The sequence below is a fragment of the Salmo salar genome, chromosome 10 (assembly GCF_965601325.2).
Source record: "Salmo salar chromosome 10, fSalSal1, whole genome shotgun sequence".
Taxonomy (NCBI): Eukaryota; Metazoa; Chordata; class Actinopteri; order Salmoniformes; family Salmonidae; genus Salmo; species Salmo salar.
Window position 1 is genome coordinate 108351983 of NC_138300.1, and position 140764 is coordinate 108492746.

The following is a 140764-nucleotide window of genomic DNA, read 5'->3' on the forward strand; positions in this document are numbered from 1 at the left end:
TAAAGGCATCAGTCATACAAAAGTTATACTTAAATCCAAACTGGTTCTCTAGTAAATTGGTAAGAATTTCTCATCCTATGTTCAAGAAGGGCCTTTTTCCCTTTATTCAGATTACACCTACTCACTTTCGGTTGTTTGAAAAGGAAATAATCTACAAAATATCGTTCTTTTTTAAACAAGCCTTAGAAAGTTGGTTGCAATTTCAGTTTTAATCCACCTGAAAAGACAGAACGAGAATACAACAAATATTGTGGTTAAACTCAAGTATACTAATTGATTAAAAAAAACGGATTCTTCGAAGATATTTTTAAAAAGGGATCATTTTAGTGAATGATATCGTAAATAGGAATGGTGGAGTTATGTCACACATACAGCTAACACAGACATATGGAAATGTCTGCTCTATCCAAAATTACAACCAATTAATTGCAGCATTACCACAGAAATGTAAGATGCAAGTAGAATGGGAAAAAGTAAGGAACTTGTATGTCGGCCCTGTATTAAAGAACATAAATGGTTAAAGAAAAGTGTGATAAATAAAAACATACACCAATTTCATTTAAGGAACAAAAAACTGACAGCTGTGCCATATAAATTGCAAAATAGTTGGGAAGAGATTTTCGATGTACCCATTCCATGGCACATGGTTTATGAATTGATACGCAAAACAACGCCGGATTCAAAACTCAAATTTTTCAATTTAAATTACTATGCAAAATTCTTGCAACCAATAGAATGTTATATATATGGGGGATACAATCTTCCCACCTCTGCAGATTCTGCTGTGAGGAGGCAGAGTCATTAGATCATTTATTTTGGTATTGTCCATATATAGCTTGTTTTTGGTCACAGGTCCAGGACTGGCTAAAGAATTGCAACATTTGCCTAGAACTAATGCTGCAGATAGCAATACTGGGTGATTTGAAAAGCCATAGTCAATCAATCAATAATATAATAATTATTTTAGCAAAAATGTTTATTTTTAATTTACAATCTGTAGAAGCTATGAGAATAGAAAGGTTCAATACTTTTGTGAAGCATCACTGCACAGTTAAAATATATGGCAAATAGAAATCCAAAATGGATGATGTTGAGTGATAGATGGGAGGGGTTGAATGGAGCTGAAGGGTGGGACTAATAGCAAGATAACCAATGTAAAACATACGGGGTCTGTAAAATGTATATAGGTTCAGAACTTGTTTCAGATATGTTTTATCTATAATTGCTCTTCATTATTTACCTTCATGTGACAAGGATTAAAAAGGATTTGCCAGTAGATTGTCAACTTGATTCATGATGATGACTGCTAGCTAAGATTTTGAAAGTATGATGTTGACATGATCAGTCCAATCAAAGCTACTGTAGATATAACGTGATTTGATGTCATTTTATCTATGGCCAATGACCTTGAGCCTTCTTGGATGGGCACTTCTAATGTAACTCTATGGCAGCACCCACGTGGCTTGAATTTTCGAGCTCTACCCTTAGATTTGGCGGTGAAGTAGTGTCCCCATGAGGGACAGAATACTGAGCCAATCACGGTGCAACTGGAGTACATTACCAACCCCTACACTTTGTATTTTCCGCTGGCTGCCCCACCACCACAGAAAGTACTGAGCTAGGCTGAAACAACTGCATTTTGGAGCTACCTTACACAAGAAAGCAAAAAAGAGACCGTGTTTATATGCGGCTTTATTAACTCAATTATTATTATTTTTTACATTGATTGCAAACTGTTATGTGGCACATATTCATGCCAAAATAACATGAAAAACAGGCAACCCCCCAAAAACGTGTATTTATTTATTTTAGCAAAAAATGTGGGGGTCGCCACTGTTCCTACCCTACCGGTGACCGATGTCATTCTTCTGTGAGCTGCTCCATGCCAAAACCATTTGTGATCTGCACACTCTTGCTGCCTGCAGATGATATTCCACTAGAACTAGGCTGTGTGCAGCACGCATATTAAATGACGATAGATAAATGTCTGGTTCTTTTTTTCCTGACACCGTAGGCTCATGTACTTTGACGTGAAGCGGTCAAATTAGCGCTCTATTTTCATTTTTGACCTTTAATCCCAGAAAAATGGCCTTAACTCAAAAAGCGTTGAGGCCTCGACTCCATCTTGTTCGGGGCCAACTGCCCATTATGCCAAACCAATGCTCACCAAGTTTCGTCTTCGAAGTCTTTTCCGTTTAGGAGAAAAGGCCACGTCGTGATTGGTGATGTTTGTTACATTTGCAATATGATTCCATTCGCCCTCCTGTGGTATAATCCGGGACAGGTGAGAAATGACCAAAATTTGAACATTTTATAAAACGGAAACCGAATGTCCGAGAGACTCCGTTCGATGACTTCCCGGAAGATCCGTCCCCGGTGCACGGCCCAACAACGTCCGCGAATTTTATAAACGTTTGCGGACGTCTAGTAAGGGACCGTACATTTGCAATATGGACTTTCTCATTATTCATACAGCAAATGCCGAAATGTTCCCTTCATGTATGGAGGTAACCCCCGGACCCTGTTGGTACTCGGTTCTTCTCCTAACTCTGTGTGTAATCAGCAGTGCTCATATGTTGTACATACCTTCTTGCAGTGGATAATGTGGACCCAAATGACTCTCTCAGCTTTTCTAATGGCAAAGGCAGTGGTTTAACCTGTTGAGGACAGACGTTCCGCAAGCGGAACCCCGTTCCGCCTGCGGAACCCCTAGCCAACAGCCAATGGCATCGCACGGCGCGAAATACAAAACCAACTAAAATACCACAATTCAATTTTCTCAAACAATCAACTATTTTACACCATTTTAAAGATAAGACTCTCGTTAATCTAACCACATTGTCCGATTTCAAAAAGGCTTTACAGCGAAAGCAAAACATTAGATTATGTCAGGAGAGTACCCAGCCAAAAAATAATCACACAGCCATTTTCAAAGCAAACATATATGTCACAAAAACCCAAACCACAGCTAAATGCAGCACTAACCTTTGATGATCTTCATCAGATGACACTCCTAAGACATTATGTTATACAATACATGCAAGTTTTGTTCAATCAAATTCATATTTATATCAAAACCAGCTTTTTACATTAGCATGTGACGTTCAGAACTAGCATACCCACCGAAAACTTCCGGTGAATTTACTAAATTACTCGTGATAAACGTTCACAAAATACATAACAATTATTTTAAGAATTATAGATACAGAACTCCTTTATGCAATCGCGGTGTCAGATTTTAAAATAGCTTTCGGCGAAAGCACATTTTGCAATATTCTGAGTACATAGCTCGGCCATCACGGCTAGCTATTTTGACACCCACCAAGTTTGGGACAACCTAAACTCAGAATTACTATTATAAAAATTGGATTACCTTTGCTGTTCTTCATCAGAATGCACTCCCAGGACTTCTACTTCAACAACAAATGTTGTTTTCGTTGCAAATAATCCATAGTTATATTCAAATAGCTCCGTTTTGTTTGTGCGTTCAGGTCACTATCCGAAGGGTGACGCGCGAGCGCATTTCGTTACAAAAAAATTCAAAATATTCCATTACCGTAATTAGAAGCATGTCAAACGCTATTTAAAATAAATTTTTATGCTATTTTTCTCGTAAAATAGCGATAATATTCCAACCGGGCAACGTTGTATTCATTCAAAGGCTGAAAGAAAAAAATTGAGTAGTCTCGTGACCGCGCATCTCCAGTGTCACTGTCCCCAGGCTGACCACTCACAAATTCTGCTGCTGTTCTTCACCCAGAGACAGCAGACACCCCATTCCATTTTCTGGTGGCTTTAGAGAGCCAATGGAAGCCTTAGAAAATGTCACGTTACAGCACAGATGCTGTATTTTCGATAGAGATGCAACCGAAGGACAACAAATTGTCAGACAGGGCACTTCCTGTATGGAATCTTCTCAGGTTTTGGCCTGCCATATGAGTTCTGTTATACTCACAGACACCATTCAAACAGTTTTAGAAACTTTAGGGTGTTTTCTATCCATATCTACTAATTATATGCATATTCTCGTTTCTGGGCAAGAGTAGTAACCAGTTTAAATCGGGTACGTTTTTTTATCCGGCCGTGCAAATACTGCCCCCTAGCCCCAACAGGTTAACCTGTCTGGGCCAGTGGGACGCTTGCGTCCCACCCTAATCAACAGCCAGTGGAATCGCGTCGCGCTAAATGCAAAACCTCATAAATGCTATAACTTAAATTTCTCAAACATATGACTATTTTACACCGTTTTATAGATATACCTCTCCTGAATCGAACCACGTTGTCCGATTTCAAAAAGGCTTTACAGCAAAAGCAAAACATTAGATTATGTCAGCAGAGTACCCAGCCAGAAATAATCACACAGCCATTTTCAAAGCAACTAGCATGCATCACAAATACCCAAAACACAGCTAAATGCAGCACTAACCTTTGACAACCTTCATCAGATGACACTCCTAGGACATCATGTTACACAACACATGCATTTTTTGTTCGATAAAGTTCATATTTATATATAAAAACAGCATTTTACATCGGCGCATGACGTTCAGAAAATCTTTTCCCTCAAATGCTTCCGATGATCAGCGCTACAATTTACAAAATTACTAATCGAAAACATTGTTAAAATGTAATATTGTCATTCAAAGACTTATAGATTAACATGTCTTGAATGCCATCTCTTTGCCAGATTTAAAAATAACTTTACTGGGAAATCACACTTTGCAATAAACGACGTGGTATGCCCAGAAAAAAAGTCTAGGCTATAAATGTTGGAGCCATCTTGGAACGATCAACCATCAAAAATACTATTGTAAATAATCCCTTACCTTTGATTATCTTTATCAGAAGGCACTTCTAAGAATCCCAGGTCCATAACAAATGTAGTTTTGTTCAAAAAAGTTAATAATTTATGTCCCAATAGTGTTAGCGAGCTCCGAAGGCTAGTGAAAATGTACCGTGTGAGTCTGACTTGTCGTCAGGAATGAGCAAAAAATATATATTTAAGTTCGTTCAAACATGTCAAACGTTGTATAACATAAATCTTTAGGGGCTTTTTCAACCAGGGCTTCAATAATATTCCATTGGGACGGTTGCATTGTCTTTCAAAACGTTTCAAAAAGGGAGAGTACCCATGGGCGCTGACGTCACAATGGTAATGGCCCATCCCCTATGACCAAGGTAAACATCCTCTCTTTCAGTCAATTTTGATAGTAGGAGGCTCAAACCACTTTGTAAAGACTGGGGACATCTAGTGGAAGCCATAGGAAGTGCTAAATGAATCACAAGCCCCTGTGTGTTTCAATGGCAAATGTTTGAAGTGATATCCACACATCAGATTTCAGTTTCCTGTCAGGATTTGTCTCAGGGTTTTGATTGCCATATGAGTTCTGTTATACTCACAGACACCATTCAAATAGTTTTAGAAAATTTAATCTAAATGGGTTAAATAAAAATAATTCCTCAGCAATCTACACACAATACCCCATAATGACAAAGCGAAAACCGAAAAAATATTGAGCTCTGTTTCCATTGATCGTCCTTGATGTTTCTACAACTTGATTGGAGTCCACCTGTGGTAAATTCAATTGACTGGACATGATTTGGAAAGGCACACACCTGTCTATATAAGGTCCCACAGTTGACAGTGCATGTCAGAGCAAAACCCAAGCCATGAGGTCGAAGGTATTGTCCGTAGAGCGCCGAGACAAGAATTGTGTCGAGGCGCCAATCTGGGGAAGGGTACCAAAAACTGTCTGCAGCTTTGAAGGTCCCCAAGAACACAGTGGCCTCATCATTCTTAAATGGTAGAAGATTGGAGCCACAAACTTTTCGTAGAGCTGGCTGACCGGCCCAACTGAGCAATCAGGGGAGAAGGGCCTTGGTCAGGGAGGTGACCAAGAACCCAATGGTCACTCTGAGAGAGCTCCAGAGTTCCTCTGTGGAGATGGTAGAACCTTCCAGAAGGACAACCATCTCTGCAACACTCCACGAAAAGGCCTTTATGGTAGTGGCCAGACAGAAACCACTCCTCAGTAAAAGGCACGACAGCCCGCTTGGAGTTTGCCAAAAGGCACCTTAAGACTCTCAGATCATGAGAAACAAGATTCTCTGGTCTGATGAAAGCAAAATTACTCTTTGGCCTGAATGCCAAGCGTTACATCTGGAGGCAACCTGGCACCATCCCTACGGTGACGCACGGTGGTGGTGGCAGGATCATGCTGTGGGGATGTTTTTTCAGTGGCAGGGACTGGGAGACTAGTCAGGATCAAGGCAAAGATGAACGGAACAAAGTACCGAGAGATCCTTGATGAAAAGCAGACCCCTCAGAACCTCAGACTGGGGGGAAAGTATAACTTTCAACATGATAACAACCCTAAGCACACAGCCAAGACGACACAGTGGTGGCTTCGGGACAAGTCTCTGAATGTTCTTGAGGCTGTAATTGCTCACAAAGATGCTTCAACAAAGTCCTGAGTAAAGGGGTCTGAATACTTATGTAAATATAATATTTCATTTTTCTTTTTTTCTTTTCATAAATCAGCAAACATTTCTTTACCTGTTTTTGCTTTGTCATTATGGGGTATTGTGTGTAGATTGATGGGGGAAAATAAGGCTATAACCTAACAAAATGTAGAAAATACTTTCCTAAGGCACTGTGTATAAACTAGCATAGAACAGTAACTATTAGGCCTATAACACAGATTCTTGGTAATGGTTGTATATTTAAGCATTATGGCCCGAGGGGGTTATAGTATATGGCCAATATACCACGGCTAAGGGCTGTTCTTAAGCACAACGCAACGCGGAGTGCCTGGATACAGCCCTTAGCCGTGGTATATTGGCCATACACAACAAACCTCAGAAGTGCCTTATTGCTATTATAAACTAGTTACCAAAGTAATTAAGAGCCGTAAAAAAAAGTGTCATCCCTGTGGTATATTCCGCGGCTGTCAGCCATTCAGCATTCAGTGTTCGAACCACCCGGTTTATAATGGTAATATAAGTTGGGAAATGTACTATATGATAGGAATTTCACAAGAGCAAGTGCTTGCTTATGTAATATCTGGCCAACAGATGGCGCAGGAGTTCTGGGTTTTTGGAAGCTGGTGACCCCTGAAGATGAAGAAGATGGAAGCGGTAACAGCCCACCCAGAGAAGATATTCTGCCAAAGACTGAGGGGGACAATAACATGTAACTTACCACTAGTGATGCATGGTTTAATTTGTGTCTAAATTGGCCTGGATGACAAGTATAGTATGGTCCTTAATTCCAAGGTGAACAGGGAAGAGAATTTAATCAAGGCAATGTACTTCCCAAATCCTGTCATTGTTCACCGCAGCTCACTATGACTCAATTTGAGGTCTCTTTAAATTACTACCACTAAACCCTAAACCTCAACTTAATCTTGTAATAAGTCATGTGGAAATTGAGCAAGTTGAGATGATTAAACTGCTTGGAGTAACCCTAGATTGTAAACTGTCATGGTCAAAACATATTGACGCAGTAGTAGCAAAGACGGGGAGAAGTCTGTCTATAATAAAGCGATGCTCTGCCTTCTTAACAACACTATCAACAAGGCAGGTCCTACAGTTTTGTCGCACCTCGACTACTGTTCAGTCGTGTGGTCAGGTGCCACAAAAAAAGGACTTAGGAAAATTGCAATTGGCTCAGAACAGGGCAGCACGGCTGGCCCTTGGATGTACACAGAGAGCTAATATTAATAATATGCATGTCAATATCTCCTGGCTGAAAGTGGAGGAGAGACTGATTTCATCACTAGTTTTATTTATGAGAGGTATTGACATGTTGAACGCACCGAGCTGTCTGTTTTAAATTACTAGCACACAGCTCGGACACGCATGCATACCCCACAAGACAAGCCACAAGAGGTCTCTTCACAGTCCCTGCAACGGTCACAGTAACTGCGCACACAGGCAGAGAAGCACAAGGGGAGGGGGTAAGATGGAATCTATCAACATTTTTCACTCTCAATTCTAAGAACGAGAGTGGGAGAAGCTACAGCAACGGATTGGAATGAGGAAGAAGAAGTTTGAAGGGAAAAACGGGTACAATGGACTTTGAGAAATTCCTTGTTCCCTGATAATGATTTTCTTCTGTTTCGTTTAGTCACTCCATGGACTCGCGTTGTTTGAGTCCGGGAACCCCCTTTAAAGCTCTGTCTAAGCATTGGTGGTTCAGTGGTAGAATTCTCGCCTGCCACGCGGGAGGCCCGGGTTCGATTCCCGGCCAATGCATGTTCCCTTTTACGGCAGCAGGTAGTGTTTTCAGACCTCGCCTCTGACTCTCACTTGTAAAAGAGTCTTAGGGCTAGAGCGGAAGCCAAATTCCTTTTGGACCTTGTGTACATTTTTACTAGTGACATGCCACTGACTTTGAGTAAAGCCATGTGTATGCGGATGACTCTACACTATGCACGTCAGCTACTACAGCGACTGAAATGACTGCAACACTCAACAAAGAGCTGCAGAGTGGGTGGCAAGGAGTAAGTTAGCCCTAAATATTTATACAACTAAAAGCATTGTATTTGGAACAAAACACTCACTAAACCCTAAACTTCAACTTAATCTTGTAATAAGTCATGTGGAAATTGAGCAAGTTGAGATGATTAAACTGCTTGGAGTAACCCTAGATTGTAAACTGTCATGGTCAAAACATATTGACGCAGTAGTAGCAAAGACGGGGAGAAGTCTGTCTATAATAAAGCGATGCTCTGCCTTCTTAACAACACTATCAACAAGGCAGGTCCTACAGTTTTGTCGCACCTCGACTACTGTTCAGTCGTGTGGTCAGGTGTCACAAAAAAATGACTTAGGAAAATTGCAATTGGCTCAGAACAGGGCAGCACGGCTGGGGTTCGGGTTCGATTCCCGGCCAATGCATGTTGCCTTTTACGGCGGCAGGTAGTGTTTTCAGACCTCGCCTCTGACTCTCACTTGTAAAAGAGTCTTAGGGCTAGAGCGGAAGCCAAATTCCTTTTGGACCTTGTGTACATTTTTACTAGTGACATGCCACTGACTGCGGATGACTCTACACTATGTACGTCAGCTACTACAGCGACTGAAATGACTGCAACACTCAACAAAGAGCTGCAGAGTGGGTGGCAAGGAGTAAGTTAGCCCTAAATATTTATACAACTAAAAGCATTGTATTTGGAACAAAACACTCACTAAACCCTAAACTTCAACTTAATCTTGTAATAAGTCATGTGGAAATTGAGCAAGTTGAGATGATTAAACTGCTTGGAGTAACCCTAGATTGTAAACTGTCATGGTCAAAACATATTGACGCAGTAGTAGCAAAGACGGGGAGAAGTCTGTCTATAATAAAGCGATGCTCTGCCTTCTTAACAACACTATCAACAAGGCAGGTCCTACAGTTTTGTCGCACCTCGACTACTGTTCAGTCGTGTGGTCAGGTGCCACAAAAAAAGGACTTAGGAAAATTGCAATTGGCTCAGAACAGGGCAGCACGGCTGGCCCTTGGATGTACACAGAGAGCTAATATTAATAATATGCATGTCAATATCTCCTGGCTGAAAGTGGAGGAGAGACTGATTTCATCACTAGTTTTATTTATGAGAGGTATTGACATGTTGAACGCACCGAGCTGTCTGTTTTAAATTACTAGCACACAGCTCGGACACGCATGCATACCCCACAAGACAAGCCACAAGAGGTCTCTTCACAGTCCCTGCAACGGTCACAGTAACTGCGCACACAGGCAGAGAAGCACAAGGGGAGGGGGTAAGATGGAATCTATCAACATTTTTCACTCTCAATTCTAAGAACGAGAGTGGGAGAAGCTACAGCAACGGATTGGAATGAGGAAGAAGAAGTTTGAAGGGAAAAACGGGTACAATGGACTTTGAGAAATTCCTTGTTCCCTGATAATGATTTTCTTCTGTTTCGTTTAGTCACTCCATGGACTCGCGTTGTTTGAGTCCGGGAACCCCCTTTAAAGCTCTGTCTAAGCATTGGTGGTTCAGTGGTAGAATTCTCGCCTGCCACGCGGGAGGCCCGGGTTCGATTCCCGGCCAATGCATGTTCCCTTTTACGGCAGCAGGTAGTGTTTTCAGACCTCGCCTCTGACTCTCACTTGTAAAAGAGTCTTAGGGCTAGAGCGGAAGCCAAATTCCTTTTGGACCTTGTGTACATTTTTACTAGTGACATGCCACTGACTTTGAGTAAAGCCATGTGTATGCGAATGACTCTACACTATGCACGTCAGCTACTACAGCGACTGAAATGACTGCAACACTCAACAAAGAGCTGCAGAGTTGGTGGCAAGGAGTAAGTTAGCCCTAAATATTTATACAACTAAAAGCATTGTATTTGGAACAAAACACTCACTAAACCCTAAAGCTCAACTTAATCTTGTAATAAGTCATGTGGAAATTGAGCAAGTTGAGATGATTAAACTGCTTGGAGTAACCCTAGATTGTAAACTGTCATGGTCAAAACATATTGACGCAGTAGTAGCAAAGACGGGGAGAAGTCTGTCTATAATAAAGCGATGCTCTGCCTTCTTAACAACACTATCAACAAGGCAGGTCCTACAGTTTTGTCGCACCTCGACTACTGTTCAGTCGTGTGGTCAGGTGCCACAAAAAAAGGACTTAGGAAAATTGCAATTGGCTCAGAACAGGGCACCACGGCTGGCCCTTGGATGTACACAGAGAGCTAATATTAATAATATGCATGTCAATATCTCCTGGCTGAAAGTGGAGGAGAGACTGATTTCATCACTAGTTTTATTTATGAGAGGTATTGACATGTTGAACGCACCGAGCTGTCTGTTTTAAATTACTAGCACACAGCTCGGACACGCATGCATACCCCACAAGACAAGCCACAAGAGGTCTCTTCACAGTCCCTGCAACGGTCACAGTAACTGCGCACACAGGCAGAGAAGCACAAGGGGAGGGGGTAAGATGGAATCTATCAACATTTTTCACTCTCAATTCTAAGAACGAGAGTGGGAGAAGCTACAGCAACGGATTGGAATGAGGAAGAAGAAGTTTGAAGGGAAAAACGGGTACAATGGACTTTGAGAAATTCCTTGTTCCCTGATAATGATTTTCTTCTGTTTCGTTTAGTCACTCCATGGACTCGCGTTGTTTGAGTCCGGGAACCCCCTTTAAAGCTCTGTCTAAGCATTGGTGGTTCAGTGGTAGAATTCTCGCCTGCCACGCGGGAGGCCTGGGTTCGATTCCCGGCCAATGCATGTTCCCTTTTACGGCAGCAGGTAGTGTTTTCAGACCTCGCCTCTGACTCTCACTTGTAAAAGAGTCTTAGGGCTAGAGCGGAAGCCAAATTCCTTTTGGACCTTGTGTACATTTTTACTAGTGACATGCCACTGACTTTGAGTAAAGCCATGTGTATGCGAATGACTCTACACTATGCACGTCAGCTACTACAGCGACTGAAATGACTGCAACACTCAACAAAGAGCTGCAGAGTGGGTGGCAAGGAGTAAGTTAGCCCTAAATATTTATACAACTAAAAGCATTGTATTTGGAACAAAACACTCACTAAACCCTAAACCTCAACTTAATCTTGTAATAAGTCATGTGGAAATTGAGCAAGTTGAGATGATTAAACTGCTTGGAGTAACCCTAGATTGTAAACTGTCATGGTCAAAACATATTGACGCAGTAGTAGCAAAGACGGGGAGAAGTCTGTCTATAATAAAGCGATGCTCTGCCTTCTTAACAACACTATCAACAAGGCAGGTCCTACAGTTTTGTCGCACCTCGACTACTGTTCAGTCGTGTGGTCAGGTGCCACAAAAAAAGGACTTAGGAAAATTGCAATTGGCTCAGCACAGGGCAGCACGGCTGGGGTTCGGGTTCGATTCCCGGCCAATGCATGTTGCCTTTTACGGCAGCAGGTAGTGTTTTCAGACCTCGCCTCTGACTCTCACTTGTAAAAGAGTCTTAGGGCTAGAGCGGAAGCCAAATTCCTTTTGGACCTTGTGTACATTTTTACTAGTGACATGCCACTGACTTTGAGTAAAGCCATGTGTATGCGGATGACTCTACACTATGCACGTCAGCTACTACAGCGACTGAAATGACTGCAACACTCAACAAAGAGCTGCAGAGTGGGTGGCAAGGAGTAAGTTAGCCCTAAATATTTATACAACTAAAAGCATTGTATTTGGAACAAAACACTCACTAAACCCTAAAGCTCAACTTAATCTTGTAATAAGTCATGTGGAAATTGAGCAAGTTGAGATGATTAAACTGCTTGGAGTAACCCTAGATTGTAAACTGTCATGGTCAAAACATATTGACGCAGTAGTAGCAAAGACGGGGAGAAGTCTGTCTATAATAAAGCGATGCTCTGCCTTCTTAACAACACTATCAACAAGGCAGGTCCTACAGTTTTGTCGCACCTCGACTACTGTTCAGTCGTGTGGTCAGGTGCCACAAAAAAAGGACTTAGGAAAATTGCAATTGGCTCAGAACAGGGCAGCACGGCTGGCCCTTGGATGTACACAGAGAGCTAATATTAATAATATGCATGTCAATATCTCCTGGCTGAAAGTGGAGGAGAGACTGATTTCATCACTAGTTTTATTTATGAGAGGTATTGACATGTTGAACGCACCGAGCTGTCTGTTTTAAATTACTAGCACACAGCTCGGACACGCATGCATACCCCACAAGACAAGCCACAAGAGGTCTCTTCACAGTCCCTGCAACGGTCACAGTAACTGCGCACACAGGCAGAGAAGCACAAGGGGAGGGGGTAAGATGGAATCTATCAACATTTTTCACTCTCAATTCTAAGAACGAGAGTGGGAGAAGCTACAGCAACGGATTGGAATGAGGAAGAAGAAGTTTGAAGGGAAAAACGGGTACAATGGACTTTGAGAAATTCCTTGTTCCCTGATAATGATTTTCTTCTGTTTCGTTTAGTCACTCCATGGACTCGCGTTGTTTGAGTCCGGGAACCCCCTTTAAAGCTCTGTCTAAGCGTTGGTGGTTCAGTGGTAGAATTCTCGCCTGCCACGCGGGAGGCCCGGGTTCGATTCCCGGCCAATGCATGTTCCCTTTTACGGCAGCAGGTAGTGTTTTCAGACCTCGCCTCTGACTCTCACTTGTAAAAGAGTCTTAGGGCTAGAGCGGAAGCCAAATTCCTTTTGGACCTTGTGTACATTTTTACTAGTGACATGCCACTGACTGCGGATGACTCTACACTATGCACGTCAGCTACTACAGCGACTGAAATGACTGCAACACTCAACAAAGAGCTGCAGAGTGGGTGGCAAGGAGTAAGTTAGCCCTAAATATTTATACAACTAAAAGCATTGTATTTGGAACAAAACACTCACTAAACCCTAAAGCTCAACTTAATCTTGTAATAAGTCATGTGGAAATTGAGCAAGTTGAGATGATTAAACTGCTTGGAGTAACCCTAGATTGTAAACTGTCATGGTCAAAACATATTGACGCAGTAGTAGCAAAGACGGGGAGAAGTCTGTCTATAATAAAGCGATGCTCTGCCTTCTTAACAACACTATCAACAAGGCAGGTCCTACAGTTTTGTCGCACCTCGACTACTGTTCAGTCGTGTGGTCAGGTGCCACAAAAAAAGGACTTAGGAAAATTGCAATTGGCTCAGAACAGGGCAGCACGGCTGGCCCTTGGATGTACACAGAGAGCTAATATTAATAATATGCATGTCAATATCTCCTGGCTGAAAGTGGAGGAGAGACTGATTTCATCACTAGTTTTATTTATGAGAGGTATTGACATGTTGAACGCACCGAGCTGTCTGTTTTAAATTACTAGCACACAGCTCGGACACGCATGCATACCCCACAAGACAAGCCACAAGAGGTCTCTTCACAGTCCCTGCAACGGTCACAGTAACTGCGCACACAGGCAGAGAAGCACAAGGGGAGGGGGTAAGATGGAATCTATCAACATTTTTCACTCTCAATTCTAAGAACGAGAGTGGGAGAAGCTACAGCAACGGATTGGAATGAGGAAGAAGAAGTTTGAAGGGAAAAACGGGTACAATGGACTTTGAGAAATTCCTTGTTCCCTGATAATGATTTTCTTCTGTTTCGTTTAGTCACTCCATGGACTCGCGTTGTTTGAGTCCGGGAACCCCCTTTAAAGCTCTGTCTAAGCATTGGTGGTTCAGTGGTAGAATTCTCGCCTGCCACGCGGGAGGCCTGGGTTCGATTCCCGGCCAATGCATGTTCCCTTTTACGGCAGCAGGTAGTGTTTTCAGACCTCGCCTCTGACTCTCACTTGTAAAAGAGTCTTAGGGCTAGAGCGGAAGCCAAATTCCTTTTGGACCTTGTGTACATTTTTACTAGTGACATGCCACTGACTTTGAGTAAAGCCATGTGTATGCGAATGACTCTACACTATGCACGTCAGCTACTACAGCGACTGAAATGACTGCAACACTCAACAAAGAGCTGCAGAGTGGGTGGCAAGGAGTAAGTTAGCCCTAAATATTTATACAACTAAAAGCATTGTATTTGGAACAAAACACTCACTAAACCCTAAACCTCAACTTAATCTTGTAATAAGTCATGTGGAAATTGAGCAAGTTGAGATGATTAAACTGCTTGGAGTAACCCTAGATTGTAAACTGTCATGGTCAAAACATATTGACGCAGTAGTAGCAAAGACGGGGAGAAGTCTGTCTATAATAAAGCGATGCTCTGCCTTCTTAACAACACTATCAACAAGGCAGGTCCTACAGTTTTGTCGCACCTCGACTACTGTTCAGTCGTGTGGTCAGGTGCCACAAAAAAAGGACTTAGGAAAATTGCAATTGGCTCAGCACAGGGCAGCACGGCTGGGGTTCGGGTTCGATTCCCGGCCAATGCATGTTGCCTTTTACGGCAGCAGGTAGTGTTTTCAGACCTCGCCTCTGACTCTCACTTGTAAAAGAGTCTTAGGGCTAGAGCGGAAGCCAAATTCCTTTTGGACCTTGTGTACATTTTTACTAGTGACATGCCACTGACTTTGAGTAAAGCCATGTGTATGCGGATGACTCTACACTATGCACGTCAGCTACTACAGCGACTGAAATGACTGCAACACTCAACAAAGAGCTGCAGAGTGGGTGGCAAGGAGTAAGTTAGCCCTAAATATTTATACAACTAAAAGCATTGTATTTGGAACAAAACACTCACTAAACCCTAAAGCTCAACTTAATCTTGTAATAAGTCATGTGGAAATTGAGCAAGTTGAGATGATTAAACTGCTTGGAGTAACCCTAGATTGTAAACTGTCATGGTCAAAACATATTGACGCAGTAGTAGCAAAGACGGGGAGAAGTCTGTCTATAATAAAGCGATGCTCTGCCTTCTTAACAACACTATCAACAAGGCAGGTCCTACAGTTTTGTCGCACCTCGACTACTGTTCAGTCGTGTGGTCAGGTGCCACAAAAAAAGGACTTAGGAAAATTGCAATTGGCTCAGAACAGGGCAGCACGGCTGGCCCTTGGATGTACACAGAGAGCTAATATTAATAATATGCATGTCAATATCTCCTGGCTGAAAGTGGAGGAGAGACTGATTTCATCACTAGTTTTATTTATGAGAGGTATTGACATGTTGAACGCACCGAGCTGTCTGTTTTAAATTACTAGCACACAGCTCGGACACGCATGCATACCCCACAAGACAAGCCACAAGAGGTCTCTTCACAGTCCCTGCAACGGTCACAGTAACTGCGCACACAGGCAGAGAAGCACAAGGGGAGGGGGTAAGATGGAATCTATCAACATTTTTCACTCTCAATTCTAAGAACGAGAGTGGGAGAAGCTACAGCAACGGATTGGAATGAGGAAGAAGAAGTTTGAAGGGAAAAACGGGTACAATGGACTTTGAGAAATTCCTTGTTCCCTGATAATGATTTTCTTCTGTTTCGTTTAGTCACTCCATGGACTCGCGTTGTTTGAGTCCGGGAACCCCCTTTAAAGCTCTGTCTAAGCATTGGTGGTTCAGTGGTAGAATTCTTGCCTGCCAGGCGGGAGGCCCGGGATCGATTCCCGGCCAATGCATGTTCCCTTTTACGGCAGCAGGTAGTGTTTTCAGACCTCGCCTCTGACTCTCACTTGTAAAAGAGTCTTAGGGCTAGAGCGGAAGCCAAATTCCTTTTGGACCTTGTGTACATTTTTACTAGTGACATGCCACTGACTTTGAGTAAAGCCATGTGTATGCGGATGACTCTACACTATGCACGTCAGCTACTACAGCGACTGAAATGACTGCAACACTCAACAAAGAGCTGCAGAGTGGGTGGCAAGGAGTAAGTTAGCCCTAAATATTTATACAACTAAAAGCATTGTATTTGGAACAAAACACTCACTAAACCCTAAAGCTCAACTTAATCTTGTAATAAGTCATGTGGAAATTGAGCAAGTTGAGATGATTAAACTGCTTGGAGTAACCCTAGATTGTAAACTGTCATGGTCAAAACATATTGACGCAGTAGTAGCAAAGACGGGGAGAAGTCTGTCTATAATAAAGCGATGCTCTGCCTTCTTAACAACACTATCAACAAGGCAGGTCCTACAGTTTTGTCGCACCTCGACTACTGTTCAGTCATGTGGTCAGGTGCCACAAAAAAAGGACTTAGGAAAATTGCAATTGGCTCAGAACAGGGCAGCACGGCTGGCCCTTGGATGTACACAGAGAGCTAATATTAATAATATGCATGTCAATATCTCCTGGCTGAAAGTGGAGGAGAGACTGATTTCATCACTAGTTTTATTTATGAGAGGTATTGACATGTTGAACGCACCGAGCTGTCTGTTTTAAATTACTAGCACACAGCTCGGACACGCATGCATACCCCACAAGACAAGCCACAAGAGGTCTCTTCACAGTCCCTGCAACGGTCACAGTAACTGCGCACACAGGCAGAGAAGCACAAGGGGAGGGGGTAAGATGGAATCTATCAACATTTTTCACTCTCAATTCTAAGAACGAGAGTGGGAGAAGCTACAGCAACGGATTGGAATGAGGAAGAAGAAGTTTGAAGGGAAAAACGGGTACAATGGACTTTGAGAAATTCCTTGTTCCCTGATAATGATTTTCTTCTGTTTCGTTTAGTCACTCCATGGACTCGCGTTGTTTGAGTCCGGGAACCCCCTTTAAAGCTCTGTCTAAGCATTGGTGGTTCAGTGGTAGAATTCTCGCCTGCCACGCGGGAGGCCTGGGTTCGATTCCCGGCCAATGCATGTTCCCTTTTACGGCAGCAGGTAGTGTTTTCAGACCTCGCCTCTGACTCTCACTTGTAAAAGAGTCTTAGGGCTAGAGCGGAAGCCAAATTCCTTTTGGACCTTGTGTACATTTTTACTAGTGACATGCCACTGACTTTGAGTAAAGCCATGTGTATGCGAATGACTCTACACTATGCACGTCAGCTACTACAGCGACTGAAATGACTGCAACACTCAACAAAGAGCTGCAGAGTGGGTGGCAAGGAGTAAGTTAGCCCTAAATATTTATACAACTAAAAGCATTGTATTTGGAACAAAACACTCACTAAACCCTAAAGCTCAACTTAATCTTGTAATAAGTCATGTGGAAATTGAGCAAGTTGAGATGATTAAACTGCTTGGAGTAACCCTAGATTGTAAACTGTCATGGTCAAAACATATTGACGCAGTAGTAGCAAAGACGGGGAGAAGTCTGTCTATAATAAAGCGATGCTCTGCCTTCTTAACAACACTATCAACAAGGCAGGTCCTACAGTTTTGTCGCACCTCGACTACTGTTCAGTCGTGTGGTCAGGTGCCACAAAAAAAGGACTTAGGAAAATTGCAATTGGCTCAGCACAGGGCAGCACGGCTGGGGTTCGGGTTCGATTCCCGGCCAATGCATGTTGCCTTTTACGGCAGCAGGTAGTGTTTTCAGACCTCGCCTCTGACTCTCACTTGTAAAAGAGTCTTAGGGCTAGAGCGGAAGCCAAATTCCTTTTGGACCTTGTGTACATTTTTACTAGTGACATGCCACTGACTTTGAGTAAAGCCATGTGTATGCGGATGACTCTACACTATGCACGTCAGCTACTACAGCGACTGAAATGACTGCAACACTCAACAAAGAGCTGCAGAGTGGGTGGCAAGGAGTAAGTTAGCCCTAAATATTTATACAACTAAAAGCATTGTATTTGGAACAAAACACTCACTAAACCCTAAAGCTCAACTTAATCTTGTAATAAGTCATGTGGAAATTGAGCAAGTTGAGATGATTAAACTGCTTGGAGTAACCCTAGATTGTAAACTGTCATGGTCAAAACATATTGACGCAGTAGTAGCAAAGACGGGGAGAAGTCTGTCTATAATAAAGCGATGCTCTGCCTTCTTAACAACACTATCAACAAGGCAGGTCCTACAGTTTTGTCGCACCTCGACTACTGTTCAGTCGTGTGGTCAGGTGCCACAAAAAAAGGACTTAGGAAAATTGCAATTGGCTCAGAACAGGGCAGCACGGCTGGCCCTTGGATGTACACAGAGAGCTAATATTAATAATATGCATGTCAATATCTCCTGGCTGAAAGTGGAGGAGAGACTGATTTCATCACTAGTTTTATTTATGAGAGGTATTGACATGTTGAACGCACCGAGCTGTCTGTTTTAAATTACTAGCACACAGCTCGGACACGCATGCATACCCCACAAGACAAGCCACAAGAGGTCTCTTCACAGTCCCTGCAACGGTCACAGTAACTGCGCACACAGGCAGAGAAGCACAAGGGGAGGGGGTAAGATGGAATCTATCAACATTTTTCACTCTCAATTCTAAGAACGAGAGTGGGAGAAGCTACAGCAACGGATTGGAATGAGGAAGAAGAAGTTTGAAGGGAAAAACGGGTACAATGGACTTTGAGAAATTCCTTGTTCCCTGATAATGATTTTCTTCTGTTTCGTTTAGTCACTCCATGGACTCGCGTTGTTTGAGTCCGGGAACCCCCTTCAAAGCTCTGTCTAAGCATTGGTGGTTCAGTGGTAGAATTCTTGCCTGCCAGGCGGGAGGCCCGGGATCGATTCCCGGCCAATGCATGTTCCCTTTTACGGCAGCAGGTAGTGTTTTCAGACCTCGCCTCTGACTCTCACTTGTAAAAGAGTCTTAGGGCTAGAGCGGAAGCCAAATTCCTTTTGGACCTTGTGTACATTTTTACTAGTGACATGCCACTGACTTTGAGTAAAGCCATGTGTATGCGGATGACTCTACACTATGCACGTCAGCTACTACAGCGACTGAAATGACTGCAACACTCAACAAAGAGCTGCAGAGTGGGTGGCAAGGAGTAAGTTAGCCCTAAATATTTATACAACTAAAAGCATTGTATTTGGAACAAAACACTCACTAAACCCTAAACCTCAACTTAATCTTGTAATAAGTCATGTGGAAATTGAGCAAGTTGAGATGATTAAACTGCTTGGAGTAACCCTAGATTGTAAACTGTCATGGTCAAAACATATTGACGCAGTAGTAGCCAAGACGGGGAGAAGTCTGTCTATAATAAAGCGATGCTCTGCCTTCTTAACAACACTATCAACAAGGCAGGTCCTACAGTTTTGTCGCACCTTGACTACTGTTCAGTCGTGTGGTCAGGTGCCACAAAAAAATGACTTAGGAAAATTGCAATTGGCTCAGCACAGGGCAGCACGGCTGGGGTTCGGGTTCGATTCCCGGCCAATGCATGTTGCCTTTTACGGCAGCAGGTAGTGTTTTCAGACCTCGCCTCTGACTCTCACTTGTAAAAGAGTCTTAGGGCTAGAGCGGAAGCCAAATTCCTTTTGGACCTTGTGTACATTTTTACTAGTGACATGCCACTGACTTTGAGTAAAGCCATGTGTATGCGGATGACTCTACACTATGCACGTCAGCTACTACAGCGACTGAAATGACTGCAACACTCAACAAAGAGCTGCAGAGTGGGTGGCAAGGAGTAAGTTAGCCCTAAATATTTATACAACTAAAAGCATTGTATTTGGAACAAAACACTCACTAAACCCTAAACCTCAACTTAATCTTGTAATAAGTCATGTGGAAATTGAGCAAGTTGAGATGATTAAACTGCTTGGAGTAACCCTAGATTGTAAACTGTCATGGTCAAAACATATTGACGCAGTAGTAGCAAAGACGGGGAGAAGTCTGTCTATAATAAAGCGATGCTCTGCCTTCTTAACAACACTATCAACAAGGCAGGTCCTACAGTTTTGTCGCACCTCGACTACTGTTCAGTCGTGTGGTCAGGTGCCACAAAAAAAGGACTTAGGAAAATTGCAATTGGCTCAGCACAGGGCAGCACGGCTGGGGTTCGGGTTCGATTCCCGGCCAATGCATGTTGCCTTTTACGGCAGCAGGTAGTGTTTTCAGACCTCGCCTCTGACTCTCACTTGTAAAAGAGTCTTAGGGCTAGAGCGGAAGCCAAATTCCTTTTGGACCTTGTGTACATTTTTACTAGTGACATGCCACTGACTTTGAGTAAAGCCATGTGTATGCGGATGACTCTACACTATGCACGTCAGCTACTACAGCGACTGAAATGACTGCAACACTCAACAAAGAGCTGCAGAGTGGGTGGCAAGGAGTAAGTTAGCCCTAAATATTTATACAACTAAAAGCATTGTATTTGGAACAAAACACTCACTAAACCCTAAAGCTCAACTTAATCTTGTAATAAGTCATGTGGAAATTGAGCAAGTTGAGATGATTAAACTGCTTGGAGTAACCCTAGATTGTAAACTGTCATGGTCAAAACATATTGACGCAGTAGTAGCAAAGACGGGGAGAAGTCTGTCTATAATAAAGCGATGCTCTGCCTTCTTAACAACACTATCAACAAGGCAGGTCCTACAGTTTTGTCGCACCTCGACTACTGTTCAGTCGTGTGGTCAGGTGCCACAAAAAAAGGACTTAGGAAAATTGCAATTGGCTCAGAACAGGGCAGCACGGCTGGCCCTTGGATGTACACAGAGAGCTAATATTAATAATATGCATGTCAATATCTCCTGGCTGAAAGTGGAGGAGAGACTGATTTCATCACTAGTTTTATTTATGAGAGGTATTGACATGTTGAACGCACCGAGCTGTCTGTTTTAAATTACTAGCACACAGCTCGGACACGCATGCATACCCCACAAGACAAGCCACAAGAGGTCTCTTCACAGTCCCTGCAACGGTCACAGTAACTGCGCACACAGGCAGAGAAGCACAAGGGGAGGGGGTAAGATGGAATCTATCAACATTTTTCACTCTCAATTCTAAGAACGAGAGTGGGAGAAGCTACAGCAACGGATTGGAATGAGGAAGAAGAAGTTTGAAGGGAAAAACGGGTACAATGGACTTTGAGAAATTCCTTGTTCCCTGATAATGATTTTCTTCTGTTTCGTTTAGTCACTCCATGGACTCGCGTTGTTTGAGTCCGGGAACCCCCTTTAAAGCTCTGTCTAAGCATTGGTGGTTCAGTGGTAGAATTCTCGCCTGCCACGCGGGAGGCCTGGGTTCGATTCCCGGCCAATGCATGTTCCCTTTTACGGCAGCAGGTAGTGTTTTCAGACCTCGCCTCTGACTCTCACTTGTAAAAGAGTCTTAGGGCTAGAGCGGAAGCCAAATTCCTTTTGGACCTTGTGTACATTTTTACTAGTGACATGCCACTGACTTTGAGTAAAGCCATGTGTATGCGGATGACTCTACACTATGCACGTCAGCTACTACAGCGACTGAAATGACTGCAACACTCAACAAAGAGCTGCAGAGTGGGTGGCAAGGAGTAAGTTAGCCCTAAATATTTATACAACTAAAAGCATTGTATTTGGAACAAAACACTCACTAAACCCTAAACCTCAACTTAATCTTGTAATAAGTCATGTGGAAATTGAGCAAGTTGAGATGATTAAACTGCTTGGAGTAACCCTAGATTGTAAACTGTCATGGTCAAAACATATTGACGCAGTAGTAGCCAAGACGGGGAGAAGTCTGTCTATAATAAAGCGATGCTCTGCCTTCTTAACAACACTATCAACAAGGCAGGTCCTACAGTTTTGTCGCACCTTGACTACTGTTCAGTCGTGTGGTCAGGTGCCACAAAAAAATGACTTAGGAAAATTGCAATTGGCTCAGCACAGGGCAGCACGGCTGGGGTTCGGGTTCGATTCCCGGCCAATGCATGTTGCCTTTTACGGCAGCAGGTAGTGTTTTCAGACCTCGCCTCTGACTCTCACTTGTAAAAGAGTCTTAGGGCTAGAGCGGAAGCCAAATTCCTTTTGGACCTTGTGTACATTTTTACTAGTGACATGCCACTGACTTTGAGTAAAGCCATGTGTATGCGGATGACTCTACACTATGCACGTCAGCTACTACAGCGACTGAAATGACTGCAACACTCAACAAAGAGCTGCAGAGTGGGTGGCAAGGAGTAAGTTAGCCCTAAATATTTATACAACTAAAAGCATTGTATTTGGAACAAAACACTCACTAAACCCTAAACCTCAACTTAATCTTGTAATAAGTCATGTGGAAATTGAGCAAGTTGAGATGATTAAACTGCTTGGAGTAACCCTAGATTGTAAACTGTCATGGTCAAAACATATTGACGCAGTAGTAGCAAAGACGGGGAGAAGTCTGTCTATAATAAAGCGATGCTCTGCCTTCTTAACAACACTATCAACAAGGCAGGTCCTACAGTTTTGTCGCACCTCGACTACTGTTCAGTCGTGTGGTCAGGTGCCACAAAAAAAGGACTTAGGAAAATTGCAATTGGCTCAGCACAGGGCAGCACGGCTGGGGTTCGGGTTCGATTCCCGGCCAATGCATGTTGCCTTTTACGGCAGCAGGTAGTGTTTTCAGACCTCGCCTCTGACTCTCACTTGTAAAAGAGTCTTAGGGCTAGAGCGGAAGCCAAATTCCTTTTGGACCTTGTGTACATTTTTACTAGTGACATGCCACTGACTTTGAGTAAAGCCATGTGTATGCGGATGACTCTACACTATGCACGTCAGCTACTACAGCGACTGAAATGACTGCAACACTCAACAAAGAGCTGCAGAGTGGGTGGCAAGGAGTAAGTTAGCCCTAAATATTTATACAACTAAAAGCATTGTATTTGGAACAAAACACTCACTAAACCCTAAAGCTCAACTTAATCTTGTAATAAGTCATGTGGAAATTGAGCAAGTTGAGATGATTAAACTGCTTGGAGTAACCCTAGATTGTAAACTGTCATGGTCAAAACATATTGACGCAGTAGTAGCAAAGACGGGGAGAAGTCTGTCTATAATAAAGCGATGCTCTGCCTTCTTAACAACACTATCAACAAGGCAGGTCCTACAGTTTTGTCGCACCTCGACTACTGTTCAGTCGTGTGGTCAGGTGCCACAAAAAAAGGACTTAGGAAAATTGCAATTGGCTCAGAACAGGGCAGCACGGCTGGCCCTTGGATGTACACAGAGAGCTAATATTAATAATATGCATGTCAATATCTCCTGGCTGAAAGTGGAGGAGAGACTGATTTCATCACTAGTTTTATTTATGAGAGGTATTGACATGTTGAACGCACCGAGCTGTCTGTTTTAAATTACTAGCACACAGCTCGGACACGCATGCATACCCCACAAGACAAGCCACAAGAGGTCTCTTCACAGTCCCTGCAACGGTCACAGTAACTGCGCACACAGGCAGAGAAGCACAAGGGGAGGGGGTAAGATGGAATCTATCAACATTTTTCACTCTCAATTCTAAGAACGAGAGTGGGAGAAGCTACAGCAACGGATTGGAATGAGGAAGAAGAAGTTTGAAGGGAAAAACGGGTACAATGGACTTTGAGAAATTCCTTGTTCCCTGATAATGATTTTCTTCTGTTTCGTTTAGTCACTCCATGGACTCGCGTTGTTTGAGTCCGGGAACCCCCTTTAAAGCTCTGTCTAAGCATTGGTGGTTCAGTGGTAGAATTCTCGCCTGCCACGCGGGAGGCCTGGGTTCGATTCCCGGCCAATGCATGTTCCCTTTTACGGCAGCAGGTAGTGTTTTCAGACCTCGCCTCTGACTCTCACTTGTAAAAGAGTCTTAGGGCTAGAGCGGAAGCCAAATTCCTTTTGGACCTTGTGTACATTTTTACTAGTGACATGCCACTGACTTTGAGTAAAGCCATGTGTATGCGGATGACTCTACACTATGCACGTCAGCTACTACAGCGACTGAAATGACTGCAACACTCAACAAAGAGCTGCAGAGTGGGTGGCAAGGAGTAAGTTAGCCCTAAATATTTATACAACTAAAAGCATTGTATTTGGAACAAAACACTCACTAAACCCTAAACCTCAACTTAATCTTGTAATAAGTCATGTGGAAATTGAGCAAGTTGAGATGATTAAACTGCTTGGAGTAACCCTAGATTGTAAACTGTCATGGTCAAAACATATTGACGCAGTAGTAGCCAAGACGGGGAGAAGTCTGTCTATAATAAAGCGATGCTCTGCCTTCTTAACAACACTATCAACAAGGCAGGTCCTACAGTTTTGTCGCACCTTGACTACTGTTCAGTCGTGTGGTCAGGTGCCACAAAAAAATGACTTAGGAAAATTGCAATTGGCTCAGCACAGGGCAGCACGGCTGGGGTTCGGGTTCGATTCCCGGCCAATGCATGTTGCCTTTTACGGCAGCAGGTAGTGTTTTCAGACCTCGCCTCTGACTCTCACTTGTAAAAGAGTCTTAGGGCTAGAGCGGAAGCCAAATTCCTTTTGGACCTTGTGTACATTTTTACTAGTGACATGCCACTGACTTTGAGTAAAGCCATGTGTATGCGGATGACTCTACACTATGCACGTCAGCTACTACAGCGACTGAAATGACTGCAACACTCAACAAAGAGCTGCAGAGTGGGTGGCAAGGAGTAAGTTAGCCCTAAATATTTATACAACTAAAAGCATTGTATTTGGAACAAAACACTCACTAAACCCTAAACCTCAACTTAATCTTGTAATAAGTCATGTGGAAATTGAGCAAGTTGAGATGATTAAACTGCTTGGAGTAACCCTAGATTGTAAACTGTCATGGTCAAAACATATTGACGCAGTAGTAGCAAAGACGGGGAGAAGTCTGTCTATAATAAAGCGATGCTCTGCCTTCTTAACAACACTATCAACAAGGCAGGTCCTACAGTTTTGTCGCACCTCGACTACTGTTCAGTCGTGTGGTCAGGTGCCACAAAAAAAGGACTTAGGAAAATTGCAATTGGCTCAGCACAGGGCAGCACGGCTGGGGTTCGGGTTCGATTCCCGGCCAATGCATGTTGCCTTTTACGGCAGCAGGTAGTGTTTTCAGACCTCGCCTCTGACTCTCACTTGTAAAAGAGTCTTAGGGCTAGAGCGGAAGCCAAATTCCTTTTGGACCTTGTGTACATTTTTACTAGTGACATGCCACTGACTTTGAGTAAAGCCATGTGTATGCGGATGACTCTACACTATGCACGTCAGCTACTACAGCGACTGAAATGACTGCAACACTCAACAAAGAGCTGCAGAGTGGGTGGCAAGGAGTAAGTTAGCCCTAAATATTTATACAACTAAAAGCATTGTATTTGGAACAAAACACTCACTAAACCCTAAAGCTCAACTTAATCTTGTAATAAGTCATGTGGAAATTGAGCAAGTTGAGATGATTAAACTGCTTGGAGTAACCCTAGATTGTAAACTGTCATGGTCAAAACATATTGACGCAGTAGTAGCAAAGACGGGGAGAAGTCTGTCTATAATAAAGCGATGCTCTGCCTTCTTAACAACACTATCAACAAGGCAGGTCCTACAGTTTTGTCGCACCTCGACTACTGTTCAGTCGTGTGGTCAGGTGCCACAAAAAAAGGACTTAGGAAAATTGCAATTGGCTCAGAACAGGGCAGCACGGCTGGCCCTTGGATGTACACAGAGAGCTAATATTAATAATATGCATGTCAATATCTCCTGGCTGAAAGTGGAGGAGAGACTGATTTCATCACTAGTTTTATTTATGAGAGGTATTGACATGTTGAACGCACCGAGCTGTCTGTTTTAAATTACTAGCACACAGCTCGGACACGCATGCATACCCCACAAGACAAGCCACAAGAGGTCTCTTCACAGTCCCTGCAACGGTCACAGTAACTGCGCACACAGGCAGAGAAGCACAAGGGGAGGGGGTAAGATGGAATCTATCAACATTTTTCACTCTCAATTCTAAGAACGAGAGTGGGAGAAGCTACAGCAACGGATTGGAATGAGGAAGAAGAAGTTTGAAGGGAAAAACGGGTACAATGGACTTTGAGAAATTCCTTGTTCCCTGATAATGATTTTCTTCTGTTTCGTTTAGTCACTCCATGGACTCGCGTTGTTTGAGTCCGGGAACCCCCTTTAAAGCTCTGTCTAAGCATTGGTGGTTCAGTGGTAGAATTCTCGCCTGCCACGCGGGAGGCCTGGGTTCGATTCCCGGCCAATGCATGTTCCCTTTTACGGCAGCAGGTAGTGTTTTCAGACCTCGCCTCTGACTCTCACTTGTAAAAGAGTCTTAGGGCTAGAGCGGAAGCCAAATTCCTTTTGGACCTTGTGTACATTTTTACTAGTGACATGCCACTGACTTTGAGTAAAGCCATGTGTATGCGAATGACTCTACACTATGCACGTCAGCTACTACAGCGACTGAAATGACTGCAACACTCAACAAAGAGCTGCAGAGTGGGTGGCAAGGAGTAAGTTAGCCCTAAATATTTATACAACTAAAAGCATTGTATTTGGAACAAAACACTCACTAAACCCTAAACCTCAACTTAATCTTGTAATAAGTCATGTGGAAATTGAGCAAGTTGAGATGATTAAACTGCTTGGAGTAACCCTAGATTGTAAACTGTCATGGTCCAAACATATTGACGCAGTAGTAGCAAAGACGGGGAGAAGTCTGTCTATAATAAAGCGATGCTCTGCCTTCTTAACAACACTATCAACAAGGCAGGTCCTACAGTTTTGTCGCACCTCGACTACTGTTCAGTCGTGTGGTCAGGTGCCACAAAAAAAGGACTTAGGAAAATTGCAATTGGCTCAGAACAGGGCAGCACGGCTGGCCCTTGGATGTACACAGAGAGCTAATATTAATAATATGCATGTCAATATCTCCTGGCTGAAAGTGGAGGAGAGACTGATTTCATCACTAGTTTTATTTATGAGAGGTATTGACATGTTGAACGCACCGAGCTGTCTGTTTTAAATTACTAGCACACAGCTCGGACACGCATGCATACCCCACAAGACAAGCCACAAGAGGTCTCTTCACAGTCCCTGCATCGGTCACAGTAACTGCGCACACAGGCAGAGAAGCACAAGGGGAGGGGGTAAGATGGAATCTATCAACATTTTTCACTCTCAATTCTAAGAACGAGAGTGGGAGAAGCTACAGCAACGGATTGGAATGAGGAAGAAGAAGTTTGAAGGGAAAAACGGGTACAATGGACTTTGAGAAATTCCTTGTTCCCTGATAATGATTTTCTTCTGTTTCGTTTAGTCACTCCATGGACTCGCGTTGTTTGAGTCCGGGAACCCCCTTTTAAGCTCTGTCTAAGCATTGGTGGTTCAGTGGTAGAATTCTCGCCTGCCACGCGGGAGGCCCGGGTTCGATTCCCGGCCAATGCATGTTCCCTTTTACGGCAGCAGGTAGTGTTTTCAGACCTCGCCTCTGACTCTCACTTGTAAAAGAGTCTTAGGGCTAGAGCGGAAGCCAAATTCCTTTTGGACCTTGTGTACATTTTTACTAGTGACATGCCACTGACTTTGAGTAAAGCCATGTGTATGCGAATGACTCTACACTATGCACGTCAGCTACTACAGCGACTGAAATGACTGCAACACTCAACAAAGAGCTGCAGAGTTGGTGGCAAGGAGTAAGTTAGCCCTAAATATTTATACAACTAAAAGCATTGTATTTGGAACAAAACACTCACTAAACCCTAAAGCTCAACTTAATCTTGTAATAAGTCATGTGGAAATTGAGCAAGTTGAGATGATTAAACTGCTTGGAGTAACCCTAGATTGTAAACTGTCATGGTCAAAACATATTGACGCAGTAGTAGCAAAGACGGGGAGAAGTCTGTCTATAATAAAGCGATGCTCTGCCTTCTTAACAACACTATCAACAAGGCAGGTCCTACAGTTTTGTCGCACCTCGACTACTGTTCAGTCGTGTGGTCAGGTGCCACAAAAAAAGGACTTAGGAAAATTGCAATTGGCTCAGAACAGGGCAGCACGGCTGGCCCTTGGATGTACACAGAGAGCTAATATTAATAATATGCATGTCAATATCTCCTGGCTGAAAGTGGAGGAGAGACTGATTTCATCACTAGTTTTATTTATGAGAGGTATTGACATGTTGAACGCACCGAGCTGTCTGTTTTAAATTACTAGCACACAGCTCGGACACGCATGCATACCCCACAAGACAAGCCACAAGAGGTCTCTTCACAGTCCCTGCAACGGTCACAGTAACTGCGCACACAGGCAGAGAAGCACAAGGGGAGGGGGTAAGATGGAATCTATCAACATTTTTCACTCTCAATTCTAAGAACGAGAGTGGGAGAAGCTACAGCAACGGATTGGAATGAGGAAGAAGAAGTTTGAAGGGAAAAACGGGTACAATGGACTTTGAGAAATTCCTTGTTCCCTGATAATGATTTTCTTCTGTTTCGTTTAGTCACTCCATGGACTCGCGTTGTTTGAGTCCGGGAACCCCCTTTAAAGCTCTGTCTAAGCATTGGTGGTTCAGTGGTAGAATTCTCGCCTGCCACGCGGGAGGCCCGGGTTCGATTCCCGGCCAATGCATGTTCCCTTTTACGGCAGCAGGTAGTGTTTTCAGACCTCGCCTCTGACTCTCACTTGTAAAAGAGTCTTAGGGCTAGAGCGGAAGCCAAATTCCTTTTGGACCTTGTGTACATTTTTACTAGTGACATGCCACTGACTTTGAGTAAAGCCATGTGTATGCGAATGACTCTACACTATGCACGTCAGCTACTACAGCGACTGAAATGACTGCAACACTCAACAAAGAGCTGCAGAGTTGGTGGCAAGGAGTAAGTTAGCCCTAAATATTTATACAACTAAAAGCATTGTATTTGGAACAAAACACTCACTAAACCCTAAAGCTCAACTTAATCTTGTAATAAGTCATGTGGAAATTGAGCAAGTTGAGATGATTAAACTGCTTGGAGTAACCCTAGATTGTAAACTGTCATGGTCAAAACATATTGACGCAGTAGTAGCAAAGACGGGGAGAAGTCTGTCTATAATAAAGCGATGCTCTGCCTTCTTAACAACACTATCAACAAGGCAGGTCCTACAGTTTTGTCGCACCTCGACTACTGTTCAGTCGTGTGGTCAGGTGCCACAAAAAAAGGACTTAGGAAAATTGCAATTGGCTCAGAACAGGGCAGCACGGCTGGCCCTTGGATGTACACAGAGAGCTAATATTAATAATATGCATGTCAATATCTCCTGGCTGAAAGTGGAGGAGAGACTGATTTCATCACTAGTTTTATTTATGAGAGGTATTGACATGTTGAACGCACCGAGCTGTCTGTTTTAAATTACTAGCACACAGCTCGGACACGCATGCATACCCCACAAGACAAGCCACAAGAGGTCTCTTCACAGTCCCTGCAACGGTCACAGTAACTGCGCACACAGGCAGAGAAGCACAAGGGGAGGGGGTAAGATGGAATCTATCAACATTTTTCACTCTCAATTCTAAGAACGAGAGTGGGAGAAGCTACAGCAACGGATTGGAATGAGGAAGAAGAAGTTTGAAGGGAAAAACGGGTACAATGGACTTTGAGAAATTCCTTGTTCCCTGATAATGATTTTCTTCTGTTTCGTTTAGTCACTCCATGGACTCGCGTTGTTTGAGTCCGGGAACCCCCTTTAAAGCTCTGTCTAAGCATTGGTGGTTCAGTGGTAGAATTCTCGCCTGCCACGCGGGAGGCCCGGGTTCGATTCCCGGCCAATGCATGTTCCCTTTTACGGCAGCAGGTAGTGTTTTCAGACCTCGCCTCTGACTCTCACTTGTAAAAGAGTCTTAGGGCTAGAGCGGAAGCCAAATTCCTTTTGGACCTTGTGTACATTTTTACTAGTGACATGCCACTGACTTTGAGTAAAGCCATGTGTATGCGAATGACTCTACACTATGCACGTCAGCTACTACAGCGACTGAAATGACTGCAACACTCAACAAAGAGCTGCAGAGTTGGTGGCAAGGAGTAAGTTAGCCCTAAATATTTATACAACTAAAAGCATTGTATTTGGAACAAAACACTCACTAAACCCTAAAGCTCAACTTAATCTTGTAATAAGTCATGTGGAAATTGAGCAAGTTGAGATGATTAAACTGCTTGGAGTAACCCTAGATTGTAAACTGTCATGGTCAAAACATATTGACGCAGTAGTAGCAAAGACGGGGAGAAGTCTGTCTATAATAAAGCGATGCTCTGCCTTCTTAACAACACTATCAACAAGGCAGGTCCTACAGTTTTGTCGCACCTCGACTACTGTTCAGTCGTGTGGTCAGGTGCCACAAAAAAAGGACTTAGGAAAATTGCAATTGGCTCAGAACAGGGCAGCACGGCTGGCCCTTGGATGTACACAGAGAGCTAATATTAATAATATGCATGTCAATATCTCCTGGCTGAAAGTGGAGGAGAGACTGATTTCATCACTAGTTTTATTTATGAGAGGTATTGACATGTTGAACGCACCGAGCTGTCTGTTTTAAATTACTAGCACACAGCTCGGACACGCATGCATACCCCACAAGACAAGCCACAAGAGGTCTCTTCACAGTCCCTGCAACGGTCACAGTAACTGCGCACACAGGCAGAGAAGCACAAGGGGAGGGGGTAAGATGGAATCTATCAACATTTTTCACTCTCAATTCTAAGAACGAGAGTGGGAGAAGCTACAGCAACGGATTGGAATGAGGAAGAAGAAGTTTGAAGGGAAAAACGGGTACAATGGACTTTGAGAAATTCCTTGTTCCCTGATAATGATTTTCTTCTGTTTCGTTTAGTCACTCCATGGACTCGCGTTGTTTGAGTCCGGGAACCCCCTTTAAAGCTCTGTCTAAGCATTGGTGGTTCAGTGGTAGAATTCTCGCCTGCCACGCGGGAGGCCTGGGTTCGATTCCCGGCCAATGCATGTTCCCTTTTACGGCAGCAGGTAGTGTTTTCAGACCTCGCCTCTGACTCTCACTTGTAAAAGAGTCTTAGGGCTAGAGCGGAAGCCAAATTCCTTTTGGACCTTGTGTACATTTTTACTAGTGACATGCCACTGACTTTGAGTAAAGCCATGTGTATGCGAATGACTCTACACTATGCACGTCAGCTACTACAGCGACTGAAATGACTGCAACACTCAACAAAGAGCTGCAGAGTGGGTGGCAAGGAGTAAGTTAGCCCTAAATATTTATACAACTAAAAGCATTGTATTTGGAACAAAACACTCACTAAACCCTAAACCTCAACTTAATCTTGTAATAAGTCATGTGGAAATTGAGCAAGTTGAGATGATTAAACTGCTTGGAGTAACCCTAGATTGTAAACTGTCATGGTCAAAACATATTGACGCAGTAGTAGCAAAGACGGGGAGAAGTCTGTCTATAATAAAGCGATGCTCTGCCTTCTTAACAACACTATCAACAAGGCAGGTCCTACAGTTTTGTCGCACCTCGACTACTGTTCAGTCGTGTGGTCAGGTGCCACAAAAAAAGGACTTAGGAAAATTGCAATTGGCTCAGCACAGGGCAGCACGGCTGGGGTTCGGGTTCGATTCCCGGCCAATGCATGTTGCCTTTTACGGCAGCAGGTAGTGTTTTCAGACCTCGCCTCTGACTCTCACTTGTAAAAGAGTCTTAGGGCTAGAGCGGAAGCCAAATTCCTTTTGGACCTTGTGTACATTTTTACTAGTGACATGCCACTGACTTTGAGTAAAGCCATGTGTATGCGGATGACTCTACACTATGCACGTCAGCTACTACAGCGACTGAAATGACTGCAACACTCAACAAAGAGCTGCAGAGTGGGTGGCAAGGAGTAAGTTAGCCCTAAATATTTATACAACTAAAAGCATTGTATTTGGAACAAAACACTCACTAAACCCTAAAGCTCAACTTAATCTTGTAATAAGTCATGTGGAAATTGAGCAAGTTGAGATGATTAAACTGCTTGGAGTAACCCTAGATTGTAAACTGTCATGGTCAAAACATATTGACGCAGTAGTAGCAAAGACGGGGAGAAGTCTGTCTATAATAAAGCGATGCTCTGCCTTCTTAACAACACTATCAACAAGGCAGGTCCTACAGTTTTGTCGCACCTCGACTACTGTTCAGTCGTGTGGTCAGGTGCCACAAAAAAAGGACTTAGGAAAATTGCAATTGGCTCAGAACAGGGCAGCACGGCTGGCCCTTGGATGTACACAGAGAGCTAATATTAATAATATGCATGTCAATATCTCCTGGCTGAAAGTGGAGGAGAGACTGATTTCATCACTAGTTTTATTTATGAGAGGTATTGACATGTTGAACGCACCGAGCTGTCTGTTTTAAATTACTAGCACACAGCTCGGACACGCATGCATACCCCACAAGACAAGCCACAAGAGGTCTCTTCACAGTCCCTGCAACGGTCACAGTAACTGCGCACACAGGCAGAGAAGCACAAGGGGAGGGGGTAAGATGGAATCTATCAACATTTTTCACTCTCAATTCTAAGAACGAGAGTGGGAGAAGCTACAGCAACGGATTGGAATGAGGAAGAAGAAGTTTGAAGGGAAAAACGGGTACAATGGACTTTGAGAAATTCCTTGTTCCCTGATAATGATTTTCTTCTGTTTCGTTTAGTCACTCCATGGACTCGCGTTGTTTGAGTCCGGGAACCCCCTTTAAAGCTCTGTCTAAGCATTGGTGGTTCAGTGGTAGAATTCTCGCCTGCCACGCGGGAGGCCTGGGTTCGATTCCCGGCCAATGCATGTTCCCTTTTACGGCAGCAGGTAGTGTTTTCAGACCTCGCCTCTGACTCTCACTTGTAAAAGAGTCTTAGGGCTAGAGCGGAAGCCAAATTCCTTTTGGACCTTGTGTACATTTTTACTAGTGACATGCCACTGACTTTGAGTAAAGCCATGTGTATGCGAATGACTCTACACTATGCACGTCAGCTACTACAGCGACTGAAATGACTGCAACACTCAACAAAGAGCTGCAGAGTGGGTGGCAAGGAGTAAGTTAGCCCTAAATATTTATACAACTAAAAGCATTGTATTTGGAACAAAACACTCACTAAACCCTAAACCTCAACTTAATCTTGTAATAAGTCATGTGGAAATTGAGCAAGTTGAGATGATTAAACTGCTTGGAGTAACCCTAGATTGTAAACTGTCATGGTCAAAACATATTGACGCAGTAGTAGCAAAGACGGGGAGAAGTCTGTCTATAATAAAGCGATGCTCTGCCTTCTTAACAACACTATCAACAAGGCAGGTCCTACAGTTTTGTCGCACCTCGACTACTGTTCAGTCGTGTGGTCAGGTGCCACAAAAAAAGGACTTAGGAAAATTGCAATTGGCTCAGCACAGGGCAGCACGGCTGGGGTTCGGGTTCGATTCCCGGCCAATGCATGTTGCCTTTTACGGCAGCAGGTAGTGTTTTCAGACCTCGCCTCTGACTCTCACTTGTAAAAGAGTCTTAGGGCTAGAGCGGAAGCCAAATTCCTTTTGGACCTTGTGTACATTTTTACTAGTGACATGCCACTGACTTTGAGTAAAGCCATGTGTATGCGGATGACTCTACACTATGCACGTCAGCTACTACAGCGACTGAAATGACTGCAACACTCAACAAAGAGCTGCAGAGTGGGTGGCAAGGAGTAAGTTAGCCCTAAATATTTATACAACTAAAAGCATTGTATTTGGAACAAAACACTCACTAAACCCTAAAGCTCAACTTAATCTTGTAATAAGTCATGTGGAAATTGAGCAAGTTGAGATGATTAAACTGCTTGGAGTAACCCTAGATTGTAAACTGTCATGGTCAAAACATATTGACGCAGTAGTAGCAAAGACGGGGAGAAGTCTGTCTATAATAAAGCGATGCTCTGCCTTCTTAACAACACTATCAACAAGGCAGGTCCTACAGTTTTGTCGCACCTCGACTACTGTTCAGTCGTGTGGTCAGGTGCCACAAAAAAAGGACTTAGGAAAATTGCAATTGGCTCAGAACAGGGCAGCACGGCTGGCCCTTGGATGTACACAGAGAGCTAATATTAATAATATGCATGTCAATATCTCCTGGCTGAAAGTGGAGGAGAGACTGATTTCATCACTAGTTTTATTTATGAGAGGTATTGACATGTTGAACGCACCGAGCTGTCTGTTTTAAATTACTAGCACACAGCTCGGACACGCATGCATACCCCACAAGACAAGCCACAAGAGGTCTCTTCACAGTCCCTGCAACGGTCACAGTAACTGCGCACACAGGCAGAGAAGCACAAGGGGAGGGGGTAAGATGGAATCTATCAACATTTTTCACTCTCAATTCTAAGAACGAGAGTGGGAGAAGCTACAGCAACGGATTGGAATGAGGAAGAAGAAGTTTGAAGGGAAAAACGGGTACAATGGACTTTGAGAAATTCCTTGTTCCCTGATAATGATTTTCTTCTGTTTCGTTTAGTCACTCCATGGACTCGCGTTGTTTGAGTCCGGGAACCCCCTTTAAAGCTCTGTCTAAGCATTGGTGGTTCAGTGGTAGAATTCTCGCCTGCCACGCGGGAGGCCTGGGTTCGATTCCCGGCCAATGCATGTTCCCTTTTACGGCAGCAGGTAGTGTTTTCAGACCTCGCCTCTGACTCTCACTTGTAAAAGAGTCTTAGGGCTAGAGCGGAAGCCAAATTCCTTTTGGACCTTGTGTACATTTTTACTAGTGACATGCCACTGACTTTGAGTAAAGCCATGTGTATGCGAATGACTCTACACTATGCACGTCAGCTACTACAGCGACTGAAATGACTGCAACACTCAACAAAGAGCTGCAGAGTGGGTGGCAAGGAGTAAGTTAGCCCTAAATATTTATACAACTAAAAGCATTGTATTTGGAACAAAACACTCACTAAACCCTAAACCTCAACTTAATCTTGTAATAAGTCATGTGGAAATTGAGCAAGTTGAGATGATTAAACTGCTTGGAGTAACCCTAGATTGTAAACTGTCATGGTCAAAACATATTGACGCAGTAGTAGCAAAGACGGGGAGAAGTCTGTCTATAATAAAGCGATGCTCTGCCTTCTTAACAACACTATCAACAAGGCAGGTCCTACAGTTTTGTCGCACCTCGACTACTGTTCAGTCGTGTGGTCAGGTGCCACAAAAAAAGGACTTAGGAAAATTGCAATTGGCTCAGCACAGGGCAGCACGGCTGGGGTTCGGGTTCGATTCCCGGCCAATGCATGTTGCCTTTTACGGCAGCAGGTAGTGTTTTCAGACCTCGCCTCTGACTCTCACTTGTAAAAGAGTCTTAGGGCTAGAGCGGAAGCCAAATTCCTTTTGGACCTTGTGTACATTTTTACTAGTGACATGCCACTGACTTTGAGTAAAGCCATGTGTATGCGGATGACTCTACACTATGCACGTCAGCTACTACAGCGACTGAAATGACTGCAACACTCAACAAAGAGCTGCAGAGTGGGTGGCAAGGAGTAAGTTAGCCCTAAATATTTATACAACTAAAAGCATTGTATTTGGAACAAAACACTCACTAAACCCTAAAGCTCAACTTAATCTTGTAATAAGTCATGTGGAAATTGAGCAAGTTGAGATGATTAAACTGCTTGGAGTAACCCTAGATTGTAAACTGTCATGGTCAAAACATATTGACGCAGTAGTAGCAAAGACGGGGAGAAGTCTGTCTATAATAAAGCGATGCTCTGCCTTCTTAACAACACTATCAACAAGGCAGGTCCTACAGTTTTGTCGCACCTCGACTACTGTTCAGTCGTGTGGTCAGGTGCCACAAAAAAAGGACTTAGGAAAATTGCAATTGGCTCAGAACAGGGCAGCACGGCTGGCCCTTGGATGTACACAGAGAGCTAATATTAATAATATGCATGTCAATATCTCCTGGCTGAAAGTGGAGGAGAGACTGATTTCATCACTAGTTTTATTTATGAGAGGTATTGACATGTTGAACGCACCGAGCTGTCTGTTTTAAATTACTAGCACACAGCTCGGACACGCATGCATACCCCACAAGACAAGCCACAAGAGGTCTCTTCACAGTCCCTGCAACGGTCACAGTAACTGCGCACACAGGCAGAGAAGCACAAGGGGAGGGGGTAAGATGGAATCTATCAACATTTTTCACTCTCAATTCTAAGAACGAGAGTGGGAGAAGCTACAGCAACGGATTGGAATGAGGAAGAAGAAGTTTGAAGGGAAAAACGGGTACAATGGACTTTGAGAAATTCCTTGTTCCCTGATAATGATTTTCTTCTGTTTCGTTTAGTCACTCCATGGACTCGCGTTGTTTGAGTCCGGGAACCCCCTTTAAAGCTCTGTCTAAGCATTGGTGGTTCAGTGGTAGAATTCTCGCCTGCCACGCGGGAGGCCTGGGTTCGATTCCCGGCCAATGCATGTTCCCTTTTACGGCAGCAGGTAGTGTTTTCAGACCTCGCCTCTGACTCTCACTTGTAAAAGAGTCTTAGGGCTAGAGCGGAAGCCAAATTCCTTTTGGACCTTGTGTACATTTTTACTAGTGACATGCCACTGACTTTGAGTAAAGCCATGTGTATGCGAATGACTCTACACTATGCACGTCAGCTACTACAGCGACTGAAATGACTGCAACACTCAACAAAGAGCTGCAGAGTGGGTGGCAAGGAGTAAGTTAGCCCTAAATATTTATACAACTAAAAGCATTGTATTTGGAACAAAACACTCACTAAACCCTAAACCTCAACTTAATCTTGTAATAAGTCATGTGGAAATTGAGCAAGTTGAGATGATTAAACTGCTTGGAGTAACCCTAGATTGTAAACTGTCATGGTCAAAACATATTGACGCAGTAGTAGCAAAGACGGGGAGAAGTCTGTCTATAATAAAGCGATGCTCTGCCTTCTTAACAACACTATCAACAAGGCAGGTCCTACAGTTTTGTCGCACCTCGACTACTGTTCAGTCGTGTGGTCAGGTGCCACAAAAAAAGGACTTAGGAAAATTGCAATTGGCTCAGCACAGGGCAGCACGGCTGGGGTTCGGGTTCGATTCCCGGCCAATGCATGTTGCCTTTTACGGCAGCAGGTAGTGTTTTCAGACCTCGCCTCTGACTCTCACTTGTAAAAGAGTCTTAGGGCTAGAGCGGAAGCCAAATTCCTTTTGGACCTTGTGTACATTTTTACTAGTGACATGCCACTGACTTTGAGTAAAGCCATGTGTATGCGGATGACTCTACACTATGCACGTCAGCTACTACAGCGACTGAAATGACTGCAACACTCAACAAAGAGCTGCAGAGTGGGTGGCAAGGAGTAAGTTAGCCCTAAATATTTATACAACTAAAAGCATTGTATTTGGAACAAAACACTCACTAAACCCTAAAGCTCAACTTAATCTTGTAATAAGTCATGTGGAAATTGAGCAAGTTGAGATGATTAAACTGCTTGGAGTAACCCTAGATTGTAAACTGTCATGGTCAAAACATATTGACGCAGTAGTAGCAAAGACGGGGAGAAGTCTGTCTATAATAAAGCGATGCTCTGCCTTCTTAACAACACTATCAACAAGGCAGGTCCTACAGTTTTGTCGCACCTCGACTACTGTTCAGTCGTGTGGTCAGGTGCCACAAAAAAAGGACTTAGGAAAATTGCAATTGGCTCAGAACAGGGCAGCACGGCTGGCCCTTGGATGTACACAGAGAGCTAATATTAATAATATGCATGTCAATATCTCCTGGCTGAAAGTGGAGGAGAGACTGATTTCATCACTAGTTTTATTTATGAGAGGTATTGACATGTTGAACGCACCGAGCTGTCTGTTTTAAATTACTAGCACACAGCTCGGACACGCATGCATACCCCACAAGACAAGCCACAAGAGGTCTCTTCACAGTCCCTGCAACGGTCACAGTAACTGCGCACACAGGCAGAGAAGCACAAGGGGAGGGGGTAAGATGGAATCTATCAACATTTTTCACTCTCAATTCTAAGAACGAGAGTGGGAGAAGCTACAGCAACGGATTGGAATGAGGAAGAAGAAGTTTGAAGGGAAAAACGGGTACAATGGACTTTGAGAAATTCCTTGTTCCCTGATAATGATTTTCTTCTGTTTCGTTTAGTCACTCCATGGACTCGCGTTGTTTGAGTCCGGGAACCCCCTTTAAAGCTCTGTCTAAGCATTGGTGGTTCAGTGGTAGAATTCTCGCCTGCCACGCGGGAGGCCTGGGTTCGATTCCCGGCCAATGCATGTTCCCTTTTACGGCAGCAGGTAGTGTTTTCAGACCTCGCCTCTGACTCTCACTTGTAAAAGAGTCTTAGGGCTAGAGCGGAAGCCAAATTCCTTTTGGACCTTGTGTACATTTTTACTAGTGACATGCCACTGACTTTGAGTAAAGCCATGTGTATGCGAATGACTCTACACTATGCACGTCAGCTACTACAGCGACTGAAATGACTGCAACACTCAACAAAGAGCTGCAGAGTGGGTGGCAAGGAGTAAGTTAGCCCTAAATATTTATACAACTAAAAGCATTGTATTTGGAACAAAACACTCACTAAACCCTAAACCTCAACTTAATCTTGTAATAAGTCATGTGGAAATTGAGCAAGTTGAGATGATTAAACTGCTTGGAGTAACCCTAGATTGTAAACTGTCATGGTCAAAACATATTGACGCAGTAGTAGCAAAGACGGGGAGAAGTCTGTCTATAATAAAGCGATGCTCTGCCTTCTTAACAACACTATCAACAAGGCAGGTCCTACAGTTTTGTCGCACCTCGACTACTGTTCAGTCGTGTGGTCAGGTGCCACAAAAAAAGGACTTAGGAAAATTGCAATTGGCTCAGCACAGGGCAGCACGGCTGGGGTTCGGGTTCGATTCCCGGCCAATGCATGTTGCCTTTTACGGCAGCAGGTAGTGTTTTCAGACCTCGCCTCTGACTCTCACTTGTAAAAGAGTCTTAGGGCTAGAGCGGAAGCCAAATTCCTTTTGGACCTTGTGTACATTTTTACTAGTGACATGCCACTGACTTTGAGTAAAGCCATGTGTATGCGGATGACTCTACACTATGCACGTCAGCTACTACAGCGACTGAAATGACTGCAACACTCAACAAAGAGCTGCAGAGTGGGTGGCAAGGAGTAAGTTAGCCCTAAATATTTATACAACTAAAAGCATTGTATTTGGAACAAAACACTCACTAAACCCTAAAGCTCAACTTAATCTTGTAATAAGTCATGTGGAAATTGAGCAAGTTGAGATGATTAAACTGCTTGGAGTAACCCTAGATTGTAAACTGTCATGGTCAAAACATATTGACGCAGTAGTAGCAAAGACGGGGAGAAGTCTGTCTATAATAAAGCGATGCTCTGCCTTCTTAACAACACTATCAACAAGGCAGGTCCTACAGTTTTGTCGCACCTCGACTACTGTTCAGTCGTGTGGTCAGGTGCCACAAAAAAAGGACTTAGGAAAATTGCAATTGGCTCAGAACAGGGCAGCACGGCTGGCCCTTGGATGTACACAGAGAGCTAATATTAATAATATGCATGTCAATATCTCCTGGCTGAAAGTGGAGGAGAGACTGATTTCATCACTAGTTTTATTTATGAGAGGTATTGACATGTTGAACGCACCGAGCTGTCTGTTTTAAATTACTAGCACACAGCTCGGACACGCATGCATACCCCACAAGACAAGCCACAAGAGGTCTCTTCACAGTCCCTGCAACGGTCACAGTAACTGCGCACACAGGCAGAGAAGCACAAGGGGAGGGGGTAAGATGGAATCTATCAACATTTTTCACTCTCAATTCTAAGAACGAGAGTGGGAGAAGCTACAGCAACGGATTGGAATGAGGAAGAAGAAGTTTGAAGGGAAAAACGGGTACAATGGACTTTGAGAAATTCCTTGTTCCCTGATAATGATTTTCTTCTGTTTCGTTTAGTCACTCCATGGACTCGCGTTGTTTGAGTCCGGGAACCCCCTTTAAAGCTCTGTCTAAGCATTGGTGGTTCAGTGGTAGAATTCTTGCCTGCCAGGCGGGAGGCCCGGGATCGATTCCCGGCCAATGCATGTTCCCTTTTACGGCAGCAGGTAGTGTTTTCAGACCTCGCCTCTGACTCTCACTTGTAAAAGAGTCTTAGGGCTAGAGCGGAAGCCAAATTCCTTTTGGACCTTGTGTACATTTTTACTAGTGACATGCCACTGACTTTGAGTAAAGCCATGTGTATGCGGATGACTCTACACTATGCACGTCAGCTACTACAGCGACTGAAATGACTGCAACACTCAACAAAGAGCTGCAGAGTGGGTGGCAAGGAGTAAGTTAGCCCTAAATATTTATACAACTAAAAGCATTGTATTTGGAACAAAACACTCACTAAACCCTAAACCTCAACTTAATCTTGTAATAAGTCATGTGGAAATTGAGCAAGTTGAGATGATTAAACTGCTTGGAGTAACCCTAGATTGTAAACTGTCATGGTCAAAACATATTGACGCAGTAGTAGCCAAGACGGGGAGAAGTCTGTCTATAATAAAGCGATGCTCTGCCTTCTTAACAACACTATCAACAAGGCAGGTCCTACAGTTTTGTCGCACCTTGACTACTGTTCAGTCGTGTGGTCAGGTGCCACAAAAAAATGACTTAGGAAAATTGCAATTGGCTCAGCACAGGGCAGCACGGCTGGGGTTCGGGTTCGATTCCCGGCCAATGCATGTTGCCTTTTACGGCAGCAGGTAGTGTTTTCAGACCTCGCCTCTGACTCTCACTTGTAAAAGAGTCTTAGGGCTAGAGCGGAAGCCAAATTCCTTTTGGACCTTGTGTACATTTTTACTAGTGACATGCCACTGACTTTGAGTAAAGCCATGTGTATGCGGATGACTCTACACTATGCACGTCAGCTACTACAGCGACTGAAATGACTGCAACACTCAACAAAGAGCTGCAGAGTGGGTGGCAAGGAGTAAGTTAGCCCTAAATATTTATACAACTAAAAGCATTGTATTTGGAACAAAACACTCACTAAACCCTAAACCTCAACTTAATCTTGTAATAAGTCATGTGGAAATTGAGCAAGTTGAGATGATTAAACTGCTTGGAGTAACCCTAGATTGTAAACTGTCATGGTCAAAACATATTGACGCAGTAGTAGCAAAGACGGGGAGAAGTCTGTCTATAATAAAGCGATGCTCTGCCTTCTTAACAACACTATCAACAAGGCAGGTCCTACAGTTTTGTCGCACCTCGACTACTGTTCAGTCGTGTGGTCAGGTGCCACAAAAAAAGGACTTAGGAAAATTGCAATTGGCTCAGCACAGGGCAGCACGGCTGGGGTTCGGGTTCGATTCCCGGCCAATGCATGTTGCCTTTTACGGCAGCAGGTAGTGTTTTCAGACCTCGCCTCTGACTCTCACTTGTAAAAGAGTCTTAGGGCTAGAGCGGAAGCCAAATTCCTTTTGGACCTTGTGTACATTTTTACTAGTGACATGCCACTGACTTTGAGTAAAGCCATGTGTATGCGGATGACTCTACACTATGCACGTCAGCTACTACAGCGACTGAAATGACTGCAACACTCAACAAAGAGCTGCAGAGTGGGTGGCAAGGAGTAAGTTAGCCCTAAATATTTATACAACTAAAAGCATTGTATTTGGAACAAAACACTCACTAAACCCTAAAGCTCAACTTAATCTTGTAATAAGTCATGTGGAAATTGAGCAAGTTGAGATGATTAAACTGCTTGGAGTAACCCTAGATTGTAAACTGTCATGGTCAAAACATATTGACGCAGTAGTAGCAAAGACGGGGAGAAGTCTGTCTATAATAAAGCGATGCTCTGCCTTCTTAACAACACTATCAACAAGGCAGGTCCTACAGTTTTGTCGCACCTCGACTACTGTTCAGTCGTGTGGTCAGGTGCCACAAAAAAAGGACTTAGGAAAATTGCAATTGGCTCAGAACAGGGCAGCACGGCTGGCCCTTGGATGTACACAGAGAGCTAATATTAATAATATGCATGTCAATATCTCCTGGCTGAAAGTGGAGGAGAGACTGATTTCATCACTAGTTTTATTTATGAGAGGTATTGACATGTTGAACGCACCGAGCTGTCTGTTTTAAATTACTAGCACACAGCTCGGACACGCATGCATACCCCACAAGACAAGCCACAAGAGGTCTCTTCACAGTCCCTGCAACGGTCACAGTAACTGCGCACACAGGCAGAGAAGCACAAGGGGAGGGGGTAAGATGGAATCTATCAACATTTTTCACTCTCAATTCTAAGAACGAGAGTGGGAGAAGCTACAGCAACGGATTGGAATGAGGAAGAAGAAGTTTGAAGGGAAAAACGGGTACAATGGACTTTGAGAAATTCCTTGTTCCCTGATAATGATTTTCTTCTGTTTCGTTTAGTCACTCCATGGACTCGCGTTGTTTGGGTCCGGGAACCCCCTTTAAAGCTCTGTCTAAGCATTGGTGGTTCAGTGGTAGAATTCTTGCCTGCCAGGCGGGAGGCCCGGGATCGATTCCCGGCCAATGCATGTTCCCTTTTACGGCAGCAGGTAGTGTTTTCAGACCTCGCCTCTGACTCTCACTTGTAAAAGAGTCTTAGGGCTAGAGCGGAAGCCAAATTCCTTTTGGACCTTGTGTACATTTTTACTAGTGACATGCCACTGACTTTGAGTAAAGCCATGTGTATGCGGATGACTCTACACTATGCACGTCAGCTACTACAGCGACTGAAATGACTGCAACACTCAACAAAGAGCTGCAGAGTGGGTGGCAAGGAGTAAGTTAGCCCTAAATATTTATACAACTAAAAGCATTGTATTTGGAACAAAACACTCACTAAACCCTAAACCTCAACTTAATCTTGTAATAAGTCATGTGGAAATTGAGCAAGTTGAGATGATTAAACTGCTTGGAGTAACCCTAGATTGTAAACTGTCATGGTCAAAACATATTGACGCAGTAGTAGCAAAGACGGGGAGAAGTCTGTCTATAATAAAGCGATGCTCTGCCTTCTTAACAACACTATCAACAAGGCAGGTCCTACAGTTTTGTCGCACCTTGACTACTGTTCAGTCGTGTGGTCAGGTGCCACAAAAAAATGACTTAAGAAAATTGCAATTGGCTCAGCACAGGGCAGCACGGCTGGGGTTCGGGTTCGATTCCCGGCCAATGCATGTTCCCTTTTACGGCAGCAGGTAGTGTTTTCAGACCTCGCCTCTGACTCTCACTTGTAAAAGAGTCTTAGGGCTAGAGCGGAAGCCAAATTCCTTTTGGACCTTGTGTACATTTTTACTAGTGACATGCCACTGACTTTGAGTAAAGCCATGTGTATGCGGATGACTCTACACTATGCACGTCAGCTACTACAGTGACTGAAATGACTGCAACACTCAACAAAGAGCTGCAGAGTGGGTGGCAAGGAGTAAGTTAGCCCTAAATATTTATACAACTAAAAGCATTGTATTTGGAACAAAACACTCACTAAACCCTAAAGCTCAACTTAATCTTGTAATAAGTCATGTGGAAATTGAGCAAGTTGAGATGATTAAACTGCTTGGAGTAACCCTAGATTGTAAACTGTCATGGTCAAAACATATTGACGCAGTAGTAGCAAAGACGGGGAGAAGTCTGTCTATAATAAAGCGATGCTCTGCCTTCTTAACAACACTATCAACAAGGCAGGTCCTACAGTTTTGTCGCACCTCGACTACTGTTCAGTCGTGTGGTCAGGTGCCACAAAAAAAGGACTTAGGAAAATTGCAATTGGCTCAGAACAGGGCAGCACGGCTGGCCCTTGGATGTACACAGAGAGCTAATATTAATAATATGCATGTCAATATCTCCTGGCTGAAAGTGGAGGAGAGACTGATTTCATCACTAGTTTTATTTATGAGAGGTATTGACATGTTGAACGCACCGAGCTGTCTGTTTTAAATTACTAGCACACAGCTCGGACACGCATGCATACCCCACAAGACAAGCCACAAGAGGTCTCTTCACAGTCCCTGCAACGGTCACAGTAACTGCGCACACAGGCAGAGAAGCACAAGGGGAGGGGGTAAGATGGAATCTATCAACATTTTTCACTCTCAATTCTAAGAACGAGAGTGGGAGAAGCTACAGCAACGGATTGGAATGAGGAAGAAGAAGTTTGAAGGGAAAAACGGGTACAATGGACTTTGAGAAATTCCTTGTTCCCTGATAATGATTTTCTTCTGTTTCGTTTAGTCACTCCATGGACTCGCGTTGTTTGAGTCCGGGAACCCCCTTTAAAGCTCTGTCTAAGCATTGGTGGTTCAGTGGTAGAATTCTCGCCTGCCAGGCGGGAGGCCCGGGATCGATTCCCGGCCAATGCATGTTCCCTTTTACGGCAGCAGGTAGTGTTTTCAGACCTCGCCTCTGACTCTCACTTGTAAAAGAGTCTTAGGGCTAGAGCGGAAGCCAAATTCCTTTTGGACCTTGTGTACATTTTTACTAGTGACATGCCACTGACTTTGAGTAAAGCCATGTGTATGCGGATGACTCTACACTATGCACGTCAGCTACTACAGCGACTGAAATGACTGCAACACTCAACAAAGAGCTGCAGAGTGGGTGGCAAGGAGTAAGTTAGCCCTAAATATTTATACAACTAAAAGCATTGTATTTGGAACAAAACACTCACTAAACCCTAAACCTCAACTTAATCTTGTAATAAGTCATGTGGAAATTGAGCAAGTTGAGATGATTAAACTGCTTGGAGTAACCCTAGATTGTAAACTGTCATGGTCAAAACATATTGACGCAGTAGTAGCAAAGACGGGGAGAAGTCTGTCTATAATAAAGCGATGCTCTGCCTTCTTAACAACACTATCAACAAGGCAGGTCCTACAGTTTTGTCGCACCTCGACTACTGTTCAGTCGTGTGGTCAGGTGCCACAAAAAAAGGACTTAGGAAAATTGCAATTGGCTCAGCACAGGGCAGCACGGCTGGGGTTCGGGTTCGATTCCCGGCCAATGCATGTTGCCTTTTACGGCAGCAGGTAGTGTTTTCAGACCTCGCCTCTGACTCTCACTTGTAAAAGAGTCTTAGGGCTAGAGCGGAAGCCAAATTCCTTTTGGACCTTGTGTACATTTTTACTAGTGACATGCCACTGACTTTGAGTAAAGCCATGTGTATGCGGATGACTCTACACTATGCACGTCAGCTACTACAGCGACTGAAATGACTGCAACACTCAACAAAGAGCTGCAGAGTGGGTGGCAAGGAGTAAGTTAGCCCTAAATATTTATACAACTAAAAGCATTGTATTTGGAACAAAACACTCACTAAACCCTAAACCTCAACTTAATCTTGTAATAAGTCATGTGGAAATTGAGCAAGTTGAGATGATTAAACTGCTTGGAGTAACCCTAGATTGTAAACTGTCATGGTCAAAACATATTGACGCAGTAGTAGCAAAGACGGGGAGAAGTCTGTCTATAATAAAGCGATGCTCTGCCTTCTTAACAACACTATCAACAAGGCAGGTCCTACAGTTTTGTCGCACCTCGACTACTGTTCAGTCGTGTGGTCAGGTGCCACAAAAAAAGGACTTAGGAAAATTGCAATTGGCTCAGCACAGGGCAGCACGGCTGGGGTTCGGGTTCGATTCCCGGCCAATGCATGTTGCCTTTTACGGCAGCAGGTAGTGTTTTCAGACCTCGCCTCTGACTCTCACTTGTAAAAGAGTCTTAGGGCTAGAGCGGAAGCCAAATTCCTTTTGGACCTTGTGTACATTTTTACTAGTGACATGCCACTGACTTTGAGTAAAGCCATGTGTATGCGGATGACTCTACACTATGCACGTCAGCTACTACAGCGACTGAAATGACTGCAACACTCAACAAAGAGCTGCAGAGTGGGTGGCAAGGAGTAAGTTAGCCCTAAATATTTATACAACTAAAAGCATTGTATTTGGAACAAAACACTCACTAAACCCTAAACCTCAACTTAATCTTGTAATAAGTCATGTGGAAATTGAGCAAGTTGAGATGATTAAACTGCTTGGAGTAACCCTAGATTGTAAACTGTCATGGTCAAAACATATTGACGCAGTAGTAGCAAAGACGGGGAGAAGTCTGTCTATAATAAAGCGATGCTCTGCCTTCTTAACAACACTATCAACAAGGCAGGTCCTACAGTTTTGTCGCACCTCGACTACTGTTCAGTCGTGTGGTCAGGTGCCACAAAAAAAGGACTTAGGAAAATTGCAATTGGCTCAGCACAGGGCAGCACGGCTGGGGTTCGGGTTCGATTCCCGGCCAATGCATGTTGCCTTTTACGGCAGCAGGTAGTGTTTTCAGACCTCGCCTCTGACTCTCACTTGTAAAAGAGTCTTAGGGCTAGAGCGGAAGCCAAATTCCTTTTGGACCTTGTGTACATTTTTACTAGTGACATGCCACTGACTTTGAGTAAAGCCATGTGTATGCGGATGACTCTACACTATGCACGTCAGCTACTACAGCGACTGAAATGACTGCAACACTCAACAAAGAGCTGCAGAGTGGGTGGCAAGGAGTAAGTTAGCCCTAAATATTTATACAACTAAAAGCATTGTATTTGGAACAAAACACTCACTAAACCCTAAAGCTCAACTTAATCTTGTAATAAGTCATGTGGAAATTGAGCAAGTTGAGATGATTAAACTGCTTGGAGTAACCCTAGATTGTAAACTGTCATGGTCAAAACATATTGACGCAGTAGTAGCAAAGACGGGGAGAAGTCTGTCTATAATAAAGCGATGCTCTGCCTTCTTAACAACACTATCAACAAGGCAGGTCCTACAGTTTTGTCGCACCTCGACTACTGTTCAGTCGTGTGGTCAGGTGCCACAAAAAAAGGACTTAGGAAAATTGCAATTGGCTCAGAACAGGGCAGCACGGCTGGCCCTTGGATGTACACAGAGAGCTAATATTAATAATATGCATGTCAATATCTCCTGGCTGAAAGTGGAGGAGAGACTGATTTCATCACTAGTTTTATTTATGAGAGGTATTGACATGTTGAACGCACCGAGCTGTCTGTTTTAAATTACTAGCACACAGCTCGGACACGCATGCATACCCCACAAGACAAGCCACAAGAGGTCTCTTCACAGTCCCTGCAACGGTCACAGTAACTGCGCACACAGGCAGAGAAGCACAAGGGGAGGGGGTAAGATGGAATCTATCAACATTTTTCACTCTCAATTCTAAGAACGAGAGTGGGAGAAGCTACAGCAACGGATTGGAATGAGGAAGAAGAAGTTTGAAGGGAAAAACGGGTACAATGGACTTTGAGAAATTCCTTGTTCCCTGATAATGATTTTCTTCTGTTTCGTTTAGTCACTCCATGGACTCGCGTTGTTTGAGTCCGGGAACCCCCTTTAAAGCTCTGTCTAAGCATTGGTGGTTCAGTGGTAGAATTCTCGCCTGCCACGCGGGAGGCCCGGGTTCGATTCCCGGCCAATGCATGTTCCCTTTTACGGCAGCAGGTAGTGTTTTCAGACCTCGCCTCTGACTCTCACTTGTAAAAGAGTCTTAGGGCTAGAGCGGAAGCCAAATTCCTTTTGGACCTTGTGTACATTTTTACTAGTGACATGCCACTGACTTTGAGTAAAGCCATGTGTATGCGGATGACTCTACACTATGCACGTCAGCTACTACAGCGACTGAAATGACTGCAACACTCAACAAAGAGCTGCAGAGTGGGTGGCAAGGAGTAAGTTAGCCCTAAATATTTATACAACTAAAAGCATTGTATTTGGAACAAAACACTCACTAAACCCTAAAGCTCAACTTAATCTTGTAATAAGTCATGTGGAAATTGAGCAAGTTGAGATGATTAAACTGCTTGGAGTAACCCTAGATTGTAAACTGTCATGGTCAAAACATATTGACGCAGTAGTAGCAAAGACGGGGAGAAGTCTGTCTATAATAAAGCGATGCTCTGCCTTCTTAACAACACTATCAACAAGGCAGGTCCTACAGTTTTGTCGCACCTCGACTACTGTTCAGTCGTGTGGTCAGGTGCCACAAAAAAAGGACTTAGGAAAATTGCAATTGGCTCAGAACAGGGCAGCACGGCTGGCCCTTGGATGTACACAGAGAGCTAATATTAATAATATGCATGTCAATATCTCCTGGCTGAAAGTGGAGGAGAGACTGATTTCATCACTAGTTTTATTTATGAGAGGTATTGACATGTTGAACGCACCGAGCTGTCTGTTTTAAATTACTAGCACACAGCTCGGACACGCATGCATACCCCACAAGACAAGCCACAAGAGGTCTCTTCACAGTCCCTGCAACGGTCACAGTAACTGCGCACACAGGCAGAGAAGCACAAGGGGAGGGGGTAAGATGGAATCTATCAACATTTTTCACTCTCAATTCTAAGAACGAGAGTGGGAGAAGCTACAGCAACGGATTGGAATGAGGAAGAAGAAGTTTGAAGGGAAAAACGGGTACAATGGACTTTGAGAAATTCCTTGTTCCCTGATAATGATTTTCTTCTGTTTCGTTTAGTCACTCCATGGACTCGCGTTGTTTGAGTCCGGGAACCCCCTTTGAAGCTCTGTCTAAGCATTGGTGGTTCAGTGGTAGAATTCTCGCCTGCCACGCGGGAGGCCCGGGTTCGATTCCCGGCCAATGCATGTTCCCTTTTACGGCAGCAGGTAGTGTTTTCAGACCTCGCCTCTGACTCTCACTTGTAAAAGAGTCTTAGGGCTAGAGCGGAAGCCAAATTCCTTTTGGACCTTGTGTACATTTTTACTAGTGACATGCCACTGACTGCGGATGACTCTACACTATGCACGTCAGCTACTACAGCGACTGAAATGACTGCAACACTCAACAAAGAGCTGCAGAGTGGGTGGCAAGGAGTAAGTTAGCCCTAAATATTTATACAACTAAAAGCATTGTATTTGGAACAAAACACTCACTAAACCCTAAAGCTCAACTTAATCTTGTAATAAGTCATGTGGAAATTGAGCAAGTTGAGATGATTAAACTGCTTGGAGTAACCCTAGATTGTAAACTGTCATGGTCAAAACATATTGACGCAGTAGTAGCAAAGACGGGGAGAAGTCTGTCTATAATAAAGCGATGCTCTGCCTTCTTAACAACACTATCAACAAGGCAGGTCCTACAGTTTTGTCGCACCTCGACTACTGTTCAGTCGTGTGGTCAGGTGCCACAAAAAAAGGACTTAGGAAAATTGCAATTGGCTCAGAACAGGGCAGCACGGCTGGCCCTTGGATGTACACAGAGAGCTAATATTAATAATATGCATGTCAATATCTCCTGGCTGAAAGTGGAGGAGAGACTGATTTCATCACTAGTTTTATTTATGAGAGGTATTGACATGTTGAACGCACCGAGCTGTCTGTTTTAAATTACTAGCACACAGCTCGGACACGCATGCATACCCCACAAGACAAGCCACAAGAGGTCTCTTCACAGTCCCTGCAACGGTCACAGTAACTGCGCACACAGGCAGAGAAGCACAAGGGGAGGGGGTAAGATGGAATCTATCAACATTTTTCACTCTCAATTCTAAGAACGAGAGTGGGAGAAGCTACAGCAACGGATTGGAATGAGGAAGAAGAAGTTTGAAGGGAAAAACGGGTACAATGGACTTTGAGAAATTCCTTGTTCCCTGATAATGATTTTCTTCTGTTTCGTTTAGTCACTCCATGGACTCGCGTTGTTTGAGTCCGGGAACCCCCTTTGAAGCTCTGTCTAAGCATTGGTGGTTCAGTGGTAGAATTCTCGCCTGCCACGCGGGAGCCCCGGGTTCGATTCCCGGCCAATGCATGTTCCATTTTACGGCAGCAGGTAGTGTTTTCAGACCTCGCCTCTGACTCTCACTTGTAAAAGAGTCTTAGGGCTAGAGCGGAAGCCAAATTCCTTTTGGACCTTGTGTACATTTTTACTAGTGACATGCCACTGACTGCGGATGACTCTACACTATGCACGTCAGCTACTACAGCGACTGAAATGACTGCAACACTCAACAAAGAGCTGCAGAGTGGGTGGCAAGGAGTAAGTTAGCCCTAAATATTTATACAACTAAAAGCATTGTATTTGGAACAAAACACTCACTAAACCCTAAAGCTCAACTTAATCTTGTAATAAGTCATGTGGAAATTGAGCAAGTTGAGATGATTAAACTGCTTGGAGTAACCCTAGATTGTAAACTGTCATGGTCAAAACATATTGACGCAGTAGTAGCAAAGACGGGGAGAAGTCTGTCTATAATAAAGCGATGCTCTGCCTTCTTAACAACACTATCAACAAGGCAGGTCCTACAGTTTTGTCGCACCTCGACTACTGTTCAGTCGTGTGGTCAGGTGCCACAAAAAAAGGACTTAGGAAAATTGCAATTGGCTCAGAACAGGGCAGCACGGCTGGCCCTTGGATGTACACAGAGAGCTAATATTAATAATATGCATGTCAATATCTCCTGGCTGAAAGTGGAGGAGAGACTGATTTCATCACTAGTTTTATTTATGAGAGGTATTGACATGTTGAACGCACCGAGCTGTCTGTTTTAAATTACTAGCACACAGCTCGGACACGCATGCATACCCCACAAGACAAGCCACAAGAGGTCTCTTCACAGTCCCTGCAACGGTCACAGTAACTGCGCACACAGGCAGAGAAGCACAAGGGGAGGGGGTAAGATGGAATCTATCAACATTTTTCACTCTCAATTCTAAGAACGAGAGTGGGAGAAGCTACAGCAACGGATTGGAATGAGGAAGAAGAAGTTTGAAGGGAAAAACGGGTACAATGGACTTTGAGAAATTCCTTGTTCCCTGATAATGATTTTCTTCTGTTTCGTTTAGTCACTCCATGGACTCGCGTTGTTTGAGTCCGGGAACCCCCTTTGAAGCTCTGTCTAAGCATTGGTGGTTCAGTGGTAGAATTCTCGCCTGCCACGCGGGAGGCCCGGGTTCGATTCCCGGCCAATGCATGTTCCCTTTTACGGCAGCAGGTAGTGTTTTCAGACCTCGCCTCTGACTCTCACTTGTAAAAGAGTCTTAGGGCTAGAGCGGAAGCCAAATTCCTTTTGGACCTTGTGTACATTTTTACTAGTGACATGCCACTGACTGCGGATGACTCTACACTATGCACGTCAGCTACTACAGCGACTGAAATGACTGCAACACTCAACAAAGAGCTGCAGAGTGGGTGGCAAGGAGTAAGTTAGCCCTAAATATTTATACAACTAAAAGCATTGTATTTGGAACAAAACACTCACTAAACCCTAAAGCTCAACTTAATCTTGTAATAAGTCATGTGGAAATTGAGCAAGTTGAGATGATTAAACTGCTTGGAGTAACCCTAGATTGTAAACTGTCATGGTCAAAACATATTGACGCAGTAGTAGCAAAGACGGGGAGAAGTCTGTCTATAATAAAGCGATGCTCTGCCTTCTTAACAACACTATCAACAAGGCAGGTCCAACAGTTTTGTCGCACCTCGACTACTGTTCAGTCGTGTGGTCAGGTGCCACAAAAAAAGGACTTAGGAAAATTGCAATTGGCTCAGCACAGGGCAGCACGGCTGGGGTTCGGGTTCGATTCCCGGCCAATGCATGTTGCCTTTTACGGCAGCAGGTAGTGTTTTCAGACCTCGCCTCTGACTCTCACTTGTAAAAGAGTCTTAGGGCTAGAGCGGAAGCCAAATTCCTTTTGGACCTTGTGTACATTTTTACTAGTGACATGCCACTGACTTTGAGTAAAGCCATGTGTATGCGGATGACTCTACACTATGCACGTCAGCTACTACAGCGACTGAAATGACTGCAACACTCAACAAAGAGCTGCAGAGTGGGTGGCAAGGAGTAAGTTAGCCCTAAATATTTATACAACTAAAAGCATTGTATTTGGAACAAAACACTCACTAAACCCTAAAGCTCAACTTAATCTTGTAATAAGTCATGTGGAAATTGAGCAAGTTGAGATGATTAAACTGCTTGGAGTAACCCTAGATTGTAAACTGTCATGGTCAAAACATATTGACGCAGTAGTAGCAAAGACGGGGAGAAGTCTGTCTATAATAAAGCGATGCTCTGCCTTCTTAACAACACTATCAACAAGGCAGGTCCTACAGTTTTGTCGCACCTCGACTACTGTTCAGTCGTGTGGTCAGGTGCCACAAAAAAAGGACTTAGGAAAATTGCAATTGGCTCAGAACAGGGCAGCACGGCTGGCCCTTGGATGTACACAGAGAGCTAATATTAATAATATGCATGTCAATATCTCCTGGCTGAAAGTGGAGGAGAGACTGATTTCATCACTAGTTTTATTTATGAGAGGTATTGACATGTTGAACGCACCGAGCTGTCTGTTTTAAATTACTAGCACACAGCTCGGACACGCATGCATACCCCACAAGACAAGCCACAAGAGGTCTCTTCACAGTCCCTGCAACGGTCACAGTAACTGCGCACACAGGCAGAGAAGCACAAGGGGAGGGGGTAAGATGGAATCTATCAACATTTTTCACTCTCAATTCTAAGAACGAGAGTGGGAGAAGCTACAGCAACGGATTGGAATGAGGAAGAAGAAGTTTGAAGGGAAAAACGGGTACAATGGACTTTGAGAAATTCCTTGTTCCCTGATAATGATTTTCTTCTGTTTCGTTTAGTCACTCCATGGACTCGCGTTGTTTGAGTCCGGGAACCCCCTTTAAAGCTCTGTCTAAGCATTGGTGGTTCAGTGGTAGAATTCTCGCCTGCCACGCGGGAGGCCCGGGTTCGATTCCCGGCCAATGCATGTTCCCTTTTACGGCAGCAGGTAGTGTTTTCAGACCTCGCCTCTGACTCTCACTTGTAAAAGAGTCTTAGGGCTAGAGCGGAAGCCAAATTCCTTTTGGACCTTGTGTACATTTTTACTAGTGACATGCCACTGACTTTGAGTAAAGCCATGTGTATGCGGATGACTCTACACTATGCACGTCAGCTACTACAGCGACTGAAATGACTGCAACACTCAACAAAGAGCTGCAGAGTGGGTGGCAAGGAGTAAGTTAGCCCTAAATATTTATACAACTAAAAGCATTGTATTTGGAACAAAACACTCACTAAACCCTAAAGCTCAACTTAATCTTGTAATAAGTCATGTGGAAATTGAGCAAGTTGAGATGATTAAACTGCTTGGAGTAACCCTAGATTGTAAACTGTCATGGTCAAAACATATTGACGCAGTAGTAGCAAAGACGGGGAGAAGTCTGTCTATAATAAAGCGATGCTCTGCCTTCTTAACAACACTATCAACAAGGCAGGTCCTACAGTTTTGTCGCACCTCGACTACTGTTCAGTCGTGTGGTCAGGTGCCACAAAAAAAGGACTTAGGAAAATTGCAATTGGCTCAGAACAGGGCAGCACGGCTGGCCCTTGGATGTACACAGAGAGCTAATATTAATAATATGCATGTCAATATCTCCTGGCTGAAAGTGGAGGAGAGACTGATTTCATCACTAGTTTTATTTATGAGAGGTATTGACATGTTGAACGCACCGAGCTGTCTGTTTTAAATTACTAGCACACAGCTCGGACACGCATGCATACCCCACAAGACAAGCCACAAGAGGTCTCTTCACAGTCCCTGCAACGGTCACAGTAACTGCGCACACAGGCAGAGAAGCACAAGGGGAGGGGGTAAGATGGAATCTATCAACATTTTTCACTCTCAATTCTAAGAACGAGAGTGGGAGAAGCTACAGCAACGGATTGGAATGAGGAAGAAGAAGTTTGAAGGGAAAAACGGGTACAATGGACTTTGAGAAATTCCTTGTTCCCTGATAATGATTTTCTTCTGTTTCGTTTAGTCACTCCATGGACTCGCGTTGTTTGAGTCCGGGAACCCCCTTTGAAGCTCTGTCTAAGCATTGGTGGTTCAGTGGTAGAATTCTTGCCTGCCACGCGGGAGGCCCGGGTTCGATTCCCAGCCAATGCATGTTCCCTTTTACGGCAGCAGGTAGTGTTTTCAGACCTCGCCTCTGACTCTCACTTGTAAAAGAGTCTTAGGGCTAGAGCGGAAGCCAAATTCCTTTTGGACCTTGTGTACATTTTTACTAGTGACATGCCACTGACTGCGGATGACTCTACACTATGCACGTCAGCTACTACAGCGACTGAAATGACTGCAACACTCAACAAAGAGCTGCAGAGTGGGTGGCAAGGAGTAAGTTAGCCCTAAATATTTATACAACTAAAAGCATTGTATTTGGAACAAAACACTCACTAAACCCTAAAGCTCAACTTAATCTTGTAATAAGTCATGTGGAAATTGAGCAAGTTGAGATGATTAAACTGCTTGGAGTAACCCTAGATTGTAAACTGTCATGGTCAAAACATATTGACGCAGTAGTAGCAAAGACGGGGAGAAGTCTGTCTATAATAAAGCGATGCTCTGCCTTCTTAACAACACTATCAACAAGGCAGGTCCTACAGTTTTGTCGCACCTCGACTACTGTTCAGTCGTGTGGTCAGGTGCCACAAAAAAAGGACTTAGGAAAATTGCAATTGGCTCAAAACAGGGCAGCACGGCTGGCCCTTGGATGTACACAGAGAGCTAATATTAATAATATGCATGTCAATATCTCCTGGCTGAAAGTGGAGGAGAGACTGATTTCATCACTAGTTTTATTTATGAGAGGTATTGACATGTTGAACGCACCGAGCTGTCTGTTTTAAATTACTAGCACACAGCTCGGACACGCATGCATACCCCACAAGACAAGCCACAAGAGGTCTCTTCACAGTCCCTGCAACGGTCACAGTAACTGCGCACACAGGCAGAGAAGCACAAGGGGAGGGGGTAAGATGGAATCTATCAACATTTTTCACTCTCAATTCTAAGAACGAGAGTGGGAGAAGCTACAGCAACGGATTGGAATGAGGAAGAAGAAGTTTGAAGGGAAAAACGGGTACAATGGACTTTGAGAAATTCCTTGTTCCCTGATAATGATTTTCTTCTGTTTCGTTTAGTCAATCCATGGACTCGCGTTGTTTGAGTCCGGGAACCCCCTTTGAAGCTCTGTCTAAGCATTGGTGGTTCAGTGGTAGAATTGTCGCCTGCCACGCGGGAGGCCCGGGTTCGATTCCCGGCCAATGCATGTTCCCTTTTACGGCAGCAGGTAGTGTTTTCAGACCTCGCCTCTGACTCTCACTTGTAAAAGAGTCTTAGGGCTAGAGCGGAAGCCAAATTCCTTTTGGACCTTGTGTACATTTTTACTAGTGACATGCCACTGACTGCGGATGACTCTACACTATGCACGTCAGCTACTACAGCGACTGAAATGACTGCAACACTCAACAAAGAGCTGCAGAGTGGGTGGCAAGGAGTAAGTTAGCCCTAAATATTTATACAACTAAAAGCATTGTATTTGGAACAAAACACTCACTAAACCCTAAACCTCAACTTAATCTTGTAATAAGTCATGTGGAAATTGAGCAAGTTGAGATGATTAAACTGCTTGGAGTAACCCTAGATTGTAAACTGTCATGGTCAAAACATATTGACGCAGTAGTAGCAAAGACGGGGAGAAGTCTGTCTATAATAAAGCGATGCTCTGCCTTCTTAACAACACTATCAACAAGGCAGGTCCTACAGTTTTGTCGCACCTCGACTACTGTTCAGTCGTGTGGTCAGGTGCCACAAAAAAAGGACTTAGGAAAATTGCAATTGGCTCAAAACAGGGCAGCACGGCTGGCCCTTGGATGTACACAGAGAGCTAATATTAATAATATGCATGTCAATATCTCCTGGCTGAAAGTGGAGGAGAGACTGATTTCATCACTAGTTTTATTTATGAGAGGTATTGACATGTTGAACGCACCGAGCTGTCTGTTTTAAATTACTAGCACACAGCTCGGACACGCATGCATACCCCACAAGACAAGCCACAAGAGGTCTCTTCACAGTCCCTGCAACGGTCACAGTAACTGCGCACACAGGCAGAGAAGCACAAGGGGAGGGGGTAAGATGGAATCTATCAACATTTTTCACTCTCAATTCTAAGAACGAGAGTGGGAGAAGCTACAGCAACGGATTGGAATGAGGAAGAAGAAGTTTGAAGGGAAAAACGGGTACAATGGACTTTGAGAAATTCCTTGTTCCCTGATAATGATTTTCTTCTGTTTCGTTTAGTCACTCCATGGACTCGCGTTGTTTGAGTCCGGGAACCCCCTTTAAAGCTCTGTCTAAGCATTGGTGGTTCAGTGGTAGAATTCTCGCCTGCCAGGCGGGAGGCCCGGGTTTGATTCCCGGCCAATGCATGTTCCCTTTTACGGCAGCAGGTAGTGTTTTCAGACCTCGCCTCTGACTCTCACTTGTAAAAGAGTCTTAGGGCTAGAGCGGAAGCCAAATTCCTTTTGGACCTTGTGTACATTTTTACTAGTGACATGCCACTGACTTTGAGTAAAGCCATGTGTATGCGGATGACTCTACACTATGCACGTCAGCTACTACAGCGACTGAAATGACTGCAACACTCAACAAAGAGCTGCAGAGTGGGTGGCAAGGAGTAAGTTAGCCCTAAATATTTATACAACTAAAAGCATTGTATTTGGAACAAAACACTCACTAAACCCTAAAGCTCAACTTAATCTTGTAATAAGTCATGTGGAAATTGAGCAAGTTGAGATGATTAAACTGCTTGGAGTAACCCTAGATTGTAAACTGTCATGGTCAAAACATATTGACGCAGTAGTAGCAAAGACGGGGAGAAGTCTGTCTATAATAAAGCGATGCTCTGCCTTCTTAACAACACTATCAACAAGGCAGGTCCTACAGTTTTGTCGCACCTCGACTACTGTTCAGTCGTGTGGTCAGGTGCCACAAAAAAAGGACTTAGGAAAATTGCAATTGGCTCAGAACAGGGCAGCACGGCTGGCCCTTGGATGTACACAGAGAGCTAATATTAATAATATGCATGTCAATATCTCCTGGCTGAAAGTGGAGGAGAGACTGATTTCATCACTAGTTTTATTTATGAGAGGTATTGACATGTTGAACGCACCGAGCTGTCTGTTTTAAATTACTAGCACACAGCTCGGACACGCATGCATACCCCACAAGACAAGCCACAAGAGGTCTCTTCACAGTCCCTGCAACGGTCACAGTAACTGCGCACACAGGCAGAGAAGCACAAGGGGAGGGGGTAAGATGGAATCTATCAACATTTTTCACTCTCAATTCTAAGAACGAGAGTGGGAGAAGCTACAGCAACGGATTGGAATGAGGAAGAAGAAGTTTGAAGGGAAAAACGGGTACAATGGACTTTGAGAAATTCCTTGTTCCCTGATAATGATTTTCTTCTGTTTCGTTTAGTCACTCCATGGACTCGCGTTGTTTGAGTCCGGGAATCCCCTTTGAAGCTCTGTCTAAGCATTGGTGGTTCAGTGGTAGAATTCTCGCCTGCCACGCGGGAGGCCCGGGTTTGATTCCCGGCCAATGCATGTTCCCTTTTACGGCAGCAGGTAGTGTTTTCAGACCTCGCCTCTGACTCTCACTTGTAAAAGAGTCTTAGGGCTAGAGCGGAAGCCAAATTCCTTTTGGACCTTGTGTACATTTTTACTAGTGACATGCCACTGACTGCGGATGACTCTACACTATGCACGTCAGCTACTACAGCGACTGAAATGACTGCAACACTCAACAAAGAGCTGCAGAGTGGGTGGCAAGGAGTAAGTTAGCCCTAAATATTTATACAACTAAAAGCATTGTATTTGGAACAAAACACTCACTAAACCCTAAAGCTCAACTTAATCTTGTAATAAGTCATGTGGAAATTGAGCAAGTTGAGATGATTAAACTGCTTGGAGTAACCCTAGATTGTAAACTGTCATGGTCAAAACATATTGACGCAGTAGTAGCAAAGACGGGGAGAAGTCTGTCTATAATAAAGCGATGCTCTGCCTTCTTAACAACACTATCAACAAGGCAGGTCCTACAGTTTTGTCGCACCTCGACTACTGTTCAGTCGTGTGGTCAGGTGCCACAAAAAAAGGACTTAGGAAAATTGCAATTGGCTCAAAACAGGGCAGCACGGCTGGCCCTTGGATGTACACAGAGAGCTAATATTAATAATATGCATGTCAATATCTCCTGGCTGAAAGTGGAGGAGAGACTGATTTCATCACTAGTTTTATTTATGAGAGGTATTGACATGTTGAACGCACCGAGCTGTCTGTTTTAAATTACTAGCACACAGCTCGGACACGCATGCATACCCCACAAGACAAGCCACAAGAGGTCTCTTCACAGTCCCTGCAACGGTCACAGTAACTGCGCACACAGGCAGAGAAGCACAAGGGGAGGGGGTAAGATGGAATCTATCAACATTTTTCACTCTCAATTCTAAGAACGAGAGTGGGAGAAGCTACAGCAACGGATTGGAATGAGGAAGAAGAAGTTTGAAGGGAAAAACGGGTACAATGGACTTTGAGAAATTCCTTGTTCCCTGATAATGATTTTCTTCTGTTTCGTTTAGTCACTCCATGGACTCGCGTTGTTTGAGTCCGGGAACCCCCTTTGAAGCTCTGTCTAAGCATTGGTGGTTCAGTGGTAGAATTCTCGCCTGCCACGCGGGAGGCCCGGGTTTGATTCCCGGCCAATGCATGTTCCATTTCACGGCAGCAGGTAGTGTTTTCAGACCTCGCCTCTGACTCTCACTTGTAAAAGAGTCTTAGGGCTAGAGCGGAAGCCAAATTCCTTTTGGACCTTGTGTACATTTTTACTAGTGACATGCCACTGACTGCGGATGACTCTACACTATGCACGTCAGCTACTACAGCGACTGAAATGACTGCAACACTCAACAAAGAGCTGCAGAGTGGGTGGCAAGGAGTAAGTTAGCCCTAAATATTTATACAACTAAAAGCATTGTATTTGGAACAAAACACTCACTAAACCCTAAAGCTCAACTTAATCTTGTAATAAGTCATGTGGAAATTGAGCAAGTTGAGATGATTAAACTGCTTGGAGTAACCCTAGATTGTAAACTGTCATGGTCAAAACATATTGACGCAGTAGTAGCAAAGACGGGGAGAAGTCTGTCTATAATAAAGCGATGCTCTGCCTTCTTAACAACACTATCAACAAGGCAGGTCCTACAGTTTTGTCGCACCTCGACTACTGTTCAGTCGTGTGGTCAGGTGCCACAAAAAAAGGACTTAGGAAAATTGCAATTGGCTCAAAACAGGGCAGCACGGCTGGCCCTTGGATGTACACAGAGAGCTAATATTAATAATATGCATGTCAATATCTCCTGGCTGAAAGTGGAGGAGAGACTGATTTCATCACTAGTTTTATTTATGAGAGGTATTGACATGTTGAACGCACCGAGCTGTCTGTTTTAAATTACTAGCACACAGCTCGGACACGCATGCATACCCCACAAGACAAGCCACAAGAGGTCTCTTCACAGTCCCTGCAACGGTCACAGTAACTGCGCACACAGGCAGAGAAGCACAAGGGGAGGGGGTAAGATGGAATCTATCAACATTTTTCACTCTCAATTCTAAGAACGAGAGTGGGAGAAGCTACAGCAACGGATTGGAATGAGGAAGAAGAAGTTTGAAGGGAAAAACGGGTACAATGGACTTTGAGAAATTCCTTGTTCCCTGATAATGATTTTCTTCTGTTTCGTTTAGTCACTCCATGGACTCGCGTTGTTTGAGTCCGGGAACCCCCTTTGAAGCTCTGTCTAAGCATTGGTGGTTCAGTGGTAGAATTCTCGCCTGCCACGCGGGAGGCCCGGGTTTGATTCCCGGCCAATGCATGTTCCATTTCACGGCAGCAGGTAGTGTTTTCAGACCTCGCCTCTGACTCTCACTTGTAAAAGAGTCTTAGGGCTAGAGCGGAAGCCAAATTCCTTTTGGACCTTGTGTACATTTTTACTAGTGACATGCCACTGACTGCGGATGACTCTACACTATGCACGTCAGCTACTACAGCGACTGAAATGACTGCAACACTCAACAAAGAGCTGCAGAGTGGGTGGCAAGGAGTAAGTTAGCCCTAAATATTTATACAACTAAAAGCATTGTATTTGGAACAAAACACTCACTAAACCCTAAAGCTCAACTTAATCTTGTAATAAGTCATGTGGAAATTGAGCAAGTTGAGATGATTAAACTGCTTGGAGTAACCCTAGATTGTAAACTGTCATGGTCAAAACATATTGACGCAGTAGTAGCAAAGACGGGGAGAAGTCTGTCTATAATAAAGCGATGCTCTGCCTTCTTAACAACACTATCAACAAGGCAGGTCCTACAGTTTTGTCGCACCTCGACTACTGTTCAGTCGTGTGGTCAGGTGCCACAAAAAAAGGACTTAGGAAAATTGCAATTGGCTCAAAACAGGGCAGCACGGCTGGCCCTTGGATGTACACAGAGAGCTAATATTAATAATATGCATGTCAATATCTCCTGGCTGAAAGTGGAGGAGAGACTAATTTCATCACTAGTTTTATTTATGAGAGGTATTGACATGTTGAACGCACCGAGCTGTCTGTTTTAAATTACTAGCACACAGCTCGGACACGCATGCATACCCCACAAGACAAGCCACAAGAGGTCTCTTCACAGTCCCTGCAACGGTCACAGTAACTGCGCACACAGGCAGAGAAGCACAAGGGGAGGGGGTAAGATGGAATCTATCAACATTTTTCACTCTCAATTCTAAGAACGAGAGTGGGAGAAGCTACAGCAACGGATTGGAATGAGGAAGAAGAAGTTTGAAGGGAAAAACGGGTACAATGGACTTTGAGAAATTCCTTGTTCCCTGATAATGATTTTCTTCTGTTTCGTTTAGTCACTCCATGGACTCGCGTTGTTTGAGTCCGGGAACCCCCTTTAAAGCTCTGTCTAAGCATTGGTGGTTCAGTGGTAGAATTCTCGCCTGCCACGCGGGAGGCCCGGGTTCGATTCCCGGCCAATGCATGTTCCCTTTTACGGCAGCAGGTAGTGTTTTCAGACCTCGCCTCTGACTCTCACTTGTAAAAGAGTCTTAGGGCTAGAGCGGAAGCCAAATTCCTTTTGGACCTTGTGTACATTTTTACTAGTGACATGCCACTGACTGCGGATGACTCTACACTATGCACGTCAGCTACTACAGCGACTGAAATGACTGCAACACTCAACAAAGAGCTGCAGAGTGGGTGGCAAGGAGTAAGTTAGCCCTAAATATTTATACAACTAAAAGCATTGTATTTGGAACAAAACACTCACTAAACCCTAAACCTCAACTTAATCTTGTAATAAGTCATGTGGAAATTGAGCAAGTTGAGATGATTAAACTGCTTGGAGTAACCCTAGATTGTAAACTGTCATGGTCAAAACATATTGACGCAGTAGTAGCAAAGACGGGGAGAAGTCTGTCTATAATAAAGCGATGCTCTGCCTTCTTAACAACACTATCAACAAGGCAGGTCCTACAGTTTTGTCGCACCTCGACTACTGTTCAGTCGTGTGGTCAGGTGCCACAAAAAAAGGACTTAGGAAAATTGCAATTGGCTCAGAACAGGGCAGCACGGCTGGCCCTTGGATGTACACAGAGAGCTAATATTAATAATATGCATGTCAATATCTCCTGGCTGAAAGTGGAGGAGAGACTGATTTCATCACTAGTTTTATTTATGAGAGGTATTGACATGTTGAACGCACCGAGCTGTCTGTTTTAAATTACTAGCACACAGCTCGGACACGCATGCATACCCCACAAGACAAGCCACAAGAGGTCTCTTCACAGTCCCTGCAACGGTCACAGTAACTGCGCACACCGGCAGAGAAGCCCAAGGGGAGGGGGTAAGATGGAATCTATCAACATTTTTCACTCTCAATTCTAAGAACGAGAGTGGGAGAAGCTACAGCAACGGATTGGAATGAGGAAGAAGAAGTTTGAAGGGAAAAACGGGTACAATGGACTTTGAGAAATTCCTTGTTCCCTGATAATGATTTTCTTCTGTTTCGTTTAGTCACTCCATGGACTCGCGTTGTTTGAGTCCGGGAACCCCCTTTAAAGCTCTGTCTAAGCATTGGTGGTTCAGTGGTAGAATTCTCGCCTGCCACGCGGGAGGCCCGGGTTCGATTCCCGGCCAATGCATGTTCCCTTTTACGGCAGCAGGTAGTGTTTTCAGACCTCGCCTCTGACTCTCACTTGTAAAAGAGTCTTAGGGCTAGAGCGGAAGCCAAATTCCTTTTGGACCTTGTGTACATTTTTACTAGTGACATGCCACTGACTGCGGATGACTCTACACTATGCACGTCAGCTACTACAGCGACTGAAATGACTGCAACACTCAACAAAGAGCTGCAGAGTGGGTGGCAAGGAGTAAGTTAGCCCTAAATATTTATACAACTAAAAGCATTGTATTTGGAACAAAACACTCACTAAACCCTAAACCTCAACTTAATCTTGTAATAAGTCATGTGGAAATTGAGCAAGTTGAGATGATTAAACTGCTTGGAGTAACCCTAGATTGTAAACTGTCATGGTCAAAACATATTGACGCAGTAGTAGCAAAGACGGGGAGAAGTCTGTCTATAATAAAGCGATGCTCTGCCTTCTTAACAACACTATCAACAAGGCAGGTCCTACAGTTTTGTCGCACCTCGACTACTGTTCAGTCGTGTGGTCAGGTGCCACAAAAAAAGGACTTAGGAAAATTGCAATTGGCTCAAAACAGGGCAGCACGGCTGGCCCTTGGATGTACACAGAGAGCTAATATTAATAATATGCATGTCAATATCTCCTGGCTGAAAGTGGAGGAGAGACTGATTTCATCACTAGTTTTATTTATGAGAGGTATTGACATGTTGAACGCACCGAGCTGTCTGTTTTAAATTACTAGCACACAGCTCGGACACGCATGCATACCCCACAAGACAAGCCACAAGAGGTCTCTTCACAGTCCCTGCAACGGTCACAGTAACTGCGCACACAGGCAGAGAAGCACAAGGGGAGGGGGTAAAATGGAATCTATCAACATTTTTCACTCTCAATTCTAAGAACGAGAGTGGGAGAAGCTACAGCAACGGATTGGAATGAGGAAGAAGAAGTTTGAAGGGAAAAACGGGTACAATGGACTTTGAGAAATTCCTTGTTCCCTGATAATGATTTTCTTCTGTTTCGTTTAGTCACTCCATGGACTCGCGTTGTTTGAGTCCGGGAACCCCCTTTAAAGCTCTGTCTAAGCATTGGTGGTTCAGTGGTAGAATTCTCGCCTGCCACGCGGGAGGCCCGGGTTCGATTCCCGGCCAATGCATGTTCCCTTTTACGGCAGCAGGTAGTGTTTTCAGACCTCGCCTCTGACTCTCACTTGTAAAAGAGTCTTAGGGCTAGAGCGGAAGCCAAATTCCTTTTGGACCTTGTGTACATTTTTACTAGTGACATGCCACTGACTGCGGATGACTCTACACTATGCACGTCAGCTACTACAGCGACTGAAATGACTGCAACACTCAACAAAGAGCTGCAGAGTGGGTGGCAAGGAGTAAGTTAGCCCTAAATATTTATACAACTAAAAGCATTGTATTTGGAACAAAACACTCACTAAACCCTAAACCTCAACTTAATCTTGTAATAAGTCATGTGGAAATTGAGCAAGTTGAGATGATTAAACTGCTTGGAGTAACCCTAGATTGTAAACTGTCATGGTCAAAACATATTGACGCAGTAGTAGCAAAGACGGGGAGAAGTCTGTCTATAATAAAGCGATGCTCTGCCTTCTTAACAACACTATCAACAAGGCAGGTCCTACAGTTTTGTCGCACCTCGACTACTGTTCAGTCGTGTGGTCAGGTGCCACAAAAAAAGGACTTAGGAAAATTGCAATTGGCTCAAAACAGGGCAGCACGGCTGGCCCTTGGATGTACACAGAGAGCTAATATTAATAATATGCATGTCAATATCTCCTGGCTGAAAGTGGAGGAGAGACTGATTTCATCACTAGTTTTATTTATGAGAGGTATTGACATGTTGAACGCACCGAGCTGTCTGTTTTAAATTACTAGCACACAGCTCGGACACGCATGCATACCCCACAAGACAAGCCACAAGAGGTCTCTTCACAGTCCCTGCAACGGTCACAGTAACTGCGCACACAGGCAGAGAAGCACAAGGGGAGGGGGTAAAATGGAATCTATCAACATTTTTCACTCTCAATTCTAAGAACGAGAGTGGGAGAAGCTACAGCAACGGATTGGAATGAGGAAGAAGAAGTTTGAAGGGAAAAACGGGTACAATGGACTTTGAGAAATTCCTTGTTCCCTGATAATGATTTTCTTCTGTTTCGTTTAGTCACTCCATGGACTCGCGTTGTTTGAGTCCGGGAACCCCCTTTAAAGCTCTGTCTAAGCATTGGTGGTTCAGTGGTAGAATTCTCGCCTGCCACGCGGGAGGCCCGGGTTCGATTCCCGGCCAATGCATGTTGCCTTTTACGGCAGCAGGTAGTGTTTTCAGACCTCGCCTCTGACTCTCACTTGTAAAAGAGTCTTAGGGCTAGAGCGGAAGCCAAATTCCTTTTGGACCTTGTGTACATTTTTACTAGTGACATGCCACTGACTTTGAGTAAAGCCATGTGTATGCGGATGACTCTACACTATGCACGTCAGCTACTACAGCGACTGAAATGACTGCAACACTCAACAAAGAGCTGCAGAGTGGGTGGCAAGGAGTAAGTTAGCCCTAAATATTTATACAACTAAAAGCATTGTATTTGGAACAAAACACTCACTAAACCCTAAACCTCAACTTAATCTTGTAATAAGTCATGTGGAAATTGAGCAAGTTGAGATGATTAAACTGCTTGGAGTAACCCTAGATTGTAAACTGTCATGGTCAAAACATATTGACGCAGTAGTAGCAAAGACGGGGAGAAGTCTGTCTATAATAAAGCGATGCTCTGCCTTCTTAACAACACTATCAACAAGGCAGGTCCTACAGTTTTGTCGCACCTCGACTACTGTTCAGTCGTGTGGTCAGGTGCCACAAAAAAAAGACTTAGGAAAATTGCAATTGGCTCAGAACAGGGCAGCACGGCTGGCCCTTGGATGTACACAGAGAGCTAATATTAATAATATGCATGTCAATATCTCCTGGCTGAAAGTGGAGGAGAGACTGATTTCATCACTAGTTTTATTTATGAGAGGTATTGACATGTTGAACGCACCGAGCTGTCTGTTTTAAATTACTAGCACACAGCTCGGACACGCATGCATACCCCACAAGACAAGCCACAAGAGGTCTCTTCACAGTCCCTGCAACGGTCACAGTAACTGCGCACACCGGCAGAGAAGCCCAAGGGGAGGGGGTAAGATGGAATCTATCAACATTTTTCACTCTCAATTCTAAGAACGAGAGTGGGAGAAGCTACAGCAACGGATTGGAATGAGGAAGAAGAAGTTTGAAGGGAAAAACGGGTACAATGGACTTTGAGAAATTCCTTGTTCCCTGATAATGATTTTCTTCTGTTTCGTTTAGTCACTCCATGGACTCGCGTTGTTTGAGTCCGGGAACCCCCTTTAAAGCTCTGTCTAAGCATTGGTGGTTCAGTGGTAGAATTCTCGCCTGCCACGCGGGAGGCCCGGGTTCGATTCCCAGCCAATGCATGTTCCCTTTTACGGCAGCAGGTAGTGTTTTCAGACCTCGCCTCTGACTCTCACTTGTAAAAGAGTCTTAGGGCTAGAGCGGAAGCCAAATTCCTTTTGGACCTTGTGTACATTTTTACTAGTGACATGCCACTGACTGCGGATGACTCTACACTATGCACGTCAGCTACTACAGCGACTGAAATGACTGCAACACTCAACAAAGAGCTGCAGAGTGGGTGGCAAGGAGTAAGTTAGCCCTAAATATTTATACAACTAAAAGCATTGTATTTGGAACAAAACACTCACTAAACCCTAAAGCTCAACTTAATCTTGTAATAAGTCATGTGGAAATTGAGCAAGTTGAGATGATTAAACTGCTTGGAGTAACCCTAGATTGTAAACTGTCATGGTCAAAACATATTGACGCAGTAGTAGCAAAGACGGGGAGAAGTCTGTCTATAATAAAGCGATGCTCTGCCTTCTTAACAACACTATCAACAAGGCAGGTCCTACAGTTTTGTCGCACCTCGACTACTGTTCAGTCGTGTGGTCAGGTGCCACAAAAAAAGGACTTAGGAAAATTGCAATTGGCTCAAAACAGGGCAGCACGGCTGGCCCTTGGATGTACACAGAGAGCTAATATTAATAATATGCATGTCAATATCTCCTGGCTGAAAGTGGAGGAGAGACTGATTTCATCACTAGTTTTATTTATGAGAGGTATTGACATGTTGAACGCCCCGAGCTGTCTGTTTTAAATTACTAGCACACAGCTCGGACACGCATGCATACCCCACAAGACAAGCCACAAGAGGTCTCTTCACAGTCCCTGCAACGGTCACAGTAACTGCGCACACAGGCAGAGAAGCACAAGGGGAGGGGGTAAGATGGAATCTATCAACATTTTTCACTCTCAATTCTAAGAACGAGAGTGGGAGAAGCTACAGCAACGGATTGGAATGAGGAAGAAGAAGTTTGAAGGGAAAAACGGGTACAATGGACTTTGAGAAATTCCTTGTTCCCTGATAATGATTTTCTTCTGTTTCGTTTAGTCACTCCATGGACTCGCGTTGTTTGAGTCCGGGAACCCCCTTTAAAGCTCTGTCTAAGCATTGGTGGTTCAGTGGTAGAATTCTCGCCTGCCACGCGGGAGGCCCGGGTTCGATTCCCGGCCAATGCATGTTCCCTTTTACGGCAGCAGGTAGTGTTTTCAGACCTCGCCTCTGACTCTCACTTGTAAAAGAGTCTTAGGGCTAGAGCGGAAGCCAAATTCCTTTTGGACCTTGTGTACATTTTTACTAGTGACATGCCACTGACTGCGGATGACTCTACACTATGCACGTCAGCTACTACAGCGACTGAAATGACTGCAACACTCAACAAAGAGCTGCAGAGTGGGTGGCAAGGAGTAAGTTAGCCCTAAATATTTATACAACTAAAAGCATTGTATTTGGAACAAAACACTCACTAAACCCTAAACCTCAACTTAATCTTGTAATAAGTCATGTGGAAATTGAGCAAGTTGAGATGATTAAACTGCTTGGAGTAACCCTAGATTGTAAACTGTCATGGTCAAAACATATTGACGCAGTAGTAGCAAAGACGGGGAGAAGTCTGTCTATAATAAAGCGATGCTCTGCCTTCTTAACAACACTATCAACAAGGCAGGTCCTACAGTTTTGTCGCACCTCGACTACTGTTCAGTCGTGTGGTCAGGTGCCACAAAAAAAGGACTTAGGAAAATTGCAATTGGCTCAAAACAGGGCAGCACGGCTGGCCCTTGGATGTACACAGAGAGCTAATATTAATAATATGCATGTCAATATCTCCTGGCTGAAAGTGGAGGAGAGACTGATTTCATCACTAGTTTTATTTATGAGAGGTATTGACATGTTGAACGCCCCGAGCTGTCTGTTTTAAATTACTAGCACACAGCTCGGACACGCATGCATACCCCACAAGACAAGCCACAAGAGGTCTCTTCACAGTCCCTGCAACGGTCACAGTAACTGCGCACACAGGCAGAGAAGCACAAGGGGAGGGGGTAAGATGGAATCTATCAACATTTTTCACTCTCAATTCTAAGAACGAGAGTGGGAGAAGCTACAGCAACGGATTGGAATGAGGAAGAAGAAGTTTGAAGGGAAAAACGGGTACAATGGACTTTGAGAAATTCCTTGTTCCCTGATAATGATTTTCTTCTGTTTCGTTTAGTCACTCCATGGACTCGCGTTGTTTGAGTCCGGGAACCCCCTTTAAAGCTCTGTCTAAGCATTGGTGGTTCAGTGGTAGAATTCTCGCCTGCCACGCGGGAGGCCCGGGTTCGATTCCCGGCCAATGCATGTTCCCTTTTACGGCAGCAGGTAGTGTTTTCAGACCTCGCCTCTGACTCTCACTTGTAAAAGAGTCTTAGGGCTAGAGCGGAAGCCAAATTCCTTTTGGACCTTGTGTACATTTTTACTAGTGACATGCCACTGACTGCGGATGACTCTACACTATGCACGTCAGCTACTACAGCGACTGAAATGACTGCAACACTCAACAAAGAGCTGCAGAGTGGGTGGCAAGGAGTAAGTTAGCCCTAAATATTTATACAACTAAAAGCATTGTATTTGGAACAAAACACTCACTAAACCCTAAAGCTCAACTTAATCTTGTAATAAGTCATGTGGAAATTGAGCAAGTTGAGATGATTAAACTGCTTGGAGTAACCCTAGATTGTAAACTGTCATGGTCAAAACATATTGACGCAGTAGTAGCAAAGACGGGGAGAAGTCTGTCTATAATAAAGCGATGCTCTGCCTTCTTAACAACACTATCAACAAGGCAGGTCCTACAGTTTTGTCGCACCTCGACTACTGTTCAGTCGTGTGGTCAGGTGCCACAAAAAAAGGACTTAGGAAAATTGCAATTGGCTCAAAACAGGGCAGCACGGCTGGCCCTTGGATGTACACAGAGAGCTAATATTAATAATATGCATGTCAATATCTCCTGGCTGAAAGTGGAGGAGAGACTGATTTCATCACTAGTTTTATTTATGAGAGGTATTGACATGTTGAACGCACCGAGCTGTCTGTTTTAAATTACTAGCACACAGCTCGGACACGCATGCATACCCCACAAGACAAGCCACAAGAGGTCTCTTCACAGTCCCTGCAACGGTCACAGTAACTGCGCACACAGGCAGAGAAGCACAAGGGGAGGGGGTAAGATGGAATCTATCAACATTTTTCACTCTCAATTCTAAGAACGAGAGTGGGAGAAGCTACAGCAACGGATTGGAATGAGGAAGAAGAAGTTTGAAGGGAAAAACGGGTACAATGGACTTTGAGAAATTCCTTGTTCCCTGATAATGATTTTCTTCTGTTTCGTTTAGTCACTCCATGGACTCGCGTTGTTTGAGTCCGGGAACCCCCTTTAAAGCTCTGTCTAAGCATTGGTGGTTCAGTGGTAGAATTCTCGCCTGCCAGGCGGGAGGCCCGGGATCGATTCCCGGCCAATGCATGTTCCCTTTTACGGCAGCAGGTAGTGTTTTCAGACCTCGCCTCTGACTCTCACTTGTAAAAGAGTCTTAGGGCTAGAGGGGAAGCCAAATTCCTTTTGGACCTTGTGTACATTTTTACTAGTGACATGCCACTGACTGCGGATGACTCTACACTATGCACGTCAGCTACTACAGCGACTGAAATGACTGCAACACTCAACAAAGAGCTGCAGAGTGGGTGGCAAGGAGTAAGTTAGCCCTAAATATTTATACAACTAAAAGCATTGTATTTGGAACAAAACACTCACTAAACCCTAAAGCTCAACTTAATCTTGTAATAAGTCATGTGGAAATTGAGCAAGTTGAGATGATTAAACTGCTTGGAGTAACCCTAGATTGTAAACTGTCATGGTCAAAACATATTGACGCAGTAGTAGCAAAGACGGGGAGAAGTCTGTCTATAATAAAGCGATGCTCTGCCTTCTTAACAACACTATCAACAAGGCAGGTCCTACAGTTTTGTCGCACCTCGACTACTGTTCAGTCGTGTGGTCAGGTGCCACAAAAAAAGGACTTAGGAAAATTGCAATTGGCTCAAAACAGGGCAGCACGGCTGGCCCTTGGATGTACACAGAGAGCTAATATTAATAATATGCATGTCAATATCTCCTGGCTGAAAGTGGAGGAGAGACTGATTTCATCACTAGTTTTATTTATGAGAGGTATTGACATGTTGAACGCACCGAGCTGTCTGTTTTAAATTACTAGCACACAGCTCGGACACGCATGCATACCCCACAAGACAAGCCACAAGAGGTCTCTTCACAGTCCCTGCAACGGTCACAGTAACTGCGCACACAGGCAGAGAAGCACAAGGGGAGGGGGTAAGATGGAATCTATCAACATTTTTCACTCTCAATTCTAAGAACGAGAGTGGGAGAAGCTACAGCAACGGATTGGAATGAGGAAGAAGAAGTTTGAAGGGAAAAACGGGTACAATGGACTTTGAGAAATTCCTTGTTCCCTGATAATGATTTTCTTCTGTTTCGTTTAGTCACTCCATGGACTCGCGTTGTTTGAGTCCGGGAACCCCCTTTAAAGCTCTGTCTAAGCATTGGTGGTTCAGTGGTAGAATTCTCGCCTGCCAGGCGGGAGGCCCGGGATCGATTCCCGGCCAATGCATGTTCCCTTTTACGGCAGCAGGTAGTGTTTTCAGACCTCGCCTCTGACTCTCACTTGTTAAAAGAGTCTTAGGGCTAGAGCGGAAGCCAAAGCAGGTAGTGTTTTCAGACCTCGCCTCTGACTCTCACTTGTAAAAGAGTCTTAGGGCTAGAGCGGAAGCCAAATTCCTTTTGGACCTTGTGTACATTTTTACTAGTGACATGCCACTGACTGCGGATGACTCTACACTATGCACGTCAGCTACTACAGCGACTGAAATGACTGCAACACTCAACAAAGAGCTGCAGAGTGGGTGGCAAGGAGTAAGTTAGCCCTAAATATTTATACAACTAAAAGCATTGTATTTGGAACAAAACACTCACTAAACCCTAAAGCTCAACTTAATCTTGTAATAAGTCATGTGGAAATTGAGCAAGTTGAGATGATTAAACTGCTTGGAGTAACCCTAGATTGTAAACTGTCATGGTCAAAACATATTGACGCAGTAGTAGCAAAGACGGGGAGAAGTCTGTCTATAATAAAGCGATGCTCTGCCTTCTTAACAACACTATCAACAAGGCAGGTCCTACAGTTTTGTCGCACCTCGACTACTGTTCAGTCGTGTGGTCAGGTGCCACAAAAAAAGGACTTAGGAAAATTGCAATTGGCTCAGAACAGGGCAGCACGGCTGGCCCTTGGATGTACACAGAGAGCTAATATTAATAATATGCATGTCAATATCTCCTGGCTGAAAGTGGAGGAGAGACTGATTTCATCACTAGTTTTATTTATGAGAGGTATTGACATGTTGAACGCACCGAGCTGTCTGTTTTAAATTACTAGCACACAGCTCGGACACGCATGCATACCCCACAAGACAAGCCACAAGAGGTCTCTTCACAGTCCCTGCAACGGTCACAGTAACTGCGCACACAGGCAGAGAAGCACAAGGGGAGGGGGTAAGATGGAATCTATCAACATTTTTCACTCTCAATTCTAAGAACGAGAGTGGGAGAAGCTACAGCAACGGATTGGAATGAGGAAGAAGAAGTTTGAAGGGAAAAACGGGTACAATGGACTTTGAGAAATTCCTTGTTCCCTGATAATGATTTTCTTCTGTTTCGTTTAGTCACTCCATGGACTCGCGTTGTTTGAGTCCGGGAACCCCCTTTAAAGCTCTGTCTAAGCATTGGTGGTTCAGTGGTAGAATTCTCGCCTGCCACGCGGGAGGCCTGGGATCGATTCCCGGCCAATGCATGTTCCCTTTTACGGCAGCAGGTAGTGTTTTCAGACCTCGCCTCTGACTCTCACTTGTAAAAGAGTCTTAGGGCTAGAGCGGAAGCCAAATTCCTTTTGGACCTTGTGTACATTTTTACTAGTGACATGCCACTGACTTTGAGTAAAGCCATGTGTATGCGGATGACTCTACACTATGCACGTCAGCTACTACAGCGACTGAAATGACTGCAACACTCAACAAAGAGCTGCAGAGTGGGTGGCAAGGAGTAAGTTAGCCCTAAATATTTATACAACTAAAAGCATTGTATTTGGAACAAAACACTCACTAAACCCTAAACCTCAACTTAATCTTGTAATAAGTCATGTGGAAATTGAGCAAGTTGAGATGATTAAACTGCTTGGAGTAACCCTAGATTGTAAACTGTCATGGTCAAAACATATTGACGCAGTAGTAGCCAAGACGGGGAGAAGTCTGTCTATAATAAAGCGATGCTCTGCCTTCTTAACAACACTATCAACAAGGCAGGTCCTACAGTTTTGTCGCACCTTGACTACTGTTCAGTCGTGTGGTCAGGTGCCACAAAAAAATGACTTAGGAAAATTGCAATTGGCTCAGCACAGGGCAGCACGGCTGGGGTTCGGGTTCGATTCCCGGCCAATGCATGTTGCCTTTTACGGCAGCAGGTAGTGTTTTCAGACCTCGCCTCTGACTCTCACTTGTAAAAGAGTCTTAGGGCTAGAGCGGAAGCCAAATTCCTTTTGGACCTTGTGTACATTTTTACTAGTGACATGCCACTGACTACGGCGGCAGGTAGTGTTTTCAGACCTCGCCTCTGACTCTCACTTGTAAAAGAGTCTTAGGGCTAGAGCGGAAGCCAAATTCCTTTTGGACCTTGTGTACATTTTTACTAGTGACATGCCACTGACTGCGGATGACTCTACACTATGCACGTCAGCTACTACAGCGACTGAAATGACTGCAACACTCAACAAAGAGCTGCAGAGTGGGTGGCAAGGAGTAAGTTAGCCCTAAATATTTATACAACTAAAAGCATTGTATTTGGAACAAAACACTCACTAAACCCTAAAGCTCAACTTAATCTTGTAATAAGTCATGTGGAAATTGAGCAAGTTGAGATGATTAAACTGCTTGGAGTAACCCTAGATTGTAAACTGTCATGGTCAAAACATATTGACGCAGTAGTAGCAAAGACGGGGAGAAGTCTGTCTATAATAAAGCGATGCTCTGCCTTCTTAACAACACTATCAACAAGGCAGGTCCTACAGTTTTGTCGCACCTCGACTACTGTTCAGTCGTGTGGTCAGGTGCCACAAAAAAAGGACTTAGGAAAATTGCAATTGGCTCAGAACAGGGCAGCACGGCTGGCCCTTGGATGTACACAGAGAGCTAATATTAATAATATGCATGTCAATATCTCCTGGCTGAAAGTGGAGGAGAGACTGATTTCATCACTAGTTTTATTTATGAGAGGTATTGACATGTTGAACGCACCGAGCTGTCTGTTTTAAATTACTAGCACACAGCTCGGACACGCATGCATACCCCACAAGACAAGCCACAAGAGGTCTCTTCACAGTCCCTGCAACGGTCACAGTAACTGCGCACACAGGCAGAGAAGCACAAGGGGAGGGGGTAAGATGGAATCTATCAACATTTTTCACTCTCAATTCTAAGAACGAGAGTGGGAGAAGCTACAGCAACGGATTGGAATGAGGAAGAAGAAGTTTGAAGGGAAAAACGGGTACAATGGACTTTGAGAAATTCCTTGTTCCCTGATAATGATTTTCTTCTGTTTCGTTTAGTCACTCCATGGACTCGCGTTGTTTGAGTCCGGGAACCCCCTTTAAAGCTCTGTCTAAGCATTGGTGGTTCAGTGGTAGAATTCTCGCCTGCCACGCGGGAGGCCCGGGTTCGATTCCCGGCCAATGCATGTTCCCTTTTACGGCAGCAGGTAGTGTTTTCAGACCTCGCCTCTGACTCTCACTTGTAAAAGAGTCTTAGGGCTAGAGCGGAAGCCAAATTCCTTTTGGACCTTGTGTACATTTTTACTAGTGACATGCCACTGACTGCGGATGACTCTACACTATGCACGTCAGCTACTACAGCGACTGAAATGACTGCAACACTCAACAAAGAGCTGCAGAGTGGGTGGCAAGGAGTAAGTTAGCCCTAAATATTTATACAACTAAAAGCATTGTATTTGGAACAAAACACTCACTAAACCCTAAAGCTCAACTTAATCTTGTAATAAGTCATGTGGAAATTGAGCAAGTTGAGATGATTAAACTGCTTGGAGTAACCCTAGATTGTAAACTGTCATGGTCAAAACATATTGACGCAGTAGTAGCAAAGACGGGGAGAAGTCTGTCTATAATAAAGCGATGCTCTGCCTTCTTAACAACACTATCAACAAGGCAGGTCCTACAGTTTTGTCGCACCTCGACTACTGTTCAGTCGTGTGGTCAGGTGCCACAAAAAAATGACTTAGGAAAATTGCAATTGGCTCAGCACAGGGCAGCACGGCTGGGGTTCGGGTTCGATTCCCGGCCAATGCATGTTGCCTTTTACGGCAGCAGGTAGTGTTTTCAGACCTCGCCTCTGACTCTCACTTGTAAAAGAGTCTTAGGGCTAGAGCGGAAGCCAAATTCCTTTTGGACCTTGTGTACATTTTTACTAGTGACATGCCACTGACTTTGAGTAAAGCCATGTGTATGCGGATGACTCTACACTATGCACGTCAGCTACTACAGCGACTGAAATGACTGCAACACTCAACAAAGAGCTGCAGAGTGGGTGGCAAGGAGTAAGTTAGCCCTAAATATTTATACAACTAAAAGCATTGTATTTGGAACAAAACACTCACTAAACCCTAAAGCTCAACTTAATCTTGTAATAAGTCATGTGGAAATTGAGCAAGTTGAGATGATTAAACTGCTTGGAGTAACCCTAGATTGTAAACTGTCATGGTCAAAACATATTGACGCAGTAGTAGCAAAGACGGGGAGAAGTCTGTCTATAATAAAGCGATGCTCTGCCTTCTTAACAACACTATCAACAAGGCAGGTCCTACAGTTTTGTCGCACCTCGACTACTGTTCAGTCGTGTGGTCAGGTGCCACAAAAAAAGGACTTAGGAAAATTGCAATTGGCTCAGAACAGGGCAGCACGGCTGGCCCTTGGATGTACACAGAGAGCTAATATTAATAATATGCATGTCAATATCTCCTGGCTGAAAGTGGAGGAGAGACTGATTTCATCACTAGTTTTATTTATGAGAGGTATTGACATGTTGAACGCACCGAGCTGTCTGTTTTAAATTACTAGCACACAGCTCGGACACGCATGCATACCCCACAAGACAAGCCACAAGAGGTCTCTTCACAGTCCCTGCAACGGTCACAGTAACTGCGCACACAGGCAGAGAAGCACAAGGGGAGGGGGTAAAATGGAATCTATCAACATTTTTCACTCTCAATTCTAAGAACGAGAGTGGGAGAAGCTACAGCAACGGATTGGAATGAGGAAGAAGAAGTTTGAAGGGAAAAACGGGTACAATGGACTTTGAGAAATTCCTTGTTCCCTGATAATGATTTTCTTCTGTTTCGTTTAGTCACTCCATGGACTCGCGTTGTTTGAGTCCGGGAACCCCCTTTAAAGCTCTGTCTAAGCATTGGTGGTTCAGTGGTAGAATTCTCGCCTGCCACGCGGGAGGCCCGGGTTCGATTCCCGGCCAATGCATGTTCCCTTTTACGGCAGCAGGTAGTGTTTTCAGACCTCGCCTCTGACTCTCACTTGTAAAAGAGTCTTAGGGCTAGAGCGGAAGCCAAATTCCTTTTGGACCTTGTGTACATTTTTACTAGTGACATGCCACTGACTTTGAGTAAAGCCATGTGTATGCGGATGACTCTACACTATGCACGTCAGCTACTACAGCGACTGAAATGACTGCAACACTCAACAAAGAGCTGCAGAGTGGGTGGCAAGGAGTAAGTTAGCCCTAAATATTTATACAACTAAAAGCATTGTATTTGGAACAAAACACTCACTAAACCCTAAAGCTCAACTTAATCTTGTAATAAGTCATGTGGAAATTGAGCAAGTTGAGATGATTAAACTGCTTGGAGTAACCCTAGATTGTAAACTGTCATGGTCAAAACATATTGACGCAGTAGTAGCAAAGACGGGGAGAAGTCTGTCTATAATAAAGCGATGCTCTGCCTTCTTAACAACACTATCAACAAGGCAGGTCCTACAGTTTTGTCGCACCTCGACTACTGTTCAGTCGTGTGGTCAGGTGCCACAAAAAAAGGACTTAGGAAAATTGCAATTGGCTCAGAACAGGGCAGCACGGCTGGCCCTTGGATGTACACAGAGAGCTAATATTAATAATATGCATGTCAATATCTCCTGGCTGAAAGTGGAGGAGAGACTGATTTCATCACTAGTTTTATTTATGAGAGGTATTGACATGTTGAACGCACCGAGCTGTCTGTTTTAAATTACTAGCACACAGCTCGGACACGCATGCATACCCCACAAGACAAGCCACAAGAGGTCTCTTCACAGTCCCTGCAACGGTCACAGTAACTGCGCACACAGGCAGAGAAGCACAAGGGGAGGGGGTAAGATGGAATCTATCAACATTTTTCACTCTCAATTCTAAGAACGAGAGTGGGAGAAGCTACAGCAACGGATTGGAATGAGGAAGAAGAAGTTTGAAGGGAAAAACGGGTACAATGGACTTTGAGAAATTCCTTGTTCCCTGATAATGATTTTCTTCTGTTTCGTTTAGTCACTCCATGGACTCGCGTTGTTTGAGTCCGGGAACCCCCTTTAAAGCTCTGTCTAAGCATTGGTGGTTCAGTGGTAGAATTCTCGCCTGCCACGCGGGAGGCCCGGGTTCGATTCCCGGCCAATGCATGTTCCCTTTTACGGCAGCAGGTAGTGTTTTCAGACCTCGCCTCTGACTCTCACTTGTAAAAGAGTCTTAGGGCTAGAGCGGAAGCCAAATTCCTTTTGGACCTTGTGTACATTTTTACTAGTGACATGCCACTGACTTTGAGTAAAGCCATGTGTATGCGGATGACTCTACACTATGCACGTCAGCTACTACAGCGACTGAAATGACTGCAACACTCAACAAAGAGCTGCAGAGTGGGTGGCAAGGAGTAAGTTAGCCCTAAATATTTATACAACTAAAAGCATTGTATTTGGAACAAAACACTCACTAAACCCTAAAGCTCAACTTAATCTTGTAATAAGTCATGTGGAAATTGAGCAAGTTGAGATGATTAAACTGCTTGGAGTAACCCTAGATTGTAAACTGTCATGGTCAAAACATATTGACGCAGTAGTAGCAAAGACGGGGAGAAGTCTGTCTATAATAAAGCGATGCTCTGCCTTCTTAACAACACTATCAACAAGGCAGGTCCTACAGTTTTGTCGCACCTCGACTACTGTTCAGTCGTGTGGTCAGGTGCCACAAAAAAAGGACTTAGGAAAATTGCAATTGGCTCAGAACAGGGCAGCACGGCTGGCCCTTGGATGTACACAGAGAGCTAATATTAATAATATGCATGTCAATATCTCCTGGCTGAAAGTGGAGGAGAGACTGATTTCATCACTAGTTTTATTTATGAGAGGTATTGACATGTTGAACGCACCGAGCTGTCTGTTTTAAATTACTAGCACACAGCTCGGACACGCATGCATACCCCACAAGACAAGCCACAAGAGGTCTCTTCACAGTCCCTGCAACGGTCACAGTAACTGCGCACACAGGCAGAGAAGCACAAGGGGAGGGGGTAAGATGGAATCTATCAACATTTTTCACTCTCAATTCTAAGAACGAGAGTGGGAGAAGCTACAGCAACGGATTGGAATGAGGAAGAAGAAGTTTGAAGGGAAAAACGGGTACAATGGACTTTGAGAAATTCCTTGTTCCCTGATAATGATTTTCTTCTGTTTCGTTTAGTCACTCCATGGACTCGCGTTGTTTGAGTCCGGGAACCCCCTTTAAAGCTCTGTCTAAGCATTGGTGGTTCAGTGGTAGAATTCTCGCCTGCCACGCGGGAGGCCCGGGTTCGATTCCCGGCCAATGCATGTTCCCTTTTACGGCAGCAGGTAGTGTTTTCAGACCTCGCCTCTGACTCTCACTTGTAAAAGAGTCTTAGGGCTAGAGCGGAAGCCAAATTCCTTTTGGACCTTGTGTACATTTTTACTAGTGACATGCCACTGACTTTGAGTAAAGCCATGTGTATGCGGATGACTCTACACTATGCACGTCAGCTACTACAGCGACTGAAATGACTGCAACACTCAACAAAGAGCTGCAGAGTGGGTGGCAAGGAGTAAGTTAGCCCTAAATATTTATACAACTAAAAGCATTGTATTTGGAACAAAACACTCACTAAACCCTAAAGCTCAACTTAATCTTGTAATAAGTCATGTGGAAATTGAGCAAGTTGAGATGATTAAACTGCTTGGAGTAACCCTAGATTGTAAACTGTCATGGTCAAAACATATTGACGCAGTAGTAGCAAAGACGGGGAGAAGTCTGTCTATAATAAAGCGATGCTCTGCCTTCTTAACAACACTATCAACAAGGCAGGTCCTACAGTTTTGTCGCACCTCGACTACTGTTCAGTCGTGTGGTCAGGTGCCACAAAAAAAGGACTTAGGAAAATTGCAATTGGCTCAGAACAGGGCAGCACGGCTGGCCCTTGGATGTACACAGAGAGCTAATATTAATAATATGCATGTCAATATCTCCTGGCTGAAAGTGGAGGAGAGACTGATTTCATCACTAGTTTTATTTATGAGAGGTATTGACATGTTGAACGCACCGAGCTGTCTGTTTTAAATTACTAGCACACAGCTCGGACACGCATGCATACCCCACAAGACAAGCCACAAGAGGTCTCTTCACAGTCCCTGCAACGGTCACAGTAACTGCGCACACAGGCAGAGAAGCACAAGGGGAGGGGGTAAGATGGAATCTATCAACATTTTTCACTCTCAATTCTAAGAACGAGAGTGGGAGAAGCTACAGCAACGGATTGGAATGAGGAAGAAGAAGTTTGAAGGGAAAAACGGGTACAATGGACTTTGAGAAATTCCTTGTTCCCTGATAATGATTTTCTTCTGTTTCGTTTAGTCACTCCATGGACTCGCGTTGTTTGAGTCCGGGAACCCCCTTTAAAGCTCTGTCTAAGCATTGGTGGTTCAGTGGTAGAATTCTCGCCTGCCACGCGGGAGGCCCGGGTTCGATTCCCGGCCAATGCATGTTCCCTTTTACGGCAGCAGGTAGTGTTTTCAGACCTCGCCTCTGACTCTCACTTGTAAAAGAGTCTTAGGGCTAGAGCGGAAGCCAAATTCCTTTTGGACCTTGTGTACATTTTTACTAGTGACATGCCACTGACTTTGAGTAAAGCCATGTGTATGCGGATGACTCTACACTATGCACGTCAGCTACTACAGCGACTGAAATGACTGCAACACTCAACAAAGAGCTGCAGAGTGGGTGGCAAGGAGTAAGTTAGCCCTAAATATTTATACAACTAAAAGCATTGTATTTGGAACAAAACACTCACTAAACCCTAAACCTCAACTTAATCTTGTAATAAGTCATGTGGAAATTGAGCAAGTTGAGATGATTAAACTGCTTGGAGTAACCCTAGATTGTAAACTGTCATGGTCAAAACATATTGACGCAGTAGTAGCAAAGACGGGGAGAAGTCTGTCTATAATAAAGCGATGCTCTGCCTTCTTAACAACACTATCAACAAGGCAGGTCCTACAGTTTTGTCGCACCTCGACTACTGTTCAGTCGTGTGGTCAGGTGCCACAAAAAAAGGACTTAGGAAAATTGCAATTGGCTCAGAACAGGGCAGCACGGCTGGCCCTTGGATGTACACAGAGAGCTAATATTAATAATATGCATGTCAATATCTCCTGGCTGAAAGTGGAGGAGAGACTGATTTCATCACTAGTTTTATTTATGAGAGGTATTGACATGTTGAACGCACCGAGCTGTCTGTTTTAAATTACTAGCACACAGCTCGGACACGCATGCATACCCCACAAGACAAGCCACAAGAGGTCTCTTCACAGTCCCTGCAACGGTCACAGTAACTGCGCACACAGGCAGAGAAGCACAAGGGGAGGGGGTAAGATGGAATCTATCAACATTTTTCACTCTCAATTCTAAGAACGAGAGTGGGAGAAGCTACAGCAACGGATTGGAATGAGGAAGAAGAAGTTTGAAGGGAAAAACGGGTACAATGGACTTTGAGAAATTCCTTGTTCCCTGATAATGATTTTCTTCTGTTTCGTTTAGTCACTCCATGGACTCGCGTTGTTTGAGTCCGGGAACCCCCTTTAAAGCTCTGTCTAAGCATTGGTGGTTCAGTGGTAGAATTCTCGCCTGCCACGCGGGAGGCCCGGGTTCGATTCCCGGCCAATGCATGTTCCCTTTTACGGCAGCAGGTAGTGTTTTCAGACCTCGCCTCTGACTCTCACTTGTAAAAGAGTCTTAGGGCTAGAGCGGAAGCCAAATTCCTTTTGGACCTTGTGTACATTTTTACTAGTGACATGCCACTGACTTTGAGTAAAGCCATGTGTATGCGGATGACTCTACACTATGCACGTCAGCTACTACAGCGACTGAAATGACTGCAACACTCAACAAAGAGCTGCAGAGTGGGTGGCAAGGAGTAAGTTAGCCCTAAATATTTATACAACTAAAAGCATTGTATTTGGAACAAAACACTCACTAAACCCTAAACCTCAACTTAATCTTGTAATAAGTCATGTGGAAATTGAGCAAGTTGAGATGATTAAACTGCTTGGAGTAACCCTAGATTGTAAACTGTCATGGTCAAAACATATTGACGCAGTAGTAGCAAAGACGGGGAGAAGTCTGTCTATAATAAAGCGATGCTCTGCCTTCTTAACAACACTATCAACAAGGCAGGTCCTACAGTTTTGTCGCACCTCGACTACTGTTCAGTCGTGTGGTCAGGTGCCACAAAAAAAGGACTTAGGAAAATTGCAATTGGCTCAGAACAGGGCAGCACGGCTGGCCCTTGGATGTACACAGAGAGCTAATATTAATAATATGCATGTCAATATCTCCTGGCTGAAAGTGGAGGAGAGACTGATTTCATCACTAGTTTTATTTATGAGAGGTATTGACATGTTGAACGCACCGAGCTGTCTGTTTTAAATTACTAGCACACAGCTCGGACACGCATGCATACCCCACAAGACAAGCCACAAGAGGTCTCTTCACAGTCCCTGCAACGGTCACAGTAACTGCGCACACAGGCAGAGAAGCACAAGGGGAGGGGGTAAGATGGAATCTATCAACATTTTTCACTCTCAATTCTAAGAACGAGAGTGGGAGAAGCTACAGCAACGGATTGGAATGAGGAAGAAGAAGTTTGAAGGGAAAAACGGGTACAATGGACTTTGAGAAATTCCTTGTTCCCTGATAATGATTTTCTTCTGTTTCGTTTAGTCACTCCATGGACTCGCGTTGTTTGAGTCCGGGAACCCCCTTTAAAGCTCTGTCTAAGCATTGGTGGTTCAGTGGTAGAATTCTCGCCTGCCACGCGGGAGGCCCGGGTTCGATTCCCGGCCAATGCATGTTCCCTTTTACGGCAGCAGGTAGTGTTTTCAGACCTCGCCTCTGACTCTCACTTGTAAAAGAGTCTTAGGGCTAGAGCGGAAGCCAAATTCCTTTTGGACCTTGTGTACATTTTTACTAGTGACATGCCACTGACTTTGAGTAAAGCCATGTGTATGCGGATGACTCTACACTATGCACGTCAGCTACTACAGCGACTGAAATGACTGCAACACTCAACAAAGAGCTGCAGAGTGGGTGGCAAGGAGTAAGTTAGCCCTAAATATTTATACAACTAAAAGCATTGTATTTGGAACAAAACACTCACTAAACCCTAAACCTCAACTTAATCTTGTAATAAGTCATGTGGAAATTGAGCAAGTTGAGATGATTAAACTGCTTGGAGTAACCCTAGATTGTAAACTGTCATGGTCAAAACATATTGACGCAGTAGTAGCAAAGACGGGGAGAAGTCTGTCTATAATAAAGCGATGCTCTGCCTTCTTAACAACACTATCAACAAGGCAGGTCCTACAGTTTTGTCGCACCTCGACTACTGTTCAGTCGTGTGGTCAGGTGCCACAAAAAAAGGACTTAGGAAAATTGCAATTGGCTCAGAACAGGGCAGCACGGCTGGCCCTTGGATGTACACAGAGAGCTAATATTAATAATATGCATGTCAATATCTCCTGGCTGAAAGTGGAGGAGAGACTGATTTCATCACTAGTTTTATTTATGAGAGGTATTGACATGTTGAACGCACCGAGCTGTCTGTTTTAAATTACTAGCACACAGCTCGGACACGCATGCATACCCCACAAGACAAGCCACAAGAGGTCTCTTCACAGTCCCTGCAACGGTCACAGTAACTGCGCACACAGGCAGAGAAGCACAAGGGGAGGGGGTAAGATGGAATCTATCAACATTTTTCACTCTCAATTCTAAGAACGAGAGTGGGAGAAGCTACAGCAACGGATTGGAATGAGGAAGAAGAAGTTTGAAGGGAAAAACGGGTACAATGGACTTTGAGAAATTCCTTGTTCCCTGATAATAATTTTCTTCTGTTTCGTTTAGTCACTCCATGGACTCGCGTTGTTTGAGTCCGGGAACCCCCTTTAAAGCTCTGTCTAAGCATTGGTGGTTCAGTGGTAGAATTCTCGCCTGCCACGCGGGAGGCCCGGGTTCGATTCCCGGCCAATGCATGTTCCCTTTTACGGCAGCAGGTAGTGTTTTCAGACCTCGCCTCTGACTCTCACTTGTAAAAGAGTCTTAGGGCTAGAGCGGAAGCCAAATTCCTTTTGGACCTTGTGTACATTTTTACTAGTGACATGCCACTGACTTTGAGTAAAGCCATGTGTATGCGGATGACTCTACACTATGCACGTCAGCTACTACAGCGACTGAAATGACTGCAACACTCAACAAAGAGCTGCAGAGTGGGTGGCAAGGAGTAAGTTAGCCCTAAATATTTATACAACTAAAAGCATTGTATTTGGAACAAAACACTCACTAAACCCTAAACCTCAACTTAATCTTGTAATAAGTCATGTGGAAATTGAGCAAGTTGAGATGATTAAACTGCTTGGAGTAACCCTAGATTGTAAACTGTCATGGTCAAAACATATTGACGCAGTAGTAGCAAAGACGGGGAGAAGTCTGTCTATAATAAAGCGATGCTCTGCCTTCTTAACAACACTATCAACAAGGCAGGTCCTACAGTTTTGTCGCACCTCGACTACTGTTCAGTCGTGTGGTCAGGTGCCACAAAAAAAGGACTTAGGAAAATTGCAATTGGCTCAGAACAGGGCAGCACGGCTGGCCCTTGGATGTACACAGAGAGCTAATATTAATAATATGCATGTCAATATCTCCTGGCTGAAAGTGGAGGAGAGACTGATTTCATCACTAGTTTTATTTATGAGAGGTATTGACATGTTGAACGCACCGAGCTGTCTGTTTTAAATTACTAGCACACAGCTCGGACACGCATGCATACCCCACAAGACAAGCCACAAGAGGTCTCTTCACAGTCCCTGCAACGGTCACAGTAACTGCGCACACAGGCAGAGAAGCACAAGGGGAGGGGGTAAGATGGAATCTATCAACATTTTTCACTCTCAATTCTAAGAACGAGAGTGGGAGAAGCTACAGCAACGGATTGGAATGAGGAAGAAGAAGTTTGAAGGGAAAAACGGGTACAATGGACTTTGAGAAATTCCTTGTTCCCTGATAATGATTTTCTTCTGTTTCGTTTAGTCACTCCATGGACTCGCGTTGTTTGAGTCCGGGAACCCCCTTTAAAGCTCTGTCTAAGCATTGGTGGTTCAGTGGTAGAATTCTCGCCTGCCACGCGGGAGGCCCGGGTTCGATTCCCGGCCAATGCATGTTCCCTTTTACGGCAGCAGGTAGTGTTTTCAGACCTCGCCTCTGACTCTCACTTGTAAAAGAGTCTTAGGGCTAGAGCGGAAGCCAAATTCCTTTTGGACCTTGTGTACATTTTTACTAGTGACATGCCACTGACTTTGAGTAAAGCCATGTGTATGCGGATGACTCTACACTATGCACGTCAGCTACTACAGCGACTGAAATGACTGCAACACTCAACAAAGAGCTGCAGAGTGGGTGGCAAGGAGTAAGTTAGCCCTAAATATTTATACAACTAAAAGCATTGTATTTGGAACAAAACACTCACTAAACCCTAAACCTCAACTTAATCTTGTAATAAGTCATGTGGAAATTGAGCAAGTTGAGATGATTAAACTGCTTGGAGTAACCCTAGATTGTAAACTGTCATGGTCAAAACATATTGACGCAGTAGTAGCAAAGACGGGGAGAAGTCTGTCTATAATAAAGCGATGCTCTGCCTTCTTAACAACACTATCAACAAGGCAGGTCCTACAGTTTTGTCGCACCTCGACTACTGTTCAGTCGTGTGGTCAGGTGCCACAAAAAAAGGACTTAGGAAAATTGCAATTGGCTCAGAACAGGGCAGCACGGCTGGCCCTTGGATGTACACAGAGAGCTAATATTAATAATATGCATGTCAATATCTCCTGGCTGAAAGTGGAGGAGAGACTGATTTCATCACTAGTTTTATTTATGAGAGGTATTGACATGTTGAACGCACCGAGCTGTCTGTTTTAAATTACTAGCACACAGCTCGGACACGCATGCATACCCCACAAGACAAGCCACAAGAGGTCTCTTCACAGTCCCTGCAACGGTCACAGTAACTGCGCACACAGGCAGAGAAGCACAAGGGGAGGGGGTAAGATGGAATCTATCAACATTTTTCACTCTCAATTCTAAGAACGAGAGTGGGAGAAGCTACAGCAACGGATTGGAATGAGGAAGAAGAAGTTTGAAGGGAAAAACGGGTACAATGGACTTTGAGAAATTCCTTGTTCCCTGATAATGATTTTCTTCTGTTTCGTTTAGTCACTCCATGGACTCGCGTTGTTTGAGTCCGGGAACCCCCTTTAAAGCTCTGTCTAAGCATTGGTGGTTCAGTGGTAGAATTCTCGCCTGCCACGCGGGAGGCCCGGGTTCGATTCCCGGCCAATGCATGTTCCCTTTTACGGCAGCAGGTAGTGTTTTCAGACCTCGCCTCTGACTCTCACTTGTAAAAGAGTCTTAGGGCTAGAGCGGAAGCCAAATTCCTTTTGGACCTTGTGTACATTTTTACTAGTGACATGCCACTGACTTTGAGTAAAGCCATGTGTATGCGGATGACTCTACACTATGCACGTCAGCTACTACAGCGACTGAAATGACTGCAACACTCAACAAAGAGCTGCAGAGTGGGTGGCAAGGAGTAAGTTAGCCCTAAATATTTATACAACTAAAAGCATTGTATTTGGAACAAAACACTCACTAAACCCTAAACCTCAACTTAATCTTGTAATAAGTCATGTGGAAATTGAGCAAGTTGAGATGATTAAACTGCTTGGAGTAACCCTAGATTGTAAACTGTCATGGTCAAAACATATTGACGCAGTAGTAGCAAAGACGGGGAGAAGTCTGTCTATAATAAAGCGATGCTCTGCCTTCTTAACAACACTATCAACAAGGCAGGTCCTACAGTTTTGTCGCACCTCGACTACTGTTCAGTCGTGTGGTCAGGTGCCACAAAAAAAGGACTTAGGAAAATTGCAATTGGCTCAGAACAGGGCAGCACGGCTGGCCCTTGGATGTACACAGAGAGCTAATATTAATAATATGCATGTCAATATCTCCTGGCTGAAAGTGGAGGAGAGACTGATTTCATCACTAGTTTTATTTATGAGAGGTATTGACATGTTGAACGCACCGAGCTGTCTGTTTTAAATTACTAGCACACAGCTCGGACACGCATGCATACCCCACAAGACAAGCCACAAGAGGTCTCTTCACAGTCCCTGCAACGGTCACAGTAACTGCGCACACAGGCAGAGAAGCACAAGGGGAGGGGGTAAGATGGAATCTATCAACATTTTTCACTCTCAATTCTAAGAACGAGAGTGGGAGAAGCTACAGCAACGGATTGGAATGAGGAAGAAGAAGTTTGAAGGGAAAAACGGGTACAATGGACTTTGAGAAATTCCTTGTTCCCTGATAATGATTTTCTTCTGTTTCGTTTAGTCACTCCATGGACTCGCGTTGTTTGAGTCCGGGAACCCCCTTTGAAGCTCTGTCTAAGCATTGGTGGTTCAGTGGTAGAATTCTCGCCTGCCACGCGGGAGGCCCGGGTTCGATTCCCGGCCAATGCATGTTCCCTTTTACGGCAGCAGGTAGTGTTTTCAGACCTCGCCTCTGACTCTCACTTGTAAAAGAGTCTTAGGGCTAGAGCGGAAGCCAAATTCCTTTTGGACCTTGTGTACATTTTTACTAGTGACATGCCACTGACTTTGAGTAAAGCCATGTGTATGCGGATGACTCTACACTATGCACGTCAGCTACTACAGCGACTGAAATGACTGCAACACTCAACAAAGAGCTGCAGAGTGGGTGGCAAGGAGTAAGTTAGCCCTAAATATTTATACAACTAAAAGCATTGTATTTGGAACAAAACACTCACTAAACCCTAAACCTCAACTTAATCTTGTAATAAGTCATGTGGAAATTGAGCAAGTTGAGATGATTAAACTGCTTGGAGTAACCCTAGATTGTAAACTGTCATGGTCAAAACATATTGACGCAGTAGTAGCAAAGACGGGGAGAAGTCTGTCTATAATAAAGCGATGCTCTGCCTTCTTAACAACACTATCAACAAGGCAGGTCCTACAGTTTTGTCGCACCTCGACTACTGTTCAGTCGTGTGGTCAGGTGCCACAAAAAAAGGACTTAGGAAAATTGCAATTGGCTCAGAACAGGGCAGCACGGCTGGCCCTTGGATGTACACAGAGAGCTAATATTAATAATATGCATGTCAATATCTCCTGGCTGAAAGTGGAGGAGAGACTGATTTCATCACTAGTTTTATTTATGAGAGGTATTGACATGTTGAACGCACCGAGCTGTCTGTTTTAAATTACTAGCACACAGCTCGGACACGCATGCATACCCCACAAGACAAGCCACAAGAGGTCTCTTCACAGTCCCTGCAACGGTCACAGTAACTGCGCACACAGGCAGAGAAGCACAAGGGGAGGGGGTAAGATGGAATCTATCAACATTTTTCACTCTCAATTCTAAGAACGAGAGTGGGAGAAGCTACAGCAACGGATTGGAATGAGGAAGAAGAAGTTTGAAGGGAAAAACGGGTACAATGGACTTTGAGAAATTCCTTGTTCCCTGATAATAATTTTCTTCTGTTTCGTTTAGTCACTCCATGGACTCGCGTTGTTTGAGTCCGGGAACCCCCTTTAAAGCTCTGTCTAAGCATTGGTGGTTCAGTGGTAGAATTCTCGCCTGCCACGCGGGAGGCCCGGGTTCGATTCCCGGCCAATGCATGTTCCCTTTTACGGCAGCAGGTAGTGTTTTCAGACCTCGCCTCTGACTCTCACTTGTAAAAGAGTCTTAGGGCTAGAGCGGAAGCCAAATTCCTTTTGGACCTTGTGTACATTTTTACTAGTGACATGCCACTGACTTTGAGTAAAGCCATGTGTATGCGGATGACTCTACACTATGCACGTCAGCTACTACAGCGACTGAAATGACTGCAACACTCAACAAAGAGCTGCAGAGTGGGTGGCAAGGAGTAAGTTAGCCCTAAATATTTATACAACTAAAAGCATTGTATTTGGAACAAAACACTCACTAAACCCTAATCCTCAACTTAATCTTGTAATAAGTCATGTGGAAATTGAGCAAGTTGAGATGATTAAACTGCTTGGAGTAACCCTAGATTGTAAACTGTCATGGTCAAAACATATTGACGCAGTAGTAGCCAAGACAGGGAGAAGTCTGTCTATAATAAAGCGATGCTCTGCCTTCTTAACAACACTATCAACAAGGCAGGTCCTACAGTTTTGTCGCACCTCGACTACTGTTCAGTCGTGTGGTCAGGTGCCACAAAAAAAGGACTTAGGAAAATTGCAATTGGCTCAGAACAGGGCAGCACGGCTGGCCCTTGGATGTACACAGAGAGCTAATATTAATAATATGCATGTCAATATCTCCTGGCTGAAAGTGGAGGAGAGACTGATTTCATCACTAGTTTTATTTATGAGAGGTATTGACATGTTGAACGCACCGAGCTGTCTGTTTTAAATTACTAGCACACAGCTCAGACACGCATGCATACCCCACAAGACATGCCACAAGAGGTCTCTTCACAGTCCCCAAGTCCAGAACAGACTATGGGAGGCACACAGTACTACATGGAACTCTATTCCACATCAAGTAACTGACGCAAGCAGTAAAATTAGATTTAATTAAGAAACAGATAAAAAAACACCTTATGGAACAGCGGGGACTGTGAAGCAACACAAACATACAGACACAGGCATACACACACACACACACACACACACGCACATACACACACAATAACATACGCACTATACATACACATGGATTTAATACTGTAGATATGTGGTCGTGGTGGAGTAGGGGCCTGAGGGCACACAGTGTGTTGTGAATTCTGTGAATGAATTGTAATGTTTTTAAAACTCCCTTAATTTTGCTGGACCCCAGGAAGAGCAGCTTCTGCTTTGGCAGCAGCTAATGGGGATCCATAATAAATACAAATACAAAATACATCCCCGTCAATGAGAATGGGGGTGTGCTCGGCCCTCCTTTTCCTGTAGTCCACGATAATCTCCTTTGTCTTGATCACGTTGAGGGAGAGGTTCTTATCCTGGGACCACACTGCCGGGTCTCTGACCTCTTCCCTATAGGCCGTCTCATCGTTGTTGGTGATCAGGACAACCACTGTTGTGTCGTCGGCAAACTTAATAATGGTGTTGGAGTCGTGCTTGGCCATGCAGTTATGGGTGAACAGGGAGTAGAGGATGGGACTGAGCACGAACCCATGAGGGGCCGCAGTGTTGAGGATCAGCATGGCAGATGTGTTATTACCTACCCTTACCACCTGGGGAGGCCCATCAGGAAGTCCAGGATCAAGTTGCAGAGGGAGGTGTTTAGTGCCAGGGTCCTTAGCTTAGGGATGAGCTTTGAGGGCACTATGGTGTTGAAATCAGAGCTGTAATATCTGAGGGGATGATTCTGTATGGCTGGCCACCTGGATCTGGGTCATTTTCAATTCAGGAAGTTCCCAAATAAAACAAATTAAGAATTGGGAAAAAGTGACAGAGGACTTGAATTTCAATGAACTTATTGAATGGATTGAGTTGTACTGTGTGTCTGGTGCCCTTGTGTGTGTCTGGCGCCCCCTGCAGAAGAGCAATGCCTTGTTCTGCTGCCTGTACCGCTCCTGGTGTCACAACCCTGTGGCCACCGTGTCCCACTGCTTCCTGACAAAGAACTATCGCCATGCCTACGACCTCATCCAGAAGTTGTATCCTTTCTGCTTGTCTTTGATATACATTTTGCATATCAGCATTATTGCACCTCATAGTGTATGTCTATTGGTGTGTATGTTGTACTATATTTCCTTTATGTTAGCCATGAAGTGGTGACTTGGAGGTGACTGTGGAATTCCTCATGGAAGTGGACAAGCTCGTTCAGTTGATCAAGAGCTCCATCTTTACCTGTGAGTCTCACAGCACCAATATTAGACCTGAACACACACACTGAACCGCATCACACAGCACTACACACACACCTGTCTCTCATCTTTCTGTGTTTGTCTAGATTTACATCTTCAGCTGCTGGATGTGGAGAACAATCCGTACCTGATCAAGGCACTGTACGGCCTGCTGATGCTGCTTCTTCAGAGCCAGGCCTTCCAGCTTCTCTCTCACTCCCTGTGCTGTATGCCTAACCCAGAGCTCATGAGGACAGTGTGAGTAGTACTAATGATTGTGTTAATGTGGTGTGCCTACACTGTGCAGCATTCCATTCCCATGGCCACTGCCACTACAATATTATTCCCTATACAGTTATTTATTTCATCCCCATGTTTTTGGTTTCAGGGATGAGTTGAAGTACATTGAGTCTAAGTCTCTTAGCATCAAGCTTCTGGCATACGCTTACATGGATTACAATGACCTGTTGCACCACTTTGACCGGGTGCAGAGCAAACACCTGGAGGTGCACCACCAGCGCTCAAGCCGTGCCAATCACCCAGACAGGAAGTTGGTGCTGTGACACGGTGGGACAGACTTTGACCCCTGAGGCAGGGCACTGCGTCAAGCCTTCACCCACAGATGGAGACCCCAACATACCATCCAACTGCTAACTTAAAGGAGCACCTTTGTGCTTATATCGTTTTTAGCCTTGAAAATACTGTAGGCATGAAGAACATTGAGTGGATTTTCTTTTTTAAACAATCGTTTTTTTAAAGGGATACTTTGGGATTTTGACAATGAGGCCCTTTATCTACTTCCCCAGAGTCAGATTAACTCATGGATACCATTTAAGAATTGTAAGCATGCTAGCAGATAACTATAGACTTTCAGTCATTGCGCTAATGCTAGTTAGCATTGGCTCGCGAAACTACCGCTAACTTCCTTCATACTGGACACAAACATAAAAATTGTATCCAGGAGTTCATCTGACTCTGGGGAAGTAGATAAAGGCCTCATCTCCAAAATCCAGAAGCATCCCTTTAAGTGCTTTTTTGTTGAGTTGCATACATAAACTCTCATGCAGACACTGCCCATACCTTCCTGTTTAACCCTGCTGGGACATTAGTTTAGGCCCACCCAACCCTAGTTGTGAGAAGTGAGAGGACCTTATTGTGACTGGAGGACAATCGAAACTTGAATTCAGGGCAGAGGAAACCACTTGCATCGTTTGTCGTAAAAAACACTTTTTCTTCTTACTATTTAAAAGGCTTGTTACTTGGCAAGCTCATATTCCACAATGGTCCCAAAAGCCCTGTACGATGGAGACAGCACAATTATGCTCCTCAGACTAGTTTTATGCTCTTTCTGTTGCTCAAAGCTTAACTGGACACTCCCTCACCTGAATTCAAGTCATACTTCTTGAACAGTGTTAAAACCTCTCTTTTGCCCTCCAATCCAACCATCCATCCTTCCTTCCCCTCTCTCACATTCTAATTTCATACTCCTCTCTTCAGCCAGTCTCTTCCCCTCACTGACAGCCTTTTTCTCTTTCAAACGCTTGTTACCTTCCTCTTCTTATTGCTAACATCTGCTTCCTGGGCAACCCTTCTGCAGACAGATGTCTTATCAAGTGAAACTTAAAAAAAGTGGACTGTGTAATAATTTTACTTTCCATTAGCTCGTATACTCTATGCATCAGTTTCTAAACAGCAGGTGGCGTCAGTCATACTTTTATGGATAGTGATTGATCTGTGTGGCAGGTGTTATGTAGATTCCCAATAAATCATTTACACAACTAAACTTTTAGCCCATTTAAGATACAAGGAATTAGAAGCAAGTTTTATTCAGATCGCCATTAGCTTTCGCCAAAGCAATTCTACCTGGAGTCCACAAAACAAAACACTGAAACAGTTACATTCAAAATACCACTATCCTCACTATGTAGCTAGCTGACAATGTTCTCATACAGTAGCTAGCAGCCAGAGCAGTAACAAGTGAGGCAGGACCAAACAGGTGGGGGCTCATGTTAGACAAGAATGATGACATGGTATGTCAGTTCCTATGAATATGCAGGGTTTGTTTACAGCTGATGTGCTTCAGTGATGCCGCCCAGACCTATTGCAACAAGCAAAGGAAGAGCTCCAACTCGTTCGTCTTTGAAGTTAACATGTCTCCTGTGAGACGCCCCAATAAAAGAGCATTTCTTTGATCTGGAGTTCTTTTGAACACACCCTCTATGCAATGTCAACAACTGTGCTGTGCAACATCTTATCACAAATGTCATACACTTGACAAATCAAATTACCACACCTGCCTCCCACAGCTACAACTCATTGAGTGACAAAATCATACATGGTTGAATAGACAATATCCTCATTTGTAATGGTGCCAAAAGGTTTCTAGTAGCTGATATGGACCATAGAGCAAGGCACCGCATGACAACCTTTGACATCCATTGTATTTAACAAATCTGAATTCCAGTTGATAATTGCAGTGTTAGCTTAAGCCCTGTGGAGTTACTTCTTGTCCTCATTATAAAGATGTAATCCCAGAAATGTTAAGGATGTTTGAACAAAAATAAAATGGTATTTCCTCACACCTAGTGCATTCCTCACACCTAGTGCAGCTTAGGCCATTCTTTCAAGGTCCAATGCAGCAGTTTACCTCTATATAAAATAATTCCGGTACCACTGAAGTACCTTCATACTGTTATTTTCAATTGATATGGTCATTAATGGGTTTTGCAAAGCTTCTTAGCAAAGAGCAATTTCTCAAGCAAGAACTTTGCTAGGACTTATTGGAGGGATCTGTAACCTGAAAACTATCCGTTACTGACAGAGGTTTGAAAGTAATTGGTCCAACTTCCAAAACTAAATCCCACCAAAACAGGCTGAAATTTCAGGCATTCTTTTCAAAACTGCATTATTCCAACCACAGTGTGGAAATGTATATAAAACACAGAAAAACCTTGTTGATTGCACTGGGCCTTTAACATGCAGTTTCCCCCAACACTGCTTTGGCTGAACAAATCTGAAAGATTTAATTAAATTAAAGTGCATTTACTACTAAAGAATAAAGCAAGTAATGAGACCCCTGCAGATGCATTTAAACCAACTAAAGAAAGATTTCTCTAACTTGGGTTGAGTGTAACGCATATTGGATACTCTTGACACGCAAAGCCCCTAAAGCTTTAAGAGCCATGATTAGACCAAGTTTCTTACTAATCAGAGCCAATAGCCCACATAGTTAGACAAAGGACCTCCAGTGAAATATTGGTTTATTAGTAATCAAAGTGCTGTAGAGAATTGAAGTCCATGGTCAGGAGATCATCGAGCCTGTCAGATACAAAGTATAGTTAATATAGTACACAATAAGATACAGCATAAATTGGAATACCTTTAGACCATAAGAAACTGTCTCCGAGTAAGAGTGCCGATCTAGAATGAGGTCCCCATTGTCCATTCATTTTAATCTAAAACCGATCCCAGATCACCACTCTTACTCTGCTATATGAATGTGCCCAGAATTACATGTGAATAGACCATAGAGGTAGAAAGAAGGCTCTAGATTGATACAACCAGTCATAGCATGACATTGCCATTGAGGGCTTCCACCAATTTAAAGTAGTCAACTGGGTTGGTGATTCCTATAGGTTGGGAGTGATTAGCAAATGATCAGAGCATTCTTTAAAATTGGGTTGCTCATGAATTGTAACTGTCTTTAAGCTGCATCACCACAATCTAGTGACCACAATAAATGACAAGATTTGGCTCAGCACTCCAGCACTGCATGCTGTGCATACCTTATTAGCATTACATTTATTTTGTTTATTTTAAAACAATATGAAAATTCACTACTTTAAAATGGAGATGGCCACAATGGTACCATCACAGACACTGTAATGGCACAGAAACAAATATTAGTCCTCTTTCCATCTATGGAATACACAGACAAATTAACTTAATCTTGAAACTGCATGGAAAGAAACAGATTAAATAAAATGGTGATGTCAATAAGCCCATCATACCTGCACTTAATTCATCCTGAATTCAGGTCTTCCTGGAACGACATCACCACAGGAGCCTCCACTCCAGGAGGTAGTTTCTCTGAGGAAGTATTTGTTGCATAAATCCTCTGGGACCTGCACCTTCATCTGATTCAGGAGTGGGTTGGACAGGACTAGGCTCTTCACCACTCTCAGCCTCCATGTTGCTTGAGTCACTGATAATCTGGGCAAACTGGTTGGCTGCATTTGGGTTTAATCCACTGTGAAAAGGTGCAAACATGTTGACTTCCAAAGCAGGTTTGTGGCCCAAGTGCTGTGAAAAGGTGGCTGGAGGTTGGACAGCAGAGTTTCTACTTGGGTCATCTATACTTTGTGTAGAGGAATGTTGGCTGGGGTAAGGTTTTGCTTTAATGAAAGCTTTGGGAGGATTGTTTTGTTCAATATAACTAACTGGTGGAAGGGTTTTCCTGAGTAGTAGTAGCTACTAGGCACTTCTCCATTCTGGCCATAGCCAATATTGGATGGCACAGGGTAGTCTGTTTTGGCAGTTACTGGCCTTGGGGCACCTGTGCTATAAGGGGAACCATAGCCAGGGTTATAACTATGGGGCACAGGTCTGCTGCTTTTGGGGAATCATGTTTAGTAACTTGCTGACCTGGAGAGGGTTTCTTACCAGCCTGGCCTCCTCCTGAATTGGTGGTGGAAGGTTGGGTCTGCCCTGGGTAATAGGTTTGATAGAGGTTAGAAGCATAGGGGACAGGGTCAGCATCAATGATTGGTATGGGACGTGTGGTTTGGGCTGTCTAAAATAACTGATGGATTGTTGTTGCTGACCCAAGTAGTAGCCACTAGAAGCTCCTTTATGCTGGTCAGATGTTACTGGCCTTTGATAATTATACTGACCATACATGTAAGGGCCAGCATAGCTGTGCAGATGGTCATGCAGCAGAGGTTCTACTTGGGTCAGCTGTACTTTGTGCCGAGGAATGTTGGCTGGGGTAAGTTTTTGCTTCAATGATACGTTAGGGAGGCCTGGTTTGTCCAGTCTGTACTTTGTCAAAATAACTGGTAGAGGGTCGTTCCTGACCAGAGTAGGAGCTACTAGGAGCTACATTTTGGTCATAGCCAACATTGGAGGGCACAAGGTCTCGATGATAGTCTGTTTTGTCAGGATTGACTGGCCTTCGGAGGTTATATTGGCTACCCACACTATAAGGAACACCACAGCTGGGGATATAATGTGGGGGTGAAGGTCTGCTGCCTTGAGGGCTTTCAAAGCTGGAGGAAACAAGTTCACCATCTCTGGCCGTCAACAGAAACAGGTTCAGTCATTGGCGCAGAAGAGGGTTTCTTACCAGCTTGGCCCATTCCCAAATTGGGGTTGAAGGGTTGTTTCTGACCTGGGTAATAGGTCAGAAACCTGGGTAATAGTTTCCATGCCGAGTAAGAAACAAATTAGGCACAAGGTCAGTTACAATTACTTTTGTATGCATTTTTTGTGCAGGCTGTTTTTGAGTACCTACCTTCTGTCCATAGCCAACATTGTTGGGCACAGTGTCAGGTTTGACTGGCGTTGGGAGGTTATATGCATTTTGGCCACCTACGCTATGAGGGGAGCCATAGACGGGGATATAAGTATGGGGCACAGGTCTGCTGTATTTGCGGTTTGGGGAACCATGTTCACTACCTTGCTGACCTAGAGAGGGATTCTTACCAACCTGGCCACCTCCTCCTGAATTGGTGGTGGACAGTTGCATCTGCCATGGGTAAAATGTTCTATAGTGGGTAGGATAGGGGACAGGGTCGACATCAGATATGGATATGGGAAGCATAGGTTGGCAAGTCGGTCCATGACTAAAATAGTTGGTGGAGGGTTGATGCTGACCCGAGTAGTAGCCACTAGAAGCTCCTTTATGTTGGTCAGGTGTTACTGGCCTTGGATAATTATACTGATCTTACATACTGTAAGGGCCAGTAGAGCTGGCAGAAGATCAGGCAGCAGAGGTTCTACTTGGGTCAGCTGTACCTTGTGCCGTGGCAAGGTTTTGCTTCAATGACATGTTTGGGAGGCCTGGTTTGTCCAGTCTGTACTTTGTCAAGATAACTGGTAGAGGGTTGTTCCTGACCAGAGTAGTAGTTACTAGGAGCTACATTTTGGCCATAGCCAACATTGGCGTACACAGGGCCTCAATGATAGTCTGTTTTGTCAGGATTGACTGGCCTTTGGCAGTTATATTGGCTACCAACACTATAAGGAGCATCGTAGGTGGGGGTATAACTTTGCGGTGCAGGTTTGCTGTCTGAACCTCCTGTGATGGAATGATCGAGTGCAGAAACAGGGCCAGAAATTGGTACAGGAGAGAGTTTCTTACCATCCTGGTCTCTTCCTGAATGGGAAGTGGAGGGTCTTTTCTGCCGGGGGGTTTGAATGTTTATTGGCTATCCATACTGTAAGGAGAGCCATAGCTGGGGGTATAACTCTGGGGGGGCAGGTCTTATTTGGGGGCTTGGTGGACCAAGTTCACTACCTTTCTGGACTGAAGGTTTCTTACCAGCCCAGCCTATTCCTGAATTTGAGATGGAAGGTTTAGTCTGAACTAGAAAATGGTTTCCATAGTGGGTAGGATCAGAGGTATTGGGCACAGGGTCAACAGTAGGTTTTGGAGGCATAGTTTGTTCAGTCAGTCTTTTGCCAAAATAACCAGGGAGAGGTTTCCTGACCTGGGTAGTAGTAACCACTAGGAGCTCCTCCATTTTGGCCATAGCCAACATTGGTGGGCACAGGGTCAGGTTTGATTGGAGTTGGGGGTTTATATTGACCTACACTATAAGGAGGGCCATAGCTGGGGGTATATTTCTGGAGTGCAGGTCTACGGTTTTGAGAGCTTTCCATTCTGGAGGAATCAGGTTTACTTCTTGTCTGGACAGGAGAGGGTTTCTTATCAGCCTGTCCTCCTCCAGTCTGGGGTGTCCCAAATTGGGTGGTAGTGGGGTTCTTCAGATATTGGTAATGTCCACTGGGAACATTTCCAGGCTGAGGGGTACTTGAGCCAACCGGTGCAGGACCAGCTGCAGTGATTGGTTTGGGAGAAATGGGCCTTTGCCAAAGTTAGAGGTGGGCGGCTTTACCTCACCTGGGTTATAACCACTGGGAACCTTAACATCCTGAGTGGGACCATACCACATTGGAACAGGGTAAACTGAAGAAGTTGGGTTTGGATAATACATGGGGAAAGTTGTGGTATGCGAGTAATAGCCACTGGGATTTGTCTCATACTGGGGGGGACCAGTGGCTAAGGGAATAGGGCTGTCTTTCCAGTTTGGGTTTTGGTCAAATCAGTTAGCGCCGTCTTATCTGGGATAAAAACCCAACGGCCCTTTACACCTTGGATCTTTCCAATGGGGCTATGGGAAACTTCTCTCTGGGTGTCAGAGCCATTGGGGGCAAACTGATCTTGGTTTGGGTCTGGGCCACCCTGAGCAGGACCAGCACAAGGGGCGCCTTTCTGATTAGAGCCAGGACTACTGGTAGAGGTTGTCGGTGGACTTGAGGCGTTGGAAGGGTATAGCTAGGCGGAAATCTACTGGAGCACTTTTTGACCGGAGGTCAGCAGGAAAAGTACATACTAGGAGATCCATAATCCATCTTTAAATAGCCCACCCAATCTACCTACCTCATTCCAATATTGTTTTTATTTACTTCGCTGCTCTTTTGCACACATCACTACTTACACACCATCATCTGCTCATCTATCACCCCAGTGTTAATCTCCTAAATTGTAATTACTTTGCTACTATGGCCTATTTATTGCCATACCTCATGCCATTTCTACACACTGTATATAGACTCTTTTTTTCCTGTTGTGTTGACTGTACGCTTGTTTATTCCATGTAACTCTGTCTTGTTGTGTCTGTCGCACTGCTTTGCTTTATCTTGGCCAGGTCGCAGTTGTAAATGAGAACTTGTTCTCAACTAGCCTACCTGGTTAAATATAAAAAATTATAATATATATATATATATTTTTTTTTTAAGTGCTACTCCAGGCTGAGGAACTGTGGACCTGGCCATGCTGGCTGGGGTAACGTGCAGCTCTGTAGTATTGGGTATCCTCAGTGAGACGCTGGCCACTCTCAGCATTGCCATAACTGCAGCCTGAAATAAATGAACACTTTTAGTATAACATACTAGGAGATTCAAATAAATGCAGATTTTCAAAGATTATGTGCAATCTCCTAGTGGTTAAAAAGGCTCATCCTGGGATGACATTTTTCTAAAGAAGCCATTCCACCACTTGTTACATTAATCAGCTGAGGAATGAAGCTAGGAAAATGTAATCCCTCAAATTCAAAGACTGTAGTCTAGATGCAGGGATTGAAAGTCCATGAGATCGAAATAATAATCTAAGTTAACCATGTTAACGCTTTACATAATATCATTGTAAACAAATTGTTTACAAACAGCATAAATTCTATTTTGGGTTCAATGGGGGGTAACAGTTGTACTAAACATTTAAGCGTATATTCTTCAAGAATAATCATTATTTTCATGGATGTGACAATCCCAGATTGTAGCTTTTTGTAGCTTTTTATTGACAATTGGACATACCCATACCTCTTGGAAAACATGCAGTTTACTGCCACACTTAACAGGCAAAACAGAACCATGCTGCAAAAGAGGACAGAAATCACTTCAAAATAATTACTAGGCTATCAAATTGAAATTTAGAAGTGAAGAAAAAAACTAAAATAGAAACATAGTTACCTTAAAAGGTAGACAGGCACAGCCATCTTGAATGAGCTGCAGCACACAAGCTATGCTGGTGTTTTGTTATCTGCTTCCAAAAATGTGTGTTTAACACCACAGATTATTGTGCTGACAGAAACATTTGGTTGGTGTCATGGGAAGTATATTTGTCAACTTCTCAAGCAGCTAAACCTGGTGGTAATCACAACCAGAAAAGTGGAATTTACTCAGGTGCAACCATTTGAGATAATCCTTCAATGATTGGAGGAGGAAACTAGGGCAGAGAAGTCTCTGGAGCAGTATGTTCAGATGTTTCCAGAGTAGAAAATATTATTAAGATGCAATTACAGTTGTGAATTTTTGACGAGACACGAAAAAAGTAATGTCTTGTATGGTTCTACAAACTACATAGGCTATGTTTACATAGGCAGCCCAATTGTGATTTAATCCAGTAATTGGTCTTTTGACCAATCACATCAGAGTTATTTCACAGCAGATCTGATTGGTCAAAATACCAAATAGTGAGAAAAAAATCAGAATTGGGCTGCATGTGTAAACACAGTCATAGTGTTTTCCTATCCATTGCTTCACATTATGCGTTGATCTTAGGCTGCACAGAGGCAGCCCAATTCTGATTTCTGAAAAATATCTGATTTGAAAAAATATCAATTAGTGGAGGGAAAAATCTTAATTATCTGCCTGTGTAAACGCAGGCCGACAAACACACAAACTGTGTTTAACATGCCAAACAGATTTTAGAGCAATTAAAAGTTTTGCATGTGAGAACTCATTTTACATTTTAGCAGACGCTCATATCAAGAGTGACTTACAGTAGTGAATGCATACATTTCATACTTTTATTTTTTTTGCATACTGGTCCCCCATGGGAATCAAACCCACAACCCTGGCGTTGCAAACACCATGCTCTACCAACTGAGCCACACAGGTCTTACAGGAATGCGCTCACCGGCCAAGCACACGCACTGTCATGGATGAAAGGTCCGATCCCACTTCTGACACCAATGTAATGAAACGTAAGGGAGCAGGTCTCGAACCCTCGACCTTCTAGCCCGAAGTCCAGCGCGCTATCGACTATGCCGCAAAAGCATGCTCAACTCAAAATTGTTTACTCATGGTTGTCCAGTTAAGTGAATGTCTGGGTACTTTAATTGGCTTATAGGTGATGGGGTTAAATTGGGGTCATGATAGGCACTAAATGTTTGATGTATTATAATAATTCATTATGCTTATGTTGTATTAATAGAAGGGGAGGGGCTATGGGACCCCTCCTCCTCTACATTTATAGGGTCCTAGACTACAGATTAACAATATATCTATATTCATTGTAAGGCTTTAGAATTGTTCCACAGTCTTTTCTAAGACTCTGCCTCTTATAAAGAAATGGTCTGAGAATAATGTGTGAATTCTTGCATGGGGTCTGTGAGAAAGCACTTCAAAGATAAACATAGAGCCCTGCAGGGGAGTAGGAGAGATAAGAGGCTAGTCAGACATACCTCTATAAATCAACTTGGGGGAGTGGACATTTACTGCTGAGGCCTTAGAAAACACTGGAACTATTGTATCTCTTGCAAGTTTGTATAGCTGTGTATGCATGGGCTTGGTCTGAGGAGTAGCAGGTAATGACGTATGCAGTGACATCACAGGGGGTTGACTACAAGCATGATAAAAGCAACTTGGACTTTTCCTATGGGGCAGAACTCATGAGAGACATCAGTTGTATGTGTGATGTTTGATCTTTGACTTCTGTCTACAGCTGTATTTTGATTAAAATTGTTATGATTTATAAGTGCACATTTTGAGTGTTCCTTATTTGTTAAGTAAATAAACCGGAGCACAGAAAAACGGAACCAACATAGGTAAGGCAATTTATACTGTATGGTCCATTTCCGATAAAGTAAGCCATCTAATCATCAGAGTACAGGTGCTCTGGAGTCTTGAACCCTGCTGAATTCATTAATTAAACTTTATTTGACCATAGCTTTGGTGGTGAAGTTTATAATGAAAACCCGCATTTAAAATCTGCTTGTGGGAGGAGATACAATATGATCCAGTAAGTGATTTTAAACTGTATGCAGTTGTTCATGCATTTAATAGAACATATACCAGTAATTTATACATTTTGTGTCATCCTATTTGACATTCATGTCTGTTTATTATTCAAACCAAATACTCTCAACTCCTTACCTGCCTTACCCCAGAAGATATAACACTGTATGTCAATGTTACTGAAACATTTCCATTTCATGGATATTAGTTTTAGGAGATTTGGCAGTTCCAATAATACAAGAAAAATCTTTATTCATTCAGATGCTCTTGTGCTTTGATCAAATGTGGTCAGAGTGAAGAACGCTTTTCATGTGAACGCTGATGTTTTCCTCCGGGATATTGATGATATGGAATTAAAAATGGATTGTGTGTGGTGAGGAGCTTTGATATGCAGTGTGCAGATGCTCTCTTTCCCACTGTACGCTGTATAAGCAGAGCCCGAAGGCCCACTGCTTTGGCAGAACAGAACACATTCAGTATTTCTAGTTCCCCTCCTCTCTGGTTGGATCCTTACTGTATTGTACAGAACTCTAAACAGTCCATGGTTTTAGTTGGTTCACTGCCAGTTTATACTTTATGCCATACATTTGATTTGATAACTCGAAAAATGTCCCATGGACATACAGTACATGTGTATGATCATTCTCTGACCCTCACTTACACAGATAGACAGGGATTGCAGTTTTTGTTCTGTACTTTACCCTAAACTAAATGGGAATGAAATGCTCACCTTTGACTTTGTAACACTTTGTTTCTCACATTACCCCCTACAGCTATTACACACAGAACACATTGCTGACTAAAGACAGTTTCTGTACAAGTAAAATGAAAAAATAATAACGTCTCTTGCTAAAGCCTGGCTTTCCCAACCAGTTCTGAGAAGTTAATCAACAAATCACAAGTAAAGTATTTGTCCCACTTGACTGGCTCATATAGCTAAACCAATTTATTTTCTCATAGATTGTTTTCTGAATCAATACACTGTAATCTAAAAAGTTATGAAACATCAAATTACAGCAAACAGCTGCTGTTTGATTCAGGATATTCCCCTACAACAGTACCTCCAGAAATATCATGAAATATCAAGTCCTTATGGTTAGTACACTGAACAAAAATATAAACGCACTATGCAACAATTTCAAAAATGTTACTGAGTTTACAGTTCATATAAGGAAATCAGTCGATTGAAATAAATTAATTAGCCCCTAATCTATTGATTTCACTTGACTGGGAATACAGATATGCATCTGTTGGTCAGAGATACCTTTTTTTTTTAAAAGGTAGGGGCGTGGATCAGAAAACCAGTATGTATCTGGTGTGATCAACACCTGCCTCAGGCAGCGCGACACATCTCCTTCACATAGAATTGATCAGGCTGTTGATTGTGGCCTGTGGAATGTTGTCCCACTCCTCTTCAATGGCTGTGCAAAGTTGCTGGATATTTGCGGGAACTGGAACACGCTGTCGTACACGTCGATACAGAGTATCACAAACATGGTCAATGGATGACATGTCTGGTGAGTATGCAGGCCATGGAAGAACTGCGACATGGAGCCTTGCATTATCATGCTGAAACATGAGGTGATGGCGGCAGATGAATGGCACAACATTGGCCTCAGGATCTCATCACGGTATCTCTGTGCATTCAAATTGCCATCGATAAAATGCAATTGTGTTTGTTGTCCGTAGCTTATGCCTGCCCATACATAACCCCACCGCCACCATGGGGCACCGTTCACAATGGTGGGCTTTTATTGTCCCAGCACAAGGTGCACCTGTGTAATGATCATGCTGTTTAATCAGCTTCTTGATATGCCACATCTGTCAGGTGAATGGATTATCTTGGCAAAGGAGAAATGCTCACTAACAGGGATGTGAACAAATTTGTGCACAACATTTGAGAGAAATAAACTTCTTGTGCATATTGGACATTTCTGGAATCTTTTATTTCAGCTCATGAAACATGGGACCAACACTTTACATGTTGCGTTTATATGTTTTCTGTGTATATACAGTCATTCACTACTCTTAGACATACAGTATGTCTTGTCCTTGGTCTCAAGTATAAACTGCTGACCTCCAGTCATGTGGAAGTCTATAGAACTAGGAATAGAACATCAGACTCCACATGTATCACTTAGCATAAGCAGTGTTTCCGCTATATGCATTAAGCAGCAGCGCACTGCCTCTGCTAAATTGTGGCCACCACTGCAAAAAGATATATATATATTTGGGGATGGTAAAATGTTTTCAGTGTAAACTTAAATGATTAAAACCAGATATAAAGTATATAGTAAAGATAATGGAGCAATATATTTTAAAATAAGATCATCTTTGTGAATTAACAATTACCAAAATAAAAACTTGACAGTCAGGGAGAATCTAAAATGTAAAAGAAATGTCATTGAATGGGGCCATGTTTGAGTCACTTAGGTAGCATAAGAACATGGCGTAAGCCATGGAAAAAATGTGTATAATTGCAGGAAATTTGTTTAGAACAGCAAATTCTTTCTCAGCCCCATGGCAAAATGTGTAGAATTGCAGTAAATTACACTGAACAAAAATATAAACGCAACATATAAAGTGTTGGTCCAATGTTTCATGAGCTGAAATAAAAGATCTCAGAAATGTTCCATGCGAACAAAAAGCTTTACATCCCTGTTAGTCAGTATTTCTCCTTTGCCAAGATAATCCATCCACCTGACTGGTGTGGCATATCAAGAAGCTGATTAAACAACATGATCATTACACGGGTGCACCTTGTGCTGGGGACAATAAAAGGCCACTCTAAAATGTGCAGCTTTGTCACACAACACAATGCCACAGATGTCTTAAGTTGAAACTGCAATGTTTCTCTCTGCATAAGAATTGTGACACTCTGGTCTATTGTTCGTTGTAATCTCATAAGTCTGATATTGTTTTGAGATGCCTAAATAAATCAAATACTCAATGTTACAACACACTGACATCTGCTCAGTGCTCATGTAGTTCACTTTCTCCAAACCTTCATCAACTTCTTGTTGCACTTGGTCGTGGTCTTACTGAGGTGTACTGATGTATTTGAGAGTAATGATGACAGATCTCTTCAGGATGTTTTTCTATCTTTGCCCTCCCAGAAGGGGAGAGGAAAATGGGCTCTTTAACGAGGCTGTGTCACTACCCCAGCAGGAGCAGCTCAGTGTGACCCCGGTCTAATAACGATTGAGTTGGCGACAAGACAATAAACCACAGATGCAGTCCAGTCTGTCCACAGTACCTTCATCACATCTCATCTCATCACTTTCCACTTCACTGTGGACAAAACAAGGGGGCATTTGCTTGGCTGACGTTCTGTCTAAAATGGATCCCTTTCGTGCAGCTCGGTGGAAATTAAGGATTTTGTAGGCTTTTCTGACATCCAGTAAAAATATTTCCTTTTGTTCTCCCCCACTGTGAAATCGTGGAGGGGACTGTTGATCAGTGTCCGTCTGTTATGACGTTAGTATGTTAGTACGTTTGTTCGTATGTTCGTCACATGCGATATCTCAGACAGAACTGGGTGAATGATGCATCTGTTTGGCCAGATGTTGGCGCTATAACAAAAGATTGAAAATGCAAACTTTGCAAGGTCACGCCCCTCATTTTCCTCCATTTTGTGAAAGAACACTTAAAATGCTACTTTTCTTTCACCGAATGACCGATCTGCACGAAACTTGATATGTGGCATCTATGGACAAAGGTCTCTCAACGCAATATTTTCCACACTAGTACCTAAAACAACATGGCCGTTATTGACCAATAAACATTCACGTTTGCATGGTCTGGCACATAAATGCATATAAATCCGTCAATGATATTCGTATTGTAACAAAATTTGGTACACATATTGCAAACACTGGCAAGACTCAACATATGCAAGAACATTCATATCGACCTCACGGTGGAGCTATAACAGGCACATGTTTATCTCTTGGTCTGTTTGACTCAGAGTGATGACATTTGGCACACATGCTCAGGGATATGAGTCTAGCTAACCCACGTGATATATCAGATACCAATGGACCGATTTTGATGAAACTTGGGTGAATTATGTTTTTAGCCATAGAGCTCCGTAATTTACAAAATGTCCCAAGGCCCATAGGGGTACTGCATCATTCGTGGGGGACGACATGTTTGCTGTTGCCTTGTTTTATTTTCAGGTGGCTCTGGCTGTGAAGCGGTACCCCTTTGACTTATGGCTCGGCGCACTATAGGCGATGGTGGTTGTTCTCATCAGCTGCACAGTGTGTAACAGAGAACTGCAGGATAATTTGCATCATTTCTTCTTCATTACATTGCACTATAGAAATAATCCTTAATGGCGAACCACAGGACTTCTAAGAAAACATACTCAACTAAGATTTAAATAATCTCTGTGTGTGTGTGGTGTGTGTGTGTGTGTGTGTGTGTGTGTGTGTGTGTGCGTGTGTGTGTGTGTGTGTGTGTGGCACTTGCCAGATTATGAACCCGAGTTGACAGCACTTCATAACAGCAAGCTGTTGCCTACTGACTGTCTGTAGCGTTCACTGCCTACATTGAATACAATTTTTGTTGTGTTGTTAAACAAAAGCCTATTTAATGAACATCATTCATTTACAAAAATGAGGATAGCAGCTACAGTATGTACCTGTACCATGCTGTGCTGGGTTATCAGTGTGCCAATTAACCTTTCCTCCTATTGCTTATGTGATATTCAGAAACTCTCACCCAAGGTGAACTATGTCTCAGTTGGTAAACCCTTTGAACAACACACCATCTACTGTGAGGACTTATTCGATTAAACTACTGTCTATGTGTAGGATCTATATTCATTAGCCCAAATTTGAATCTCTTTGTAAAATGCCTGGGGCTGGTTAGAGTCTTACAGACAGAATATATCAAGATTTGATTTAAAAAAGGACTATTTTGACTTTTAGAATTTAATGTTATTAACAGAATACAAAGAGAAAATAATCCTCCCATTTCAACATTAAAAAAGCCATTAACTTCCCTAATGTTTATAAAGGCTTTGATTTATTAGTGATGCACTGCAGGCAAAAATACTTACTGTTTTGCACAATGACTGATTTATCCTACAGTACATCATTATCTGAACACTATTATTAGTATTATATTGCAATGTATAGGAATAAAATAAAATAGAAAAATAAAATAGAAAAGTAAGGGTTTCTCTACACCTGGTCAATTACCATATCAAGTATTGTGTTTTTCCTTTCCTCAGCATTGTCACTGCTTTTGTGGTCTAAAGTGCTATAGAAACTAGCTGTGCCCAGGCTCTCAACCTAGATGTCAAATCCCGCATCCAATCTCACATCCATCAAACATACTCTGGTTTCATAACACTGTTGCCCTGGCTACATTGTATTTAAAACGTGTCGTACTTACCTGAACATCACAGTAGTCTGCTTTAAGAAAGAGGCAATGCCTACTCATTATTACATTGCTGTCCTTGTTTTTCTAACTAATTAGCTGTATTAAGGGAATTTGGCCTGTCAAAGTCAATATAACATGGGAACTCTAGTACATAGTGAAGTATGAACAGACAAAACTGAATGTGAGATTGAGAGTAGGGTAGTAAATTCAAGTCAAGCAGAACCTGATTGTTTGTGTTTACAAGTACGTTTTTAAAAGGCTGATGTCTTTTTGCAAGTTGTTCCAGACTGCCAAGGACTTCCACTGTAAGATTGTATTTATTGAATTCATCGTGCTGTCCAACATGGGCGGATCATTGGATGTACACATTCACAAACATGTTTACTTTCTAGAGGGATACTCTTACACAAGATATTGATCAGGACTAGACTTGCGTAGGGATAGACCTTACATCAGGTGTCCTCATCTTTAACTAAAAGTAGTCCTTCTCATTCCGGAGATACAATCTAAAAGTCCTTGGAACAGAGTAATCCTCTTGGCTGCGCTGGAAAATCTATGGACAATCTTTGCTAATCTCAACTGTGCTATCTGACGTTGTTCCAGTAGGCTCCTCAACCATCTAGGACTAGTATTAGTCACAAACTTACTGAAATAAAAATGTTTCAATATTTGTTCAGCTAAATCTCAGCAGCAAACCTTCACTTGTGGAGATTTCTGTTCAACATTTGGAAGCACAGGACAAGTGTCAAGCAGACCAGTGAAAATCTCATGATTAAATACAGCCGGCCAGAGCAACATGAGTTGGTATTTATGCTCAGAAAGACTACAGAAGCATGGAGTGTGAATGCAGGGCACTGCAAGGCCACTTACTCTTAATTAAAGACTGGGGGAAGAGGCTCTGCCAAGGTTTCCACAAGATTCACATAGGAGCAAATTAGGCACCTGACAGCCACACAGACACATCCAACTGTCTCATTTCCCCTTCCTGTTACAGTCTGCCCAGTGGCCTTCTCCTCTTCTTTAGATACAACTTCTTCTCTCATTAAAGGGATGGAAACACTCTCGGCGCTCCCAAATCAAATACATTAACGACTGATTAAGGGATAGCATTGCTAGTATAATTTCTGTCTTCTTTCTTTTGCAAAGTGCTGTAGCCAGTAGCCACTCCTATCGGGATTAGGTGAAAAACACCACAAACACACTCAAAACTGTTGGGTTTATAGTTTATTTTACAGATCTTATTCAGGTTTAGGTTTAGGTATTGTAGCCATCACATTGGAATGGAAGACATCCAAATGTAGATCTAGAAGCATTTCATCCCCATCTTACTAATTAGCAACTTTGACTTAGTGTTCCATTGCAACAATAAATTACCGTTAAGTCGTGGGTGCTTGGGTAATTAACACTTGGCGGCCAAGGCACAGCTCAGAATAACAACATTCATATAAATGCAAGCTTATGATGAATTGAGAGCCATAAAATGAAGAATACACATATCGCCAGATGCCAGGGGTTGTCCGCTGTGGCTTGGTATCCTTCATATTGCTTTATTACATTTCACTCAGCTGAATAATTCTTCTGACATATTGTCATCATTTTTCAGGCTCACTGGCACATTTACATTTACTACGCCAGAGCCATCTAGGCAGCCCAATGTCATTTCTTACCAGGCAGACTGTAGCCTGAGTACCAGTCTCTTTAGCTAACATTCCACTCTGTAGAAAGGAACAGTAATTATTTATGCCTAAGACATCCTAGGCATTAGATCACCTTTTGCCTCCAGTTGTTGGCCATGGCGACCTGTAAACTCGGGATCAACAGGGCAATGTCATATACCGAATGCTAACGTATTCATGGTGGATTGTTTTCCAAATCTATTTCACTGTCTGATTAATATTCTGTTGAAATACCAATCCCTGTCCTCCTGTCTCTCTCCATGGTCTAACTTTTAATTGGAACTCTAGGGCTACTATAGGTTAAATGGGATACATCAGTGTATCACTTAACATGTTAAAAGGCCCAATGCAGCCATTTTTATCTCAATATCAAATAATTTCTGAGTAAAAATTAAGTACCTTACTGTGATTGTTTTCAATTAAAATGGTCAAATAGAAGAAGAAAAAATATTCTTAGTAAAGAGCAATTTCTCAAGCAAGAATTTCGCTAGGATTATCTGGGAGTGGTCTGAGTGAGGAGGGGAAACTGAAAACTAGCTGTTGTTGGCAGAGAGTTTTGGAACTCTTTCTTATTGGTCTATTAACTAATTTACCACCATGTGATGTCACCAGGCAGGCCAAAACTCCATCCCACTAAAACAGGCTGATATTTCAGACATTCTTTTCAAACGTATCTTACACTAAAAGGGCATTATTATCATTTTCACAGTATTATTCAAACCTCATAGTGTGGAAATATATATAAAACACAGGAATATCAGGTTTTTGACTGCACTGGGCCTTTAACATAGGTTTCCCATGATTGCATGTATCACATGCAATAACAGGGTTTGTTTACTTATCTGTTTGTATATACACTGAGTGTACAAAACATTATGAACACTGGATGAATCCAAATCAAATCAGGTGAAAGCTATGATCCCTTATTGATGTCACTTGTTAAATCCACTTCAATCACTGGTCATTGGTCCTCCTTTCTTTTTGAAGACCACTTCAATCACTGTTGATGAAGGGGCAAAGACAATTAAAGAATAATTTTTAAGCCTTGAGACAATTGAGACATGGATTGTGTGTGTGCCATTCAGAGGGTGAATGGGGAAGACAAAATATTTAAGTGGCTTTGAACGGGATATGGTAGTAGATGCCAGGCGCACCGGTTTGTGTCAATAACTGTAATGCTGCTGGGTTTTTCAAACTCAACAGTTTGCCATGTATATCAAGAATGGTCCATCACCCAGCCAACTTGACAGAACTGTCGGAAGCACTGGAATCAGCATCACTGTGGAACGCTTTCGACACCTTGTTTAGTCCATGCCCCGACAAATTGCGGCTGTTCTGAGGGCAAAGGATCGAGGGAAGGTGTTCTTAATGTAGATTATAATACATTTCTTAAAAGAGTCTAAAGGGGGGAAGGGGGGTTCAGCCAGAGGGTTAGATATTCTTCTTCCACCTCTCTATACAACCAGGTACAGAATAAGAATAGGACACCCAATGTCATTTCATGGTCTCTGTAGAAATGATTCACACCGGGAAATAGGTGCTCATGGGATCTCTTTTGTCTTGAAGTTGAAAGGTGCTGATGGTGTTGTGATTGACATGTCACCTATCTCTCTGCCTTCTCTCATTATCCTTTGTTTCATGCTTTCCATTCGGGGCTGGGGTTGATGAAAGATATGGAAATGTGTCCTTCAGAAGACTACAGTTACAGGGAGAGATTTTTAGATTGATATGTTACAAAGAAGCCAATGTAACAGCACCAACGTATTCAGAGAATCTTGCGATGCAAGAATCTTTGGCCGTTTATCCTAAAACATTTGACAGATTCTTCTGATTGTCCAATGGGCAATGTCCATTGATGAATCCGTTTAACGTTACAAGAGAGAACAATATTGTATGTAGTGTGAAGGCAAGGAATCATGGTGTATTACTGTCAGACCTTAAACACCATAGATCTAATTTAGCAGAGCAAAGAATCACCTTATGCTTACTGTAAAGGGTTGTGAATGTTAAAGGATGTACATCCAATATAATAATAATAATAATAATAATAATAATAATAATAATAATAAGGTGGGTGCTTATATTTGTCCTATATTGCCTCCCGAGTGGCTCAGTGGTCTAAGGCACTGCAGTGCTAGCTGTGCCACTAGAGATCCTAGTTTAAGTCCAGGCTCTGTTGCAGCCGGTGTACTAGTGACTCCTGTGGCGGGCTGGGAGCAATGCACGCTGACACAGTTGCCAGGTGTACGGTGTTTCCTCTGACACATTGGTGCAGCTGGCTTCTGGGTTAAGTGGGTGTTGTGTCAAGAAACAGTGTGGCTTGGCTGGGTTGTGTTTCGGAGGACGCACGGCTCTTGACCTTTGCCTCTCCTGATTCCGTATGAGAGTTGCAGCGATGGGACAAGATTATAACTACCAATTGGATACCACAAAATTAGGGAGAAAAAGGGGTAACAAATTAAAAAATAATAATATTTGTCCTATATTACACATGTACAAGTCAGCATTATACACGTGTGAATTGGAAATGTGTTTTTTGGCATATCCCAACTGCCCCTGATACACCCTCGGAGAGTGGGGTCACGGCCAGCCATTATCAATAGCAACCCTGGAGCAATTAAGTTAAGTGCCTTGCTCAAGGGCACATCGACATATTTTTCACCTTGTTGGCTCAGGGATTCAAACTAGTGACCTTATGTTCACTGGCCCAATGCTCTAACCGGTAGACTACCTGCCAATACCAAGGTGACTTTAAACTTATGGCTCAAGTTTTGATGTGGCATCATTACGTAGAATGTATTACTTATCTTGTTGAGATCAGAAAGCATCAAGGGCTTTATTTATCTGTCCAAATGGGCATTGTTTTTCACTCTGTTCATCTGTCCTAAAGCCCTCTCTGTCGGCTATGGATCACCGCTCTCTGCACTCAGAGCACCATCATTATCCATCATGTCTGAGGATTACCCACAAGGCCTGTCAGGAGGTTCTCGCACATGCACACACACCCACACCACACACACAAATTATTGGTTGCCATATATGTTATGATTAGGAATAACATGTAGCAGATTTAATAATCAGACTGGAAATGTGTGGGTTTTGGCCTTCAAATGTGTTGTGTATTGCCAGGGCAGTTTTGTCAGGGCCATTGCCTATGCCATTGTAGGCTTACTGAGGAATTATTTTGGTATCTTATGTCTGATTCTCCTATGAAGATGAAACACTGAAAACATACATGGCTTAGATAACAAATTTTAGAAGAGCAGCCTTTTCATTCACAACACTTGGCAATAATTGTGCTCCATTTGCAAACAAAAGGAGGTTGCTTCAAAGCCTGGGTTTCATCTCTCTCTCATGCTATATCTGCCTCTATGGCGGTGTTTACACAGTCAGCACAATTCTGATCTTTTTTCACTAATCAGATCAGCTGTGAAAAATATCTGATGTGAAAAGATCTGAAGTGATTAGTCAAAAGACTAGTTTGGTGTAAAAAATATCAGAATTGGGCTGCCTTTGTAAACATAGATTAACTGTTGCAAGTCAACCAGTGTCACTACAAACATATTTTACCTTCATAAATAATTCACCTTTTTTACATTTCACCCTCAGTTCTACACTCCACGACAGGAGTTTGCAGCTTCCCTCAACCAGACTGCACTTTCGGTAGGCTGGAGATTCTGTCAAGGCAGATAGTCTCATGGTATGATTGAAAGGGCACTGGGCACACTCAATATAACACAATCTATTTGCCAGGTATGGATGAAAACACTAGTTCCCCTGCTAGTCCAGTGTTTGTGGGTGGACAGGGATCCGTGGACTGCCACCTTAATTGGGGGAATAATAAGCATGCCAGAAAGACATGGGTTAAAGGGCCCTAAGGTGATATGAGTGCCAGAAACAACAATAAGCAGAACTATCTGTGACATCAATTCATTGGCTTCCTTCCAGGGGAAACAAATCAAATGTTATTTGTCACATTTGCCGATACAACAGACCTTACTGTGAAATGTTTACAAGCCCTTAACTAACTATGCAGTTTTTACCTGGCGCTAACTCTGCAGATAGCACTACTGGCTGATTGGAAAAGTCATAGTCAATCGATAAATATTATAATAATACTTTTACCAAAAATGTTTATCTTTAATTTACAATCTGTAGAAACTATGAGAATAGAAAGGTTCAGAACATTTGTAAAATATCACAGCACAGTTGAAAAATATATGGCAAGTAGAAATCCAATATGGATGGTGTTAAGTGATAGATGGGAGGGGTTGAATGGAGCTGAAGGGTGGGACTAATAACAACAAGATAACTAATTGAAAGTCTGTAAAATGTATATAGGGTCAGAACTTTTGTGAAACAGCACAGTTAAAAATATAGGGCAAAAATAAATCAAATCTGATGGTCTTCAAAAATAGATGAGAGGGGTTGAGGGTAGAGGAAGGATAGGAGTAAAAACAAACAAAAGATAACTATTGTAAAATAGATTGTCTCTGTAAAATGTATATAGTACAGGCCTCCCGGTGTTAGCTGTGCCACCAGAGACTCTGGGTTCAAGCGCAGGCTCTGCCGCAGCCGGCCGTGACCGGGAGGCTCATGGGGCGACGCGCCATTGGCCCAGCGTTGTTAGGGAGGGTTTGGCTGGCAGGGATATCCTTGTCTCATCGTGCACTAGTGACTCCCGTGGTGGGCTGGGTGCAGTGCATGCTGACCAGGTTGCTAGGTGTATGTGTTTCCTCTGGTGCAGCTGGCTTCTGGGTTGGATGTGCGCTGTGTCAAGAAGCAGTGCGGCTTGGTTGGGTTGTGTTTTGGAGGACGCATGGCTCTCGACCTTTGCCTTTCCCGAGTCCGTATGGGAGTTGCAGTGATGAGACAAGACAGTAACTATTGGGGAGAAAAAGGGGAAATAAATACATACAATTATATCGTAGGTAGAAGCCTAAGTGTTGTTGTTCATTAGTTTACTCCAATTAGGGGAGGGGTGGTAGGGTTAGTGGAAAATAATAAAATAAAATATATTTGTAAAAGATGGACCAAGAATCAAACCCTGTGGGACACTTTTTGTTACGTCTATAAATCCTGATTTAAAGCTGTCAGTAAGTACACACTGTGTTCTGTCTTTTAAATTATTCTCAAACCAGCAGCCAATTGTAGAGCAGCCAATTGTAGAGTTTCTGAATAAGATTCCAGGATTTTTGCTAGGCAAGAGAGTTTGGAAATGGGGCAATCATTATTTAGATCACTCGGGTCCTCACCTTTGTGTACAGGAAGCACATGGGCCGCTTTCCAAATTCAAGGGATATTACTCAAATCAAATCACATTTTAGTAGTCACATGCGTCAAATCCAACACCTTACAGTGAAATGCTTACTAACAACCCTTAACCAACAATGCAGTTTTAAAAAATAAAAATAAGAAATAAAAGGAACAAGTAATTAAAGAGCAAAAGTAAAATAACAATAGCGAGACTATATACAGGGGGTACGGGTACAGAGTCAATGTGCAGGGGCACTGGTTAGTTGAGGTATTATGTAGATGTAGGTAGAGTTATTAAAGTGACTATGCATAGATGATAACAACAGAGAGTAGCAGCGGTGTAAAAGAAGGGGGGAGGGAATGCAAATAGTCTGGGTAGCCATTTGATTAGGTGTTCAGGAGTCTTATGGCTTCGGGATAGAAGCTGTTTAGAAGCCTCTTGGAGCTAGACTTGGCCCTCCGGTACCGCTTGCCGTGCGGTAGCAGAGAGAACAGTCTATGACTAATTTCTATATAAAAACATTTCATACATTTCAATTTCCAGGTTCACAGTAAGTTTCTTCAATACATGTTTTTATAAGAATAATTCACATGTTCAATTAAAACTTAGAAAATATAAAATTCAATGTGTGTGTGCCCCTTTAAGATACCTCAGCACTAACCCATATTCATAACCAGTAAGTTGTGTGTGCATGCTGGTGTGTGTGGCAAACCATATGGCAAAAACAAACAAATGGCCAGGCCTTATTTAATTTGTTAACTCCTCTTTACCACCGAATCCGGATACCTTTATAGCTATAAAACTGCCGAATTTCACTTACCGCTCTTCCAAGACCATAGCCTCAGGAAACGTTTCAAAGAGAGAGAAAATGACCACCCCCATTCTCCTGGAAGAGAAAGTGTCCATTTCTTTAGCATTTACTATACTAATATCATAATCAGCAACCCAAAGGTTTTAACAACAAACAAAACATGGTAAAAACAAGTACATTGTACTCCCTCAAATCATTAATCGTTTGTTTTAATGTACCCCAACGTTTATGTGCGCTTAATTTAACATGCTTTACCCTTAGACACGACAACATGTATCTCACCACCGAGTCTAACAATTCACTCCCATATTGTATTATATGACTGGTCTCTCTTTGTAAAATTATCCTGGTATCGTTATTAGACCAATGTCCAACAACATATGTAATAGCTGTTTCGCCTTAGATTGTTCCTGTTACCCCTCTAAATGTAATACTTTTTTCTGTCGCAAATGTAGTCAATTTCTCAGCGTAAGGAATCAGTGATATTTGATCCCAGGCATCTATTAAAAAGTTGTTTGAGCGTGTTCTCCTACGTCACCCTTAATTAACATACATACTCTATTGGACTTCCATCAGTACTGGTTGCAAGAATCCTACTCAAGACACATCAGATAATACCGTGTTCCATTAAGTGGAACCGACCCCGTCTAAAATAAACAATCCCAGAGCCCCTTTCCAGTAATCTTATCAGTTTAACCTGTTGCATTAATTTAGTAAAAATATAAAACTGTTGTTTAACAAATGTAGAACCTTCAAAAAGTTGGTACTGTTTTATCAGCTTAACAGTCAATACTTATTTAAATCTGCTTTAATTACTGGACACTGTTCCATGTAATGGAAACAGATTATAATTTTAGAATACATTAGATTTAGGCAACTGTCTTCTGAGTAGGCTACAGGTAAGAAAACAAACACTTGCAATTGTTTACAAGCATACATTCAGTTCATGATTCAATGTTTCAAATATGACTCCATTCGCACTAGGTTATTCCAAAAGACCATTTAGGCCACACAATGTTTTAACCTCGAAATCGCCTTGCTATTTATGTTGAATAATTGAGCCTTTCAATTTGAACCAAGCAAGCTTTTAAAACGTTCAGTTTGCATCTTAAAACAAACACTGGCTGCTATATCTAAGAACAAACATGCCAAAAGTATGAAATGATAGTCAAAACAAACATAACGTCTGTTCACAGGTTTTACGCCATAACAAATTCACTACATATTGTATCAACACAGAATCACCAAATCTACACGCTCACTGGCGTGATACAAAGTTTGACTATTCGTAAAATTGTTTGTGCTCTTGCCCATATATACTGCCAATTTGAATATGTTACCTAATATCCACTGTCCTTGATTCTCACAAGGATTATTCAACCCCAAAATCTAATAAGGAGCAGGGTTGAGCCAAGCTCTCTGATTCATAATGCATAATACTTTACTTGCCACAAGGCAGTCAAGCACCCAAGCTAACTAGCTAAAGTTGGCTAGCTAACGCTACTTCCAGACACAAGAGAATACATCTTCACTCTCCATTCTATTCACCTAGCAGAGCTGGTTAGGCTTTTTTCATGTTTATTCAAAACGTTGGTGACTAACTATGCGGCTGACAATAATTGAAATTACGTTATTTCCCTAACGTTTACTTATACCGGCCATATTCAACCGGCATTGAACATTTGTGAATTCATCAGCTATTCTGCGCTCTGGTACATTCAAACCAGTGCTCTGAAATCCGAACGAAATAGCCTGAGCGAATTTCACAGACACTAACAGGACAGAAATATCCTCCTATTTGTTAAGTATCAATTTCTAACTATTAATATCAAACAAATCAGGTAAATATGTAATTTTTCTATCACACTCTTTAAAGGAAAAAAAAGCTTCTGCCAGTTCTTGGTGAGTAATCGCTGTTCTGATGTCCAGAAGATATTTTCAGTCATAAGAGACGGTAGCAGCAACATTATGTTTAGAATAAGTTAAAAAATAAGTTACAAACAATGCAAAAAAACGAACAAAAACACAGTTGGTTAGGAGCACGTAAAACGTCAGCCATCTTCTCCGGCGCCATGATACCAATTGGATACCACTCGATATAATTGTCAAGTAATTGTCTGTGTTGTTTTTGTCGCACTGCTTTGCTTTATCTTGGCCAGGTTGCAGTTGTAAATGAAAATGTGTTCTCAACTGGCCTACCTGGTTAAATAGATGTGAAATAAAAATAAATAAAATAAACATTTTAAAAGGCTAATTGATCATTAGAAAACCATTTTGTAATTATGTTAGCACAGCTGAAAAGTGTTGTGCTGATTTAAGAAGCAATACAACTGGCCTTCTTTAGACTAGTTGTCATAGACGTCGTAAGGGACAGACCAAGGCGCAGCGGGTAAAGTGCTCATACTTAATCTATTCGATGAAAACACTTAAACAAAATAAACAAACGACGAAGAACAGTTCCATAAGGCATCCAGGCTATACAGAAAATAACCACCCACAAAACACAAGTGAAAGAACATCAACTAAATATGGCCTCAAATTAGAGACAATGACAACCAGCTGCCTCTAATTGGAGGTCATGCCCAAAAACCAACATAGAAATAGAAAACTAGATTTAACCATAGATATAGAAAACATAGAACAAAAATCTAAAACACACAAAACAAACACCTCCTGCCAAGCCCTGACCATACTATAATGACAAATAATCCCTTTTACTGGTGAGGACGTGACACTAGTTGAGTATCTGGAGCATCAGCATTTGTGGGTTTGATTACAGGGTCAAAATGGCCAGAAACAATTAACTTTCTTCTGAAACTCGTCAGTCTATTCTTGTTCTGAGAAATGAAGGCTATTCCATGCGAGAAATTGCCAAGAAACTGAAGATATTGTGCAACACTGTGTACTACTCCCTTCACAAAACAGCACAAACGGTCTCTAACCAGAATAGAAAGAGGAGTGGGAGGCCCCGGTGCACAACTGAGCAAGAGGACTATATATAGCGTTTAAAAGGAGTGTGATTATCTGCCAGTGATATAATAATAGTTGAGAAATGCTCAAGAGGTAATTCAGGGTCAGGTATACCTTTGATGGAGAAAAGTTCAGAAAAATACAAGTCATGCATAAACGCTTGGGGAGAAAAGTTTTTAAAATGTCTCTTCCTAATAATACGTGGATCAGAATTATGCTGTCTGTTATCTCTAATAATAGGACAATTATCACTAAGGTCACTTACAAATACACCAAAAGATATGTACTAATTCTCACATGTATTTGTGAGAATTAAAGCTAATAATGAGGATCTATCTATATTTTTTCACATTTAACCAAGTGGGTTTTGTGATTAGCTGGGTTAGATTAAGATCAAGATAAATGTTCTTAAAGTTGTCTGAGATAGGTGACTTTAACTTGGACTGGCTGACACCTAAGACCACCAGTTCAGATGATAGAAAAGGTTTTAAATGCTCAGCTATGATACTAATCGCATCAAGTAAAGCAGCAGGAGGCCTATACCCTACAGCAACAAATACATGCACGTTTTGGCTCATGGTCACATGTAAAACCAGGATTTCACATTTCTGGGGTATGGTGATATAAAGAGCACACAATGCTACAAAAGTGGATTTCACATAAATCGCTACCCCTACAGCTTTTCTCTGCCTATCACATCTGAAAATGTCGTAATTAACAATATCAATGTCCTTATCCATGATTGAATCATTTAACCAAGTCTCATTTAAAACAAGAATGTCTGTGTTCGTGTCATGCATCCAGATATCGATAAAGTCCATTTTGACATCATACTTATCACATTTAAATTAAACAAACCCAGCCCTTTAAATGAATTAAAAACAGCAGGAATGTCCATATTTACCCTAACCAGGTCATTATAAACATTAAGTCTGGAGATTTCATAGGATAGCAATTAAGTTATCAAAGCTTGCCCCGATGCTTTGGTGGCTGTTTAAAACCTATTGAAATTAAGACAGGGATAATGTAGATTTCCTTGACTTGACTAGAGTATTTAACATCAGAAACAGTTTGATGTGTGATGGTGGTTGGGATAACCTGGGTAGAGTGCAGGTTATATACCAGTCAGTCTCTCAGAGCAGCCTTAAAATTATTTAACCTTTATTTAATTAGGCAAGTCAGTTAAGAACAAATTCTAATTTACAATGACGGCCTACCGGGGAACAGTGGGTCATGGGCAAAACGACAGATTTTTACCTTGTCAGCTCAGGGATTTAATGCCGCCCCGAGATATAAACCCCGAGATAGTTTGGGTGAATTCCGTCTTCATTGTAGAATATTTTCTCTTTCCAAAAAGTAAAGACAACATTGACAGAGTTACAATAACTATTTAGCCAGACCTGAAGTGATAGCAACCTACTGAATCTACCATATCCACGTCTCATCGTGAGTATGGGACTCAAAATAATGAGACGCTTGTTTAGGTATTTCAATTTTGCAATTCGTTCCATGAAGTCACTTTTAAACTGTTCAGACCTGGCCAATTTAGTGTCATTAAATCCCACATGTACAGTTGAAGTCGGAAGTTTACATACACTAAGGTTGGAGTCATTAAAACTCGTTTTTCAACCACTCCACAAATTTCTTGTTAACAAACTATAGTTTTTTAGTTAGGACATCTACTTTGTGCAAGTCATTTTTCCAAAAATTGTTTACAGACAGATTATTTCACTTATAATTCACAATTCCAGTGGGTCAGAAGTTTACATACACTAAGTTGACTGTGCCTTTAAACAGCTTGGAACATTCCAGAAAATGATTTCATGGCTTTAGAAGCTTCTGATAGGCTAATTTATTATACCTTTATTTACCTTTATTGACATCATTTGAGTCAATTGGAGGTGTACCTGTCGATGTATTTCAAGGCCTACCTTCAAACTCTGTGCCTCTTTGCTTGACATCATGGGAAAATCAAAAGAAGTCAGCCAAGTCCTCAGAAAAACAATTGTAGACGTCCATAAGTCTGGTTCATCCTTGGGAGCAATTTCCAAATGCCTGAAGGTACCACGTTCATCTGTACAAACAATAGTACACAAGTATAAACACCATGGGACCACGCAGCCGTCATACCGCTCAGGAAGACAGCGTTCCGACTCCTACAGATGAACGTACCTTGGTGCGAAAAGTGCAAATCAATCCCAGAACAACAGTAAAGAACCTTGTGAAGATGCTGGAGGAAACAGGTACAAAAGTATCTATATCCACAGTAAAACGAGTCCTATGTTGACATAACCTGAAAGGCCGCTCAGCAAGGAAGAAGCCACTGCTCCAAAACCACCATAAAAAAGCCAGACTACGGTTTGCAACTGCACATTTTTTGGAGAAATTTCCTCTGGTCTGACGAAACAACAATAGAACTGTTTGGCCATAATGACCATCATTATGGTTGGAGGAAAAAGGAGGAGGCTTGCAAGCCGAAAAACACCATCCCAACCGTGAAGCATTGGGATGGCAGCATCATGTTGTGGGGGTGCTTTGCTGCAGGAGGGACTGGTGAAATTCACAAAATATGATGGCATCGTTAGGCAGAAAAATGATGTGGCTATATTGAAGCAACATCTCAAGACATCAGTCAGGAAGTTAAAGCTTTGTCGCAAATGGGTCTTCCAAATGGACATTAACCCCAAGCATACTTCCAAAGTTGTGGCAAAAGGGGTTAAGGACAACAAAGTCAAGGTATTGGAGTGGCCATCACAAAGCCCTGACCTCAATCCTATAGAGAATTTGTGGGCAGAACTGAAAAAGTGTGTGTGAGCAAGGAGGCCTACAAACCTGACTCAGTTACACCAGCTCTGTCAGGAGGAATGGGCCAAAATTCACCCAATTTATTGTGGGAAACTTGTGTAAGGCTACCCGAAACAGTTGATACAAGTTAAACAATTTAAAGGCAATGCTATCAAATACTATTTGAGTGTATCTAAACGTCTGACCCACTGGGAATGTGATGAAAGAAACAAAAGCTGAAATAAATCATTCTCTCTACTATTATTCTGACATTTCACATTCTTAAAATAAAGTGGTGATCCTAACTGACAAAAGACAGGGAATTTTTACTAGGATAAAATGTCAGGAATTGTGAAAAACGGATTAAATGTATTTGGCTAAGGTGTATGTCACAAAAAGAGCCGTGTTGAATAGACCAAACTGCAGCGGGAATATGGATGCTCATATTTTAATTTAAAAAAAAGCAGTAAAGCATCCACTGGAAAAACAATACACACGACAGGAACAGTCTTACAGGCATACAAAAACGCAGTGCAAGAACAACTACCCACAACCCCAAAGAAAAACACACACACCTATATAGGACTCCCAATCAAAGGCAACTCAACACACCTGCCTTCAATTGGAAGTCCCAATCACCAACACAAACATTCACACACACAAAACTGCCACGTCCTGACCCCAAAACTAATACAATAGCTCCATCTGCTGGTCAGGACGTGACAGTACCCCCCCCCCCTCAAGGTGCAGACCCCGGAATGCACCTACCAACAGAAAACACCAACAACAAAAAATCCCCAACAAAAACCCATTAAACAATAACCCCTAAACAATAAGGGAGGGAAGGGAGGGTGGCTGCCGTCAACGACGGCACTGTGCTACACCCCCCCTCCCCAACCCACCTATCCTGTAGGTGGCTCAGGTGCAGGACGTGGACCTCGCTCCACCTTCGGCGTCGCCCACTTCGGTGGCGTCGCTAGCTGCGCCGGGCAGACGGGCCACTCGGGCTGACCCTGGCAGACGGACTCCTCTTTAAATCTGGGTATTCCTCCAAAGCTCCATTGTCCTGAGTCTACACAACTCTGCCAGGATCTAGGATCAAGGGAGATAAAGTGTTTTAGTACTATATCTCTTGACACAATGATGAAAATAATCATGGCCTCCAAACCCTCAAGCTGCATACTGGACCCTATTCCAACTAAACTACTGAAAGAGCTGCTTCCTGTGCTTGGCCCTCCTATGTTGAACATAATAAACGGCTCTCTATCCACCGGATGTGTACCAAGCTCACTAAAAGTGGCAGTAATAAAGCCTCTCTTGAAAAAGCCGAATCTTGACCCAGAAATTATAAAAAACTATCGGCCTATATCGAATCTTCCATTCCTCTCAACATTTTTAGAAAAAGCTGTTGCACAGCAACTCACTGGCTTCCTGAAGACAAACAATGTATACGAAACGCTTCCGTCTGGTTTTAGACCCCATCATAGCACTGAGACTGCACTTGTGAAGGTGGTAAATGACCTTTTAATGACGTCAGACCGAGGTTCTGCATCTGTCCTCGTGCTCCTAGATCTTAGTGCCGCTTTTGATACCATCGATCACCACATTCTTTTGAAGAGATTGGAAACCCAAATTGGTCTACATGGACAAGTTCTGGCCTGGTTTAGATCTTATCTGTCGGAAAGATATCAGTTTGTCTCTGTGAATGGTTTGTCCTCTGACAAATCAATTGTACATTTCGGTGTTCCTCAAGGTTCCGTTTTAGGACCACTATTGTTTTCACTATATATTTTACCTCTTGGGGATGTCATTCGAAAACATAATGTTAAATTTCACTGCTATGCGGACGACACACAGCTGTACATTTCAATGAAACATGGTGAAGCCCCAAAATTGCCCTCGCTAGAAGCCTGTGTTTCAGACATAAAGAAGTGGATGGCTGCAAACTTTCTACTTTTAAACTCGGACAAAACAGAGATGCTTGTTCTAGGTCCCAAGAAACAAAGAGATCTTCTGTTGAATCTGACAATTAATCTGGATGGTTGTACAGTCGTCTCAAATAAAACTGTGAAGGACCTCGGCGTTACTCTGGACCCTGATCTCTCTTTTGAAGAACATATCAAGACTGTTTCAAGGACAGCTTTTTTCCACTGGAAAAACAATACACACGACAGGAACAGTCTTACAGGCATACAAAAACGCAGTGCAAGAACAACTACCCACAACCCCAAAGAAAAACACACACACCTATATAGGACTCCCAATCAAAGGCAACTCAACACACCTGCCTTCAATTGGAAGTCCCAATCACCAACACAAACATTCACACACACAAAACTGCCACGTCCTGACCCCAAAACTAATACAATAGCTCCATCTGCTGGTCAGGACCTGACAGTGTATGTAAACTTCCGACGTCAACTGTACTATAACAGTATCTGTCTGTGGATTTTGGTTTTTGGCTTCAGGAAGTAGCGTAGTGATATCCTTCACTTTGCACCCGGATAGCATAGGGTTCTAATCCCTGGCAAGGCGATATTCCTTACCATTGAGCTTCCAATGATGAGCGCCAATCAGATGATGAGCGCCACTACCGTATCTCCGATCAGCGACAAGAGCCGCAGAAATCGGCTGGGGAGTAGATCCCGATTGCCGAGTAGATCCCGATTGCGGGGGGGGGGGGGGGGGTGGTCGTCAGTGTCAAAGCTACAGCATATGCGTACCTAGTGTCCGTACGCCCTGAGGAAGACAGTGGGGACAGTGAGAGTTCTTGAGGGTTTAATCAGAGTTTAATGTCACAATTTGAGAGTTTAATGTCACGACACTGCGAGAAAAAAACGAACCGCTGGGGTACGGGTCTCTTCCTCCTCCTGGATCCAATCCCACTCCATTCACGCCCACCAGGGGTAGAGCTGATAGCATCTGACTTTTGGCTAAGTTCAGAAGGCCGTAAGATGGGGAAATGCTCAAGATACATAAAAGTTCCATTACAGTTGTCTTTTTGAAAAGAGGCATCAACAAATGCAGTTAAACGTGAGGAGTTTTTATTCAAAATTAGAAAAAAAGAAGAATAAGTCAAAATATTGCTGTTACATTGCACAACCTTCAATGTTATGTCATAATTACGTAAAATTCTGGCAAATTAGTTCGCAACAAGCCAGGCGGCCCAAACTGTTGCATATACTCTGACTCTGCGTGGAATGAACGCAAGAGAAGTGACAGAATTTCCCTAGTTTAATATTGCCTGCTAACATGAATTTCTTTTAACTAAATATGCAGGTTTAAAAATATATACTTCTGTGTATTGATTTTAAGAAAGGCATTGATGTTTATGGTTAGGTACATTCGTGCAACGATTGTGCTTTTTTCGCAAATTACGCTTTTGTTAAATCGTCCCCCGTTTGGCGAAGTTGGCTGTCTTTGTTAGGAAGAAATAGTCTTCATACAGTTGGCAACGAGCCAGGCGGCCCAAATTGCTGCATATACAATGACTCTGTTGCACAGAACGCAAGAGAAGTGACAATTTCCCTAGTTAAAAGAAATTCATGTTAGCAGGCAATATTAACTAAATATGCAGGTTTAAAAATATATACTTGTGTATTGATTTTAAGAAAGGCGTTGATGTTTATGGCTAGGTACACATTGGTGCAAAGACAGTGCTTTTTTCACGAATGCGCTTGTTAAATCACACATTTGGCGAAGTAGGCTGTGATTCAATGATAAATTAACAGGCACCGCATCGATTATATGCAAGGGAAGACAAGCTAGATAAACTAGTAATATCATCAACCATGTGTAGTTAACTAGTGATTATGTAAAGATTGATTGTTTTGTATAAGATACGTTTAATGCTAGCTAGCACCTTACCTTGGCTCCTTGCTGCACTCACATAACAGGTAGTCAGCCTGCCACGCAGTCTCCTCGAGGAGTGCAATGTAATCGGCCATGATCGGTGTCCAAAAATGTAGATTACCGATTGTTATGAAAACTTGAAATCAGCCCTAATTAATTGGCCATTCCGATTAATCGGTCGACCTCTAGTGGCAAGCTTGTAGCGTCATACCCAAGAAGACTTGATGCTATAATTGCTGCCAAAGGTGCTTCAACAAAGTACTGAATAAAGGGTCTGAATACTTATGTAAATTTGGTATTTCTGTTTATTTTTATTTATTTTTTGCAAAGAAATTCTAAAAAGCTGTTTTTGCTTTGTCATTATGGGGTATTGTGTGTAGATTGATGAGGAAAAAAAATATATACATATATATTTTTTTGCCCTTTTTCTCTCCAATTTCATGGTATCCAATTGGTATCCAGTTTTGTCCCATCGCTGAAACTCCCTTACGGACTCGGGAGAGGCGAAGGTCGAGAGCCGTGCATCCTCCGAAACACAACCCAACCAAGTCGCACAGCTTCTTGACACAACGCCCGCTTAACCCGGAAGCCAGCCGCACCAATGTGTCGGAGGAAACACCGTACACCTGGCGACTGTGTCAGTGTGTATGAGCCCGGCCCGCCACAGGAGTCACTAGAGTGCGATGAGACAAGGACATCTCTGCCAGCCAAACCCTCCCCTAACCCGGACGACACTGGGCCAATTGTGTGCCACCCCATGGGTCTCCCAGTCGCGGCCGGCTGCGAAAAAGCCTGGACTCGAACCAGGAGTCCAGGCTAGCTGTGGCACAGCTAGCAACTGCAATGCAGTGCCTTAGACCACTGCACCACTCGGGAGTCCTATTGGTTAACTAATTAACTAACTATTTAGCAGTGTTATGGCTTGGGGGTAGAAGCTGTTCAGGGTCTTGTTGGTTTCAGACTTGGTGAATCGGTACTGCTTGCCGTGTAGTAGCAGAGAGAACAGTCTTGACTTGGGTGGCAGGAGTCTTTGACAATTTTTAGGGCCTCCCTCTGAAATAGAGGTCCTGGATGGCAGGGAGCTTGGCCCCAGTGATATACTGGGCCGTACACACTACCCTCTGTTGGTGTGTGTGGACCATAATTCCTTAATGATGTGGACACCGATGAACTTGAAGCTCTCACCCTGCTCCAATACAGCTTCCTGGATGTGGATGGGGGCATGCTCGTACCCTCCGTTTCCTATAGTCCACGATCAGCTTCTTTGTCTGGCTGATGTTGAGGGAGAGGTTGTTGTCATTGGTGATCAGGTTTACCACCATCGTGTTGTCTGCAAACTTAATGATAGTGTTGGAGTCATGTGTGGCCACACAGTCGTGGGTTAACAGGGAGTACAGGAGGGGACTAAGCACGCATCCCTGAGGGGCCCCCGTGTTGAGCATCAGCGTGGCGGATGTGTTGTTGCCTACCCTCAACACATGGGGCGGCACGCCAGGAAGTCCAGGATCCAGTTGCAGAGGGAGGTGTTTCATCTCTGGGTCCTTAGCTTAGTGATGAGCTTGGAGGGCACTATGGTGTTGAACGCTGAGCTGTTGTGAATGAACAGCATTCTCACATAGGTGTCCAGGTGGGAAAGGTTACTGTATATAGCCTGTCTTTTTACTGTTGTTTTATTTCTTTACTTACCTATTGTTAATCCTATTACCTTTTTGCACTATTGGTTAGAGCCTGTAAGTAAGCATTTCACTGTAAGGTCAACACTTGTTGTATTCGGCGCACGTGACAAATAAACTTTGTCACGTGAGTGTGGAGTGCAATAGAGATTGCGTCATCTTTGGATCTGTTGGGGTGGTATGACAATTGGAGTGGGTCCAGTGTCTGGGATGATGGTGTTGATGTGAGCCATGACCAACCTTTTAAAGCATTTCATGGCTATAGATGCAAGTGCTACGGGGTGATAGTCATTTAGGCAGGTTACCTTGGCATTCTTGGGCACAGGGACTATGGTGGTCTGCTTGAAACATGTAGGTCTTACAGACTGGGTCAGGGAGAGGTTGAAAATGTCATTGAAGACACTTGTTAGTTAGCAAATGGTCTGAGTACGCGTTCTGGTAATCCGTCTGGCCCTGCGGCCTTGTGAATGTTAACTTGTTTAAAAGACTTACTCACATCGGCTACAGAGAGCGTGATCACACAGTCGTCTGGAACAGCTGAGGGAGGTGTTTATAGAGAGAGCGGTGGCATCGGGTGTTTATAGAGAGAATGGTGGCATCGGGGAAACCCATTATGCGTTTCTGTGTATGGAGTAAAGGTGCTCTAGAGTTTTTTCGCCTCTAGTTGCACAGGTGACATGCTGGTAGAAGTTGTGTAAAACGGATTTCAGTTTACCTGCATTAAAGTCAACGGCCACTAGGAGCGCCACCTCTGAATGAGCATATTTTTGTTTACTTACAGCTCGTTGAGTGTGGTCTTAGTGCCAGTATCGGATTGTGGTGGTAAATAGCCAGCTATGAAAAATACAGATGAAAACTCTCTTGGTCTACAGCTTATCATGAGGTATTATAACTCAGGCGTGCAGAACCTCGAGACTTCCTTAATATTAGAGATTGTGCACCAGCTGTTATTAACAAAGAGACACAGTTTCCCCTATGCCACCGTTCTCTCCTGCCGATGTAAAGATAGGATATTACAGTTCTTTAGATCACGTTGATAGGATAGTCTCGAACAGAGCTCATTCAGTTTATTTTCCAGTGAGTGCACATTCACCAGTAGAACAGAGTGTAGAGGCGCTTTATCCACTCTCCAATGTAGTTTCGTCAGGTATCCCTCACGCCAGCTTCTGTTGCGCCGTCTCCTCCTTCGAGGGTCAGAGATTTGGGCCTGGTCCGGTATAATCAATATGTCTTTCCAAGAAGCCTTTTTAAAACCGGAATACACTACAATTTGCATTTCCTGCTGCATAGGAAAATGATCTGTGACAAGAGAGTGATCAAATTAAGAGAGGACATCTGTATTGATTGCCTGCTAGTCATTCAGACACATGCTTAATTTTCTGAAAGTAGGTTGCTCCTTTCTTTCACAGTTTGGCAACAATAGCACTTGTCGTCTTTGATAGGAAGTCATTGTTTCATACACCGTGTATGCCTACAATACTTGGGCAGCAGATCTGAGGGAGAAAAGATACATTCAATGAATGCCTCTGTCATATATACTACTATGTACAGTAACTGACTGCCAGTTACACTGATGTGCCATGAAGGAAAAAACAAGGCTACAAAGGAGGTTAATCTGATTCGTGGGCCTGGAGTCATGTTATAACAGTTCTCCAATGGTGTCATGGCTGTTAACATGGTTGGAGTCAGATGAGTTGCACTGCCAGCATCTTCCTCTATTACTTTTACACGCATGGCCTTAACAGTGTGGTTTGTGTTTGTGCTTGATGTGTGTGACCTTATTGCACATGGAGCTTCTAAAGGTCCCCTCTGCTCCTGAGAGAATTACTGTGTGCTCATAGCGTCATCAGACCCCAAGCATGAAATATTTGATGCGATATTCCTTATATGAAGCACTAGATCGTGGGCCACCCTGACTAGATTTACACAGGGTTTTCAAAACCATATCGCAATCAAGGATCAATTGTTTCTAGATAAGGGATGTAGAATGAAAAGTCAGAAAGGCAAGCATAAACCATTCACACCTTTTAATCTTAGGGATAGGCGTCCAGCTAGCGGGACACAAGCCGACAACATCCGGTGAAATTGGAGGGCGCGCAATTCAAATAAATAATCGTAATATTAAACATTCATGAACATCTTATATCATTTAAAATCTTAAATTCTTGTTAATCTAACTGCGTTGTCCAATTTCAAAAAGGCTTTTTAATGGCGAAAGCATACCATGCGATTGTCTGAGGACGGTGCCCCATATCAACATATTTTTCAACCAGCACAGGCTTCACAAAATCACAAATAGCGGTTAAAGAAATAATTTACTTTTGAAGATCTTCCTCTGTTTGCAATCCCAAGGGTCCCAGCTACAACATGAATGGTCATTTTGTAAGATAAAATCCTTCTTTATATCCCCAAAAGTCAGTTTATTTGGTGCCATCGATTTCAGTAATCCACTCATTCAACGTGCAGACCAAGGAGTCCAAAAAGCTACCGCTAAACTTCGTCCAAACAAGTCAAACAACATTTCTATTTAATCATCAGGTACTCTAAAATGTAAATAAACTATAATATTTCATACAGAAAGTAGTATGTTCAATAGGAAAGGAAAATTAGTAAGCGCATGCCCTCTCTCTCTCGCGCTGTAAGACTGATATTGTTCCGGTGCTCTTCTCACAAAAACTCAAAATACTTGTTCGTTTTTCAAAAAACAAGCCTGAAACCTTGAATAAAGACTGTTGACATCTAGTGGAAGCCATAGGAATTGCAATCTGGGAGACGGATTTACATAGAAACAATAGGTTCCCATTATTGGAGCCTGGAAGCAAAAAAATATCTAATTGGGATTTCTGCCTGCCATATAAATTCTGTTATAGTCTCAGACTTTATTTTAACAGTTTTAGAAACTTCAAAGTGTTTTCTATCCAATGCTACCAATTATATGCATATCCTGACTTCTGGGCCCTGAGTAACAGGCAGTTTACTTTGGGCACGTCATATTTTAGCAAATCAGGGGGTAGCCCCACCTGGGACTCAAACCCAGGTACAGTGACTGTCAAGCCAACACCTTAACCATTGCAAAGAGGTCCAAACCGCTTGTTGAGGTCATTAGGAGTTAGGTTAAAGTAGCAACCTTACCTCCTTTCTTCAGGAGAGTGTCCCCACGATTCTCTATACCAAGTTCTTCACGTGTACATGCCACTCAGATGGCCTCACAGGCACCATCTCAGTTCTGACACCAGTGTAACAAATTCAGGGGGTAGCCCCGACTGGGATTCAAACCCAGGTCTAATAACTGCCAAGCCAACGCCTTAACTGTTAAACCAAGAGGTCCTAAACCCTTGATGAGGTTGCTAGGTGTTGGGTTAAGGTCGCTATAATATAATGAAAATACACTTTAACAGCAATACTATTGCACACTTTACGGTACAATGACCAATACTTAAGGCGTTAATGAACATGAATTGTCATGTTATCTCAAGATGAATGCCCTAATGGTATGAAATGGCTGTCTTATACTCAGTGAGTAGCCTACAAGCAAATTGTAACGATTGTTGTGTGTGGAGGACCAAGACGCAACAGGGAAGTGTATACTCATCTTCTTTTTTTAATATATAAGGAGAAACAAAATAAACACGTATACAATTAACAGAAATGACACTAACAGTTCTGTCAGGTGACAAGCACAAAACAGAATACAACTACCCACAATCCACAATACAAACACACCCCTAATTATAGGACCTTCAATCAGAGGCAACGATAGACAGCTGCCTCCAACTGAAGGCCCCAACACCAATTAACTAAACATAGAAATACAAATGACTAGACAGAACATAGTTTATTTCTAACATAGAACAATAACCAAAACCCTGGACATATAAATCAAATACCCCTCTCTACATGGACACATACACACAACCACCCTGACCCACATAAAACAAATACCCCCTGCCACCTCCTGACCAAACTAAACACTAACAAATAACACCTTTACAGGTCAGAACGTGACAGTACCCCCCCCCCCCCCCCCCCCCCAAAGGTGCACACCCCGGATGCACCAAGCAAAAAGAAAATACAAAAATCAACCCCAAAACAAAAAAATTCCCAGCTTATATGGGAGGGAAGGGAGGGCGGCCACCGTCACCGATGATGCCTCTGCAACACTCCCCCTTCCCGCATACTAGTCCCTACGGAGGTGGCTCTGGAGCGGGTCGTATCCCTCGCTCCGCCACTTGCTCACCCCTCTTCTTTGCAGACTCTGGGGCGAGGTCTCTCTTTGTCGACCTCGGACTTGGGATCCTCGCTACGGGCGACTCTGGTTGCACTGGACTGGAGGGCGACTCTGGCTGCGTCGGACTGGAGGGCGACTCTGGCTGCGTCGGACTGGAGGGCGACTCTGGCTGCGTCGGACTGTGGGACACTTCTCTCTCGGGCATAGGTGCCGGACACTCGGGCTGAGGCACTGTCGCTGGGCACTCTGGGCGAGACGCTGTCGCTGTGCGAGGTGCGTGCACTGAAGGCCTGGTACGTGGGGCTGGCGTAGGGGACGCCGGACTCGGCCCACGTACCTCAGGGCTAGTGCTAGGGGCAAGAGTAGGACGAGTTGGGCTGGGCTGCCGCACTGGGAGCCTGGTGCGTGGTGCTGGCTTCGGGGGAGTCAGACTAGAGACACGCACCTGTAGGCTTGTGCGGGGAGCAGGGATAGGTCGAGCTGGACTAGGCTGCCGCTCGGGAAGCCTGGTGCGCGGTGCTGGCTTCGGAGGAGCCAGACTGGATACACGCACCTGTAGGCTTGTGTGTGGCGCAGGAATAGGTCGAGCTGGACTGAGCTGCCGCTCGGGAAGCCTGGTGCGCGGTGCTGGCTTTGGAGGAGCCAGACTGGAGACACACACCTGTAGGCTTGTGCGTGGCGCAGGAATAGGTCGAGCTGGACTGAGCTGCCGCTCGGGAAGCCTGGTGCGCGGTGCTGGCTTCGGAGGAGCAAGACTGGAGACACGCACCTGTAGGATACACCGGTCCTTGGGTGAGTACTAGAAGTCTCGAGCTCACCTCCTGCACAACCCGTCCTGGCTGGATGGCAGTAGTAGCCCTGTACGTTCGGGGTGTTGGTACAGGGCTACTACATGCAGGGGCCTGATGGTCGCCGTGCGTAGAGGAGGTGTCCTGTAGCCTGGACTTCGGAGGCGTACTGGTGGCCAGACGTATTGGGCTGGCATCCTCCTTCCAGGCTGGATGCCCACTCTAGCACGGCCTTTGCTTGGGGCAGAGATCACACGCACCGGACTGTGCGTGCGCATGTGCGAGATCTTGCGTACCTCTTCGTACTTCGGCGCTCTCCACTCCATGTGCTCCCCATAATAAGCATGAGGTGTTGGCTTTAGGGGCATCCTTTGCCCAGCCACCCACCCCGTGTGCCCCCCCCCAAAACATTTCTTGGGGCTGCCTCTCAGGCTTCCTTGCTAGCCTCGTCCCAACGTACTTCTCCCGGTCCTCACCGTTCCTTCGCCACGGACCTTCTCCCGCCAGGATTTCCTCCCATGACCACGATTCTCTGTAGTCCTCCTGCCTCCTTGGCTGCTCCCTCTTCTGTTGCTTGGTCCGGTTGTGGTGGGTAGTTCTGTAACGATTGTCGTGTGTGGACGACCAAGACGCAACAGGGAATATATACTCATCTTTTTTTTTAATATATATGAAGGAGAAACAAAATAAACACGTATACAATTAACAGAAACGACACTAACAGTTCTGTCAGGTGACAAGCACAAAACAGAATACAACTACCCACAATCCACAATACAAACACACCCCTAATTATAGGACCTTCAATCAGAGGCAACGATAGACAGCTGCCTCCAACTGAAGGCCCCAACACCAATTAACTAAACATAGAAATACAAATGACTAGACAGAACATAGAAATAAACTAACATAGAACAATAACCAAAACCCTGGACTAATAAATCAAATACCCCTCTCTACATGGACACATACACACAACCACCCTGAACCACATAAAACAAATACCCCCTGCCACGTCCTGACTAAACTAAACACTAACAATTAACACCTTTACAGGTCAGAACGTGACACAAATATTTATTGTGTCAGTAATCATCTGGATTTCCTTCTTTGACAGGATATGTCTGGACTGGTGGGGTGGTTTGGAACATGAAATTAGATATTGCTTTCTTCCTGTTGCCATTCAGAGCAGAGCACGTCAGGAACCGGTAATGACCTCATTAATATGGAGACAGTGATGCGTTCACTTTTAACACTATTTCCTCAGCAATCTGCAGACAGTCTCGTCTGGGAGAGGGAGATAGTGAGCCCTAATTTATGAATGCAATGATGGGTGGCTTTACCTTTTAAAGGTAAGGTACCCAACTAAATATTACATGCAAATATTTTAGTTGTTGGCAGGACAACTAAAGAGTTCACTTAGTAATAACTGACAAAGAAGTGAATTTCATGTCCAAAATATCTAAACTAGTGTTTTCCAAGTGTAAGGTCAGAGGACTGACTGGCTAGATTGTGTTTTGTTTACACAATGGGTCACGCTATCACGTCCTGACCAGTAAAAGGGTTGTTTGTTATTATAGTTTGGTCAGGGCGTGGCAGGGGGTGTTTGTTTTTTGTGTTTCGGTTTTTTTTGGCTAATGTTCTATGTTAGTATATTTCTATGTTCACTCTAGTTTTTCTATTTCTATGTGTAGTTTATTGGGTTGACCTTCAATTGCAGGCAGCTGTTCCTCGTTGCCTCTAATTGAAGGTCCTATTTAGTAGGGGTGTTTTTCCATGGGTTTTTGTGGGTAGTTGTTCCATGTGTAGCTGTGTGCCTTACAGGACTGTTTCTCGTCGTTGTTTTTTGATTAAGTGTTTATTTTGGTTTTCTTCGAAATAAAGAAGATGAGTATACACATTCCCGCTGCGCCTTGGTCCCATCCTTACGACGAACGTGACAGAACTACCCACCACCAACGGACCAAGCAGCGGGCCCAGGAGGAGCAAGGATCCTGGGCCAGGGAAAGAAGGGAGTGGAGGACGTCATGGACATGGGAGGAGGTAATGGCAGGGGACAAGACCCTGCCATGGAAACAGGTGGAGACAGCGAGGGAGGAACGGCGACAGTACGAAGAGCGAGCCCAACGACGGAAGCACGAGAGTCACCCCCAAGAAAAAAAATTGGGGGGGCACACGGATAGTTTGGCTGGGCCAAGGGTGAGCCCTAAGCCAACTCCCCGTGCTTATTATGGGGAGCAGCGGATCATGAGAGCGCCGGTCTATGCGGAAGTGCGCACGATCTCGCCCATGCGCACGCACAGTCCGGTGCGAGCGATCCCAGCCCCTCGCAAGTGCCGTGCTAGAATGGGCATCCAGCCAGGTAGGAGTATGCCTGAGCAGTACATCTGGCCACCAGTATGTCTCCTAGGCCCAGGCTACCCTGCGCCTGCTCTACGCACGGCAGCCATCAGGCCTCTGCACAGCCCAGTTCGCCCTGTCCCAGCAATCCGCCCATGCAGGGCTACTGTGACTACCCAGCCAGGACATGTGGTGCAGGCTGTGCGCTCCAGACCTCCAGTTCTTGTTCATGGCCCAGTGTACCCTGTTCCTGCTCCTCGCACTAGCCCTGAGGTGCGTGTCTCTAGTCTGGCGCCTCCAAAGCCAGCACCACGCACCAGGCCTCCAGTGCGTCAGCCCAGTCCAGTACGTCCCGTTCCTGCTCCTCACAAAGCCCTGTGGTGCGCGTCTCCAGTCTGTTACCTCCAGTACCAGCCCCACGCACTAGGCCTCCAGTACGTCAGCCCAGTCCAGTTCGTCCTGCTCCTGTTCCTGCTCCTCGCACTAGCCCTGTGGTGCGTGAAAATAGTCTGGCGCCTCCAACCCCACGCATCAGGCCTTCAGGTGCGCCCCCGCCGAGCCGCGCGCCCGTCCAGAGCTTCCGACGACAGTTCCCCGTCCAGAGCTTCCGACGACAGTCCCCGTCGGCCGCGCGTCCCCGCGAGCCGACGCGTCCCCGTCCGGCCGACGACAGTCCCCGTCCGGCCGGCCGTCCCCGCAGAGCTTTCGGCGACAGTGCCCCGTCCAGAGCTTCCGGCGACAGTTCCCCGTCTAGTGCTTCCAGCGACAGTTCCCCGTCTAGTGCTTCCAGCGATGTCCTACAGTCCGGAGCCTGCAGAGATGGCCCACAGTCCGTAGCCTGCAGAGACGGCCCACAGTCCGGAGCCTGCGCAGCCAGAGTCGCCCTCCAGTCCGGAACCGGCGCAGCCGCCAGAGTCGCCCTCCAGTCCGGAACCGGCGCAGCCGCCAGAGTCGCCCTCCAGTCCGGAACCGGCGCAGCCGCCAGAGTCGCCCTCCAGTCCGGAACCGGCGCAGCCGCCAGAGTCGCCCTCCAGTCCGGAACCGGCGCAGCCGCCAGAGTCGCCCTCCAGTCCGGAACCGGCGCAGCAGCCAGAGTCGCCCTCCAGTCCGGAACCGGCGCAGCAGCCAGAGTCGCCCTCCAGTCCGGAACCGGCGCAGCAGCCAGAGTCGCCCTCCAGTCCGGAACCGGCGCAGCAGCCAGAGTCGCCCTCCAGTCCGGAACCGGCGCAGCAGCCAGAGTCGCCCTCCAGTCCGGAACCGGCGCAGCAGCCAGAGTCGCCCTCCAGTCCGGCGCAGCAGCCAGAGTCGCCCTCCAGTCCGGCGCAGCAGCCAGAGTCGCCCTCCAGTCCGGCGCAGCAGCCAGAGTCGCCCTCCAGTCCGGCGCATCTCCCAGAGTCGCGCCTTAGCCCTGAGCCTTCAGCGGGGGTGGACAGGGTTGGTTGGGGACTAAGGCCGGAGCCTGAGACACCTCCATAGTGGAGGATTGGGGAGGGGGGGGTGTAGCACAAGAACCGTTGGTGACGGTGGCCACCCTCCCTTCCCTCCCTTTAGTTTGGGATTCTTTTGTTTTGGGGTTTATTTTTGTGATTTTTGTTTGAGGTGCATCCGGGGTCTGCACCTTTGGGGAGGGGGGGGGGGTACTGTCATGTCCTGACCAGTAAAAGGGTTGTTTGTTATTATAGTTTGGTCAGGGCGTGGCAGGGGGTGTTTGTTTTTTTGTGTTTCGGGGTTTTTTGGTTAATGTTCTATGTTAGTATCTTTCTATGTTCATTCTAGTTTTTCTATTTCTATGTGTAGTTTATTGGGTTGACCTTCAATTGGAGGCAGCTGTTCTTCTAATTGAAGGTCCTATTTAGTAGAGGTGTTTTTCCATGGGCATTTTGTGGGTAGTTGTTCCATGTGTAGCTGTGTGCCTTACAGGACTGTTTCTCGTCGTTGTTTTTTGATTAAGTGTTTATTTTGGTTTTCTTCGAAATAAAGTAGATGAGTATACACATTCCCGCTGCGCCTTGGTCCCATCCTTACGACGAACGTGACACACGCAAGAAAACCTAAAAAAGCTTTAGGTGGGTCACAGCACAAAAGCGTTTGAGGAACCGCTTCTCTACACACCTGAAAGACAGTGGAGAATAGTAGTGGTTCAGATTCTTGAAGTTCCAGGGCAGACTTTGTTTGGTTGCCTGCTGAGATATGTGTTAATGAAAAGCTTACATTATGTATCACTGTAATATTTCGGCACAATATTTGCTCTCTCGTGTCATTTAAATTGAGAGTTTTCATTACTGAGAGATCTCTGGTGGTTCTACCCAATATTTAATTAGACTCAGGCTGCATCACAAATGCACATTCATGAGTGCTCTGCTCTGCTCCCTCACAAAATTACTATACTTCTTCCTCCAATGCTTCATTGAGGTTTGTGTTCTATAACTTGGATAGTTATTGGCAATCTATCATCCAATTTTCTTTTGCAGCTCTCAAAATGTAAATGGGAAAGATGTAATAATATGAAAGGGGTAACTACGTTAGATCCGTGATAGCACATCAGTGGATCATATACAAAATCTGAATTTATTCTAGAATTAGGCTCCTGAATTGCATAAGAAAGTACTTCCTGAGCATTCCTTTATTCACCTGTTTAGGGACTGGATATGTTAACTAGCTATTTAGCTAAATCTAGTACAATGCTTCACATTTCTTGTAAAATGTTTGTTTTAATTGCGTAGGCCCTGTGAAATAAATCCAGAGGGGTAAGTAAGAACACTGAACTGCATTGTGAGCATAGTGAGGCAGTGATGTTGTGGGTAAGCTGTTCCAACCATAGGGAAATCAACACAATAAAATAATTATTGGGCACTTTGAGGTCAATTGCATGGAGTCCTAACAGCCAATGGATATGGCTTAGACCTGTGGTTGTGATGGGCAAACCCCTACCTCTTGAAAGCATTTCACATAAAAGGCTTGAATAGGTCACGTGCTGTTAAACTGTAAGAGCAGGGCCAACCTCTCCTTCCAGTTACCATGGCTCTGGAATTCCCTGGGCATTTTCAATTTCCTCCAGAGGACCTGGCCCAACAGAGTGAATTACACTGGGATCACTTTGGGACAATCAGGTTAATTAAATGAGGATGTGCAGGTAATTGTGAAATATCCTCGTCCATTTCAGGAAAGTACTGCCTCGACACAGGAGCCAATTTCAGAGCAGGCTGCCACACTAATGTGTCATTCCCCCGTGCAATGTAATCAGACATTTCAGACAAGCGTGAAAACCGGACTCCCTGCTTTTAATGGATTCTGAGGAAATAAGCCCCTCTCAGGCAGAAGGCACTGACACTTTTCTTACAAACTGGAGGAAGGGACCATGCGAAATGTAGATGCCCTGATCTTTTCCTTCTCAGGGAGTGTTGGTGGATGTCAAGAAGAAGTAAGCCTTCTGCAATTAATTCTATTTCAATAATGATTGAATGGTGTTCGAAGGAATTTACTTACTCAACTGTATGGTTGAACCACAGCAGTCAGCTTCATACAAATCAGAGCTCTTCATTTCATTCGGTTCCTGACAGGTCACTTTACTTTCAAATGATTATTGCTTTGGCAAAGGCACTGTACAGTTTGATGAAATTATGGAGTACCTTTTAGAAAGGCTTGCGATTTTACAAAGTTAATCTGACATCACTTTGATAAGATTGGTTTTGCATTCCAAGAGACTTCATAAATGTTTTTTCAATCTGAAGTGCAGACATTGAAAATGACAAAGATTGTATTGGAATCAAATTAATTGCTGCTCAGTAAATAATTATACTCTATATATTATCATGTAGCCCCAATGTTTCAATAGAGACATTTCATTTCAAAGACAGAATAACTTGAGTTTGAAAGAGAGCTTATTTTTATGATTGGGCAATGGGCGTTGTTGGGTGAGCTTCATGAGCTCTGTGACTGGCCTGCATAATTAATACATACAGTAAATTGAATGATGGTTTTACAGTATACTGTATGTCCCCTTACTTGAGTGTGAAAGTCATTGTAAGATCTGTCATTGCTGCTTGGCTTATCTCAAGATATACTTGAAGTGACAGTGAAATACAAAGGAGGAGGCTAAATGCATTTTCTATCATTCAACAATGCAGGTCAGGGCACTTCTGAAGGGTAAAGACACAATGACTTATTTCCTCATGAAATAGCCTAATTTCAAGTTGCATGCCCAACATTGCATGAGGCAATCTCATGCTCAAGAGTCAAATGGTTTCTGTGTAAATTTGGGGCAACTTTTTCCCTGGTTACTCCACAGTGTTAACGATAGCATAGCTAGGATGATTTCCTGCTGATGTAAACAGCAGCCCATTTCAGCAGTTTCAATACATTTTCTGATGATAGGAGTGACATTGCATCGAGGGAGCCTTTTGCTTGACTCATCCCTGACCAGTGACCTTCTATAGTCTGTCTGCATCATCAATGCTGGTTGATTATGTGATTAGATTCCTGAGCAGTGCCAGGCTGATGCTTCACTCTGAGTAAACACGTATCAAGACAGAGGGATTTTCAATTGATTCACTCAGGGCTTGATTTAAGGAAGGCAGAGCATGACCCAACATAATCATCTGATATTGTCTGACAGCGGGAAAGCCCCTGCAGGTTGGAGATATTAAATCAATTTGAGTGAAATGAGTCAACCTGGTTTCCCAAGAGATTATTTTAAATTTTGGAGCTTTGTTGATTCCACAATAGTTTACACCTAATTCATAACATATCCTAATTCATAACATATTGATTATACAGGGTAATGACAGACACAGTGATAGAGAAGGTAAAGCTATTGCTATTCTGGCTGCTATCAAGTTTTTTACATGTATTTATTTATTTATTTTTATTTCACCTTTATTTAACCAGGTAGGCAAGTTGAGAACAAGTTCTCATTTACAATTGTGACCTGGCCAAGATAAAGCAAAGCAGTTCGACAACATACAACAACACAGAGTTACACACGGAGTAAAACAAACATAGAGTCAATAATACAGTAGAAAAATAAGTCTATATACAATGTGAGCAAATGAGGTGAGATAAGCGAGGTAAAGGCAAAAAGGCCATGGTGGCAAAGTAAATACAATATAGCAAATAAAACAAATACATAAATACAGTAGGGGAAGTGGTAGTTGTTTGGGCTAAATTATAGATGGGCTATGTACAGGTGCAGTAATCTGTGAGCTGCTCTGACAGCTGGTGCTTAAAACTAGTGAGGGAGATAAGTGTTTCCAGTTTTAGAGATTTTTGTAGTTCGTTCCAGTCATTGGCAGCAGAGAACTGGAAGGAGAGACGGCCAAAGGAGGAATTGGCTTTGGGGGTGACCAGAAGGATATACCTGCTGGAGCGCGTGCTACAGGTTGGTGCTGCTATGGTGACCATCGAGCTGAGATAAGGGGGAACTTTACCTAGCAGGGTCTTGTAGATGACCTGGAGCCAGTGGGTTTGGCGACGAGTATGAAGCGAGGGCCAGCCAATGAGAGCGTGCAAGTCGCAGTGGTGGGTAGTATATGGGGCTTTGGTGACAAAACGGATGGCACTGTGATAGACTGCATCCAATTTATTGAGTAGGGTATTGGAGGCTATTTTGTAAATGACATCGCCGAAGTCGAGGATCGGTAGGATGGTCAGTTTTACGAAGGTATGTTTGGCAGCATGAGTGAAGGATGCTTTGTTGCGAAATAGGAAGCCAATTCAGGATTTAACTTTGGATTGGAGATGTTTGATGTGAGTCTGGAAGGAGAGTTTACAGTCTAACCAGACATCTAGGTATTTGTAGTTGTCCACATATTCTAAGTCAGAACCGTCCAGAGTAGTGATGCTGGATGGGCGGGCAGGTGCAGGCAGCGATCGGTTGAAAAGCATGCATTTTGTTTTACCTGTATTTAAGAGCAGTTGGAGGCCATGGAAGGAGAGTTGTATGGCATTGAAGCTCGTCTGGAGGGTTGTTAACACAGTGTCCAAAGAAGGGCCAGAAGTATACAGAATGGTGTCGTCTGCGTAGAGGTGGATCAGAGACTCACCAGCAGCAAGAGAGACATCATTGATGTAAACAGAGAAAAGAGTCGGCCCAAGAATTGAACCCTGTGGCACCCCCATAGAGACTGCCAGAGGCCCGGACAACAGGCCCTCCGATTTGACACACTGAACTCTATCAGAGAAGTAGTTGGTGAACCAGGCGAGGCAATCATTTGAAAAACCAACGCTATTGAGTCTGCCGATGAGGATGTGGTGATGACAGAGTCTAAAGATTTGGCCAGGTCAATGAATATGGCTGCACAGTATTGGTTCTTATCGATGGCGGTTAAGATATCGTTTAGGACCTTGAGCGTGGCTGAGGTGCACCCGTGACCAGCTCTGAAACCAGATTGCATAGCGGGGAAGGTGCGGTGGGATTCGAAATGGTCGGTAATCTGTTTGTTGATTTGGCTTTCGAAGACTTTAGAAAGGCAGTGTAGGATAGATATAGGTCGGTAGCAGTTTGGGTCAAGAGTGCCCCCCCCCTTTGAAGAGGGGGATGACCGCAGCTGCTTTCCAATCTTTGGGAATCTCAGATGACACGAAAGAGAGGTTGAACAGGCTAGTAATAGGGGTTGCAACAATTTCGGCAGATAGTTTTAGAAAGAAATGGTCCAGATTGTCTAGCCCGGCTGATTTGTAGGGGTCCAAATTTTGCAGCTCTTTCAGAACATCAGCTGACTGGATTTGGGAGAAGGAGAAATGGGGAAGGCTTGGGCGATTTGCTGTGGGGGGTGCAGTGCTGTTGACCCGGGGTAGGGGTAGCCAGGTGTAAAGCATGGAGAACCATAGAGAAATGCTTATTGAAATTCTAAATTATAGTGGATTTGTCGGTGGTGACAGAGTTTCCTATCCTCAGTGCAGTGGGCAGCTGGGAGGAGGTGCTCTTATTCTCCAAGGACTTTACAGTGTCCCAGACCTTTTTTGAATTTGTGTTGCAGGAAGTACATTTCTGCTTGAAAAAGCTAGCCTTTTCTAACAGCCTGTGTGTATTGGTTTCTAACGTCCCTGAAAAGTTGCATATCACGGGGGCTGTTCGATGCTAATGCAGAACGCCACATGTTGTGTTGGTTAAGGGCAGTCAGGTCTGGAGAGAACCAAGGGCTATATCTGTTCCTGGTTCTAAATTTCTTGAATGGGGCATGGTTATTTAAGATGGTGAGGAAGGCATTTAAAAAAATAACCAGCCATCCTCTACTGAAGGGATGAGGTCAATATCCTTCCAGGATACCCGGGCCAGGTCGATTAGAAAGGCCTGCTCGCTGAAGTGTTTCAGAGTGCATTTGACAGTGATGAGTGGAGGTCGTTTGACCGCTGGCTCATTACGGATGCAGGCAATGAGGCAGTGATCGCTGAGATCTTGGTTGAAAACAGCAGAGGTGTATTTAGAGGGCAAGTTGGTTAAGATGATATCTATGAGGGTGCCCGTGTTTACGGCTTTGGGGTGGTACCTGGTAGGTTCATTGATAATTTGTGTGAGATTGAGGGCATCAAGTTTAGATTGTAGGATGGCTGGGGTGTTAAGCATGTCCCAGTTTAGGTCACCTAGCAGCACAAGCTCTGAAGATAGATGCGGGGCAATCAGTTCACATATGGTGTCAAGAGCACAGCTGGGGGCAGAGGGTGGTCTATAGCAGGCGGCAACGGTGAGAGACTTGTTTTTAGAGAGGTGGATTTATAAAGTAGAAGTTCAAATTGTTTGGGTACAGACCTGGATAGTAGGACAGAACTCTGCAGGCTATCTCTGCAGTAGATAGCAACACCGCCCCCTTTGGCCGTTCTATCTTGTCTGAAAATGTTGTAGTTAGGGATGGAGATTTCAGAGTTTTTGATGGTCTTCCTAAGCCAGGATTCAGACACGGCTAGGACATCCGGATTGGCAAAGTGTGCTAAAGCAGTGAATAAAACAAACTTAGGGAGGAGGCTTCTTTAACATGCATGAAACCAAGGCTATTACGGTTACATAAGTCATCAAAAGAGAACGCCTGGGGAATAGGAGTGGAGCTAGGCACTGCAGGGCCTGGATTCACCTCTACATCGCCAGAGGAACAGAGGAGGAGTAGGATAAGGGTACGGCTAAAAGCTATGAGAATTGGTCATCTAGGACGTCTGGAACAGAGAGTAAAAGGAGCAGGTTTCTGGGGGCGATAAAATAGCTTCAAGGTATAATGTACAGACAAAGGTATGGTAGGATGTGAATACAGTGGAGGTAAACCTAGACATTGAGTGATGATGAGAGAGATATTGTCTCTAGAAACATCATTGAAACCAGGTGATGTCATCGCATGTGTGGGTGGTGGAACTGAAAGGTTGGATAAGGTATAATGAGCAGGGCTAGATGCTCTACAGTGAAATAAGCCAATAAACACTAACCAGAACAGCAATGGACAAGGTATATTGACATTAAGGAAAGGCATGCTTAGCCGAGTGATCATAAGGGTCCAGTGAGTAGTGAGGTTGGTTGGGGTCACGGCGATTCAGACAGCTAGCCGGGCCATGGGTAGCAAGCTGGCAGAAGATGGACTGTTTTTAGCCACCTCGTGCGTTTCCGTCGGTAGATTAGTGGGGTTCCGTGTGGTGGGGGCCATCCAATTG

At 43.7% G+C, this 140764-nt stretch overlaps 1 protein-coding gene, 2 long non-coding RNA genes and 43 other non-coding genes across 46 annotated transcripts; 44 read left to right on the forward strand and 2 right to left on the reverse strand.

Annotated features, from left to right (window-relative positions):
* Nucleotides 1-8185: 8185 nt before the first annotated feature.
* Nucleotides 8186-8256, forward strand: trnag-gcc (transfer RNA glycine (anticodon GCC)). The gene has a single exon. It is a non-coding gene; the product is annotated as a tRNA-Gly (tRNA).
* Nucleotides 8257-9992: 1736 nt separating this feature from the next.
* Nucleotides 9993-10063, forward strand: trnag-gcc (transfer RNA glycine (anticodon GCC)). Its single transcript has one exon. It is a non-coding gene; the product is annotated as a tRNA-Gly (tRNA).
* Nucleotides 10064-11174: 1111 nt separating this feature from the next.
* On the forward strand, nt 11175-11245 carry trnag-gcc (transfer RNA glycine (anticodon GCC)). Its single transcript has one exon. It is a non-coding gene; the product is annotated as a tRNA-Gly (tRNA).
* A 1756-nt stretch (nt 11246-13001) lies between these two features.
* trnag-gcc (transfer RNA glycine (anticodon GCC)) lies at nt 13002-13072 on the forward strand. Its single transcript has one exon. It is a non-coding gene; the product is annotated as a tRNA-Gly (tRNA).
* Nucleotides 13073-14163: 1091 nt separating this feature from the next.
* On the forward strand, nt 14164-14234 carry trnag-gcc (transfer RNA glycine (anticodon GCC)). The gene has a single exon. It is a non-coding gene; the product is annotated as a tRNA-Gly (tRNA).
* A 2938-nt stretch (nt 14235-17172) lies between these two features.
* Nucleotides 17173-17243, forward strand: trnag-gcc (transfer RNA glycine (anticodon GCC)). The gene has a single exon. It is a non-coding gene; the product is annotated as a tRNA-Gly (tRNA).
* A 4228-nt stretch (nt 17244-21471) lies between these two features.
* Nucleotides 21472-21542, forward strand: trnag-gcc (transfer RNA glycine (anticodon GCC)). Its single transcript has one exon. It is a non-coding gene; the product is annotated as a tRNA-Gly (tRNA).
* Nucleotides 21543-23943: 2401 nt separating this feature from the next.
* On the forward strand, nt 23944-24014 carry trnag-gcc (transfer RNA glycine (anticodon GCC)). The gene has a single exon. It is a non-coding gene; the product is annotated as a tRNA-Gly (tRNA).
* Nucleotides 24015-26415: 2401 nt separating this feature from the next.
* Nucleotides 26416-26486, forward strand: trnag-gcc (transfer RNA glycine (anticodon GCC)). The gene has a single exon. It is a non-coding gene; the product is annotated as a tRNA-Gly (tRNA).
* A 1111-nt stretch (nt 26487-27597) lies between these two features.
* trnag-gcc (transfer RNA glycine (anticodon GCC)) lies at nt 27598-27668 on the forward strand. Its single transcript has one exon. It is a non-coding gene; the product is annotated as a tRNA-Gly (tRNA).
* A 1111-nt stretch (nt 27669-28779) lies between these two features.
* Nucleotides 28780-28850, forward strand: trnag-gcc (transfer RNA glycine (anticodon GCC)). The gene has a single exon. It is a non-coding gene; the product is annotated as a tRNA-Gly (tRNA).
* A 1111-nt stretch (nt 28851-29961) lies between these two features.
* trnag-gcc (transfer RNA glycine (anticodon GCC)) lies at nt 29962-30032 on the forward strand. The gene has a single exon. It is a non-coding gene; the product is annotated as a tRNA-Gly (tRNA).
* Nucleotides 30033-31143: 1111 nt separating this feature from the next.
* trnag-gcc (transfer RNA glycine (anticodon GCC)) lies at nt 31144-31214 on the forward strand. The gene has a single exon. It is a non-coding gene; the product is annotated as a tRNA-Gly (tRNA).
* Nucleotides 31215-32970: 1756 nt separating this feature from the next.
* trnag-gcc (transfer RNA glycine (anticodon GCC)) lies at nt 32971-33041 on the forward strand. The gene has a single exon. It is a non-coding gene; the product is annotated as a tRNA-Gly (tRNA).
* Nucleotides 33042-34797: 1756 nt separating this feature from the next.
* trnag-gcc (transfer RNA glycine (anticodon GCC)) lies at nt 34798-34868 on the forward strand. Its single transcript has one exon. It is a non-coding gene; the product is annotated as a tRNA-Gly (tRNA).
* A 1756-nt stretch (nt 34869-36624) lies between these two features.
* On the forward strand, nt 36625-36695 carry trnag-gcc (transfer RNA glycine (anticodon GCC)). The gene has a single exon. It is a non-coding gene; the product is annotated as a tRNA-Gly (tRNA).
* Nucleotides 36696-38451: 1756 nt separating this feature from the next.
* Nucleotides 38452-38522, forward strand: trnag-gcc (transfer RNA glycine (anticodon GCC)). Its single transcript has one exon. It is a non-coding gene; the product is annotated as a tRNA-Gly (tRNA).
* A 9172-nt stretch (nt 38523-47694) lies between these two features.
* Nucleotides 47695-47765, forward strand: trnag-gcc (transfer RNA glycine (anticodon GCC)). The gene has a single exon. It is a non-coding gene; the product is annotated as a tRNA-Gly (tRNA).
* A 1111-nt stretch (nt 47766-48876) lies between these two features.
* trnag-gcc (transfer RNA glycine (anticodon GCC)) lies at nt 48877-48947 on the forward strand. Its single transcript has one exon. It is a non-coding gene; the product is annotated as a tRNA-Gly (tRNA).
* A 1091-nt stretch (nt 48948-50038) lies between these two features.
* trnag-gcc (transfer RNA glycine (anticodon GCC)) lies at nt 50039-50109 on the forward strand. Its single transcript has one exon. It is a non-coding gene; the product is annotated as a tRNA-Gly (tRNA).
* A 1091-nt stretch (nt 50110-51200) lies between these two features.
* Nucleotides 51201-51271, forward strand: trnag-gcc (transfer RNA glycine (anticodon GCC)). Its single transcript has one exon. It is a non-coding gene; the product is annotated as a tRNA-Gly (tRNA).
* Nucleotides 51272-53007: 1736 nt separating this feature from the next.
* Nucleotides 53008-53078, forward strand: trnag-gcc (transfer RNA glycine (anticodon GCC)). The gene has a single exon. It is a non-coding gene; the product is annotated as a tRNA-Gly (tRNA).
* Nucleotides 53079-57695: 4617 nt separating this feature from the next.
* Nucleotides 57696-57766, forward strand: trnag-gcc (transfer RNA glycine (anticodon GCC)). The gene has a single exon. It is a non-coding gene; the product is annotated as a tRNA-Gly (tRNA).
* A 1091-nt stretch (nt 57767-58857) lies between these two features.
* Nucleotides 58858-58928, forward strand: trnag-gcc (transfer RNA glycine (anticodon GCC)). The gene has a single exon. It is a non-coding gene; the product is annotated as a tRNA-Gly (tRNA).
* A 1091-nt stretch (nt 58929-60019) lies between these two features.
* On the forward strand, nt 60020-60090 carry trnag-gcc (transfer RNA glycine (anticodon GCC)). The gene has a single exon. It is a non-coding gene; the product is annotated as a tRNA-Gly (tRNA).
* Nucleotides 60091-61181: 1091 nt separating this feature from the next.
* trnag-gcc (transfer RNA glycine (anticodon GCC)) lies at nt 61182-61252 on the forward strand. The gene has a single exon. It is a non-coding gene; the product is annotated as a tRNA-Gly (tRNA).
* Nucleotides 61253-62343: 1091 nt separating this feature from the next.
* Nucleotides 62344-62414, forward strand: trnag-gcc (transfer RNA glycine (anticodon GCC)). Its single transcript has one exon. It is a non-coding gene; the product is annotated as a tRNA-Gly (tRNA).
* A 1091-nt stretch (nt 62415-63505) lies between these two features.
* On the forward strand, nt 63506-63576 carry trnag-gcc (transfer RNA glycine (anticodon GCC)). The gene has a single exon. It is a non-coding gene; the product is annotated as a tRNA-Gly (tRNA).
* A 1091-nt stretch (nt 63577-64667) lies between these two features.
* On the forward strand, nt 64668-64738 carry trnag-gcc (transfer RNA glycine (anticodon GCC)). The gene has a single exon. It is a non-coding gene; the product is annotated as a tRNA-Gly (tRNA).
* Nucleotides 64739-67011: 2273 nt separating this feature from the next.
* Nucleotides 67012-67082, forward strand: trnag-gcc (transfer RNA glycine (anticodon GCC)). The gene has a single exon. It is a non-coding gene; the product is annotated as a tRNA-Gly (tRNA).
* A 1091-nt stretch (nt 67083-68173) lies between these two features.
* On the forward strand, nt 68174-68244 carry trnag-gcc (transfer RNA glycine (anticodon GCC)). Its single transcript has one exon. It is a non-coding gene; the product is annotated as a tRNA-Gly (tRNA).
* Nucleotides 68245-73667: 5423 nt separating this feature from the next.
* On the forward strand, nt 73668-73738 carry trnag-gcc (transfer RNA glycine (anticodon GCC)). Its single transcript has one exon. It is a non-coding gene; the product is annotated as a tRNA-Gly (tRNA).
* Nucleotides 73739-75474: 1736 nt separating this feature from the next.
* On the forward strand, nt 75475-75545 carry trnag-gcc (transfer RNA glycine (anticodon GCC)). Its single transcript has one exon. It is a non-coding gene; the product is annotated as a tRNA-Gly (tRNA).
* Nucleotides 75546-76656: 1111 nt separating this feature from the next.
* Nucleotides 76657-76727, forward strand: trnag-gcc (transfer RNA glycine (anticodon GCC)). Its single transcript has one exon. It is a non-coding gene; the product is annotated as a tRNA-Gly (tRNA).
* A 1111-nt stretch (nt 76728-77838) lies between these two features.
* trnag-gcc (transfer RNA glycine (anticodon GCC)) lies at nt 77839-77909 on the forward strand. The gene has a single exon. It is a non-coding gene; the product is annotated as a tRNA-Gly (tRNA).
* A 1111-nt stretch (nt 77910-79020) lies between these two features.
* Nucleotides 79021-79091, forward strand: trnag-gcc (transfer RNA glycine (anticodon GCC)). Its single transcript has one exon. It is a non-coding gene; the product is annotated as a tRNA-Gly (tRNA).
* Nucleotides 79092-80202: 1111 nt separating this feature from the next.
* trnag-gcc (transfer RNA glycine (anticodon GCC)) lies at nt 80203-80273 on the forward strand. Its single transcript has one exon. It is a non-coding gene; the product is annotated as a tRNA-Gly (tRNA).
* A 1111-nt stretch (nt 80274-81384) lies between these two features.
* On the forward strand, nt 81385-81455 carry trnag-gcc (transfer RNA glycine (anticodon GCC)). Its single transcript has one exon. It is a non-coding gene; the product is annotated as a tRNA-Gly (tRNA).
* Nucleotides 81456-82566: 1111 nt separating this feature from the next.
* Nucleotides 82567-82637, forward strand: trnag-gcc (transfer RNA glycine (anticodon GCC)). The gene has a single exon. It is a non-coding gene; the product is annotated as a tRNA-Gly (tRNA).
* Nucleotides 82638-83748: 1111 nt separating this feature from the next.
* trnag-gcc (transfer RNA glycine (anticodon GCC)) lies at nt 83749-83819 on the forward strand. The gene has a single exon. It is a non-coding gene; the product is annotated as a tRNA-Gly (tRNA).
* A 1111-nt stretch (nt 83820-84930) lies between these two features.
* Nucleotides 84931-85001, forward strand: trnag-gcc (transfer RNA glycine (anticodon GCC)). The gene has a single exon. It is a non-coding gene; the product is annotated as a tRNA-Gly (tRNA).
* A 1111-nt stretch (nt 85002-86112) lies between these two features.
* On the forward strand, nt 86113-86183 carry trnag-gcc (transfer RNA glycine (anticodon GCC)). Its single transcript has one exon. It is a non-coding gene; the product is annotated as a tRNA-Gly (tRNA).
* Nucleotides 86184-87294: 1111 nt separating this feature from the next.
* Nucleotides 87295-87365, forward strand: trnag-gcc (transfer RNA glycine (anticodon GCC)). The gene has a single exon. It is a non-coding gene; the product is annotated as a tRNA-Gly (tRNA).
* Nucleotides 87366-88118: 753 nt separating this feature from the next.
* On the forward strand, nt 88119-92142 carry LOC106561451 (vac14 homolog (S. cerevisiae)). Its single transcript, XM_045688359.2, has 4 exons — nt 88119-89374; nt 89490-89569; nt 89671-89821; nt 89952-92142. The coding sequence occupies exons 2-4, from the start codon at nt 89521-89523 to the stop codon at nt 90124-90126; spliced, it is 375 nt and encodes a 124-aa protein (XP_045544315.2). The 5' UTR covers nt 88119-89374; nt 89490-89520; the 3' UTR covers nt 90127-92142.
* Nucleotides 92143-97396: 5254 nt separating this feature from the next.
* Nucleotides 97397-98403, reverse strand: LOC106561465 (uncharacterized). Its single transcript, XR_001318793.3, has 3 exons — nt 98315-98403; nt 98165-98218; nt 97397-97705 (listed from the first exon to the last, which is right to left on the reverse strand). It is a non-coding gene; the product is annotated as an uncharacterized LOC106561465 (long non-coding RNA).
* Nucleotides 98404-111546: 13143 nt separating this feature from the next.
* LOC106561466 (uncharacterized) lies at nt 111547-115494 on the reverse strand. The gene is made up of 2 exons (XR_014379129.1): nt 113508-115494; nt 111547-112314 (listed from the first exon to the last, which is right to left on the reverse strand). It is a non-coding gene; the product is annotated as an uncharacterized LOC106561466 (long non-coding RNA).
* Between the last annotated feature and the right edge of the window lie 25270 nt (nt 115495-140764).

What these genes read in the sequence shown, in the direction of transcription:
- LOC106561451 (XM_045688359.2), top strand. Translation starts at nt 89,521, where the DNA reads ATGGAAGTGGACAAGCTCGTTCAGTTGATCAAGAGCTCCATCTTTACC. An exon ending in CAAGAGCTCCATCTTTACCT is followed by an intron (nt 89,570 to 89,670) that starts GTGAGTCTCACA and finishes GTGTTTGTCTAG; the next exon opens with ATTTACATCTTCAGCTGCTG. An exon ending in CCAGAGCTCATGAGGACAGT is followed by an intron (nt 89,822 to 89,951) that starts GTGAGTAGTACT and finishes TTTTGGTTTCAG; the next exon opens with GGATGAGTTGAAGTACATTG.